This window comes from Cynocephalus volans, chromosome 11, assembly GCF_027409185.1.
Source record: "Cynocephalus volans isolate mCynVol1 chromosome 11, mCynVol1.pri, whole genome shotgun sequence".
In the NCBI taxonomy this organism is placed as follows: Eukaryota; Metazoa; Chordata; class Mammalia; order Dermoptera; family Cynocephalidae; genus Cynocephalus; species Cynocephalus volans.
This window is the reverse complement of record NC_084470.1, coordinates 28,495,206-28,598,770: the sequence shown is the minus strand read 5'-3', so window position 1 is coordinate 28,598,770 and position 103,565 is coordinate 28,495,206. Positions and strand designations below refer to the sequence as shown.

General features: G+C 45.8%; 1 protein-coding gene across 1 annotated transcript; it reads left to right on the top strand.

Moving 5' to 3' along the window:
* The first annotated feature begins 27,491 nt into the window (after positions 1-27,491).
* SH3BP5 (SH3 domain binding protein 5) lies at positions 27,492-101,596 on the top strand. The gene is made up of 9 exons (XM_063113493.1): positions 27,492-27,814; positions 29,448-29,510; positions 54,168-54,296; positions 85,962-86,126; positions 93,972-94,102; positions 96,419-96,461; positions 97,181-97,400; positions 99,171-99,431; positions 99,910-101,596. The coding sequence occupies exons 1-9, from the start codon at positions 27,671-27,673 to the stop codon at positions 100,125-100,127; spliced, it is 1,374 nt and encodes a 457-aa protein (XP_062969563.1). The 5' UTR covers positions 27,492-27,670; the 3' UTR covers positions 100,128-101,596.
* The last annotated feature ends 1,969 nt before the right edge of the window (positions 101,597-103,565 follow it).

Below are 103,565 nucleotides of genomic sequence, written 5' to 3'. Positions count from 1 at the left end.
GAGGCTGGTGGACGTATTCACCTGCTCCTGTCCCTTCTCTGCTGAGGGCTGTTCTGGGGGGTTACTTCCCAGCACTTCTGACCCATCTTGTTGATGGCTCAGCATGCTGCTGTGGCAAAAAAAAAAAAAAAAGCCCCAGGCATCACAACACAGGTGCCCAAGGGAGAAAGCCAGTGTGTATAGGAATTGTCTTCCAAAGAAAGCCACCAGTGACCTTTGGGGATTGCCACTGACAAAGTCTGCTTCAGTGGGGATGGCTGCGTTAAACACAGCTTCCATAATGAGCAAAAGAGACATGAAACTGATTAGTTCTGACTTTACTTGATTAAAAATGTCAGTGGAAGAGGTTTGACCCCATCCTCGTTCTTTCTTTCTACCTCCTTCCTCCCACCCCAACTTGTCACCATCTGTGATTTTCACGGGTGGTTCCTTTAGCAACTTGTCTGTGGTTTACTCTTTAAGAGTGTGTTTATCAGAAACTCCAACCACCCACTCTTCAAAGCCCACATATTATTATGGGTAAACTTTTCAGAGATTTGAAGTGGTAGTCAGAAGATATTCATTATTTTGGTACCTGCTTATTAGCAAGGAAAATTGAGGTTTTGGAATGTTTCTGTTTTGTTGTTATCTGTCATTCAAACAAACACCATGACTTGTAATGCAAAAGCTTAGGACCGTGGAATGTTAGATTCATCTAGTTAGATTTCAGTATAAAGCAGAGACATAAAAGCTTGCAGTTCATTGAATAAATGGGTACTTTTCTTCTCTTTTTTTTTGGCAGCTGGCTGGTATGGGGATCTGAACCTTTAACCTTTGTGTTATAACACTACACTCTAACCAACTGAGCTAACCAGCCAGCCCTTAGTTCATTGAGGAAATGAATGACTGCCATGGTGTTAGATTCCATAAAAAGCAGTTTTACATCTGTTCTGTTTCCAGGTGAGAGAATGTGCACACTGGACAGCAAATTTATCACCATTTTTTTAAAAAGTACTCGATGGTAAAGGAAAAGAAATATAGAATGCCATGTTTTTATCTACGCTATGAGTACAATAATGTACAAATTATGTAAGTTTATAGACAGGAACAGGAAGGGAAAATGGGGAAATGGATACTTTTGCCAAAACATTCCATTTTTTTAAAAACCAGAAGAGGACAAAGAGATGAGCAGTATTCTTATAATCAAATCCCAGTGTGACATGAAACTTTCAAAGTGCTGTTAGTTAAACTTGGCAACTTTTCTGGACTTACACCGAGCTACTGAGGAATTTCCCAGAATTTCCTACTACTCATTTTTGCTTCCTCTCAAAGTAGGCTGAAAAATGGGGACTGGCAAGAAAAGCACTGTGAGCAAGGATGGACCTCAAAAACAGTGTGCTGAGTAGACAGAGCCAACACAAAAGACCACCTATTTCATTTATGTGGAATTTCCAGCAAAGGCAAAACCACAGATTTAGAAAGCAGATCAGTGGATACCAAATGTTTGCTAGGAACAGAGGTTGAGTGTAAATGGCACAAGGAAAATTTTTAGAGTAATGAAATTGTCTTGAAACTGGAATATGTGCTTCTGGTCAAGATAGCGGAATAGACAGTCCCCAGCGTTACTCTCTCCCCAAAATCAACCAATTTACAACTGTAAAAAAGCAGCAACAGCTACGCTGGGGCTGCTGGAGCTCAGAGGAAGAGGAGGAGAGACCTACAGAGTGCATGAAGGCAGGAGAAGCCACGATGAGAGAAAGAAAAAACCACTCTGACTGTTTCGAGCTCTGGGCCATGTCCAGGCTGGAGCTGCTGAGCTCATGGAGCAGGAGCCGGCAAAAGCTGCAGCTGTGCCTTCCAGATGGAGTTACTTGGAAGTGGCAGGGGAGAAGAGCCCTTGGTGGCCCTCAGGACAGCAAGACCACTAACAGGATTCCCGTGGACCCACACAGGAGCGAGGAGCCAGAACAACTGAAGAAAAAGGAGCCACTCAGAGACTGGTGAGTCATCACAAGGAACTGATGCATGTCCCATCCCATGGGAAGCATTTGCAGCACAGGTGGTGGGGGAGACAGGCACACTGGGGGAACACTGGGACACAGCAAGGACAGCTGATCTGCACCCCAGTCAACAAAGGACCATTCAGAGGAGACTGGTCAGGAATATAGAATTGCATGGGGTGCGGTTTGCTGAAAAGACTTAGGCCCAGACCAGAGTTTCTATACAACCAAGGTGCACTGGGTTGTGAGAGCCAGAAGTACCTATAAAGTCAACCATTAAAACCTGAGCTGCACAAAAAGCCTTCACTAGTGAATCAGCAGCAAAGCTGCAATTTAGCTCAACCACAGAGCTCAAGTACTGGTCCCCATAGGAAATTCCCCCATTTTAAAAATAAGCAAACGACAACAAATTAGTTTCAGCACAGAGATTAAATTGTGGGAACAGCAAATAATCCAACACAGAACTGAAAGAAAAAACAAAGTACCTACAACCAGAGACAAAGTTTCATATTAACTAGTAAAGGTCTCATTTCACCAAAGAACACCTATAAAAGCTAGAAGGACCAGAAGTCCCCTGGGCTACCAAGCCAGAAAGCAGGGAGGGCTGGGGGCCTCAGCAATGCCCCCGACACCTGCAACCAATCCCAAGGGTGGGGGATGAGGGCCTCGGCCATGTCCCTCTGACCACAGCAGCCAGTCCAGCAGCGACCACTGAGCCGCAGCAGGAAGTGCCCCAGGCTCTCCCAACCTGGGGTGGTAGTTGGCCCTCACCCGCCTGACACCCGCAGCCAGCCCAGCAGAGATGACTGAGCCACCACAGGAAGCACCCCAGCTCTCCTGAGCTGGGGCAGTAGGGGGCCTCAGGTCTTGGCCATACCCCCGCCAACACCCACAGCCAACCCAGCTGCAACCACTGAGCTGCTGCAGGAAGCACTGTGGGATCTCCCTACCTGGGGCAATGAGGGGGCCTCAGGCCTCAGCCATGGCCTCCTGACAGTTACAATCAGCCCAGTGACAACCACCAAGACACAAGGAGGGGCCCAGGTTCCCAACCTGGGTTGGTGGGGGGCAAGGACTTTTGCCACAGCCCCTTAACATCTGCACCCAGCCCGGCAATGACCAAGCCACTGCTGGAAGCGCCCCGCTCTCCCCTGTGGGAATGAGGGGGGTGCCACAGGCCTCAATCCCACCCCTCCTCCTTCCATCCCATTTCTTTCCCCCTCCCCTCTTCCCCTCCCTCCCAACTACTCTACAACAACATCCTAGAATGTAAAAAATAATATTAATAAAATTACATTTTCTTAAAAACAAAAAAAACTGGAATATGGTGATGGTTGCACAACTGTATAAATTTAGTAAAACTCATCAAACTGGATTTTATGATATGTAAATTATACAATAAAGCTGTTTAAAACAGAGGGATTGAGAGAGAGAAATACTGGGAATCACACGCTGCTGCCACAGCATTTCTGAAATGGAAGGAAATGTAAGAAAACAACCTTTGGTTACTGTGGAATAACAAAGCTCATGGAGATTGGAGGAGTCGTAGCACCTCCCCCAACAAGAAAACTTCAGCAGCCTCCATGAATAGAATTCCTCAAACACACACTCTAAGAAACACTGCATTTGCTTGGCAAAGGAACCTCAAGCCAAGCCTCCTGAACTCCCTTCCAACAGATTGTCTCCCTAAGCACCTACTACTCGAGTGTCGACAGGCTACAGCAGCACCGTCCAATAGAAATACAGTGGGAATCACGTGTGTATGTTTAAATTTTCTAGTAGATGCATGAAACACAAAAAATAGATGAACTTAATTTTAATAATATCTTTTCTTTAACCCAATATGTTCAAAGTATTATCATTTCGGCATGTAATTAATATAAAAAATTACTAATGAGATGTTTTACATTCTTCTTTATGCTAAATCCCCAAATTTAATATGTATTTTACACTTATAGCACATCTCAGTTCAGACTAGCTATATTTCAAGTGCTTAATAGCCACAAGTGACTACTATATTGGACAGTACAGGCCTAGAGGCATCCTGTCTTATTGATGATAATCTAAAGACTTCAATATTATTTGTAAAGAGAAAATGGTTTTCATACAGAGATCCAGTGCTAATTAACAAAAATTACATAAACGGGTAAAGGCATACGTTGAATTCTGTTCTACAAATGCACATTCATCTCTGTGATCCTCACTTTTTTTTTTTTTTCTGTGGCAGGGATCCAACCCTTGGATCTTGACGTTATAACACTGCTCTAACCAGCCAGCACTGAATTCCCACTTTTTAGAATTAATTTTTCATGTAGTCCTGAGGAACTTTTTTATGCACTCAATGAATTTTATTTTATGCCGTGGCAGTTAAATCTCTGAACACAGGTGCTTGAAGTTAACAAAGCAAAGGAGCCATTTTGAGATTAGGAATTATGAAGTGAGGATTTTAACTAAGATTAAAACTTATGTCCTTTATCAGGAAACTGCATCCTGTCCTCGCAAAGAAACAGCTGGGATGATCTACAGTAATAGATGTGACGTGATTATTATAATTATTGAACTAAAACTCCTAGCAGTAGCTGGTAGCAATTAGTGTCACAGATGAAGACCTACAGTTTGAGAGGGTCTTGGGATCTTGGATGGGCTTTTCTGGTTTGGTTTGGTTGGAGGTAAGATAGAGGTTGTCCAGTTTTGGATAATACAACCATTTGAAGTACAGTCAGAATTCTTATTCTACAGCTATCTTGGTGGGTTCTAACCTGCTATCAATTGCAGGAGAATCTGATTTATCCCACAAAGTGTTTGTTATGGATATCTTTGATAATCGTACTTGTAGTTGAACACCCAGCTTTTGTGTGGAATTAAAATTGCGGGAGCACAGAGGATGTCAGGACGGTGAAACTATTCAGTATGATACTGCGATGTTGGATGCATGTCTTCAGACATTTGTCCAAACCCATAGAATGTACAACACCAAGAGTGAACCTTAATGTAAACTACGGTCTTTGGGTGATAATGATGTATTGATGCAGGTTCACCGATTGTAACAAATGTACCACTCTGGTGGGGGATGTTGACAGCAGAGGAGGCTGTGCATGTGTGAGGACAGGGGGTATGTGGGAACTCTATATTTTCCATTCCATTTTGCTGTGAACTAAAACTGCTCTATAAAATAAAGTTTATTAATTGAAAAAAAATTGTTCTGCAGCTGTAGCACCTGGAAAAACATTTCTTTCCCCAGAAACACTATAACTGCATCTCCTCTGTAGACCCACAAATCTAAATAAAAAGAAAAAACCAAACAAACTCATAAAATCAGCAGGAAGGAAGGCTGGTTTGTTTGATTTCTGGGTTATTGTTGATTGTTCGTGGAAAGCCCTTTGGTAAAGGGGACCTTTTGTTTTACTCTTCCTTCCCTGGGCTAAAATCGTGCCCTTGGGAGGCAGATGTCCTTACTGGGCCCAACTGCTTTCTGCCCGTCTCCTTCTCTTCTTTTCCTCCCATAGAAACAGATGCACGGGTGGGGGAAGTGTTGTCATTAGAGCCACCGGGATTACTAGGGGCATTGTTCAGTGGCAGGCCCGTCACACAGATGAAGGGGTAGGACGGGATAGAACCCCTTACCTTGGTTCCTGAAATTAATCCAGACCACTTCCCACTTCCCAAGTCTTTCCTGCCCGCTTTGTTCTCTGAACCTGGAACCTCTGTTCGGGCTTCCCAGGCCACCATGATCTGCTTTGAACATTTGTCTCTCTCTCAACCTGTGGCTTTTCCCATTCACACACTCGACCTGCGGCCCCAGCTCCAGGGCTGAGGGCAAGACATACCTCCACCCCCAGAATTAGCCCGGCTGCATCCCCCTGAGCCATCAGCAGATCCTGGCCTGTATTAACAGTCAACCTCAGGGGCTGGCCAGTGAGCTCACTTGGTTAGAGTGTGGTGCTGATAACACTGAGATCAAGGGTTAGGACCTCATAGTAGCCAGACACCAAAAAAAACAAAACAACGGTCAACCTTAAGGCTTAGCTCTACACCAGTGGTCAGAACTGAGTTCCCATTTTTCCAGCTTGAAGCACAGCTCTTCTTCAAAGTGGCAGTTTCCCTTTTTCATTCTCATTCAGGAAAAGAGCAACTTTATTTTTGAATATTAAAAAAAACTCCTCCCATCATGCTCATTGGTGCATATTTTAGTGTAGATTCTCCAGAAAACAAAAAGTCACATACAGATTAGGGTCTACAGGTAGCCTTTTTGGGAGAGGAACCTAGGAAGTAGGAGTGAGGGAGTAGTAGGGACAGCGAGAGGAGAAAAAGGCCAAGAAAGGGTGTCTTATGCCACTGGTTGCTGTTGTGGTGGCTGGGGATCCCCTTGCTGGGGACCCTCGGAGGCATCGTGTAGAATGCACCCAGGAACTGTACCTCTGAAGAACCAGAGTCTGGGGGTGGGGGGTGGGGAGGAGGGGTGTGTCTCAACACTCCTCTGTACTGTGTACGGGCTAAGTGAATTACTGAAGCTTCAAAAACAAAAACAAACAAAAAAAAACCCGAGGTGAAAAAGTTGAGGGATGCCTCAAGTGCTTGAGGTGGGCGCTGCAGCGTGCACGGGGAATGTCCCCTGGGCTGCAGCTGAAACCCCAGACAGGTGAAGCAGATGCAGCGTAGGGCCCTAACAGCATCTGCTGCTATTCGTGAATGATAGCTTAAAGCTATCCATCTTCCTCAATCCCCTCAAACACAAAAACAAAATACGTTTAAATGGAAACAGTCCCGTGACCTAATATAACTTCTGCTGCTGCTTCTTCATGTCAACAGGATGGAATGCTCAGGCACAGCCAGGGCAGGGCCAATGTAGAGAGCCCTTTGGCTGGAGTTCCTTCTCGCCTAGTTCCTGTGTGGTCCTGTGTTCAATGAGTTTCACTAGCTAAATCCAAAAAGTGACAGCCCTGTTGTCACTAGAAGTCTTTAAGGAAGTTGGCCCAGAGGCAGGCGGGGCTTCGAGATAGAACTTTCCCGCTCTTGTCTAAGCTGAGGCTTTGGGAACACTCAAAGCCAAGTTGCAAACTGGTCCAAATTGGGACTGCAGTTTTCCACAGTAGAGCAATTCCCATGGTGATGTCTTCAAAGCTATTGAAGATGAGGGTAGACGTTCTTCCTTACTGGAGAGAACTCATTGGGAAGAATGCCGGGGCAACCGAAGGAAGTCTGAATGACTGCTCAGAGCTTTGGGACTGGGCAGGGGAGATGTTGGGAGGCTTATGGGGAGCCCTCAGGGTGCCACTTATGGGAGACACTTCGCCATGTCAGCAGATGACCTTCTATAGCCTGTGACTCTTAAGGGTATTTGCTTAAAATTACACTGCCAACTTTAGGATTCCCAAAGCAGCAAGATCATTCTTCAGACAAATAGACAGACAAATCTGGACTATGGGACAGGATAACTCAGGAGACCTGGGACCTTTCTTAATAATTGGTGACATAGCTTGACCTTTTCAGTAAGGATTAGGTGTACTCATAGCTATTATTCTTTATGACTACCATCTATTGTATTAAGAGTAGGTACACAGACCTTTACCTATATTAACTAATTTTATACACAATTGCAAAGTAGATCTATTATCACCAGTTGACAAAAGAGGTGACCATGGCTCATGGAGGCTGAGTTACTCAGTGTTGCACAGCTTCGTAAGTAGCAGAGCTGAGATTCTATTTATTTATTTATCTTTTTGGTGGCTGGCTGGTACAAGGACGGAACCCCGGACCTTGGCGTTATCAGCCCCGTGCTCTAACAACTGACAGCTGGGGTTCTAAACTAATTCATGGGCAAAGACAGAAATATGGCTCCTGTTATGATTGCATGTATATCTTTTTTTGGTTATTTGTTTTGTTGGGGCTATTTTTTTGGTGGCTGGCCAGTTAGGGGATCTGAACCCTTGATCTTGGTGTTATCAGCACCATACTCTAACCAGGTGAGCTAACTGGCCAGCCCCCATATCTTTTTATAGACCCAGGAAGATAGGCAACCTTAACGGGTAAGACTGCACCTCTGTAAAATAGTATAGCAAATAGTTCAGAGCTTAGACTTTGGGGTCAGATAATCTCATCAGGGAGTGGAATTAGATACAAGATTGTCTCCATGTCTTCCTTACAGTCTGTTTAAATATTATTACCTTTAGCAGCATTAAGTTCTGTGTGTATGAATGTATTTTTCTGTCCTGGATGTCTGACACGAGAAACTAAATGTTTTTCAGAAATAAATAACAAAATAGTAAAACAAAAAATGATACTTTGTATGCTTCTACAAGATGCATTTGTGTCCTGATTACAAAATCTGCTTGTTCTTTGGGACACACATTGATGTTTGGCAGGAAATTTCAGAAGTTTACATGAACAAGTTTCCTTGAGAAAGTGTGGAAGGAAGAGCTTGTGTTCATGCTCAGCAGAAATGAAACTCCTGGCTTTATGGGTTTGTAGGTCTCCTTACAATTTGGAGAAACCTATTTGAAAATATCCACTTGCCTCTCTGTGGCTTCCATCTCTTTCTTTCATTTTTTTCTAGGTATGGATTTCTGTTGCGTTCCACCCAACTTCCCAATGAGCCGTTAGGAAGAAATTCTTCATTGGGATAATAGACAAGTAATGGGCTGGCACAAACATAGTACGTGCTTCGTGGAATCAGTGCTCCTCAGTATTTTTTTTTTTTATAAAAAAAGACTGGTAAGGTGATCTTAACCCTTGACTTGGTGTTGTCAGCACCACGCTCTCCCAAGTGAGCCAACCGGCCATCCCTATATAGGATCCGAACCTGTGGCCTTGGTGTTATCAGCACCACACTCTCCCAAGTGAGCCACGAGCAGGCCCTTGCTCCTCAGTATCAAAAGGACTGTAAAGGCCATGAGCCTGCAGTGGACATCTGTGGTTTTGACTGTTCGTTTATGCAGCAAAACTTGAAATAGCTCTCTATATTTGCTGTCTCCCACTTGCCCACATCCCATGGCTTCCCCAAACCCCTCTCATCAGTGTGTGGTTCCCTCCACTGAAATTGCTCTGGTCAAGGTTCAGAGAGGCCTCATATCACTGAAGTTGGCAGTCACTTCTCTGTCACCCGTTCCTCCACCACCCAGTAGCATTCGGCACAGCGGACAACTCCTTCCCCAGCTTGGAATGTTCTCTTTAGGGCTCTCACGAACCCACAGTGTCAGCTCCCTCCTGATTTACCAGCCACTTCTTCCGAATCTCATTTGCTGACTTGCCAACCACTGATGGCCTCTAGTTTTCATGGGCCGTAGTCTCTCTCCACGCCATTTCCCTGGAGATGTCCCTTCCAGGCCTTTGGCTTTAAATACCCTCTATTTACTGATGATTCTCAAATGTATACCCTGAGCTCCAGACTCAAGTATTAAAGTGCTTACTTGACTTTGTCTCTTGGAAGCCTAACAAGCATCTCGAAGTTGACATGTTCAAAATAGAACTCTTGATGCATCCTCTCCCAACATGCTCCTCCCCGATCTTTCTCCTCTTAGTTAACGGCACTTCCTTCACCCACCTGCTCAGGCCAGAAACTCAGAAGTCATCCCTAATTCCTCTCTTTTTCTCATCTCCATATCCAGTGGCTCAGCAAGTCCTGAGGGCTTCTTCTATAAGATCTGTGCACCGTGCACAAACCCCACACGTCGGGATGGCTCACCTCACAAAGACCATGAGACAGAGACCGATGCAATCAAGCAAGAGGAGTTTATTTCCAGCATGCTGGGGTCACTCAGCATTCAAGACAAAAGTAACCCCGAGCCTGTAACACAAGAGCTTTTTATACAGTTTTTTAAGACAAACTTTCACAATAGGATGAATTGTTTACTGTTTACAGGTTATCAGAGGTGACCTTTGGATTTATTGGTGGGCTTTAGCAGGCTGGCACACCGATAAGGAATAGTGTATTTTCCAATTGTTTATCTTACAGGTGGCTTTTAGATAAGGAACTGGTCAGTCAGTTCCTGGAACTGGGTGGTGTTTTACTCCCTTCCTGGAATTTAATGTGTCTGGGCCTGCCTTACTTAAAATGGCATTAGTTATGTTTTCCCATCTTTAGCAAGCATTAAATACAGAAGCAAATTTAGCATGTTAAAGTTTTATTTTTTTCTACACTTCTCCTCTTACAGGTACCAAAGTCCTCTCCTTCTCTCTGTTTTCCACTCTGTCATCTCTCATCTGGATTACTGCCATAGCCTGCTAATTGCTTTGCCTGCTCTCAGCTTATCCTCTTATGATCCATTCCTACAGTCCATTTCTAGAGTAGATCTTTTTAAAATGTAGGTCAGGTAGTGTAACTCACCGGTTTCAAACCCTTCAGTGGCTCCCCATCACACTTCAAATAAAATTCAAATTTCTCAACAAGACATGGCACCCCATTACTTAGCCCAAGGGTCAGTGAACTTTTTTGTAAAGGGACAGATAGAAAATATTTTAGGCTTTGTGGGCTATATGATTCAAATCTGCTGTTAGATTATGCCATAGATAGTACAATAAACAAATAAATGTAGCTGTGTTCCAGTAACATTTTATTTACAACAACAGGCAGTGGACTGGATTTGGCCCATGGGTCATAATTTACTGACCCCTGCTGTAGCCCCTTTCTACCTTTCCAGTTCCACTGCATAACACTCTGCCCTTCACTATGGGCCAACCTCTTCTGCCCCAGGCAGGGGTAGTTATCTTCCCAAGGTAGCTACTCTCAATTCCTCCCCTCCCTATATGCTAATGTCACACCTCTTGAATATGCTGGCCCCATGATTGCTTTGGCCGATGGAATGTGACAGAATTGATGTTCTAGGACTTCTGAGCTGAGGCTTTATGAAGATTGGCAGCTTCTGCTTCCTCTCTTGGAATCCAGCTACCATGCTGTAAGAAAACAAGAGCCACGCAGAGAGGCCACATGGACAAGAACAGAGGAGCCATAGCCCCAGACGAGCCCCTAGCCAGAAGTATAGACTTCCAGCCTGAGTCAGCTTGGGTGTTCCACCCTAGGCACACCCCTAAACAACTGCAGCTGGCTGGCATCTCAGGGAGTACAAGAACTTCCCGGCTGAGTCCAATCATCTCACAGAATTGTGAGAGATAAAAAGATTACTACTTTTAGCCATTAAGGTCTCAGTGCTTTGTTTTACAGCAACAGGTAACTGAGACGCTGGACTTCTTTCTGTTCTTCAAACCCACCTAGCTCGTTCCCCCATCAGCACCAGCTGTTCCCTCTGCTTGGAAGAGTCCTCTCCCAGATACTCACTGGCAGGTCCATTTCATGACTCAGAGTGACCCGCAGCATCTCAGCCTCCCACTGGAAAGCCTCCCTTTCTTTACTTGCAGCCCATGTGGCTGAGCCCGTCTCTTCTCACTCCCCCTCATCTGGACCCCAGGGCCAGCTTGTAAACAAGCCAAGCCAATTAGTAACTCTACCCCCCTCCCTGGTCGGTTCTTGATTCAGGGATGGGTGTTATGAGTCAAGTCAGTTCAATAAGAGTTAGTTCCAGGAATTATTGGTGAGAAGAGACTCTTGACTGGGGTTGAAGCTGCTTTAACACAAGCCTGGAGCTGCTGGTACCCAACTGTTTACCACAAGGAGCGGGTCTGTCTGGGAATGGAGCCAACACAGAGGAGAACAGGGTGGAGAGATAGAGTGAGATGGAGTCCAGGGTCTAAGCATACCTGAAGCTAGTATTTCCTTGGACTTTTCCGTTTCATGAGCTAATACATTTCTCACTCCACTATCACCCCTCCCTTCCTTCAATTAAGCCAGTTTGAGATGTTCTTGTATCACTTGCCCTTAAAAAACCATCAGTTGCTTGATTCACCCCTTACCATTTCCGTCAAGCAGGTTGAATTGTACAAAATTGCCATTCTTGTAGGTCAAAAATGACTGGATACCAGTAATTTAATATGCCGATGTATTTGAACACTTCCAGAGACAGGGTACTTGCTACCTACTGAGGCAACCCAATTAAAAATAGGACAGATTTAACCAATAATAAATTAAAAAAACAAAAACAAAAATCTCTCTCCCTGTCTCTTTAAGGTTCTGGGCGCTCTGCTCTGAGCACATTTCATGTCTAGTGTAGCACTTGACTGTGAAACACTAGGAGGGAGTCTCCCCTACACAGAAAAGCATGAAATGATTATCTCTTTATTCTAGACACAATATGTGTAGAAATGCAGCCTAAGAAGTCCAGCTTTTTTAAAAGGTGCTGCTTTAATGCAGCTGCCACAGGGCCCACCTGGGGACCTGAAGTATGGTTTGGGGACTGACCCCCTCCTCCCACAACCAGTCACACTGCCTTGCCACGGCCCATTACTCTTTCAGAAGGAGAGCAGAAATCTAGGGTTATGGAGGGGGGAGTGAGAGGGGAATGAGGATGTGAGAAATGGCCTCACCCATCCAATGCAAAGGATGGACACGGAGATACAAGGTACAGCAAAGCGAGACTTTAATTATGGCCTTATAAGCTTTGGGTGTCTGAAGGGCAGGCACACAGAAAAGGGCTGTAGCAAGCAATTTATTTCCTAGTATGCAAGTCCCTCTGCCTGCTTCCTCGTTGTCTAAGTAATACAGGGTACGCAATCTTCCCAAACGGCAAAAATTTATTACCCCCTTGCGAGGAATTGCCTTGTCTGGGGGCCCAGGACAAGCCCACAAAAAAGGCCTGCCTAAGCCCTGTGAAGGGAGAAACACCAGGGAATGAAGAAAACAATGGGGGCTAGTAACTAATTACCATCTCAAGGAGAGCCTTATCTCTTCAGAGACCCTCCAGTAAAATGAAGAAAACAAAAGGGGCTAGGAACTAATTACCACCTCAATAAAACACCCTCAGATAAGTCATTTCTGAAAATGAATCACTTGGATTATTTTCTTACAGGGGAGATATTGGATAAGGGGCCTAAAGAATAAGTATGATTTGTAATAATATATTTGCTGATAATATTGATTTGATCATCATATGTTAATGTTGAACCCCAAAACTATGTATAATCAATTATGATTCAGTTAAAAAAAAAAAGGTGCTGCTTTAAGACTTGTCTTCTCCATCTTGTTCTAGTTTACTTCAAACTAAGTTAGGGACCTCACTTGCCGGCCCCGTGGCTCACTCAGGAGAGTGTGGCGCTGGTAGCACCGAGGCTGTGGGTTCGGATCCTATATATAAGTTAGGGACCTCACAGTTAACCCCAGTGAATTATGCCATGTTCAGTTTCGCCCATCATCCCTCCCTTTTAAAGCTAAGTTTCTGCCTCTGCCCATTGGGTTGAAGGTTTTGTCCATTATTCTCTCTATCATTGTTGGGATACAACAACGTAATGTAAATACAATGCCAAAATCTTTGTGGACTGTGATTGTGCAAACCAGGGTACCACTTCGATATCATGTCTTCTGCAAGTTTGAGAAGCGTACATCCTTTGTATTCATCTAAGTCAGTGTTACAAATGTTGAAGAGGACAGAACTGAGAATCAAGCCCAAAGGAATGTGTGTGGTTGACAGTGATTCATTAGCCATCAGGTTTGGTTGTCCAGTGACTTACTACTTCTCTCACTTGGGCAAGTACCCACCCATGTTTCTCAGTCTTGTCTACAGGAAATCACAGGATACCAACTAAGTGTCTTGCTAAAACCTATAAGGGGCTCCTCATGACTAGGTTCATTATCCCATTCCTGAAGTTAAGCACAGCAGCGTGTCGTTGAGGATAGACTAAAGCACAGTAACAAATAGACCCAAATGTTGAATGACAACATGATGGGATTTTACTTCTAGCACAGGTAACAAGAAATCAGGGTACTCAGGTAGGTGGGGGTGCTTTTCTCCATGCAGCCACTCGGGGATCTAGGTTCTCTCCTGTGGATCTGCCATTCTCCAGAGTCTCATTGTCATCTGCACCCAGTCAAAGAAGAGGAAAACACACAAAAGAGCCCATGTGGGAAATTTTGTGGGACAGGCATAAAAGTCACAAAGCCACACCTCACCAGATGGTAGGTAGGGAGATAGAGTTTAGTTAATTGCTTAAAGAAGGGAACAAACTTGGTGGACAGCTAGGGGTCTCCACTACAGGCAGCTAGATTCATTACAACACAAAATTAATTACTAATAAACTGACCAAACATCCCCTCCTTTTAAAACCAAGCTTTCACCCTTACTCACTGGGTCAAAATCTTTGTCCATTATTCTCTCTGTAGTTAACAGGCTGCAATAGCATAATGCAATGCACATAACATAAAAACTGGTGGCAGAGTGAAACTGTCAGTGTTGCAAAATAAACAAGATTTCGAGAAGATTAGGAAAGCGATTTTGGGGAATTGCCCTAACCACTTGCAAAGCCATATGGGGAAATGGCAGCATTAGATGAGAGAAAATCTATAGGATAAGGACCAAAAAGTTACCTCAGATGAAAATAATTTGAATATCAAAGGAATAAGAGACTCCTGAGAAAATTAACAAAGGCCTCAAATATTTTTGCCAAAATTATACTTTTTATGATTGTGCTATGAAAATCAACTCTGAATGAACAGATTTCATATTATGTGATCATTACAATTTTTACCAGAACAATATGTGGGAAAAAATCCTCAGCAGTTGATTAATTCGTTTTTGTGGTTATTGCTCCTATTTTAAGAATTAGCTGGTTGTAGTCCTCTTGCCTGGCTTCTGCTCCAGGGCTCAATCTCTAAATGTTGGGATGGCCCAGACCTTCGTCCTGGTCCTCTTCCCTTTCATATCTCACCTCTCCTAAGTTATCTCATTCAGTCCCTTGGCTTTAAATGTCATGTACATGCTGTTGACTCTTAAATGCATATCTGCAGCCTTGGCCGGTCCTTTGTGTTTCAGACGTATATCCTACTGTGTACTTGACATCTCCACTTGAGTGTTTAATATCCTCTCAGACCTAGGTGCCCAAAACAGACCTCTTGATCATTTCTTAAGTCTTCCCTAGCTCACTCTGTAAATTGTAGCATCTGTCAGCTCCAGCCAAAATCTCAAGAGTCAGGGCCAGCCCATGGCTCACTTGGGAGAGTGTGGTGCTGATAACACCAAGTCAAGGGTTAAGATCCCCTTACCGGTCATCTTTAAAAAAAAAAAAAAAAAAAATCTCAAGAGTCATTCTTGATGCCTCTGCCCTTGCCCGCTCCCACATCTCATGGAATAGCAAGTTTTGCTAGGCCTAACCTCAAAATATGTCCTGAATAGACTCCACTTCATCTCCCTACTACCACCATCTGATCACTGGCCCAAGTGACCACATCTCTCATACAGGCCCCGGTGACACCTCCTAATGGATGTTCCTGCTCTGGATCTTGCCTTCATGGAGACCCCATTTCCACACAGCAGCCACAGTGATCACTTAAACATGCAAATCAGATTGCATCGTTCCTCCAAATAAATCCCTCCAACGGCTTCCCATCATATTTATAATGAAATCCAAACTCCTTCCCATGGCCTCCCAGGCTCCACATCCTCTGATCTGTGCCCATATCTCACCCCTCACCTCACCCACTCCCTCCTGGGTCACTCTCTGGTCACCACGTGGGTCGTCCTGCTGCCTCGCTCCTCGGGGACCTCTGCTGTTTGCAACACTCTTCCCTTCAGAGTGTGGCTGCCCGACTCCGTCTCACCATCCAAACCTCAGCCAAATGTCACCTATAGAGAGGCCATCTCCAGCTCCGTCTAGAGCAGCCCCTTCCCACCCCCCTCCCTTTATCTGGTTACCCAATTTTACTTTCTTCATAGCAATTATCATTATCACTAGCTGGACTATTTTGCTTATTTATGTATTTAAATGCTTCTCTGTCTTTCCTCAGGCTATAAGCCCCACGAGAGCAGGAACTTTGTTTTGTTCACTGGCATATTTTCACCTGTCAGAGGCTGTCCCATGATAGATGCTCAATAAATATTTGTTAAATAAATAGTTTTTAAAATGCAAGACAAACTAACCTTATTTTCATAAGTTTAAGTTTTATTTGGCAGAGTAAAGTCCCAATAAAATTATATTTTCACTATTTAATATGAAATTTTGGTTTCCTCTGTAAGTGGACTTACTTAAGTTGCCTTTTCCTGTACCAATTATCTCAGAAATGTGTAGATCTCCTGTCTTGCATATTTCCTTCCTTAGACTTCCTAGATTAATAAACTATGGAATAAGGAAGTGAGGGCAGTGCTGACATGATTCGTTTTTGATTAACCCAAGCTGGGTCACAGTGATCAGTGATTTCCAGTGGCACAAGCATCCTCTCCCCTTTAAAACCCAGTCTATAATAGTTTCTGCAATGTGTTATGGTCACTGGTTTGAAGGGTATGAAACCTTCTCTTATTTATTTATTTATTTATTTATTTTGGCAGCTGGTGGGTATGGGGATCCGAACCCTTGACCTTGGTGTTACCAACAACATGCTCTAAACAACTGAGCTAACTGGCCAGCTCTAGTGGATTGAATTATGTCCCCCCAAACTCCTTGAAGTTTGAATTGTGTCCCCCAAGGTTTATGTATAAGAAACTTGGCCCCCACTGAGACTGTTAAGAGGGTGGGAGATCCTATTGTAGTAGTTGAAAGGTAGTGCCTTGAAGAGGTGATTAGATTGTAGGACCATGCAGTACTGAACGGATTAAAAACGGTGGTCATGGGCGTGGTTCTGAGGGCTTTAAAAGGAGAGTGAATGAGGAAGTTTTTTTCTTTCTCTCTCTGCTCTTTCTGCTTCCACCATCTTGCAATGTGATAGCCTGAGTCACTGAAGTCACCACCAAGACCCTTGCCAGATGTGTTCCTTGGACTTTGGATGTCCCAGCCTCAGAAACTATAAGCATTTTCTCTGTAAATCACTCAGTTTCAAGCATTTTGTTATAAGCAACAGAAATGGACTAATACACCAGCCAAAATTTTTTGGGGGGAGCCGCTAGTTGGTACGAGATCCAAACCTTTGACCTCGGCTTTACAACACTGCACTCTTACCAAGTGAGCGAACCAGCCAGCCCTCTTCTTTCTAATAATAGAAGACTTTTTCCATCTCCAGGAGTCCAGCACCATTCTAAATATCTGCAGTTCCTCTAAGATCACAGATAAACACTGAAGATCTCTTTTTTGGGTTCTTTAAGTACTTGGCCTATTATTCATCTGACTCAAGAAGCTTGAGTTTAATTCAATTTAGTACACAAATAAACATTCTCATTAGAGGGGAGAAGCCACAGTGTAAGACAATTTGGCAACACAGGGATGTCCCTGACTCGCTGAGTTAAACAGTTTCCTCTTTAATGTGGAGGCTCCCATCCCTTCCAAAGAAGTGGCTTCTGTAATTCTCTGAGTTCTTCTGAGAACCAGTCATTTGGGGTTGAAAAATATTGTCGAAGGGGTCAAGGACTACTTTAAAATTCTCTTCCATCTTGCCATGTGCCATGATCCTCAGGGTCTGGTGAGAAGAGAAGAGAGAGCGGGGAGGAAGGCAGAGGGAGCCAGCTTCCCCTCGCCACCTTACCAAGGGGGTCTCCAGGGCTGAGGGGAGGTCGAGCACTTACCTGTGTGCGGCCTGCTGGTGTGAGCGGTCTGTCAACAGGGCTCTGAGGTTGACTTGAGAGAGCATGCTGTTCTAAAGGGACCAGCCACTCCTCACATCTCACCCACACTCTCGCCAAGCAGAGAGTCTGAACTTTCATGTTATATTGCCTGAGTTTTAACTACTGGCTCAAATGTATAAAATGCCGTGCCAGGCAGACACAGCACAAGCCCTTGGGTCTGATCCCACCAGGAGCTCCCAGTTTGCAGTCTCTTGTCTAAGGCGCCATGTAAAGATCAAGGTTGGGCAGCAGAGGATGCTGGTTCTTAGTTTTTTTCAGTCACTGACACAGAGTGTGGTGTGAACAGATTCATTCTTTCTTTGGCCAGGGAGCAGTTTCTGTTCTAGGGGTTAATAAGCAGATGCAAAGCATTTTTTAAAAAAATCAGTATTGAAGGAAATTTTCTTTTAAGTGGCATTGAAGTTTGATAGAAAGAGCCCTAACTTCACAATGAAGAACTCATGTGGCTGCCGCCTTGGGACACCATTTTTGTGGGGCCTGTCTCCCCAAGTAGGAAGAGACTAGACTTTATCATCTACACGTTTGGGACCTTCACATTGGTACCAGAAATAGTGCGTGCATGTAGTAGGTGCTCAAAAGTGTATTGAATTAATGTTGCTGACTACTTTCAGTTTGCAAACCACTTCAAAAACATTTTAAAAAACCTCATGTGTAATCTACCTGATTCCTTTAGGGTTAAGCCCTAGGGCGGAGGAAAAGAACAAAGATAAGGCAACCACCACGAATTAAAGTTGTGTTATGTGCCAGTAATTCTATAAATATTTTATTTAACCTTCATAATGTCTCTGATTGTCTTGTTACTCTTATTTTGCAGGTGAGGACATTGAAGTTCAGAGAGAGTAAATAGCTTGTCCAAAGTCAGATAGCTCATGAATGCTACAGGGGATTTGAACCCAGTTCAAATACAGTTCTTGTCACTGTACCTCTCTGTGAGCCTCACCAAAAGAAGAGACTTCCACAGTGCCACTGTTTGCTGGAGGCCCCAAATGTCAAAAACAAAACCGACATTGTCCTTAAAGATCAGATGAGCTGGAATGCACTTGCTAAGGCAGGGCGGTGTAGTGAGGCAACAGAAAGGCCTTCCAAAGGGTTTGTTCAGCATTTGGATTTCAGGATTTTCCCTATAAAATCAGTATATCCTAAAACGAATTCATTATCTCCCCAACCCAAACTTCTATGGTGCAGATTCTAATTAATGGTGTCATCCTCTCACTCAAACTCTGAAATCATATTTGACTCTTCTCCCTCTCTCCAGATCTTACCAGTCACCAGCTTCTGTGCAGCCTCAAATTTACTCCCATCTTTCCAACTCTTGATTCATGGCTTCCTGGAACTGTTTTTTTGTTTTTTGTTTTTAAAGAAAATGAAATTCTATCAATATTATTTTTACATTCTAGGATGTTGTTGCAGAGCAGTTGGGAAGGAGGGGGAGAGGGGAAAGGGGAAGGAAATGCGAAGGAAGAAGGAGGAAGGAGGAGGGGTGGGATTGAGACCTGTGGCCCCCTCATTCCCAGGGGAGACTGGGGGGCTTCCAGCAGTGGCTTGGGCTGGGTGTCTATGTCAGGGGATTTGGAAAAGCCCTCAGCCCCCACCATCCCAGCTCAGGAACCTGGGGCCCTTCTTGCTGCAGCTGGGTGGTCATGGGCTGGCTGCGTGTGTTGGGGGGGCATGGCTGAGGCCCAAGGCCCCCCACTGTCCCTGCTTGGGAGAGCCCAGAGTGCTTCCTGTGGTGGCTTGGTGGTCGTCGCTGGGCTGGTTGCATGTGACAGGGGTGTATGGCTGAGTCCCTTGGGCCCCCCACCAATCTGGCTCAGGAGAGCCCGGGGCACTTCCTGCAGCAGCTTGGTGGTCACTGCTGGGCTGGCTGTGGGTGTTGGCGGGGCATGGATGAGGCCCTCATCCCCACCCTCAGGATTGGCTGTGGGTGTCTGGGGGCTTTGCTGAGGCCCCCAGCCCTCCCCCGTTTCTGTCTTGGTAGCCCAGGGGACTTCTGGTCCTTCTATGTGTTATAGGTGTTCTTTGGTAAAATGAGACCTTTACTAGTTAATATGAAACTTTGTTTCTGGTTGCAGGTACTTTGTTTTATCTTTCATTTCTGTGTTGGATTATTTGCTGTTCCCACCATTTAAACTTTGTGCTGGAACTAATTTGTTGTCCTTTACTTACTTCTAAAATGGGAGAATTTCCTGTGGGGACAAGTACTTGAGCTCTGTGGTTGAGTTAAATTGCTGCTTTGCTGCTGATTCCCTAGGGAAGGCTTTCTGTGCAGCTCAGGTTTTAATGGTTGACTTTAAAGGTACTTCTGGCTCTTGAGAGATCCGAAACTCTGGTCTGGGCCTATGTCTTTTCATCAAACTGCACCCCATGCAATTCTATATTCCCGACTAGTCACCTGTGAGTTGTCCTTCTCTGATAGGGGGCAGATAACTGTCCTTGCTGTGCCCCAGTGTTCTCCTGGTGGCCCATCTCCCCCACCGCTTGTGCTGCGAACACTTCCCATGGGGTGGGCCATGTGCTGGTACCTTGTGATGACTCACCAGCCTCTGAGTGGCTCCTTTTCTTCAGTTGTTGAGGCTCCTTGCTTCTATATGAGTCCACGGGAACCCTGTTAGTGGTCTTGCTGGCCTGGGGGCCACGAAGGCCCTCTTCTCCCCTGCTGCCTCCAAGCAACTTTATCTGAAGGGCACAGCTGTGGTTTTTGCTGGCTCCTGCTCCGTGCACTCAGCGGCTTCAGCCTGGATGTGGCCAGGGCTCGAAATGATCCGAGTAGTTTTTTCTTTCTCTCTTCACGGCTTCCCCTGCCTTCATGCACTCCATAGGTCTCTCCTCCTCTTCCCCTGAGCTCTAGTGGCCCCAGCTTGGCTGTCATTGCTTTTTTATAGTTGTAAATTGGTTGATTTGTGGGAGAGAGTGATGCTGGGGACCGTCTATTCTGCCATCTTGACCGGAAGCCCCCTGGAACTGTTTTGACGGTCCTCCACCCCCCATGTCCATACTTCCCATTTGATCCTGTTTAGATTCCATGTTCCATCGTTGAAATTATTACACCCATAGGCATCTGCAACTTTCTCACCCCTCTTCCCCACCACTGTAAGCACTTGGCATAATCACAACTCTGATTCAATCCCACATTCTTACCATTTCACCTGCACCCAGAAGCTGAGCTTAGGTGGGAAAACCCACTCACCTTTGCTGACTGGCCTCACTGAGAATCTCGAACCACAGGTGGGTGCTCAGCGCAGCCTGGGAATTATAATATATCCCTGTGGTCAACTCATTCACCAACTCTCCTGGACAGCTGTTTTATCGCCTCTCTCTCCTATAACCTCCACTGTTACTCCAATGACCCCCACTATCCTCCTATTTTCAGCTGATGGCCTAGATCATTATTTTAATGAGAAAAGAGAAGCAATCAGAAGAGGCTGATCATTAGCCTAACTGATCTCCTTGTGTCTCTTCTGCCTCTGGCTCCTCGATGTCCTCCCAGTTAGTTTTCCACACACTAGCCAGAGTGATTACATGATCATGCACTCAGAATAAAATCTAAATGGTCCACCCACCTGCAGGTCTCTGATTTCATCTCCCTTGCTCTCCTTCTGGCTATCCGTGGCCTGCTCACCCTGATCTCCACCTCCTTGCTTTCTCTCTAATACTCCAAGTACATTCCTACCTCAGGACCTTTGCACATGCTGCTTCAGCCACTGGAGTGCTTTCCCCCAAAGATACATGATTTGCTTTCTCCTTGCTTCCATGTCTTGGCACAAAAGTGCTCTTCTCAAAGAGGCCTTTGCCATAACCACAACAGCACCTTTATACCTTGTCACTGTTCATTCCCTGCTTCATTTTTGCCCTTAGCGCCTGTCACCCCTAATATATTATACATTTGCTTATTTATTGTCTGTCTCCTCCTGCCAGAATGCAAGTTCCATGACTGGAAGGAGTTTATGTCTTTCATTCAGAACAGTAACCAGCATCTGGTAGTGTCCAAAACATGTTAAGTGCCCCAAAATATCTGTCAGATGAAGAAATGAACAAATGAGTGGATGGTGTTTCATTTCCTACAGTTTATATTCCAAAGTTTTTAGCCTGGCATTCAAGGCCTTTTGAGACCCACCGCAAACTATTCTTTAGGTTTTATCCATGGCCCCTTCCACTGTCCACCGTCCCTTCCTGGGCCCCGAGTCAAGGTGATGATGCCCCTCCTCGTTCTTCTTACAGTTCATTCTGTCCGTAACTCCTCATGTTACTTTCCCTGTCTGGGAAGACCTTTCTTTCTTTGACAAAATCTCACTCTCCTGTTCAAGGAAATTCTATTATTCAAGGCCCAGTGTCAGCTTCTCTCTAATGCCATCCTGGCCATTTTGGGCAGAACAGTGAGTGTGACTCTTGTGTTCCCACAGTGAGTAATGTGGCCCTTTTCAGTTGCTAGGAGGGAAAACTGCTCCCTTCCCACGTTCATGGCCAGCACTATCCTTCTGCCTCGCCATCTTTCCACCCTAAACTCAATTCGAGCACTCCGAAGTCACCAAATCTCTTCATCCCCCCACTCCTGGGGTTTCAAGAGTTTTTTGGGGAAAGACAAGTTTCTCTTTTCACAAAAAAGGCTGAGGAGCATTTTAGACACAGTTGGAGATCCCTTTGTTCACCTGAAGATAGAAAAGTGACACCTGGGCGGGCCTGTCAGCTCAGTTGGTTAGACGTGGCGCTGCTGACACGAAGGTCCGGGGTCCAATCCCTGTACTTGCCAGACAAAAAAGAAAAAAAGAAAAAGAAAAAGTGACACGCCATGAACATAGCAGGATTTTCTAGGAGTGTTTATTAAACAAATCCAAGTTTCTCTCCACACCTACAGAAATAGAAACATCCCCAAGTGTTCACCGCTCTGGTGGGTGGATGAAATAAGGAGCAGGTCTCTCTTTGCTGGAGTCCAGCTTTCTTTATAATTCTGGGAGGACAAGGCTTGGATCTGTAAATGTGGGACACAGTGAGGAGGTGGGCTTTCAGAAGGAGAGGTTGGTTATAATCCCATGAAAGAAACCAGATCATTACAAATAAGGCCCCATTAGGGAGGTTCATCTCATCGGCTACCTTTTTCTTCCTTCTTTCCAAATTTCAGCCCACCGTTTTAAATGGTGACTGGGACAGTGCAAAGACTGTGATTTTCACCAACAAGCTGCTGCTTTGATACAGATGTGCCACACGCCACTCAGGACTGCCTGATGTCTGGCAAGGCAGAGGCATATTCTGGGAACCACGTCACAGCCGGAGGAAGTGGTGGGGCAGTGAACAAACACACATGGTGTATTTTCCCGTTATCCGGACTGGAACTGCAAGGAGGTAATAGAAATAAACCAGGCAGGGAGTGTGGTCTCCAAGCACAGCGGTTCTCAAGATTTTGTTACGGTGTCAGCCATCCACCTCTGTCCACACTGTGCACCCGTGATCAGACCCCTGCCAACAAGCTGCTGCTTTGATACAGATGTGCCACACGCCACTCAGGACTGCCTGATGTCTGGCAAGGCAGAGGCATATTCTGGGAACCACATCACAGAGAAAGCAATACAAAGTGGACCGTTTTCTCTACAGGTGCAACATTAAAACCGGGTGATGGGGACTTCATAGGAACTGAGGAAATATAGATCTAGGAAATAACCCAAGATATGCCACATGAGCAGTGTCTTATCTAACAAGCTCCTCAGTCATTTCAAATGGTTAAGTTATATTTAAATGGTTAAAGTTATATACAAAAGTCTTTTAAAATGGGAAAACATGTACCCTGCCTGAGACACTTCACCAATGACCAACAGGGCCTGGGATCACACATCTTTTGAGTGAAGGAGGAAGTGGAACATTTGAATATAAGTAAAACAAAGATAATCCAAACTGGTATACATTTTCCCTAAAACAGTCATTCTCAAACTTTTTGGTGTCAGGACTCCTTTATATTATTTAAAGTGATTGAAGTTCTGCAAGAACCCTTGTTTATGTGGTTATATCTACAGGTAGTTACTGGGTAGAAATTAAAACAAAATTTTAAAAATATTTCTTAATTCATCTTACAACAATACATCTATTACACGTTAACACGAATATCATAATTTTATAAAAAAATAACTTTAGTTTCCAAAATGAAAAATAAAATAATTTCCAAAATAAAACAAACAAAAAAACAAACAGAAAAGCATTGTTTCACATGTTTGCAAGTCTCTTTAATGTGTGGCTTCATAGAAGACAGCTGGGTTCTCATGTCTTTTGCATTCAGTCTGGTTGTGGTATCATGTGTCATGTAGCTTCTGGAGAACTCCACTGTACACTCAAGAAACATTGAGGGTGAAAAAGACAAATACTGGAGCAATAATCAGCCACAATGTATATCGACAAAATAAAATTAAAAAAAAAAAAAAGAAAAGAAAAAGACAAATACTGTCTTAATATGAAGGTATTTTTGATCTCATGGACATCCTGCAAGGTCTCAGAGACTTCCAGGGGTCTCCAGCCCATACCTTCAGAACCACTGTTCCAGATCAATATACTAGCTAAAATAAATGCAGGTTGAGAATCCCTTATCTGAAATGCTTGGCACCAAAGTGTTTTGGCTTTCAGATGTTCAGATTTGGGATGTTCAACCTGTATTAAGCATTTTTACTTGGCTTATAAGCAACTTACATGTCCTGCTTTCTGTTATGAACTGAACATTTGTGTTCCTTCAAAATTCATATGCTGAAATCCTAACCCCCAGTATGACGTTATTAGTAATTGGGGCCTTTGGAAGGTGATTAGGTCAGAAGGATGGCACCTTCATCAATGGGATTAAAGCCCTTATAAAAGAGACCCCGAAGAGCTCTCTAGCCCTTTCTGACATGTGAGGGTACATTGAGAAGTCGGCAGTCTGCAACGTGGAAGAGGGCCCTCACCAGAACCCAACCATGCTGGCACTCTGTTGTCAGACTTCCAGCCTCAAGAACTATGAGAAATAAATTATATAATAAATTATGTATTATAAATCTGTTGTTTATAAGTCACCCAGTCTATAGTACTTTGTTATAGACTAAACTGACACCTTTTTAGTTTGTGTAGTAGGCAGAATTATAAAGTTGCCACATTTCCTGCCTCCTGGTGTACCTGTTTCTGTATAATTTTGGGAACTTGTGAATATGATGGGATAGTCACTCCCATGATGAGATTATATATATGGCACAGTTGACTTTAAGAGTGGGAGACTATTCTGGGTGGAGCTGACCTAATCAAATGAATCCTTAAAAGAGACCAGGCTATTCCAGAAGAGATTGAGCATGAGAGAATGCAACACAAGAGAGATTTGCTGTTGCTGGCTTTGAATATGGAGGGGGACACGTGGTGAAGAATGCAGACAACCTCCAGGAGCAGAGATTGGTCCTTGGCTGACAGCATGGAAGTGAAGACCTCAGTCCTACAACCATAAGGAACTGAATTCAGCCAACAACTTGAATGAGCTGGAAGCCATTCAAGGAATGTAGCCCAGACAAGACCCTGACTCAGAAACCCTAGTCATGCTACGCTTGAACTTTGGGCCCAGAGAACCGGGAGATAATAAAGAGTGTGTTTTAAACCACTGAATTTGTGGTACTTTGTTACACAGCAATAGAAAATGAATACAATATGTATTATTTAAAATTTATCTTTAAATTTCACAAATAATCATAAATACATCCTCTTTGTTAAAAATGGGAACATTACTGAAAAACTGTTTCCTTTGAATGCTCTGCCCCCCCCCGCCCCCAATCCCAGCCAATCCTGGGCCTCTACCTGCCTTCCTTTCCCAGGGGTAGCAACTTTTTGTTGGGTATGAATTCTTCCCAGCAAAGGATGCATTTATATGCGTATACAAGGGTACTTCAAAGAGATCACGGAAAAATTGAATTAAAAAATAATACGAATCCTTCCGTGAACTTTTTGAAGATCCTTCGTATATGTGTCAATAGAAAACATCTAACACTGTTTGTGGTTTATTTATTTTCCTTATTTTAACTTCAGAAATACTATTGGGGTTAATATTGTAGCTGGCCCAAATCACCTAAAAACACAACCAAAGTCTGAGATGATGTTCTAGAGTGGTTTTCCTATGTCCCTGGAGGCATTTTAAGCCACTCTCTTTCTCTTAGGTCTCAGCTTAAACAGAAATGTATTTTGGGGTGGTTGTTTAGAATGGTGAGGGTGGGGTTCCACCAGCTGAGAAGCATTTACAGTCAAGGCTGACCTCACATTTCTCATTTCAACCTCTGTCTCTCAGTTTATTCAGAGCTAGGACGAACCTGCTCAGTTATAGGCTCAATTCAAAATTTCAGGCAGGGGCCAGCCCGTGGCTCACTTGGGAGAGTGTGGTGCTGATAATACCAAGGCCACGGGTTCGGATCCCTATATAGGGATGGCCGGTTAGCTCACCTGGGAGAGCGTGGTGCTGACAACACCAAGTGAAGGGTTAAGATCCCCTTACCGCTCATCTTTAAAAACAAACAAACAAAAAAAAACTACCAGGCAAACACTGGTGGCCCTTGTGTCCCAGTGTGATCCTTAATGGCCATCTTGTCCCTGACTTCATCTATCCCTCGAAAACCAACTATTTCTTTAGCAAGGAGCTTTAAAACATTTCTCACAGAATAGCTGACTCACCCTTGATTTAAAGAACAATGGACAGGTGTGACATTTTTCATAAACAAACCTTTGACATATACCTGACCTACCTCCAGGAGACAGGATAAATCTCCTTTGATAGTGGACCACAATGCCAGCATGTGTAGGGTGATATCTTGCCCAAAGAGTAATCCCCTGGCTTAGTTTCTGATGAAACCATCAAAAGCAGGCTGGCCAATTAGTTCACTTGGTTAGAGTGTAGCCTTATAACACCAAAGTCACAGGTTCAGATCCCCCTGCTGGCCAAACACCCCCCAAAAGACAACAAATGATAAAACCATCAGAAGCAGATTTTCCAAGGTGGCTTTGATGATAGGTAAATGCTCCTTTCTCAAGTAGGTCTGTCCTCCAAACTCAGAGCTTCCGTGTAGAAAGTGTACATATTTTGCATTTCTGCAGTGGAGGCATTAGTAGTGACCAGTGGTAACGTCCCCTCCTGCCTTGCTCAGGTTATCTGACCTTGTGCTCTCCTGACATCAATGTCAGTGGCCCTGACATTTCATAACAGCACAGACCCTTCACTGTTTGGCCTTTTGTGATGCTGAGTTTGGCTCCCTACTTGTTGAGGGTGGACAGGAAACCTCACCAGTTCATAAATCCTTGGCCAGAGTACGCCCACCAACAGGAGTTACACTTGCCACCTCCTTGGAAAGCCTGTACCAACCCACCCGCATTTTGGCTCAGTGGATTCTCGACGTTCCTGGCTATTCAGGTGGGACCATCCCACACCTATGAGAGCGTGGGTCTGGGTTATGGAGCTCTGCCCAGCAGGGCCACATCCTTTGGGCCATGAACCCGTGTATGGAGCTGCAGCTGGCCCTTCTCTTTGTACTCTTGTATGAGCACACATGTTAGTTTCCTTTTGTTGGGAAGTCTTCAAGTAGATCCAGTTCCCAAGGTTCACCCGAGGGGAGAGACGTGCTTTGGGTACAGGGGTTTGAGCGAGTCGTGGAACTGGGTCCAGGGTCACTGAGTACAGGTGAACTTCAGAGAACGGAAATACCCCAAACTTTCCTTTCGTGCGCTACCCCCAAAGCAGGCGGCCCACGATGGGTAGTTTGTGATATGCTCGGGCTGCTAAGTTACAAAGGGGTGGGGGCTCGCCCATTTCACAACCCCGGGGACTTTCAGGGAGCCGGGGGTTTCTGTGACGGAGACCTGGATAAGCAGGACAGGCACAGGAGGGCGGAGCGGGCGCCGCTGAGCTGACGGCCTCGGCCGAGAGGGGGCGCCCGCGCGCATTTCCTCCGCCGCGCTCCGCCTCGGCCGGAGGAATCCGCATCCGTGAGCGGCGCCTCCCGGGCGTCGGCCGCGGCGGCTCCTCGACCGTGCCCGGCTGTGGAGAGGCGGCTCCGGCCGAGCCCGAGGCGCCCGCAACCCCTCGGGGCCCTCCGGAGCGCGCTGCGCGGTGTGCCTGCCGTCCCGGCTGCCCGCATGGACGCGACGCTGAAGCGGAGCCGCGCGGAGGAGCCGGCCGAGCTCCTGCCGCTTGCCCGGGACGTGGAGAAGGTGGAGGAGGAAGGAGAGGGGATGGAGCAGGGGCTGGAGGAGGACGAGGAGGTGGACCCCCGGATCCAGGTAGGGCGCGCTAGGGGAGGTCGGCGTCTACACTTGCACCCGCCTCTCAGCCCGCAGTGTCCGCGGTCCGGGGGATGAGGCCCCGTGGGTCGGGGGCGAGAAGAGAGGGTCTGAATACCCCGCTTCCCCGTCCCTTCCACGGGGAGCCTGCGGTGCCCGCGTGGATGCGGCCTGACTGTACTGCGGGGACCCCCCCGCAGACCCCAGTCTGGATCCGGGGGTCGCCGCAGCGTGCCCGGCGGCCCGGGCGGATGAGCAACAAAGGGAAACGGGGGGCGGGGGCCGCACGCCGGCAGCTGGGGTGCCCCTGGCGCGGCTGGCGGCCCCGCGGGCACTGCACGGCCTCCTGGCCCCGGGGGGAGGGGCTGCCCGGCCGGCGTGCAGCGTGGGTGGCACCGGTGCCCTGGGTCCGGAGCCCTCACCTGGCCTAGGTGCGCCTGAGCCGTCTTCCTCCTCCTCTGGTTCATTGTTAGCAAACTGAGGGGTTTATTGTCACCCCTGGCTCAACGTTCCGCCTGGCCTGAAATGGTTTAACAGCACGCTTTTCCTTGTGAGGTTGGGTATGAACAGAAACCGGGGACAACTGATGCGCAGAGCCGATGTGTGGGGGCGGCGAGGGGTTGGCCTGCCTTTCTGTGCCTCCATTTCCAGGAGAGATGATTAAAAAACCATTTCCAAGCCGAGATCTACGAGTGACAGCTTAACCTCTTCACCCCCTAGGCAAAATGCACGGCAAATCGCTTTCCAAGACTGGTTTTCATACCCTTTCGGTTAATCGTTTTTTAAAAATATTGCTTTTTAGCATGCTGTGCAATTTCTGGAGCCCTAATTGGTTTTTCAGTGCATAGATCAATTAAAAGCTCCCTTAACCCAGTGGTTGGGTTTTAAATAAATTGTTTTGCCAGGTTAGCAAGATAAAGATCAGGTGGATTTTTTTTTTTTTTTTCCATTAGGAATTCTACTAATGATTGGTTTGGACTACTGAATTTTGTGTTCTTGGTATGGAACTCTGTTGGCGAGATTCTTTGTTTGGAGATAAAGATAAGTTAACCTCATGTGGGGTACTTTTTACAAAATGTCAGTTTGTAAATGTTTATTTGAAGGATTGGGATTAAAGTTAGTTTTTTAAATAAACTAGTTAGGTAAGTAAGTTGCATAATTGGCTGTTTGAAAAGATTTTCATCTTTTTATAGGAAAATACTCAGCCACTGATAATTTAATACCAGAATTTTGCCACTGATTTAAATGACTTCACATGGTGTATCCTTTTGGCTTGGCTTTCCTTATTTTCATTTATTGTTTTCTCTGCAGAGTTCTTGCTCTGAGGCAGATTGTGTGTTTTGATTGGGCTGCTAAACCATTTGTAACAGGTGGTTTACCTGAAGGCACATATCTGGAATAGATATTTGACCTTCTAAGAAAAGACAAATTTCTGGGACTTAAGACATTGTCAAAAGAGATATCATCAAGAAAAAGGTTTCAGAAATGCTGACATTCATTTACTGTTCCAGTCAAACCTCTTTCCTCTTCCTACAAATTGGGCTGGGGTAATTTTTCAGGTTATGGACTGAGTTATACTGGAAACAAAAGACAGATCCCTTAAAAATTTTTTTCTCCCTCTTTTCCTCACTAGGGAGAACTGGAGAAGTTAAATCAGTCCACGGATGATATCAACAGACGGGAGACTGAACTTGAGGTACAGAGAGCTGGGTCCTTGTGCTTGGAGGGGTTAGTCACACTGACACCAGGCTGGATAATTTTGTTGTAATAGCTGGAGGTTCATTGTTGGAGTTCTCTCCTTGGGAGTTGAGCAACAGCTTGCCCTCTGACATTATACAATACACCACTGAGCCCAGCCTGTGGGAGGAGCACATGTGGATTCAATTTCACATGTTTTTTCTTTATGGAAGCTCTGGGGGGCCAAAACCAAGGGCTGCGTGGAGCATTACACAGTGCTTAAGTCCGGCATTTTAATGTGTCTGTGGAAAGCTGAAAGGACTGAGGGGAAAATTAGCTGAACTCTTTGAGGGAGAATAATGAACGAGCTCACGAGGTCTTTTCACTATTTTAGGGTGGTTCCTACCATTTGTTCTTGGAACTGTTGTGTGTTTCCTCAGATTTAAACCATTTTTTTTTTGACTTTCCTGTCTTAACAACTCACTCCCTGCTTCCACATCCCTGCTCATTTCTTTATTGTCTACTTTTGTGTAGAATATAATTGTCTTAATGGTAACGAAAAGCTGTTTAGACTGGGAAGGGCTTTCCTGCTGGGTGAAGTCTGGGAGACTAGAGCTTGATTTGAATTTCATGAGCATTTTCCAACCTGAGTGTAAACAAGGTAGCATTTTCACAGCTACCGATTAGTCCCCACCCCTTTTCAGTAGTGGTTGGTTTTACGTTCCATCAGCAAATTTAGACAACCCCTGTGTATATCTGGGAGTCTGTGAATGACTGTCAGCTGAAGGATGCAGGGAGCCTTTGGGAGAATGTTTCTGTAGTAGGAGAAATAGCGAGAGAGTCAGTGGAAAGGGCTGGAAGCATCTGGTCCCTAAGAATGAGGGTGTGGGAGATAGGAATATAATCTACCAGGAATTTGCTGGCAGCCTTGATTTCTGACTGCTTGTGTAGGCCCTGGAGGTACCAAATCTGGATGTGCCAATGTAGATTTAAAAACTTGTTGCTCTGAGCTATGTGAAGGGTTATCACTAACCCTCCTCTTCTGATCATTGGTGTCCGTGAACACCAGCTGCCCTTTTCCCCAAGTTAAGTAAAATCTGCATGTTTATTTCCATCTTTTTCATTTATGATGAATTGAATCTCTTTGTGATATAAGGCAGTTGAAACTTCTCAGAACCTCTGATTTATAATGAATTAGGCAATAAAAACCCTAACATTCCTAAAGGGCTTTAGGTTTACAAAGCGTTTTTTTACATGCTTTATCTCATTCCATCCTGTCACAACCTAGAGCTGTGCTGTCCAACATAGTAGCCACACACAGCATGTGGCTATTTGATTTAAATTAAAATTAAATTAAAGATTCAGTTTCTCAGTCATGGTAGCCACATTTCAAGAACTTCCTAGCCACTGTATTGGGCAGAGCAGAGGATACTTCTGTCATCGCGGAAAGCTCTACCGGCCTGGGGAGGTAGGGAAGGAAGGGTCACCTCCTCTGCAGGTGAGGATGTGGAGGCTTAGTGGCCCATGGTTCATTGATGTGGCAGAGCCAGGTCTTCCATCCTAGACCCAGGCATTTTCCAGATCCCCTCCAGCTCTTATATTCCATCATCCCAAATATGAGCAGACAAGTTGGAAATAGTTGTTTCTTTCTTTTTTTTTAAGCAAAGGATTGATTTATTGTATTTGCTGGCCTACTGTGTGCTGGCCATTGTTCTGGGCCCCACATCTCAGCCCTCATGGTGCTTACCTTCTGAGGGTGAAATTGTTTCATCTGTTAAACTCTTTTAGCCCTGATTTCTGAATCCCATTTCTGAGTACACTTAGGTATTTGTGTGTCACAGGAAGCCACCAGACAGGTGTTTCCTGCCTTGCTCCGGAGAGCATTAGGAGCCGTGTGTGAGGCGAGCAGGAGGGTGGCAGGGCTGGGCTGCTGGTCTTTTCATGTATTCTTATAACTAAGACTGACTCACAGAAATATAATACAAGCTACACAAGTAATTAAAAATTCCCTAGTAGGCACATTCAAAGGTAAAAGAAACAGCTGAAATTAATTTTGGTATATTTTGTTTAACCCAGAATATCCAAGATAGTATAATTTCAAAGTGGAGTCAATATTAAAAAAAATCATTAGAGATATTTTACGTGTATTTTTATACTAAGTCTTCAAGATCTTGTACGGATTTCAACTCGGACTGGCCACATTTTGAATGCTCAGTAGCCACATGCAGTTTAATAGGTGTTTTCTGTTAAACTCACAAAGGAGCTGTGTGGGATTTCTCCCTCATTGCGGGCTCTGTGGACACTTGTCATGCTGCTGGAGTCTGCAGGAGAGGGCTGTGTGTGTCTCTGTCTGTCTCTGGTGGGCTGTGTTCCTTCAGTCAACCACTGGGCACCAACTGGGTGTCAGACACTCTGTTGGCCACTGCAGGTAAGTGAGTGAACGAGACAAAGGCCTGCCCTTGAAGAGGTGACATTTTAGTTGGGCTGAGGAGTGGCGAGGTGGACAGTAATTACGGATTGTAATAACTACAGTTAGCGATGTGACAGAGACACTGGGAGGGGCGTTGGTGGAGGCCATCTGAGCAGAGGCTGCAGAAGGAGGGTGTCCATGTGCAAAGAGCGGCAGCAGGAGTGAGCGGCTGGGGCTGGCTGAGGGGAGTGTGCCAGAGGATGGGGGACAGGAAAACGGGCTGTTTTAACAGACAGTCAACTCTCGTTATTTGTGGTAGTTGTATTCTGTAAAGTAAATGCTGATTTAGTGAATATTGAACCATTGTTTCTAGGGGAAATACAGGGTCAGGTTCCTGCAAGCCTTTGGTTACATTTTCATCAACTGATCAATACACAACCATTTTTATTATGTGTGTTTCTCTTTAAAGACCCCTATGTAATATAATTATTCGTTAACATTGAACTCATGGTCACTTCCCTAACATTTTTTCCATAAGCCACATCACAGTCTTCTTGCTCTCAGGAACACTAGACAGCACTTTAGCATGATCCTTATGGGCCATTTTAAACAGCAAAATCACCCAAAACACAAAAATGTGAAAAACATGGCTCTAAGTAGACCATGAAAAGGACACTTGTTTACAGGATGAGCACTGGAACAAGGAGACAGAGAGGTGCTTTGCTCGACCTCAGCTGGGGACGTGCATGTTGAGCCACTCAAATTTTTCATCGCTCTGTGCATGTCTGTGAATGAACCTGAAAGCACTGCTGGTATTGATTTTGGGTTACATATGAGTTTTAATGACTAGACGAATTCACAATTATGGAATTGGCTAATAATGGGGATTATTGCATCTGTCTTCTGGGCCCCCACAGGAGAGTATTTTGCTGTCCTCATTTCCTTTCCCTTTGCTTTTTGATGATGATCTGGAGTGTTCAGCACGTCTCCTGATTTTGTCTGACTGTGATTTAAACCGAATTGGTGCCCAAGTTTGTGGCTGCTGCTGCTGTGCTCACAGATCGCAGTGCAGTTGTCCATGGCGGCCACAGGCTGAGATGTCGCTCCCGGAATTCACCTTTAGTATCCCATTCCTTGTCTCGGCTGTTTAAATAAAAAATTACACCTACGCCTTGGATACCAGCCATCTGTCATGTTTTCAGTTGGGTATCTGCCTCTTGCTGCAACCTGGCTTTGCCTCTGAGCTTATGTGAACAGTGCTAGGTCCCCTTTGCACTCTGATTTATATCAGAGAGTGCTTGGCTTTCCAAGCTGCTGAAGGGAGGAAACTTTTAACCAGAGAGACCTTGGATGTAAAAGCCTGTTTCAAATTAAGAAAATAAATGTATTTTCCCACAATCCCATTCAGCTTTAATTTTTTTTTTTTTTTTGCTGGCTGGTACACGGATAGAACTCCTGACTTTGCTGTTATCAGCAACTATCATGCTGTAACCAACTGAGCTAACTGGCCAGCTCTTAATTATTTCACTGAGTATTTACTGAGCCCCTGCTATGTGCCGGGGACAGCTTTAGGTGATGAGGAGACCAGCGAAGAGAATAGACAGGAGTCACTGCCTTCCTAAGGCTTGCATTACAGAGGGGGAGGAAATGCAACAAACAATTAAAATACACAGTAGGTTACATAGTGATACATGCTAAGGAGAAGTACAGAAAGGAAGGGGACTGGGTAGTGTGGGTATTTGGGGGCAAGGGGAGGAAGGGGATGCAGTGTTAAGTAACGTGGGCAGGAAAGTGATGTCTGGAGAAAGCAAGCCTCCCTTGGGCCAGGTGGGGGAAGAACATTCCAGCCAGAGGGAAGGGCCAGTGCCAAGGTGGGAACGTGGCCTGGTCTGGCTGAGGCCCAGCAAGGGGGCTGTGTGCCGGGTGTGGGTGATGAATGGATAGAGGAAAAGGAGCGAGTCAGAGATAAATGGGTCATTCAGGTGTGTAACAGCCCTGCCAGGCGAGGTAATAAAAGTCAGTATGCTGATGTAATTCCATAGTGCATATCATAGAGCTATCCTTTTTCAAATGTTTGTTAAAACAGATGCTGCACAGAGAATTTCTAAATATAGCTGGAATCAAAATTTGCACTATTCTATGCTTATGTATATATATTAAAATATATTTTACCCCGACCTGCAGTGTTTCCTCATGTGTTTCCTCGGAGCCGGCTTGCTCTGAGGGCCAACTATTCTAGGACAGTGAAATTGTCAAAGAGGGAAGGAGGAAGGACACAGCACGGCCAGGTTACCACGTGCAGCTCTTCTGGATCCCAGAATCAAAAGCTGACGTGCCTGCCCTCCCCGGGGAGGCAGGAGCAGTTGACTGTACGTTTGTGTTCATTCCCTCACTGCGTAGGTTGGAATGGTTTCTGGGCAGACTTGCAGGGTGATTTGAAAAATCATTTGATTCTGGATGTCTTTGTTTGCCAAACTTGCATAAGTCCTCTGCTCAGAATCTGCCTTTCCCCCCTCCAAAAACCAGCAAACATTTTCTCTTAAAAACCAAAACAAAACACCCTTATCACCTAGCCACCAAAACCAAAACAGCCAACTCTATTTTGAGCTTAGAAACTCAGAGATGGGAGGGGGATTTTAAGAGTGAATTGGAAGCAACCTGACCTCTCTCTAATGAGTTATTAGCACAAGTCAAGAAAAGAGAAAAATTCCTTTATCCAGGACAGTGTTAGTCCTAGCACTTTCTCCTTTAAGACCTCTGTGTGTGTGGGTGGGTGTGTGTGGGTCGGTGGGTGATGGCACTAGGGGAGGAAGGTCCTAGAAGACTTCAGCTGTGCTTTGAGGAAAGTGCTAGAGAATGTCTGAAGTGATAAATGGATGAGGGGAAGTGAGGAGTAACTCTTTCTTGAAGCTGGCACCAAATTTCAGGCCTGGTGCAGGCTGTCTGGTCTGGTCTGGGAGAGGCTCGACCTCTGTACAGAGGTGAGATGTGGCTAAACATTGGCCTAGAGCCCTATGTGCAGCCAACACCAAGCACCTCTGCTGGGCTGAGTCCTGTGCAAGGCACTGGGGACTACGGTGGCCAACAAAACATTGGACACATTCCTGCTTTGCAGGGCTTGTGTCTCCGGGACTCAAGCATGCAGTTATAATGGAGTGAGAGAGGTGCTGGGAGGCCACCCAAGGCTTTGCTGGGACAGGGGGCATCGGAGGTAAGGCCCAGAGACTTCGAATCATTGGAAGTTAGTATCCAGAGCTGACATGACAGACATCACCTGTTGCTTGAGGAATGCTGGGGAGTGGAGAGGGGAGCATTAATAGGACAATCTTGTGATTGGCTGGCTGTACAGATAAACACGCTTGTGTTCTCTTCTGAGCACCTTCTGGGTAACCTGAGGTGGGGCTGCTGCTGTCCCCACAGCTCTGACCTGAAGTTTGGCCATCAGAATAGAGGTACTTAAGGCCTTGTGCTTCAGTGGTTCCCCTGTACTGCTTACCCTACTTTGGAGAAGTAGGTGGGTGGGGAATCATTTCAACTTGCAGAGTGACTTAGCTCTAGGACAGCTGGCAAAGCTTGGCCTTTGGAGCCAGGCTGCCTGGCTTCCAGTCCCGGCTTACTACTTAATAGCTGTGGGACCTTTGGTAGGTTTCTTAATCTCTGTGCCTCCATTTCTTCATCCATAAAATGGGGCAATGTCTCAGTTAGCTTTTGCTATGAAACAACCAGAACCCAAAGTCATGGGGAGAGGGCAGTGGAGGGAAGACAGTGGTCTCAGTATCAAGTGATGTGGGTTAAAATCAGGGGTCTGCTGACTTTTAGGGGTACTTGACACTTTGGAACCCCAGTCTCTTCAACTGTGAATTTGGGGGCTGTGATTCTTGCCCCTGTCCCTGGAGGCTGGGAAGAGATGCATGTGAGGGAGAGGTTTGAGAACTGCACAGCTTGGGCGAATGGGGGGGCCCTGCGTGCTTGGCTGGCAGGGAGGGCAAAAGCCCGCTGGGCACCAGACGTGGAGAAAGCTCCAGTGAGCTGTCCATTGGGGCCATGCTGGGCACGGGGTCTGGAGATGGCTTTGCTCTTCTCCCCCAGGTCCTGCCATGACCATTGTCAGAGAGACTGGTGCTGGGCAAGGGGCCAGAGAGAGGGCTTGTACAGGCCAGTGTTTTGGCGGGATAGACTTTGCAGTCACTGGATCAACAGTTTTGTGCTGTGGCCTATCTGCTGGGGTGTGTAAATTAGTTTCCCTGAGTGAGCCCCACTTTGTTAGTGTGTATCTTCTAGGATTTGCCTGGCACCAAATAAGTGCTCAGTAGATGACTGAGTGGATGAATAACAATAGATTGCTCCTTAAAAGCTTTGTGACCTTGGGCAAATTACTTAATGTTTCTGGGCCTCAGTTTCTCATCCCAATGAGAGTGCATAGTAAGCCATCAGTAAATATTATTGCTATTGTTATTGGAGTAGGGTGAGGTGAGGGCTGCATTGCGGTGGGTACTTGCAGGAAGGATTTTGTGTCCATACTGGAATGTCTGTCTTGCCTGTTTTTGTCTCCTAACTGCCTTTTGATGGTGATAATGACAAGTAATAATAATGTCTGTTATGTGCCAGGTTCTGTCCCCAGCACTTTACATATATAAACTCATTGAATCCTCGAACAGTTTTATGAGAGATATTATCCCCTCTATTTGGTAGATAATAAAACAGAGGCATAAAGAATACAAGAGTCTTGCTCTGGAGCAGAGTGCTCTGGAACTGCATTGTTCCCAGGCTGTTCTTAGGCAGGGCTGACCTTGGGGACAATTGGTAAAATGCAACTTTCTGTGTTGTCCTTGCCCTCCCCAAAACCCATCCACTTACGAAGGTGCTGGCTCATGAAAGTGTAAGATTTTGCCCTGGTTAAGGATGTTAGCATTTTAAGAGCAGCTTTTCACATTAAAAAGGGATGTAGACCTGTGCATATGGACAAATAGCCATGATCTATTTAGTGGAAAAGAATTAGTTAACTAAAACTACATGTAAATGTATATAAAACAATATAGAGTATATATAAAGCCGTATGTACAGTAAAAGAATATACACATATGAGAGAAAAAAGGTCTAGACTAGAGTTGTCCTTAGAATATGTAGAGTTGTTCCAAAGAATGTGAACTGCTTGTTATCAATTAAGGTGAAGTAAATACGGAAATTGAGAGTTAAATGTTAGAAATTTTTTTTTATCAGTTTGATGTTGCTCTAACATCCAAGTGGCGTTTTGCTTTCCTAGTTTATTTTTATTATAGTCTACAGAAATAATGATTCACAATGGGTTGTGGGGGAGGGGAGCTTCATCACTGCATGGCTTGGGAAGCATGGCTCTAGAAAAATGTACCCTCAGATGTTACCAGTGGTTATTGGTAGTTGCTGAAAATGCTGGTGGTTTTTATTTTTCATTTCTTGATGTTTTTTGAATTATTTATACTGACCATACTTGATAGGTTTTATAGGCAGGGGATGGGGGGCAGGGAATGAAGCCTATATAAAAAGATGTCTTTATGAGCCAAACAAAAAAAAAAAAGAATTTCTTTGGAAGGAATTTTAGGAACTATGAAGGCTATTGGGAAAAACTTCAGATTGGTAGTTCCTGCCATAATTGTAGCTAAACCCTGATGTTGGTGGATTTGCTTGGTGAATTACTATATTGTGAAACTATAGTTGTGATAATTCATAGAAAAATGAAAAGTGCTTTAAAGGCATTTTAGAACTGTCTACAGCCAAGAAACTCTCATTTATATGCTTTTTTATAAAATACAAAAAAGTCACCAAGATATATAGTGAGAAAATTCCAAAAATCAAGACTATTTAGATATTCAAACTTTGTTACTACATGAATTTGAGTATCAGCATCATTTCTACGTGGATAAAGACTTGTGGACACATATAGGTTCTTTTGTGTAACCTTATTCATGGTAGCCACATTAGCAAAATGATACTAGTATGGGCTGTCAGCTAGAATGTAGAAATAGCTATCTGATACTGAAAGGGACTATACTGCCTTAAATTGGATGTGTCTTCTTTTTAAGCTATAAAGACCCGTAAGATGATACACAAACTTTCCTGTCCCCTCAGCTGGAGCCCACGATAGGAACACAGGCACTTGCTATTGAAGTATAAACTGACTTTTCTGTAATTGTGTGACTGTACCCCCAGGTTTATCCAAGGTGCCTACCCTCTGACTTTGAGTTGTCCGTGGTGTCCCCACCTCAAAAGAAGGCAGACTACAGGAGTTGATGGACTCATTGCTATCCCTGTGGTTTATAAGAATCTTCAAATCTCCAAGTTGACAGAGAGCTCTGGTTCCTGTAGACTGTAGCCTTTTAATATTGAGCCGTTATTTTTCCTTCTTAGCATTTGTCATAGGGACTTTCAACATTGTGGGGTGTGTGTGTGTGTGTGTGTGTGCATGTTTTGGTTGGATGAATTAAACATCTATGGAATCTCATCCTTTGGCAGACATCCCAGTTATCTTTCTGCAGCCCTCCTCTTGGGGAGTCACTTAATCTGTCTATTGCCACATAGGTGTTTCCAACAGTAAAGACTATATTGCTTTTTTGCAATGCATTTTAATCAAAAGTATCACAATAATTTGCAAAGCAGCTCTTAGAGAGCTCGGCAAATCAGCCTTTTTCATTTCCTCAAAGGAAGATGGAAAAAATGTTGTTCTATTCTTGCTTGATTTTTCCTTTGCTGTATTTTGCTGGATTATCTAAGAGATATTGATGTTTGCTGTGACAGAAAGAAACTGCTAGTGGGCAGACAATCAGAGGAATATCCGCTGTTTATTATAACTGCAGCCAAGTCCACTTAATATAAACTATTCTATTGTTTGGCATCAAACTCTACCAAAGCGTGATGAATGGGCTTTGGTTGTCGTCATCCACCCCACTCTTCCATTGCCAGCATGCAAAAGGATTCAGCTTTGTTTTGGTAGATTTGAAGCCCACAGACTTAATGTTCTCTTCCTTGGTTTTTGGCTTGTCAAAGGACAAAATTGCAACAAATTTAATTAAAGATCCCAATTGGCTTTATTGCGATTCTAGAATTGGGCAACACTTCATTCCATAAAATAGAATATTGTTTCTGCTTTCTTCAGCCTTTTCTGTCTATAAGTCCAACCTCCTCTGCTCGGCTCATTGGAACACTTATTCTATTTTATGGATTTATAGACAGAAAAGGCTGAAGAAAGCAGATACAAAGAACAAAAAGCAGATTGGGCATTTCAAAGTTACTTTCCTTGTAAGGAAAGGAAGATAAGACAGAGCAATAGAAAAATAACTGATTATTTAACATCATCTTACTTCAGACTATCCTTTTTGTGTAAGGTTTAAAACAGAGGGAACTTTATTATCATACCTATTGAAGATTTAACCTGGCCTGTTTGGGAAATCTGTTATCTCTCTCTCCTACTTTCTCAGAAGGTCGGACCACAGCTTGATTTGAATTTGGTGACATAGAACTTACCAGGGGTGACTCCGTTTTGACTTTTAGTCTCATCTGTTAAGGCCTAGTACAGGAACTTAGTCCAGAACAATGGGCTCCAGTAATAGGAAGAGATTAAATGAGGATGTTGATTTCCTCATTGTTCTGGTTACTGTTTCTGCCTAACATGTTACCCCAAACCTTAATAGCTTAAAATGCCTATGATTTGTGGAGGACTTTGGAGAGGACTTGTAGAGGGCTCATCTGGACAGTCTTCACGGAGGAATTTTGTGCAGTCATGTGTCAGCTGGGGGTGATTTGAGGCTCCTCTGTGCATGCAGGATGGTCCACTTGTGTGTCTGACAGTGGACGCTGGCTCTTTGCTGGGAGCTCAGTGGGGGTGGTCAACTAGAGCACCTACACGTGACCTTTCCGTATGGTGGTCTCAGGTACTCTGACTTCCTTATGGTGTCCGGCTTCCCCCAGAGTGACTGTCCTAAGACAATCAGGTAGAAGCTTCATGGCTTTATTTTGTCTGAACCTTGGAAACTCCAAAGTAGCACTTCTGTCATTCCAAGCAGTCACGAGCCTACCCAAATTCAAATTCCTCTTGGTGGGAGCAGTGCCAAAGAATTCTGGGCCGTGTTTGAAAACTGCCACACTCATTGTGGTGATATAGAAACAGTGACTAATTTTGAGGACTGCAGGACATGATTTTCTTCCTTTCTTCCCTTTCTTTAGTGGGGGAGCCTTCATAAACAACCACACTTCACAGTGTCTTCTTGAGGTACTTTAATGGTTAACTAGACAGCAAAGCAAGGACTTTGGTTAGCACTCCCAGTGACCCTAAGTAAGCCACAGCAGCAAAAGCAAGAGGCAGCAGTGCTTAGTAGTGCTATGGGTCTTGCCACAGGGAATTCTTTGTTGCTTTGCCCATTTCTTAAAAATTTTGCTGGAGAGAAAATTAGGCTGTGGCTTCAATGCCTACTAGAAAAAATGAGTGGAGCCTAGAGCCAAAAGTACGGTAGTCAGGCAGACCCTTTCTAAATGCAGGGGGAGGGACATGCTGCTTCCTTTCCTTGCCACTGGTTTTGCTGGGTCTTCTCTGGGAAAATAAAATCTTAGCATTGCATTTATTTGTTAGAAATTAGATCTGCTGCCCCAGTTGGAACTTGGGGTCAAAAAAGCACAGGAAAACTTTTTTTTTTTGGAGCTGATAGAAACTAAACTACATGGCATGGGATTGTGGAAAGCCTGGTCTTTGGAGCTCAGGAGAGCTGGATTTGAATTCTCTCTTTGCCTCTGAATAAGCTACATAGTCTTGGCAAACTTTTCAGCTTTTCTGGGTTGTAATTTCCTTCTCTCTAAAAGAGGAAGGGCAATACTTATTTTGCTGCTAAAGATGAAATAAGGTGATGTTTGTAAAGTGCCTGGCTTTGTACCTGGCATATAATGTGCAACAAGTGTTGGTCCTCCTCACAGCCCCCCCCCCGCCTTTGCCATGTATTAAATAACGGTACCTAGAAAAATAACTATTATTTAGTGAAAGCATATTATGTGCTAAGTGGCTTATATAGTTTATCCTATTCGTTCTCACAACAGCTCTTGAGGATGTTGATGAGAAACATGGCAATGAGAGATTTAGTTCTCCCAGTTCAGACAACCAATGCGGGGTGCAGCTAGGATTTAAATCCAGGAGTCTGAGGCTGGAGGCCTTGTGCTTAAATATCAAATAGTTTTGGGGTATGTGTTGGGGGGCACGGAAGATACATATTCTGAGACCACCACTGAGGCTGGTGAGATGAAAGACATTGGTGTAGAACTTAGAGGACCAGGTTTTCAATCTTCACCCTGACACTACCTGGATATACCTCCTTGGGAGAGGAACTTTACCTCCTGAGATTTAAGTTAACTACTCTGTAACGTGGGAGCATCTGAGCTAAATGATGGGCAATATCTTTTCCGGCCCCTAATATTGTATGACTCTTGATTTTAATTTTGATTTTAATCTAGCTACATGCTGAATAAATTATTGTCAAGACTGAGAGTGACTCATAACGAGAAATGCAAAAGCTCTGTGGTCAGTCTGTGCTGTAATAGGAAAAATTTCATTTTTGTTGAAACAATACTTGCATATTGTTTGAAAAGAAAAAGCCCCTGGGAAGTTATATTAATGAAAAGTGAAAGTCCTTTGCCTCATTCCTCCTACCCCCAGTTCTACTTTGAGAAGCAACCACTTTTGATGTTTTTAGCTGTTTCTTCTGGTCATTTCTTCTGTGTCTCTAAAGTTACAGCAGTTGACTTTGACTTTGGCTCTTTCTCTTCCTTTGCCTTCCTTTCCTTCCATTCCAATTAGCTGCAGTCAGGAGGGAGGTTATCCAAAAGCCAGCAGAAGGGAGACAGCCAGCTTGCTGGAATGCTGTGGTGGGTGGATGCGGGTTTCCAGCGGAGGCTGCACTAAATGAGCTCTGGAGTTTTCTAAGGCCATGAACTCACCACATTGCCCTGATTCTAAAACATGTGCTAATTATAAAGTGGGCCTTAGATTTCATAACAGCTTGGGTGGTGGTTGAAACACCACCCCCAATAAATGTGCACATCAGTTGTATAATCTGTCTGAAATCTAATGTTTGATTTTTGGAATAGTGGATCTCAAAGTTGAAAATATGTTAAGCCTCTTGATGTACACTTGGAAATAGTTTACTTTTGGTTGAATTCAGTAAAATGCTGCGGTTTTAGCAATTCTGCCTCTTCTTACACAAAGAATCCTGTGGGTTTAAAAACACATGCTTGGCCATGAATGAAAAAGCATTGGTCCTGTCAGAGAGAGAGAGAGAGAGAGAGTGTGTGTGTGTGTGTGTGTGTGTGTGTGTGTGTTTTCCTTTGTGTGTGTGTGTGTTTTCCTTTGTTTAGACCTTAGGCTGTTTAAACATTCTTTTGTAAATGGTTCATTTCCATTCTGGTGACTCATGCCTATGTAACAACAAAAAGATGAATTGAAAGTGAGTCTTTTTCAAATTAACAGACATTCTATAAAATGACATATTATTTAAAAAAAAAAAAAAATAGTGGGCATGAAAGACAAAGATTGAAGAACTGTTCCAGATTAAAAAGACATTAGAGAGAGATGACACCTGTATTAGCCCACTTCTGTTGCTTATAACAAAATACCTGAAACTGGGTGGTTTATAAAGAAAAATGAAATTTATTGCTTATAGTTTCTGAGGCTGGGAAGTCCAAAGTCCATCTGGTGGTGATGACAGTGACCCAGGGGCCTCACATTGCAAGATGGTGGAAGCAGAGAGAGCAGAGAGAGAGAAAGATAGATTCTCCTCTTCTCTTAAAGCCCTCAGAACCATGCCCCTGACCTCCGTTTTCAATCCATTTACTACTACTGCATGGTCCTACAATCCAATCACCTCTTCAAGATTCCACCTGTCAACTGCCACAGTAGGATTTCCCAGCCTCTTAACAGTCACAGTGGGGGCTAAATTTCTAATACATAAAACTTGGGGGACAAATTCAAGCTTCAGTGAATTTTGGGGAGACATAATTCAATCCACTACAACAACCAAATGCAGTGTGTGAGTCCTGAATTGGATCCTGGGCCAGGAAAAAAATATTTTTCCTTTACTGTAAAAGACATTAGTGGGACAGTGGATGAAGCTTGAATAAAGTCATAGATCAGATTAATAGCATAGTATCAATGTTAATTTTCTGATTTTGGTCATTGTACTCTGGTTATGTAAGAAGCTGGCCTTATCTTTAGGAAATATGCACTGAAATATTTCAGAGTAAAGGGGCATCATGTCTGCATATTACCCTTATTTTTTCCAAGTCTGAAATTATTTGAAATTAAAAAGTTAAAAAAAACCAAAAACGTTTCCTCATTCCCACCCGCAAACTGCCTTAACTCAGCCTCCAAATGGTAGTGCCTCCCTCTGGTTGTGGGATCTCGATGCTGACCAGAGATTAAAGGAAGACTGCGATGTTCTGGAAGATGCGACTGGGTGCTCCCCTGCTTCTTGGGAAACACTCTGTAGTTAGATCAGAGTTCTAAACCAGTCATTCTGTCTAGGAAGGAATTGATTTTACTTAATTCTCAAAAGGCTCTAAGACCCTTGTTAACCTCACAGGGAAACTTGCAGGAGGCAACCATGGTGACCCCCATGTTTGCTTACTTTCCTTCTTTTCTCTTGGTGGAGGGAACCAGTTGGTGGTTCAGAACCGGAACAGGCCATGTGATGCCACAGAAAGGGTTTGGGTTAGGCAACGGGATCAGGCCTTATTGCCAAAGCTGTTGAGCTGCATAGGGCCTGCCTAGAGGTTTGGAGCTGGATGATGCCTAAGCTGGTTTTAGCCCACACCTCCTGTACTTTGTCCCACAATCCACTCAAATAGCTTAAATAAAAGGGAGAGCTTTCTGAAAAGTTATAGGAATCCTTCATGGAACCCAAGGGAGAGAAGCATTGCTGGGTCTTACTCATAGGGAGACCACACATCTCATTTTGCCTGATGGTCTTTGGTTTATGCCTGTTGTCCCAATTATTTTTATTGAGATGTATTGATGGTACAGAGCTATATTTCAATACATATATACAGTGTGTGATGATCAAATCAGGGTAATTAGCATATTTATCATTGCAAAACTTAATCATTTCTTTGTGATGTGAACATTTGATCTCTCTTCTAGCTGTTTGATAACATGCAGTAAATTATTATTAATTATAGATGCCTAGCTCGACTATACACCACTAGAACTTATTTTTCCTATCTAGCTTTTTAAATTTTTTAATTTTAAGTTTATTTATTAATGTTATTTTTTTTACATTTTCTGATGTTGCAGAGCAGTTGGGGGAAGGAGCAGAGGGGAAGGGGGAAAGGAGTAGGGTGGGAGAAGGAGGGAGGAGGAAGGGTAGGGTTGAGGCCTGTGGCACCCCCCTCATTCCTGCAGGGGAGACCAGAGGGCTTCCAGCAGTGGCTTGGTCATAGCTGGGCTGGGTGCAGATGTCAGGGGGGTGTGGCTGAAGCCCTTGCTCCCCCACCACTCCAGCTCAGGAGCTGGGGCGCTTCCTGTGGCAGCTTGGTGGTCTTCACTGGGCTGGTTGTGCATGTGTTGGGGGGCGTGGCTGAGGTCCTTGGCCCCCCCACCACCCTGGCTGGCGAGAGCCTTGGGTGCTACCTGTGGTGGCTTTGTGGTCATCACTGGACTGGTTGTGGGTGTTGGGGGCATATCTGTAGCCTCAGCCCTTCCCCCTCCCTAGCTTGGTAGCCCAGAGGACTTCTAGGTGTTATAGGTGTTCTTTGGTGAAGTGAGACCTTTACTAGTTAATATCAAACTTTGTCTCTGGTCTGTGGGTATTTTGTTTTTCTTGCAGTTCTGTGTTGGATTATTTGCTGTTCCCACCACTTAAACTCTTAACTGGAACTAATTTGTTGTCCTTTGCTTACTTGTAAAATGGGGGAACTTCCTGTGGTGACCAGAACTTGAGCCCTGTGGTTGAGCTAAATTGCTGCTTTGCTGCTGATTCCCTGGGGAAGGCTTTTTGTGCAGCTCAGGTTTTAATGGTTGACTTTTGTATTAGGCCTTTTGTGTTGCTATAACAGAAATACCTGAGACTGGGTAATTTATAAAGAACAGAGGTTTATTTGGCTTACGATTCTGGCATGGGCCTCAGGCTGCTCCTACTCATGGCAGAAAGTGGCAGGCAGCCAGCGGGTACAAATAGATCACATGGTGAGAGGAAGCAAGAGAGAGAGGGGAGGTGCCAGGGTCTTTTAAACAACCAGCTCTCGCGGGAACAAATAGAGCAAGAACTCACTCATTAATCCCCACACCCAGGGAGAGCATTAAACCATTTATGAGGGATCTGCCCCCATGGCTCAAACAGCTTCCAGCACTGCCACAGTGGGGATCAGATTTCCATATGAGTTTTGGTGGGGACAACACATCCAAACTCTATCCACTTCATGGGTACTTCGGGTCTCATGAGATCCAGTTCACCTGGGTTGTGTAGAAACTGGTCTGGGCCCGAGTCTTTTCAGCAAACTGCACCCCCTGCAGTTCTATATTCCTGACCAGTCTCCTCTGAGTGGTCCTGCAATGATTGGTGTGCTGGCCAGCTGTCCTTGCTGTGCCCCAGTGTTCCCCTGGTGGGCCTGTCTCCCCCCCTGCCCATGCTCCAAACACTTCCCATGGGATGGGCTGTGTGCTGGTCCCTTGTGATTACTCTCTGGCCTCTGAGTGGCTCTTTTTCTTCAGTTGTGTGGCTCCTTGCTCCTATGTGGGTCCATGGGGTCCCTATTAGTGATCTTGCTGGCCTGGGGGCCACCAAGGCCCTCTTGTCCCCTGCCGCCTCCAAGTAACTCCATCCGAAGGGCACAGCTGTGGCTTTTGCCAGCTTCTGCTCCTTGCACTCAGAAGTTCCAGCCTGGAACCGGCCGGGACTCGAAATGGTCAGAGTGTTTTTTTCTTTCTCTCATCGTGGCTTCTCCTGCCTTCATGAGCTCTGTAGGTCTCTCCTCCTCTTCCCCTGAGCTCTAGCGGCTCCAGCTTGGCTGTTGTTGCTTTTTAATAGGTGTAAAGTGGTTGATTTGTGGGAGAGAGTGATGCTGGGGACCGTCTATTCCACCATCTTGACCGGAAGGCTATCTAGCTTTAATTTTGTGTCCATTAACCAGCCTCTCACTGTCCCTCCTCCCCAGCGCAATTATTAGCAGTGCTCCTCTTCACTCTTAAAAACATCCTGGTTAGATTAATAAATTATATCACCATGTTATTACAGGGCTAGGATCAGGAACCCAGATAATCTCCTACCACCTCTCCTCTGCGACCTCCATATTTTCTCTACGTTTGCTTTCTTCTCTGTCTCACCTCTGTCTTTGTCTTCCTCGAGAGAGGGTCTTGTATCAGGAACATGGTGGCAAGTTTCTGCCCATCGTATGTGGGATGGTCCTCCCAGAAGGAAGTAATGAGTTTGGCAGACACTGCGAGAGGCCTCTACGGCTAAAGTCAGGGCTTGAGGTGGGAAAAGAAAAGGAGTCAGAAGGAGGGGAGTTAGGCCTCTGGTCACCAGCAATGATCCTGAGGTTTTCCCCAACTTGAAGGTCCTAGTATTTTCTTCTTTTTTTCTTTTCCATTCGTGTTTCTGTCACGTTGGGGCTGTTTTACCAGGGTCTTCTAGTTGGATGACACCACTGATGTGAAATTGGGCCTGTGAAGTGGTCAGAGCGTTGGGGTTAGCTTCAGCTCCTTGATGGTCTTAAATGCCCTCCTTTCCTCCACCTCTGCTTCTTCCTGGCTCCTGTGCCCTCAGGCGTCGGCCTTTCTGGTTGGCTCCCCTTCTCGAAGGGCTGTGAAAGCCCCTTCCTGCTGGAGCTGGGACTAAGGAAAGAAAAACTGGACAGAGGCAAGGAGGGAAGGCAGCCGGAGGGAGGGAGGGAAGGAGGGCCGAGGAGTGTGCTGTGAGCCCTCCGAGTGGGGAAGGGTCTAGGGCTGCGCCTGTGCTGTCCAGTGTGGCAGCCACTAGCCACATGCAGCTATTCAAACTATAAATTTAATTAAATAAAACTAAAAAATTCTCTTTGCTGCACTAGCCACTTCAAGTGCTCTTATTAGCCACGCATGGCTATGGCTTCTGTATCGGATGGCACAGATAGAGCACATGGCCACGTCACAGAGTTCCATCAGACCGTGCTGGAGAGCACTCACTGCCTTTTCATCCAACCACTATTTGAAGTGGTCTCTTTGTGTGTGTGAGTAGCTGCCACTGGTGCTGTTAAAGAATAGATTGGATGTGTGAAAAGAAAGCATGGTTTGTAGTAAACTTAAAAGCATTTCAGGTGTTTCCAGTGGTGCCTTTTATCGTATAATTCTAGAATGTTCCTGCTAACAGAGACTTTACCATCGCTCTAGGGCAGCACTTTCCTAACTCCAGTCATTCTGCTGCTTTGTCATCATTTTTGCTGTATCCTGGTACCGCATTTGTTATTGATTCCATATCGTCCTTTAAATTGATTCACATATTTACTTCAGTTTGTTTGAAAAGGAAACATCATGAGTATAAATGGAAAACCATTCAAGGAAAATACATTTTTTTTTAAAGCAAGCTTTTTATTAAAGAATAATATACACTTAGGAAAGTGCCCAGATCTTAAGGGCACAGCTTGGTGACTTTCAGAGGAATGTTATGTCGTTTCCAGTGGATTTATGGTTTTTCTTATCGAATTCTAGCCGATTCCCTTCTCTGTGGAAAGTCTGGCACGTCTTTTCTTAAAAAGGAGATTAGCGGATGTGAAGAGGTGTTGAAGACGTAGTCGTACTCGATGGAGTCAGAAAGACTAAAAAAAGATATGAGAAGAAATAACTGCTTTACTCCTGTTGAAAACACACTGGTGTCTCCGGTTCCAGAGGGGTCTTTCCAGAGCAGGCCCAAGGGTGGGTTATGGCCACGGCGTGGTGCTGTGCAGCAGAGCTGAAACTTTTTGGTCTCAGGTCCCCTTTACACTCTTAGTAATCACTGAGTACTCCAGGGAGCTTCTGTTTTTGTGGGTAATATCAATATTTGCCATATTAGAAATTAAAACTAAGAAGTTTTAAAGATCTGTATTAATTCACTAAAAATGACATGTTAACATAAGTAATATATTTTATGGAAAAGAATTATTTTCCCAAACAAAAAAGTCTTTAAAGAAAAAAAGTGTTTTATGTGTTTTTGCAAGTCTCTTTAATGTCTGGCTGAAGAGAAGAGCTGGATTCTCATATCTGCCTCTGCATTCCATCTCTTGCTGTGTCATGTCAGGTAGCCTCTGGAAAACTCCACTGAAGTCTCATGAGAGAAAGAAGGTGAAAAAGGCACATAATTCTTACTTTATTATGAAAAGTTTTCTACCTTGCAGACTCCCCGAAAAGGTCTCAGGGACAACCCCCCCACCCACCCCCACAGTGGTTCCCCTGGGCCACACTTTGGGAACCACTGGGGAAGTGAAAAGCACAGTGGACTAAAAGACTGAAGATGGCTTTGCTGTGTGACCTCGGGCAGAAAAATCAGTTACCAGGGGCTCCAGTTTTCTTATCTGTGAATTGGAGAGAGTAATTCTTGCTGAGCCGGTCTTACAGGGTTGTTGTGAGGCTCAGAAAATGCCTGTGAAATCTCTTTCCACAAACTGAGAGTGGGGTATTTATAAATGACATTACTGGGTGGGGGGGGGGAAGGGTTACTAAAGATCCTTTGAACTACGGTATCATCTCTAATATGTAGGACAGTTATTTTTAAAAAGCCTACATCCTATCTTTATTTCACTTGGTTCTGGGGAGACCTTTGTGAAGGGGAAAGGCTGTCATTCTCAGCTTACGAGTGAGGTCACTGAGGCTTAGGTGAGCAGGTTGGCCAGAATCTCTTCCCCAGTGTGGTGACACCCATCATGCTGTTTCCAGGGCACACTGGCTGGTTTGGTTTAGCTGGAGTTCTTATCTGATACAGGGCTGTATTTTTGACACACTGACACATTCAGACAGGTGCCACACTCAGCAATTCTTTGCTTGAATAAATTACCCTCAGTCTGAGTCACCTAATGGATGAGGCAGTTTTCAGATTTGAAGATCTGAAGCCTCATCCAAGCAGAGGGAACTGTTGTAGAACTCCTCTGAGTGCTGATCTAAAAAAGTCAGCTGGTAAATAGCCTTAGGATGGTAAATGGCTTGTTTTCCTTGACTGCTAAAATGTCTGCCTGTTCTCTCAAAATGAGTTTGTATTTCTAAACTCTTCTCCTTCTGGATGATTTCCTGTAGAAAAACAGCTTTCTCTCCTCCCTGGACATTTCTGAAGCACCCCCACTCTGATCTTGGAGGACATATTTGTCTCTAATTGTAGGAGACAAAGAACCATGGTCAAGTCTTTTCTTGAACTAGGAAATGAGGTAAAAAGCACACGTCCCATTGTGGCAAGCTGGCTTTAAGATGTGGCAAGCTGTCATCCAGATGGATTTAAAAAAATGTTTTACAGGGCTGGCTCGTTAGCTCTCTTGGTTAGAGCATGGTGTTAATAACACCAAGGTCAAGGGTTTGGATCCCCTCACTGGCCAGCCACCAAAAAAAACAAACAAACAAAACCAAAAACAGAACAAAAAGAAATGCTTTATAAAGGTTAGTTTGAGTTAAATTCTGTAGATTCTGCTACTTACTTATCAACATGACTTTATTGTCAGGGGCAGAAGCCCTCCAGCCGTTAACTGTATTTAATTACAGTGCTTTGCCATGTTACGAAATGTAGATTGGCTCTTCCTTTCCTATCTACATTAATATGACTACCTGAAGGTGTATTTTTCAGTCTCATGTTTTTTAAAGACTTAATTAGTTTGCAAGTGACAGCAATCCAATTCCAGCTAACTATGGAACAAACGAAAAGCAATTGTGATGGTGGGAGGGGGACTTCTATGTTCGGGGATGAGGAGTGTAGGGGTACACAGTCTGCTGTTGCTGGGTCCAGAGGCTCAAAGTGTCCCTGGGACTTGGTCCTCCCTCCCCGTCTCTCTCCATCCTTCCTTTCCTCTGGCAGGCTTTCCCCTCATAGGGCCAAGACATCTGCTGTCTGCTCCAGGCTTTCATTCCCTCTTCTTAGCCATCTCAGTGGAAAAAAGTTTCTCTAACAGTTTCAGAAAAGTCTCAGAATGAAGTCATTGACTCTGATGGGTCATGCCCTCCCCCTGCCACCCCGAATTACTGGGCTAGGAGTATGCATGTGTGATGGGCTGGGCCTGGGTTTCATGACCACTTCTGGGACCAGAGCTGCTCCACCAGGGACTAGGAGGTGGGGGTGAAGCCCGAGGAAAATCCCGGCTGTTGAGCAGGCAGGAAAGATTTTGGTGTGTGGGCTCCCACACCCAAGTACTTTTGGGAAATTGTTACTCAAGTAGCTGTGGTCCTCTGCGGAATGGTAAAAGAACTGGGTGGGCATTTTCTTATCCGGGGGAAGACTAGCTTTGTGTGGAGCTGTTGCTGCATCTTGGATGAATAAGCTGTTGGAGGTTGGACGTCAGCCAGTCATACATCATCCTGGCAGCACAGCCTCATTTATGGAGTGAAATTCTGATGTCAAATCAAGGCTCTTGGGTTCAGGACCCTTTGATGGTGATGCACTTAATACAGGCAGTTGCAAAAGGGCGTTAACCAGGGTGGTAGGCCCTGAACCTGCCCATCAAGATCACCTGAGGAGTCTTTAAAAATACTCTGCAGCCTGGTAACAACTTTGTAAAACCCAAATATGATCAGGTCATGCCTCTGCTTATAAAAATCCACCATGGTATTTTACCTCAATGAAAAACAAAAAAGCTTAAAACAAAACAAAACCCCCAAATAAAAAAACCTCACTAGTATCCCATCCTCCCACCCCTCCCCCCGTTTTCTCCCTCTGCATTTTATAGAGGCACTTTACTGTATTTTAGCTGGTTATTGAGGTATTTACTCCTGTGACCCTTAAAAGTGTTGTGTGGCTACTTGATTTTTCAGTTTGAGTTATTATCTGCCCATGTCCCGCTATAGAAAATGAGATTTTAGTCTCTTTCCTCCCTCTGTCATCACCCCATACCTACCTTTCCTATTCCCTGTCCTACAGGCAGAATTATAATATGGTCAGTATTGGGCGATTACATTACTGCAGCTTTGTAAGTGCTGGTCACAGTTGAGCCATCTAGTAAACAGTGATTACTTCTCCTTTTTGTGGTAGAATGCTTTCTTCAGTCATTTCTGACAAAGGGTGCATGGGCAATAAATTATGTGAGCCTTAATGTGGAAAAAACCCACCATGTAGACCCAGGTTCAAAGGTTTGATTATGAGATGTGATTTAAGGCCAAAGGAAGAGAAAATAGCAAGGAGAGAAAAGTGGAGGAAGGGAGACAAAATCTCAGTGACAAACTAGCACCAGAACATCTTCTGCAAATAGAGTATAAACAAGAAATAATCTCCCTGCCCCTCCCCCACAACCCACCCCAGCTCCCTGTTGCTCATGGCATGGAGTTCAGATGCCCTACTGTGCGCACATGCCTCTCTTGCTACAGCCCTGCCAGCTTTTGCTTGAGCTGGGCCTCTAATGCCCGGTCTCCTCTGTCTGGTGAAATCCCCTTTCCTCAAACACTGGCTTGGATGACACTTTCTTTGGGAGGCCTTTCCAGTTGCTTGTCTGTTGCAAGCTGTGTATATTTAGGTCTTAGTACCTATCATACTGCATTGTACTTATTATTTACTGCTTGCTCTGTGACCTTGGGCAAATTACCCATCTTCCCTGTCCCCCAGTTTCCTCCTTTGTAAAATGTAAACAACAACAGCAGCACCTACCTGATAAGGTTGGCAGTGATTGCACAAATCAATGGGGTTAAAGCACTTACGGTAGTGCCTGGCACCTAGTAAACTGGTAGTCTGTGCTCTGTGTCTCTCTTTCACCACAAAGGCAGAGTTGGTGGGTTGTATTCACCAGTGCTCAGAACAGCTCTTGGCAAATCAAATGTCTCCAGGACTGGGCAGGGGACTTGGATGAGTGAAGCAGGTTGGGGATGCAGTGCATGGGTGGTGTGGGCTGGAGAGGGCAGCCCTTGACTAAGGGGGGCACCTTGTACTCCTAATTAGTGGCTGCCAGGCAGAAATAGGGGCCCAATGTTGCCAGATCACCTGATTTTTTTTTTAAATGTGTATTTTCCTGACATTTACTACATAGCATACAGGCCAACTGCAGGCCACTGGTTTGGGGCCCAATTCTTATTTTGTAGATGATGCCCAGGGGGACGATGTGACCTGCCCTCAGCCACACGCTGATGATCTGACCCCTGATTTGTTTTATGTGTGTTGTGGGTGTGGATAGCACTGGTGCTCCCCACCACCAGGGAGGTGACTGTGAGGATTTGGTCTTGCTTTTTGCAAAGCAGCTGCCTGTACAGTGTAGCAGGTTATTACATCCGTTATGTTAGCCACACTTGCATCACAGAAATCCCCTGGGTGGTTTTAAATGGAGCCATGACTCTCCTTTTATGCCAGGAGGAAAACTTGTACGCATTTATTGAGCACCTACTGTGTGCCCAGGAGCTGTTAGTGCTTTACATCTGCATTCTCTCTTCCTTCTAACAGCCCTTATGTGATGGAAAGTAACAATTTTATAAGTAATACAAATAGTTCATAGAGAAGTCACCTGGTTAGGGCCCCGCAGAAGGTTTAGCCAGGGTTGAATCTGTGTCTCTGATTAGAATCCTGGGCTTTGACAACATGCTGCCTCCTGCTCACTGGAAGCCAAGTCCAGCAGAAGCTCTGTGGGGCTTTGCTGTTCTCTGGGCCACCCCAAAGCATCTGTGCTCCCCTGGAGTACAAGTCTAACCTTGTTCTCTGCCTTCAGAAACTGTACCAGGCGACTCCAGGCCTGGGCTAACAGGGGAGAAGGCAGAGAAAATCAGGATGGTGAAGATGATGACACAGAACTGGGTACAGAGGCCAACCTGTGTCAGAAGTGGGATCAGCCTCAGGCTCTGAGGAACCTTTGAGGCAGAGGCAGCATCCCCCTGTCCTAGAATGTGGCAGTGTTTCCAATCCCATCTAGCAAGCCCAGGGCTTGAGATGACAGGCGTGAGCTAGAAGGACTGATCAGAGCTGCCTTCACCCCATGAGGCCCCTACAGTTCTGCATGAGAAATAGGTTTTCAGAGAGTTATTGTGAGGCAGCCCCTCCAACTGATGGAACACATGTTTTACCAGCAGGGTGGCTGTTTAGTCTCAGGGCAGCCCCGCAACTCCTGATCATGTGTGGTTCCTTCTTCTCTGCATATCCGTTTCCCCTTTCTCAAACTGGTACGTACACACGTGAGCATACCCTCCCCCCAGGTGTGGCTCTGCAGGCAGATGCCAAAGGGGATGTGGGGTCTGTGAAGTACTGACCTGATCCCCGCAATACGTCCTCCTAGACCTGGGACTAAGTTTCTTCTTTTTCATTTTTCCCCCCTCCTTGTACCTCCTGGATTTGGTTTCTTGACCTTTAGGATGTGATTAAGCCTGGCATAGTCCACCTGCCTGTTCCTTCCAAACTCTGGTCAAGGCCCAAGTTTCTGGTTGCTGTCTCCAGGGTGGGCGGCCACCCTTATCTCTGGCCATTCCCTGCATTCCAGAACTCGATGCCGCCCCCTCTTCCCTTGGGACTCAGCATTTCCTCCCCTCTCCTGAGTTTCCATTCAAGCTTCAGACTGCTGTTTAGATATTATGCCTCTGGAAGTTTTCCACGAGCCTCCCTCTATCACCTGGTCTGGCGAGGTTCTCCGCCACTGGGTTCTGTGGCACCTGTACCAATCCCATCCCGGCACTGCCTTCTCTGGCATGGGTTGTAATGCCCAGTTCATTCACCAGAATGGAGGTGCTCTGAAGGCAGGCCTGTGCCAGACGTGGCTAGACTGGAAATTGTTTCCCTGAGGGACAGAGCTTTTTTTTTTTTTTTTAACTGTGCTGTCCAATATAGGAGTCACTAGCCACATTAATTTTTAAAACTTAAATGTAGTTAGTTAAAATCAAATAAGTGAACTCATTTCTTCAGGCACACTGGCCAGTTTCAAGTGCTCATAGCCACATGTGGCTTGTGGCTGCCATACCAGACAGTGCAGATTAAAGGACATTTTCACTGTGACAGGAAGTTCTTGTGGACAGTGCTGATGTGGGCACTGTTTTGTAAAGATGTTAATTTAGGAGTCTGTATGTTGGGTAAAGCCCCACCTTCTGGTTAGGGGAAGCAGGTGTTTGCCGATTCCTTCGTGAGCCTGAACTGTTTCCTCAATTTCTCCCGGCTGCAGGATGCTCGGCAGAAGTTCCGCTCTGTTCTGGTTGAAGCAACGGTGAAACTGGACGAACTGGTGAAGAAAATTGGCAAAGCCGTGGAAGACTCGAAGCCTTACTGGGAGGCGCGGAGGGTGGCGAGGCAGGTAAGAGAGCCCTGCAGACGTCTCCCCTGCTGTGCCCACCATCCCGAATCCGAATTAGAGGTGCGGGATGACTCGTGAGTCCTTCATGGTGAGAAACAGCTGTGACTTTGTACCTAGCTGCGTTGAAGTCAGCTTCTTGTTCCCACCCCCATCTGCTTCACTCTAGCTCTTGATGCTATCCACAGGGTGTGGGTGCTGGCACCTGGGTGGCCCTGCAGTGGGGCTGCCCTGCTGCCTGAGTTGGTGCCCAGCAGCTGTGCTCAGGTTGAGAGGCTATTCCTCCACCTCTCCACGGATGGCCTGTCAGGCAGCAGGGGAGATACTTGCTCCCTCCCTCACATTCCCCTCACTGCTTTGGGAGTATTTAGCCTTTTGTTTCTCTTGAAACATTGACTTTTTGTCTTGAGAGCCCAAATAAGCAGCTGAGCAACTGGGACCAGAAAGGGGGTGGCAGAGGGGAGCTGTGGTCAGGCAATTGCTAGGGGCTGTGTGGAAATTAGTTCTGGTTTCTTTCTTTTTTATTTTTAAATTTTATTTTGTCGATATACAATGTGGTTGATAGTTCTGGTTTCAGATGTGTTTTTGATCACCACCGATGTGATGTGATATGGTATAGTGCGCCACTTGTGTCACCTACCAGCCTCTGCTGGCCAGGCCCTGTGAATGGGGAAGGAGAGAGCCCCTAGTGGTTGCTGGTGCCTGCCATGGGCTGGTGGCTTTTCAATACCCCAGCCGACTCAGGGTTCACCATTAGATGTCTCTTCAGCATGAATCACTAACCCTGTGATGCATCTTGAGATAAGAGCTCAGGTTTCCTGAGAAGATTTAAGCAGTTGTTCTAAATTGTAGTTCACTCACAGATGACCACCGTCTATCCCTTCTTGAGTGTTTATAACATGATGTTTCTCTAAAGACTCCACTAAAAGAAAATGCCTGGTTAGCAACAACAGTAGCAAAAATGTTTCTGAGCACCTACTGTGTGTGTGCCCAGCATGTTGTGGGCATGATCGGGGAGATATCGGTAAGGTGAACCCTTTGGAAATGAAGCCCCAGAAATCTAGGACCGTAGTAAAATCAGACCCAAAGAGGACAGGGAGCCAGGACTTAACCATTCCCTTTCTTTTTTCTGCCTCCACATACCTCACCAATTTGTCATCAAAGGATCCCCTTGCTGCTTTGGCAGTTCTACTGAGATCCTGTGTATTTGGGTTTTGTGCTCTGCACCCTGAGCCGAGGTTCCTGATTGGACCTTTCCAGATATGTTGCCTTTATTCCTAGACAGGATGGCTGCCTGAATTACTTCTTCCTCCCTGGCCTGGGGAAGGGGCTGTACATCAAAGTCCCAATCACTCGTTGGTCTGCAACATCCCTAGCAGCCACTCCCTCTTTCCCTGTCTGTCTGGGCCCCACCCGGCCCTCCAGTGTTCCAGGAAGAGTCTTCTCCAAAAGGTGCATTCCAGTCCACACAGGTTCTAAAACCTTGAGGCATTCTCCCTCCAAAATGTCCATGTTCCACCAATCTTGAAGATGTCCCCAAGTTGGAGATGTGTCCTACCCACTCTAGTCCAAGGTAGACCTAAAATTGAAGCATGAAGGGTTTCAGGTTAAGTTCGAGGAGACATTTCTGATAATTTGAACATTGGATAAATATCGAGGAGGTCATTGTCCTCTGATTCTTTTTAGCCCACAGATATCTACTAAAAACAGCCCATATGCACATGCCACAGAACGATTTCAGAATGGCCTGCTGAAGCATTTTCTTAGGGTTAGAGAGGTGATTTCCTTACCGGAAGTTTTCTTGCCTGGGCTCATGAGCTCAGGTTTGGGGGCCTCTTGAGGCTGGCCGTCTGGTTCAGGTCGCCAGCCCTGGCCAGGTGGTGTCCCCTTTTGGCTGTGCCAAAGTCAAACATGTTCTCCCCTCAGAGTCTTTGACTTTGATGTTCCCTCTGATCAGTGTTGTCCTAACCCTGGTAGTCTCATGGCCTTTTCATGGCTCCTCCCTCTCTCTTTTGGGTTTCTGCTCAGATGTCACTTTCTCTTTGATTTGCTTTTTCTCTGTAGCACTTCTCAGCAGCTGACTTGTTACAGTTTGTTTACAGTAAGTGACGCTCCAGAAGGACAGGGAATTTTGTCTGTTCTTCACTGTGCTACACTGCCAGCGTAGAGGTGCTCGAATATTGAGCAAATGAATAAATGAACAAGTGAGTGAATGATGAGGTTGGGGAGCCGCCAACAGGTCAGCAGGTGCTGCCCAGCGTCCTTGACATTGAGCTTTTCCTCTCCATTGCCCCTTTACACACAGCTTCCTTCTTGCCTTGTAGCTAGGTGAGCAGAGGGGTGGGAACATGACTGGCAAATCAGTCTTCATCAGGGTTGGGCTTATTCAAATCTCATTTGGTGGGTGGGTCCCCAGTTGGCTGCAACATCCCAGGGTAGACTTCACACCACCGCCTTTTCTGTACCCCAAATCCTCTTTGATGGGAAAAGAGGAAACAGAGAGCTGGGTTGGGAGGCCTCCAGTCTGCTGGGAAGCAGTGGATTGTGGCATCTCTCCTTCCTCTTACCCCTTCTCTTTGCCAGCGAGGACAATAATCATGACAATTACTGAGTCCCACGGGCAAGTCACAGAGTCATCAGATCTAATCAGGTAATGCCCAGGTCCTGGGGGTGATTGACTCACTCTCAGTTGGCAGAACCTGAGGTGAATGTTGAGGGAATCCTGCCCAGCTTTATGCCTGCAACCCTCGCGGTGACCTCCTTCCTTCTTGCAGGCGGGAAAGGAAGAGGAAGGGTGGAGAAGGTTCAGAGTGACGCCTGCTCCTCAAGCCCTAGGGACCTTGTTGGTCTATAGCCAAGGAACCAGAAGGATTCTTAGAGGCTGAGGCTGGGCACGGATGTTACCTTTCATTTCTGTGGATGATGGGTCGCCTGGGCTCGGGCCAGATGGATGAGCTTGTTTGTGGACGAACGAGCTTGTTTGTGGACGAACGTTCCTCTGACCTTCCTGCTGGTGACAGGGGTGGTGTCCACTTCCAGCTGCTGCTAAGTGGGGCTTCCTGTTTTCTTCCTCTGGATTTATCCCCACCCCATTCCTTTTCATATTTACAGACCCGTCTGAGTAGGTGCAGCAGGGATGGTGCCTGCGAGATTCCTTCAGAGCAGTTTTTCAAGTGTGTATCAAGAGGCACTGTGTTCTCAGAGCCTCAGTGTCCTCTTTGTGAAACATTGGTGATCAGGGGACCAGCCTTGGCCATTGCATGAGGTCGTTCTTAGGACTTAAATGAAATAATGTGTTTGATGGAATCCCTGCATGAGCTTGGGTTTTTTTTTTTTTTTTTTTTAAATTCATTGTAGATAATTTATTTTTTTTGGTGGCTGGCTGGTACAGAGATTGAACCCTGGACCTTGGTGTTATTAGCACCATGCTCTAACCAAGTGAGCTAACCAGCCAGCCCTATTAGATAAATAAAAAGTAGACAAAAAGAAGAACATAAGTTCTAATACCTTCTGTTACTATTTGATGTTTATCCCCTACTCTCTCACTTTTAATCAGAGATCATTGTAGTGGTGGTTTTATATGTCTGGAATTCCCATGTTCATCCATCCAGCATCTTTTTTTTTTTTTGTCTTTTTCGTGACCGGCACTCAGCCAGTGAGTGCACCGGCTATTCCTATATAGGATCCGAACCCGCGGCGGGAGCGTCGCCGCACTCCCAGCACCGCACTCTCCCGAGTGCACCACGGGCTCGGCCCCCATCCAGCATCTTAACCAAACAAGGGAGGGGAGGGGACTTACAAAGGGGAAAAAACCTCTCCTCCTACTTTTTTTTCTCTGAGGGCTTTACAAAGATTTGTAATTATCGGGCTACAGTAGAAACCGTATCTGTCCATCAAATTTTTGCCTTGACTTTTTTGTTCCTGATGTGAATTCATTTTTTGCCAGTGAGTCGGATCCAGTCCTGTGATCTTGAAAACCAAGTCCGAATTCTGTGAAGAGGAAGTCTAACATTTTTTTCTGGTGTGAGTTGGGGACAGGGAACTGGCTTTGATTTATTTGAAGGTTTTTGTCATTGAAACTGAGCTTGTTTTTAAAGCTTCTTTGCCATATCTGCCAGCCCATCTGGCCTTCAGCATGTGGCATGGAACCATCTGACAAGGGGCGGAGCCCGTGTGACTCGGTAAAGCTGAACAGCAGAGTGTTTCTTGGTTACTTTGCTTTCTGGATTCTAACTGGTCTGACAGTAGCTTTGGACCTGTCATTTTTATCGCTCTGGTCCCAACGCTTGTTAATTTTTCTCCCTTTAAAAAAAAATTGTGGTAAAGTATACATAACGTAGAATTTACCATTTTAACCATTTTTAAGTGTACGTTTCAGTGACGTTAAGTATATTCACATTGTCATGCGACCCTCACTACCATCCATCTCCAGAACTTTTTCATCTTCCCAAACTGAAACTTTGTACTCTTCAAACAATAACTCTCTGTTCCTCCCTTCCCCCAGTCCCTGGCACCCGCCATTCTACTTTCTGTTTCTATGAATTTGACCATGCCAGATACCCCATATAAGGATTGAGGAATCATACAGTATTTGTCTTTTTGTGACTGACTGGCTTATTTCACTTGGTAAAATGTCCTCAGCATTCATCCGTGTTGTAGCGTATATCAGAATTTTCTTCCTTTTTACGTCTGAATACTATTTCATTGTATGTATAGACCACATTTTGTTTATCCATTCATCCATGGACATTGGGCAACGCTTGTGATTTTTAAATGGTTGGGAGGTGTCAGAAGAGCGCAGAACACTTGCAAACGTGAAGGGAAGCATAAATGCAGAATAGTGAGGGTTATTCAGTGCTAAAAGATGCCTGTTTTGTGTTTATGGGGCCATGTTGCATTTAACCTGCTTTGGGAAAGTAGGTTTGTGGGGAAACATTTGAAACTTGCAGAGTGGCTTAGCTCTAGGACAGCTGGCAAAGCTTGGCCCCTGGGGCCAGGCTGCCTGGCTTCCAGTCCCAGCTCACTACTTAATAGCTGTGGAACCTCTGGCAGATTACTTAATCTCTGTGCCTCAATTTCTTCACCTATAAAATGGAGTTGTGTATCAGTTAGCTTTTATTACAAAACAAACCAACTCAGAACTTCGTGTATTAAAACATGTATTTAGCTCATGATTTTGCTGGGCAGTTTTTCTGATCTCCGTCTTAGCTGACCTCATGTATATATCATCAGATGGTGGGTTGGTTTGGGGCTGGCTGATCTTGGATGGTCTTTTCTGTCAAGCGGTTGGTTGGTTGTCAGCTGGGGTGGCAGGAGTGACTGGGCCACATGTTTCTCTCATCCTAGACGTTAGCCTGGCCTTGTTCACATGACGTTGGGATTCCAGGAACAAAAAGGACAAGCCCTTTTCAAGCCTCTGCTTGTTTCACATTTATTAACATCCTGTTGGCTAGAGTAAGTCACACAGCCAGTCCAAATTCAAGAGGTGGGAAAAAATAAACTCCACCTGCAAAGTATTATAGCCATTTTTATAATTTACTATAGTGTTTGAATTAGCACATGTAAAGCATTTGGATCAAAGAAATGTAAGTTATTATTCCCGATGTATTTTTAAAATCAAATTGTTAGTTCCCTGGAACTGAAAACCCAACTTTTAGAAAGCCCCCACCCTTCGGTTTAATTTCTTCTTCGAGGTCTCTGCCCCCAGGAGCAGGCTGAGCAGGCTGTACCTAGACTGTAACACTGTAACTGCTTCCCCAGCTAGCCCAAGGTTTCTGTCTCCCCAAGTCTGTTCCCATGAGCATTCTGAGTGTCTTCCCAGGCAAGGCCATATGCCATTCCTATCCCTATAAAAATGACACCTGCTGCTTCTTGGAGCTGATGCCGTTTTTTGGCTCAGCCTGGCAGATCTGCTTGCACTTGCTAATAAAATCTTCTTTTCTTTCTTTACCTGGCTAGCGTCTCCTTCCTCAGCGACCTTACACAAATATTGTGTTTCTATAGTGACTCTGCTGTCTTTAAAAAAACCCAAAAAAACAAAAAAACACCACTACAAAAAAACCTCTGGGTTTCTTCTTTAACTGGCTGGAGGGGGATATGTAAGGTGGAGAGATTGTGCAGTTGAACACATACTGAGTTGCTTGTGAGGACAGAATGTGCCAGAGGATCAAAAACGAGGAGGAGGGAATAAGTGACTTACTTTTTGATTGATCAAAATCACTCTAAACCCAAAGGGGAAATATAGCATGGGCCTGGAATGGATGAGAAATCATGTTTCTAATGAAATGTAACAGGTCAAGTGCTTCAAATACTCTTCTGAATTCTTATGTTAATCCTAGAGGAACAGGGTATTGTATCTTCCTTTGGAAAATTCCAAACTGTTGATTTTGTTTACAGAACACCCTCTATACATGAGATGCTGAGATTCTGCAAAGGTGGGATAGAAATTTAAGGATATGTCAAATGTGGGTTATTACTCTCTTTACTTGCCCAAGGATTTTTTTTTTTTTTTTCCCCTTTCAATTTATTATTTTCTTTCTTGGGCACCTACTAAATGTCAGGCACTGTTCTAGCCACTTGTGATCTTTCAAGAACAGAACAAAGATCTGGCCTTGTGTGGCTGACATTCCTCTTTTGGCAGTTTTATAAAAGAATGTGGGATGGATGTTTTGAGCAAAAGTAGAAACTTTGTTACTGATCTGGATTGCACTGTATGAGTATGTGTGTTTTCTCCACTTGAGATATGGAGTGAGAGATGGGAGGATTACAGTGGGCTAGGGGATTGGCAAAGAAAAGCATCTCTCCGGGTATTTCCTGAGCATCTCCCCTTTGTCTGCACTGGCCATTGTGTAGCATAAAATGTGGTCTGCATCCTCCAGGAGCCCCATCTGCACACAGAAGCCAGGTGGTGTTGTGGTAGAGGTAAGTACAGTTGATTCTCATTGTTTACAGTAGTTGTATTCTATAAAGTTACCACAGACGCTGAATTAGCAAGTACTGAGGCACATTGCTCCTAGGGGAGAGAGGGCTCGGTTCCTGAGAGCCTCGGTCACAACATTTTTGTCAACTGATCAATACATAAACATGTTTTATGTATGTTTCTGTTTAAAGGCATCTTATTTAATATGTATTTCAACAAATAAATAATTATATGCAGTATGTCATCATAGTAAAACACTAGCTGAGAAGAATTGAACATTTCCCAGTCTCTGGGTGACGTGACTATGAATCTCTTTGGGTCTCAGCCTCGTGACAATGCTGTCCACTATGCTTTTTTAATCTGTTGAGATCTGTCAGGCATTGATGCCAAGTGGCAAATTGGTTGCATTTCCATTTTTACCATAGTTTTATCATGAATTACAGATGTTACTTTAGCATTAACTGCAACAAACTCATGCTCACATTGGCAAATTTCCTCTTTCTTCCTGTTCCTGTTTCTGGGTGTAGCATGTTGTTGCCTCGTTAACACAGGACTCATGCCGGAGGAAGGCTTGTCTAATGCACATACGTTCTCCATGAGGCATGTCACAGCCTTCCTGTGCCTAGGAGCACCAGATGGCACTTCAGCACTATACTTGGGAGCCAATTTTAGCGGCAAAGTCACCAACAAAAAGCACAAAAATTTGAAAAACATGGTACCAAACAGACCATGGAAAGGACACTTGTTTACAGTGGGAGAGCTGAAACGAGAAGGCAGAGCGCCACCCTGTTCCACCTTAGCTGGGGACGTGTATCTCAGGTAACCCTTTTCTTTTGCCACTCTGTATCTCCGTGAATGACCCTGAAAGCACCATGAGTATTGTTATTGGGGTTACAAATAAAGTTTAGCAACTAGGAAAATTCACAAATATGGAATCCGTGAGTAATGAAGATTGACTGTATTTGCCAAGCAGAGAGCCAGATGGGGAGGCTCGTTTGTTAGTGCGCTGAGCCATGTGACAGTGATGTGGACGGCGTGTGGAAGCAGCCAGGGGGAGGTCACTGTGTGTGTGTGTGTGTGTGTGTGTGTTTGTGTGTGTGTGTGTGTGTGTGTGTGTGTGTGTGTGTGTGTGTGGCTGGGTAGAAGAGACAGAAGAACAGAGAGGGGAGGGAGAAGTCAGCGTGGATGTGAACGTGGGTAAGCACATCAGCTTGACGGCCTTGGGAGGGAGGCTTAGGGGAGCCAAAGGACCAGGTAGGGAAGGAACAGTGTGGCCAGATGAGAAGTGCCTCACGGCTCCAGCCTGACCTTCAGAATTGGCGGGGAAGCTGCAAAGCAGCCATGGTGGGCTCTTGAGTAGGGGCCTTATGTTGTATTTGAGAAGTCGATTAGGCGTTGATGAACCACTTTTGGGGCTTGATATGTTATGTACCATGTGTACTACCCTGTGTAGGGGATGCCATTTATCTTCTCTTTTTGTCCTGTGTTACAGATGAGAAAACTAGTTTTGGAGCTCAAAGACCATTACTTGGGCCTTTACCTAAACTTTCTGGTGTTACGGCCTAATCTGAGAGAATATGAAGGGAGACTACTGGGATTGATGTCCCCCCAAAACTTAGTCCCCACTGTGACAGTGTAAAGAGGGTGGGAAGTCCTATTATGGTTATTCAAAAGTGGGGCCTTGAAGAGGTGATGAGATTGTAGGACCATGCCATAGTGAACGGATTAATAATGGTGGTCAGGGGTATGGTTCTGAGGGCTTTAAAAGGAGAGTACGTGAGAGTCTGTCTCTCTCTGCTCTGCCGTTTTCTGCCATGTGAGACCCCTGCATTGCTGTAAAGCCACCACCAAAGAAGACCCTCACCACATGTGCTCCTTGGACTTTGGACTTCCCAGCCTCTGAAACTGTAAGCAGTATATTTTGTTTTCTTACAATTTCCTAGTTCCATGTATTTTGTCACAAGCCACAGAAACAGACTAAGACAGAGAAATGGTACCAGAGAAGTGGGTGTTACTTATAATAGATATTTGAAAATGTGGAAACAGCTTTGGAACTGCATAATGGGCAAAGGCTGGAGGAATTTGGAGGACCAGGCTAGAAAATGCCTAGATGCTGGTGAAAGTTTAGAAGACAAGAAAACCAGGGAAAGTATGGAATGTTTCAGAGACTGGTTAAATGGTGGTGACCAGAATGCTTATGGAAATATGGACTGTAAAGACCATTCTAAGGAGGTCTCAGATAGAAATAAGAAGAAGTTTATTGGAGACTGGAGCAAAGATCACCCTTGTTGTAAACTGACAAGAAACTTGGCTGCATTCTATTCATGCCCAAGAGTTTTATGGAATGTGGAACTTCAAGGTGCTGACCCAGGATATTTGGCAGAAGACATTTCTAAGCAGCAAAACATTAAGGAAGCTGCATGATTACTTGTAACAGCCTAAGGTGAATTATGGTGGCAAAAGCGTGACATAAAGCCAGAATTTAAAAGGAAAGCAGAGCATGAAGATTAGGAAAATTTGCAGCCTGGCCATGTGGTAGAGAAGCAGAGGGCATTTTCAGGAGAACAATTCAATGGTATGGCCCAGCAACCATTTGCTAAGGAGGTTAATACAGAAGAAAGGGATTATCAAGAGAAGGGGAAAAAGACCTTTAAGGCATTTCAGAGATCTTGGAGGCTGCATCTTCTATTTCAGGCCCAGAGGCCTAGGGAGACAGAATGGTCTCGGGGAACAGGCCCGAGGTGTCCTCCTTGGGCTCGCTGCCCAGAGCCACTTTGGAATGCTGCTCCCCACACCAGCACCCCAGTTGCTTTGTCTGTTCCAGCTGTGGTTAAATTGGCCCCAGGTGTGGCTAGACCTGCAGCTTTGGAAAATACAAGCCAGAAGCCTTGGTGGTGTCCATGTGGTGTTAGGTCTGCAGGCTTGCAAAATGCCAGAGCCGTGGAGCCTTGGGAGCCTCCACCCTGATTTCAAAGGATGTATGGAAAAGCCTGGGGGCCCAGGAAGAGCTCTGTTACAGGGGTGCAGTCACCACAGACAGCCTTCACTGGAGCAATGCTGAGCAGAAACGTGGGATTGGAGTTGCAGCAGAGAAACCCCATCAGCACCATGCCCAGTGGAGCCATGAGAGTGGGACCACCGTGGAGACCTCAGAATTGTGGAGCTACCAGCATGCAATGCCAGCCTGCAAGAGCTGAAGCATCACCTGAGACCAGGAAAGCCATAGGGGCTGCCCGAGGGCTTGGGGATCCAACCCCTGTACTGGTGTGTAGAGGACATTGAACATGGAGTCAAGGTATATATGATTTGCCACCTTTGAGATTTAATGTCTGCTGACTTGTTTGGGACTTGTTACACCTTTCTTTTGGCCCATTTCTCCCTTTTTGAACAGGAATATGTACTTGTGTTTGCCCCACCATTGTATCTCAGAAGTAGATGACTTGTTTTGATTTCACAGGTGGGACCTTGAGACTTAGGACTTTTGAGTTGAAACAAGTTAAGACTATGGGATGAAATGAATATATTTGTATGTGAAAAGAACATGAATTTGGGGGGACTGGTGTGGAATGCTGTGAATTGATGTCCCCTCCCAAAACCTAGTCCCCACTGTGACAGTGTAAAGAGGGTGGGAAATCCTATTATGGTAATTGAAAGGTGGGGCCTTGAAGAGGTGATTGGACTGTAGGACCATGCAGTAGTGAATGGATTAATAATGGTGGTCAGGGACGTGGTTCTGAGGGCTTTAAAAGGAGATTATATGAGAGTCTCTCTCTCTCTGCTCTGCCATTTTCTGCCATGTGAGACTCCTGTATTGCCATAAAGCCACCACCAGAGAAGACCCTCATCAGATGTGTTCCCTGGACTTTGGACTTCCCAACCTCTGAAACTGTGAGCAATAAATTTCGTTTTCTTGCGTATTACCCAGTTCCATGTATTTTGTCACAAGCAACAGAAATGGACTAATACAAAGACTGTAACAGACTTAGTGATTAGTTAGCTGTCAAGATTGTGTCATAGGGAACTCCAGAGTTTTGACCTTAATAACCAACAGGTTTGAAAGAGTGGGGATCTGACTTTGGGAAAAGGTGGTGAGTTTGCTCCTCAGAATGTTAAAGTAGAAGTTATTGGGTACCTAGGTGATTGGCTAGGATGCAGAGGAAATTGGGAGTCAGTGATATGGAGGTGACAGTTTACTAGAAGAGTGTGTGTGGAGAGAGCTAAGAGCCAGAGATTAAGTGTGGAGGGGAGGAAGGAGAGAGTAATTTTAACACTTTTTGTTTCCCGAGCAGTTTTTCTAAGTGTTTTACAGGCATGAGTGATTACTTTTTCTTTTTTTAATTTTGCAGAAGAAACTGAAGTTTAGAGAGGTTGAGTTCTCCAAGGGGCTACCCACAGCCCTGATTTATTAAGGATCTACTAGGCACCTGGGCCTGTGGTAGTAGGTCTTGTATGCGCATTAGTTCATTTAATCTTTACAGCAGTTGCAAGGTGGTGTTATCTGCATCATACCAAGGGAGGGTAATAACTGAAGCCTGAAGAGGTAAAGTAATGTGCCCAGACAACAGACTTGTGAGGGGAGGAGAGAAGATGAAAACCCAGGTCTGCCTGATTCTGGCTGCTGCCTGGTGCTTGGCACATAGTAGGCATTTTGTGACTGCTTGCAAGCCCGAATGACATGCTGGCACATCTGAGAAGAACAGGTCAGAGACATAATTGACCTGCAGGGCTCAAGGCAGGTTTTGAGCTCTTCTGTACAGTTATTTCCTTGTGTGCCCCCTGCCTTTCTGGGCTAGGGTAACTGAGAGGCTCTTGTTCCAAGTAACCTGGGAAGCTTGGAAACTTCTTCCCCTCATGGTGCTCTGCCCCAGCCCTCCTGGGACTTCAGTGCAGCTTTGTCAGGCCTCCCCTCTTCTTGGTCACTTTAGTTTCCACCTAGCCACTTGCCTGCCTGATGGCAGTTCTCACTGTGGGTTTTCGGGTGAGGAGGTCTGGCTCAGTGACGTCTGTCCCTGTGGCCCTGGTCACATTCCCTTTGGGTGGCCAAAGGTCATTGCCTGGGAACTGCATCATGCCTGCTGCTCAAGGTAAGGGCAAACAGCAGAGTGACGGGGCCCCTGTCCCAAAGCAGAGCTCCCGGATTTATAGCATGAAAGGAGAATGACTCTTAACTCTTCGTCTGCTGGAGGCCCATGTCCTGCTTCGCAGTGCTGGCTGGAGATTCTGGGGAAGAAGCAGCTGCATTTTGGAAGCCTGGAATCTTGAGTTAGAATGGGGTCAGGAGGGAGAGGAGAGGCAGCTTCTGACCCAGGTGGATGGCTCCTGGCGTAGAGCAGGTCTTTGGAGCTGCTTGGCTGGCTCTGCCTTGGGCGTCCTGGTTGGGGCTTGAACAGGTGGAGTGCTGCTGATCTTGAGGTGTTCTCTTCTGGTGGTGCAAGAGGCCACTTGTGTTTGACCCTTTCCTGCCTGGCAGGTGGCAGAAAGCCCTGAATGGGGGACTGGTTGCAGGCAGGGTCTCAGCCAGGCAGCATGAGGCTGGAGATGTCACCTTTCCAGACCTTGTCAGTTGGGAGGTTTTTCATAGACAGTTTCCTTTTTCTTGTCCCCTTTGCTTCTCACTGAGGCATGGCTGATTCCCAGTAAGTGGTGCTGGCGGGGGATGTGCTTTCTGAAGCTAACAGATGTGGCTTGTCACCACGGCACAGCGGTTAGAGGGAAGCGGGGTGTAGAGTTTCGTACTCCATCCGAAACTGGAGCTCCTCAGGTTTTTTTTCTTTTTTTCACTGCTCTCTGTTTTTAATAAAATTGTTGTGTCTACACAGCCCTGTTTATTCCCCTCGTGTGCAAAGAGTGGCAGCGTGACTAATTTTTCAGTTAAAGAAAATCAGAGTATAGAAAGTATTTCTGCCACTAGTTTTGTCAAAATGGGTAGGCCTTTTTATGTTTCTAGGTGAAAAGTTTTGGTCCCTGGCTGAATGGTAACGTTCCTCTTCATCACTTAGGTGCACCTTTCTGTCTCCTGTCCTGACTTTGGGGTGCTCCTGCTTTCCTTTCTTTGTCTGCCTCTTCTCCTTCCCACCCTCCCAGGTGTGACTTCATATTCTCTCCCTTCTCTTCTGTGACAATCTACCCTTAAGAGTCTGATGAACTTATTCACACTAAGAAGTAAATGACTGATATGATTCAGAGCTTTATGTTATCTCTGGACTTTCAGGTACTTCTGATTTAAAAACATTCCCATACTGCGGGATGCTCTGCTTCCAGCCTGGTGGGACTGCTTGTTCCCAGCTCAGGTTTATTACATGTCAGGAGCTTCTTTGACATGTGTGAGAAGACACCACACCCATTATACCAAGCAGGGAATGCTCAGGAACCCAAGCCATAGGCAGAGTTGTCATTTCTGTGTGGTAGAATGTCTTTGTGGAGTTTAAGCCAAAGGTAAGTTTGGCAGATAGGCTATAGGGCACCCAATTAAATTTGAATTACAGATAATTTTTTTAGTAATTTGTCCCATGAAATATTTGGGACATAAATTAAAAAAGATAATTGTTTACCTGAAGTTCACATTTAACTGGAGGCCCATATTTTTATTGCGAAGCCTGGCAGCCCTCCAAAGGGGGAAATTGTGGTGCTGAGGCATCAGCCCAATGGAGAGAGTAGATTTGGGGCCAGCTGCCCTGGCTCAAGGTTCCTGAACTCATAGCATGTGGTGCTGTGGAGGGATTCCGGTCCCCGCTGGATCATTCCTTAGCCTGTAGCCTTGAGCAGACACATGTGAAGGCATGTGTGGGAGTGTTTGGTATACTGGAAAGTACTTAATGTGCTCATGCTACTCCAGTCACCAGAGGACTCAAAAACAGTGGCCTAAACACACAAGGATTCCTTCTCTCACCTAAATTTAGCAGTCTGGGATTGATGCTGTGATTCTATGGCCATCGGAGACCTAATGTCCTATTTGTTGCTTCATCCCAGTATGTGAGTCCCATTCTCAAAGTCTGCTCATAGCCCAAGATGGCTGCAGGAGCTTCAGCCATCGCATCTGCAGTTCAGGACAGAAGGAAGAAAAGAGGAAGGGGAAGGGATGTATGTTCCTTCTATTTTAAAGAGTCTCTGTGGAAGTCCCAGACAACACACTGTGTCCATATGTTGGTAGAACCTAGTCACATAGTCAACAGGTAGCTTGCAAGGGAAGTTTGGTGTCTTTAGCTAGCTAGGCAGGTTTGTTTTTAAGGATGTAGGGGAGGATGGATATTGAAAGGCAGCTAATAGACTCTACCATGTCTGTACTGTGGTTTATTTACCTGCTAGAAAGGCTCTGGGCTGGAAAGTGTTGGAGGTGGGCATATGTGACCCACAGAGCAGGCATACGACTCCACTGAGCAGGGAAATACAGTAACTGCTCGTATTTCTCTGCTGCATCACTTCTGTCCCTTTATGGTGTATGGAAAACTTCCTTTCCCTAATATTGCATCGGACACCTATGAGGAAAGGCTGATTTCCCATAAAAGTGCGTGCGTGTGTGTGTGTGTGTGTGTGTTTAAAGTTGCAGATCACTTCATACTTTCTCTTAACAAGTACTTATTAAATGACTCGTTTACTGTTGTAGCTTCTTTGGTGTGAGCCCTCATGTCTTACCTGGACTGGTTGTCAACCTGGCTGGACCATGGTGCCCCAATATGTGGTCAAACATTCAAGGTGTTTCTGTGAGGGTGTTTTTGGACGAGATTGACAATTAAGTTGGTGGACTTTGAGTGAAGGAGATTGCCCTCCCCAATGTGGGTGGGTCTCGTCCAATCAGTTGAAGGCCCGAATAGAATAAAAGTGACCTCCCCTCAAGCAAGAGGGGCTGAGGGAGTTCTGCAGCAGATGGCCTTTGGATTTGAACTGCAACATCGGCTCTTTCCTGGATCTCCTTGCAGGTTTTAAACTTGCCAGCCTCCACAATCGCACAAGCCAATTCCTTACAATACATCTCTTTCTATACATGTATCCTGTGGGTTCAGTTTCTCTGGAGAACCCTGGCTAATTCAGCATACTTCTGTGTCTGGGGTCAAGCCCAGATCGGAGCACAGCATGCAAGGGTTTTCATCTGGCGTCTGCGCTTCTCTGTGCTGTGCCTCGGTTTGCACTCCCCGCCCCCCCCCCCCCCCCGCCGCCAGCTCAGGCTCACGACTGCTGGTGCATCCTGCTGTGTTGTTTTACAGTTTCTGAGTACATCCTGAAGCATTTTGCCTCATTGCATATTCTGTTCTCTTTGCCTGCAATGTTTTCCTTCCCAGACTGAGTAGCTCTGTGATGTTCAAAACAGGAGCCATTAGCCACATGTGGCTGCCTAAGTGTAAATTAATTAAAATTAAACTGAAAATTCCTTCTTTCACTCTCACTAGCCACATTTCAAGTGCTCAATAGCCACATGTGACTGATGGCTTCTGTTTTGGGACAGTGCAGATAGACAACATTTCCATCACTGCAGAAAGTTCTCTTGGACAGCATGGCTTAGCTTTTACCCTTTGCCTGATTAAAATGAAGGCACTAGTCAATAAAACTATTATGAACACTTCCTGCAGTCCCTGCCCCTCAGTAAACTTCTCTTCAATTCTTTGAGAATTTCCTGAAAGGTATGGATGTCATGCTCTGAAAACAGTCATCTATGTGCATGGGTGCATGAGTTATAAACATAACTTCAAGGTATTCATCAGCTCCCCTTAAATGTCTTTTGTGTCCTGTAGGTTAATACCCAGGAGCTAATGCTACCTAACACTTGCTTATATAACAGCTGACACTTTTATACTGCTTACTGTGTGCCTGTCCTATGTATTTTATGTGTATTAACTCACTCCTCAAAGCAACCCCATGAACTAGGTTCTGTTATTATCTGCATTTTGCAAATGAGGAAACTGAGGCACAGAGAAGTTAAGTAACGTGCTCAAGGTCACATAGCTAATGAGTGGCCTAGCCAGGATTTGAACCAGGCAGACAGTCCTGATCTGTGTTCCTAACCTCTAAACCATGGTTTAAAAAACCCAGCCAGAAACATGAGCTCCTTGAGGGCAGAAATCACATCTTATTCTTTGGGCATCTCCATGATGCATGGTGTAGATAAAGGTGAAATGGATAATCACTGTAAGGAGGGGTGCTTGGACTCGAGGGTCACAAAGGCTTAAGGCATAATCATCTCAGCCCTGAGACATTTGGATTCTTCCCTGTGGGCAGCTTATTCTTTTTCTTTCTTAGATCCATTAGCTGAGATTTGTTCCTAACCATTTAGTGCTAGGAGAAGCCCCCGATTTCCTCAGACCAGCTTTGCTTGGCAGTACTAGGTGGAGAGGAGGGGATTTGCCCGGAGGCTTGGTTCACATTGAGAGCCCTGCCTCAGCAGCTTGTGCCAAACTTGTTTCCCAGGCAGGGCCCACTGCTGCCCTGGCCCTGTGCCAAGGCCATTCCTGTCCTTTCCACAGATCCCTTGGTGGCCTGAAGTGGTGTAGGCTCCTGTGGCCAGACAGTCCCCTGGATGTGTGGATTCTTGTGTCCTGATGTGCTTCTGACAGCCTGTCCTGGCCAGGGTCCACTGGCCATAGCCACGTTGACTGTCTTTGCACGTGTGCTGTAACAGACCCTCAGCTTTTCATATGGTGTGCTAAGTGGTTGTACTAACTCTTAGTTATATTAAGCCCTCTCTTTCATCTTCATCCCCTGACCGTGAATTCTTTTGGCAATCTTCTTGCAGGTGGTAGTTAAAATTAAGCCTATGTTTTAGTCCATTTTGTGCTGCTATAACAGAACACCACAGACTGGGTAATTTGTAAACAATGGAATTTTATTTGGCTCACAGTTCTGGAGACAGGGAAGTCCAAGGTCGAGGGGCCACATCTGGTGAGGGCCTTTTTACTGCATCATAACATCGCAGAAGGCACCACATGGTGAGAGAGAGAACAAAAGATGAACTCGCAACCTCAAGCCCTTTTGTAGCTGGCATTAATCCATTCATGAGGGTGGAGCCCTCATGACCTAAACACCTCCCCTTAGGTCCCACCTCCCAGTACTGTTGCATTGGGGATTAAGTTTCTAGCACATGCTTTTTGGGGACACATTCAAACCAGAGCAGCTAAGTTATGCTGACCCAGAAGCAAAATATAGGTTGGAGGAGGTGGTTTGACATTTCAGTTGCTCCTTTGGCTGTGCTTAAGTGTACCAGGCAACAGATAGTGCTAAGTGACCCGGAGAGGTCTGAAACCTGGAGAAGGTGGGAAGAAGGGAGCCAGTGCCCCTGGATGACGAAGGACTTGGCACGACACCAGTTGCTAAGTGCAGACTCTCCACTATCCTGGTGGGGGGACTCCCAGTGCCTTCAAGGAGTTTGCAGCCTTGTTGAAAATACCTAGTGAACAGTAAAATGATTCAAGAGATGTGTTGCCAATTTGTTCATAGCGTTGGGCAGTTTTCAAAGTGTTTTTCATATATACTCTCATAACATGGCAAACTGCTGAAATAAGCATGGAAACTCGGTCCTTTGAATTCTGAGAGGGTGAAATTTCACCCAGGCATGGATTTCCTGAAGACCTGTTGGGATCTGGGTTAAATATTACTGGAAGAGGGGCAGTAGAGTGGAGGGGACATTATTTAGATCTTGGAGAATGGCATTTACACCACGTGATTTAGTGTGTACAGTTTGGTGATTATTTAGGTGAGTTTTCACATCATCAGAAACGGGCATTTCCAAGGATAAATGTACCCAATAGACATTTATCTAATTGTGTGAGCCGCGGAAGAAAAAAAATTACAAATGCATTAACATGACTGGCCACAAGGGAGTTATTGCAGCCATCATTGGCACTGTAGCAGGGTACCTTAATTAAACAAATATTTCTTAAACACTTGCGATGTACTGGCCACTGTGCTTGGTTTGGGGAATTAAATTCAGTAATAGTTTCTGCTCTGATAAGGCTTCCCAGGTCACTAGGGGTGATGCTGCTGTAAAGAGATCACAGAAATTCCATGTACTATGTATAAAAGAGAGGGCTGTGGGTTACTGGACTTTTTTGCTGTAGCACCTTGACTCTGAAGGTCCTGGGCCTGGGGGACTGACCTTTGTCATCTAGCATGTATTGGTGCCCCTAGGTTTGAGTTGCCCTGCTGTTTTCTTTTCTCCCTGATCTCCCTTCACATACCCTCCTGGGTCTCTCCCAGGGTTATGGGCCAAGAGTGGAATGCTCTGAGCTTCCAAGTTGCATTCCACTTTGCAGAATGAGTTGGCGTTAGCTGAAGTCACTTTGTCTAGAATGGGTGTGTCCTCTACCTCTGTTAAAGGCAGCCCTGTGGGAATGAAGCCAAGTGGTTGTGTAGGTGCTGGCTAGCAGGAGACCAGTCCTAGCCAAGATAGAGAAGTTCTTCAATTAATAGGCTACTTTTGTATATCCCAGTCTGGCAGGGAAGAGGCCATTGATAGATACTCCCTTCCATCATTTCTTTTGAGTATTTCTTGTCACAGAGGCATGAAGAATGTTAATGACTTTGAACCCATTTATTTTAAGTGTGTTGGAAAGCAGTCTCTAAGTGGAGACAGGCAGAGTACAGGATTAGCTCAGGATAGTTGGGCGTGTGATGTGTCCAGCTGAGTGGGCAGGTGGTGAGGACAGGTGGATACTCTGGCCTGTTCTGGCTGCCCCACTTCTCTGAATCCAGAGAGTTAGCCACCCTGTGATGTGCTTCATGATGTATCTTAATGACTGATTTTCCTCAAAACCTTAGACTAGTCTCTTAATAGTCTGAATATGATTTGAAGGAGTTTGGGTGTGGCAGATGTCTTGTGAATTAGCAGAGGATGATCGTGGCTTTCCTTTAGCAAGATGGTATATAGGAGCTGGAGATTAGTCCTTCTATACCAAGGTATGGGGGTGGGGATGGAGAATATAACAAAAATACCCAGAGGAATGGCTTTGGAGGGGGACGTGTGTTCATTTCTGTGCTGGGTACTGTAGGTGATGAAGTAGATACCACAGCTCCTGCTGCTAGGAAGCTTTTGTTCTGCAAACTCTCATGTGCTGTTGAGCAATGCAAGCTGTCTTTGAATGAATTCTCTACCAAGTATTGGGAAATTTAAGCTTCATGGGTCTTCAGAAAAGAGGGAAACTAGTAAGCCTAGAAGAACAGGACTGCTCACTCTAAGGAAGAGGACAAGAGATGACAAGACTGTATTTTTTATAATCTATAAAGACTCATAAAGAAGAAGATATGATTATTCAACAAATGAGTCCCGTGTGCTGTAGAACAAGAATTCACAGAGGATAGAACATTTGAGATGGGTTTTAAGGGATGAGTAGGAGTTCCTTCCACGGAGCTGCGTGTGTTCCCCATGCCGAGGGAGAATGTGTGTGTTCCTGGCAGAGGGAATGGCATGTACACGAGTGGGGAGTGAGTGGCGAGTGGTAGGATCTCGGTGGGTGGGGAGTGAGGACCTGAGCTGTGGCCTGATTTTGTTGATGTGGTGGTGGGGTGTCAGGCAGGGGAGTGACACCATCTGACATTGACTTTAGAAAGATTACCGAGTATTCCAAATGCAGTGTGAGAGTAACTTTATACCATGTGGAGCTTAAATTGGCCATGTGAGATTGGAAGCTGGGAGACCAGTTGGAAATCTTTAAAAATAATCCAGGTGGGGACTGATGCTGGATACATCTGCTGAGGTTTCTGTAGAGCCTCTTTGTTCCTTGGTACAGAGCTGGGGTTGGGAAGGGGTTGGGCAGGGCTTGTGAAGCCTTTGGGTGCCCTGCAGAGAGAACACGTTGGCCAGTGGGCGCAGCACAGTGTGTGTGCAGGTGTGGTGTGGAGAGAGTCTGTTGAACTGAGGGTGATCCAGTGGGCTCTGTGGAGTGGGATAGTACAGGGCTCTGTGTGTGTGCTTTTTCTTTCCAGGTCGTTGGAGTCAGGGGGTCTGGGTGTGAGTCCCAGTCTCCTTTCTTTCTAGCTGTGTGACCTTGGACCCATGCTTTAACCTGTCTCTTTGGGTGTAAACTGGATAGCACAATACTTACTGCTAGATTCCATGGGTTCACACCTGGCACATAATAGGGATTTAATAAACACCCCGTTCTGGCTCCTTCTACCCTCCCTCCCTCAGGGCATTAGAAGGGGGTGTGGGGCGGGGCAGGGGCCTTCAGTTCAGGTTTCACCCTCCTCGAAAGTGCTTGGTCCTGGTAGTGTGCTCTGTGATTGCTGTTTTCCTGTCTCTGAGGGGTCTACATCACAACGGAGGAGACTGGGATTAGAGATGAGCAGCTGGAGTGGGTTGGCCACTAACACGCTTTTGGGGCCAGTGTTGGGCCCCCACCCTTTTGATGCATCTTGAAGATTGCGTGTGGGCAAAATGGGTTTTGAGGGACCAGAGCCCTTTCAGTTTTGGAAGCCCATCTGTCTCTCGTTTGGGCAACAGGACTTAACCTCTTCTCACTGCCAACCTTACAGGTATTTCTTTGTTTTTGTTGGTTGGTTTATATATTTATTTAAAATTTTACCTTTAGTGAGGGCAGCCTTTGACAAATATTTTTGGATTCCCTGTTCTTTTCGTGAGTAGCATTTTCTTGATTTTTGTGATTATATGGCAGATAAATAGCAAAAGTGGTAATTGATGAACCAAAGCCTTCAAAAAAAAAATTTCTTTATGGCTTTTTATTATGAAATTTCTCAAGTATGCACAAAAGTAGGGAGAATAATCAATGTTCATGGACCCATCATAAGCATCAACGATCAATAACATCTTGCCAATTATGTTTTCTCTACCCTTCCCCTGTAGTTTTTTCTTTGGTTATTTTAAAGCTGTTCACAAATATCCTTATCACTTCACCCGAATACTTAAGTATTTATCTCTAACAGATAAGAGCCTTTAAAAGAACACATTTTTATATGTAACAAACTTAATAATAGTTCTTTAATATCATCTAGTATCCAGTCTTTTTTTGAATTTCTCAAGCTGTTTTAAAAAATGTTTTCTTGTGATTGGATGAAAGAATTTGACTGGAAACAGCTGTTTTTTGTTTTTTGTTCTTTATTTGATAAACGGTATGGACCTCACCTTTTCCCTCAAATTATGCTATTGTCAACCCAGTGACATAGTTTTGAGCTTGAAGAACTATGCAGTCGATACAGAGTAAAGCAATAGCTAATTAAGAAATGCATCAAGAAGCAATTTTGTAGACTTTTTATTATGGAAAATTTGCAAACATGTACAAGAAGAAGATAGCAAAAGCAAAACAGCTCATTGGTTAAATAGCCCATCAATTCACTGTTTCCACATGTAAGCCAGACACTGCATTACAGAACATTTCCTTGTGAGTCCCTGCTGTCATTATGTACTTTCACAACTGTAACTGAGGTTTCCTGGGCATTAACAGAGGTCTTGGCATTCCAATCTGACAAGTTTAGTGACTTGTTCAAGGTGGCAGCCACAAGACAATGGTCGTTGTTGGTGCCAGGAATATACTCTGTTCCTCCCAGTTCTCTTGACATAGTCCGCTGCCTCATAGTGGCTCAATTGTCCTGGTTAATCAATGCCAGTTCTGTGCAAGGCATTGGGATGTTTCTTTTGTTGGCATTACTGTGTTAGGATCTGGGGATTGGAGAGCACGGGGGGCCTGCTTGTCCATGTGGTGCTGGTGGGAACACCTCTCTGGAGAACAGTCCCTGGAAATGTTGGCAGCTTTGCTTACAGTCCCCAGGTAGAGAGGGCTGTACCTCCAGAGGCAGAACCAGGGAAGGAGGAGCAACTGGCTCCCTGGCTCCTCCACTGGACAGGAACAAGAGGAGTCAGTGCACCGGAGCCTTGCCAAGGGCATCTGACGCCTTCAGCCCTTGACTCCCTGGCTGTGGCTGAGGGGAGGGAGATGTTCTTTCTAGTTCTGGCATCGCAGTTCTTTATACACCCACCTCTCCGCTCTCTGCTCCATCCTTCTCATTGGAAATCAGCAGTCCCTCCTTAGCTGCAAAGGACTGTCCCAAGGCATAACTACAGAGCACGTGGATTTTTCCCACGTGCAGTATTCCATTTCTCCCCTGCCCTGCGTCATGGAACAGCACTCCCTGCTCTCAGAGTACCAGGTGGTGACCAGGTCACCTGTCATGGCCTGGGTCTGCATCGCACATCCCAGCAGACAGATGAAATGGCTTCCCTGATTGGTGTGTGTGTCTTTAGGTCTTTGAGACTAGGAGATGCTGATGCTTTGTGTGTCCTGGGAAAGACAGTGTGGGGGCCCAGGCAGAGGTTGGAGATAAATGTGAGAGACATGCAGGTAGGAAGGAATAGCCCTGAGGAACATGGGGAAACCTGCCGCAGCAGAGGACCTCTCTGAATTAGTGCACATGTGAAGAATTTAGAGCTGGGATATGCGGTGTGTGTGATGTGGGGAAGAGAGAGCAAGGGGGTAGGATGTTGGGGATGGATATGTGGCTGGTGGGGCATAAAAGAAGGTGGCATGGATTGGGGTTAGTAGTACCCAGATTTGTCCATTTGAACAGGCCACTTTACTTGCTAGGCTCTCAAATTTTCATCTATAAAATAAAGTGGTTAGTCTGTGTCATTTCTTTTCCTTGAAGACCCTATGATCTGGTTCTGTGGGCCAGGGGTCTAGGTTGGGTGGTGGCTCCCTGGGGTTCTGTTCGGTGGGTCTTGGCCTTGGGCGCTGCTGTCCGTCCCCTGGCCCAGGCCTCTGCCTCATGCCTGGCTCCGTACTCCTGCCAGGGGTAGTTCTGTAGCAGGTGGCAATGCTGTCCTGTCCAGACTGTGTGAGCGTGAGAGCGGGAGAAAGCCGGAGGAGAAAGGTGGGTGTGCACTTCTGGCTAGGGTGGGCGGGAGGAGGCTCGGCATCTGTTGATCTGGGGTGCATTGTTCCTGGAGGCCCTGCTGTGTGTGGCTCGCAGACCTTGGGAGCCACCAGTAATGTGAAGGGGAGAGAAGCGTGGGTCATGGAAGCCAGCGGGCTGAGCAGCCTGGATGCGCTGACCCAGGTGAGGAGCGCCCTGTGCCTGGGGAAGCGCAAGGCCTTGGGACCGCCTCCTGCCAGCAGTTTTTAAGTGAATTAGGGATATTCTGTAGGGCGACCAATGGTGCCAACCTAAGGCATAGGGACAAGTGGCACACGAGTGGAATGGGAAGCCCTTTGTCAGGGTTTGGATGTGCGAGCTGGGTCCGGAGGTGAACTGCAAGCTACTGTCTAGCGCTGAAGATTAATAAAGGTGGACTCAGTTCTGCAGGAGCCTCCCGCGGTGCCACCAACTGAAACCCTTGAATCAGACTCAGCCCTGCTCAGTCTGAGGCCCTGGCTGACCACGGGGAGTGGGGAATGTCCTGCCAGAAACTGGGCCAAAACTTTCAAATATGCAAAGTAGAGAGGAGGCAACGGAGCCCCATAAATTCATATTCCAGCCTCTGCAGTTACACCTCCCCACCCCCAGTCTTATTTCATCTTTATATCCCTCCCCTACCCCATTTCTGGCTCTCCATTCTTTCTTCTATCTGTATTTTTAAGCAGTGATGGTTTTTTAATGTTTATTTTTTTAAGCAGCTCATCTTTAACCCCAGGACAGAGCACAACTGTTTGATCTTGATATTTCTAACCCCCTGAGGCTCTTTGACACTGATCCGTGTGGCCCTTCCATGAATGGCCCTGTGTCTCTTAAGACTGCTCATGGTTCTCTCATATTTCTGCAAGGATAGAAATATACCATGGGACTTTAATTTAATTCATAATATATGTTGTTGGGAGAAATAATCAACACATCATTAAACTGATCAGGGCTCCAACTGTACATGGTAACCTTTGGGACTGAGAAAAAAGCGACGTCCCATATGTTTGACAGATTTTTAGATGTTTAAAAAACTGATCCAGGAAAATTGAGTTTGATAGAAATAATGAAAAACTTCTTGGCACAAGCTACAACTAGTAAAGTTTGATGTGGATGAAACTGTTCAATGGATCAAGTCTGTTGATTTGAAATAGAAAAGAACTGATCCTCATGAAAATAATTTTGAGTAAATAAAAGCAAAAAAGGAACACCGGCTATGAAAGATAATCAAGGAACTAAATGGGCTTAATGGACTTCTCTCTAGAAAATGCTTTCAAATGAAGATGTATCTATTCTGGGATAATTCTGATTAAAATGTATACAGAGCATGCTCTGAGGCACAATGGTGGTGTAAGATGGCCATACCTTCCTCTGGCCATGCGTCAGGTAACCTCATTCAGAAGTTTAAAAGGGGAATAGAAAGTACAGGAAGCTTTCCGAATGGAACAGCTCAGGCCATCTGTTAACTCCTCAGAATCTAGGCAGAAAACCACAGCTTTAGTACAACTGAGAACAGACGTCCTTACCTGTTGTCCACCTAGCTCTTGATCCTGGCCATCCCTCCCTCGCCGAGGCCCACAGGGGTTTGGGACCATGCTTTCAAGGGTTTTTATCTTCCTCAGCTAGGTTGGAAAGAAATCTGAGACTTTCCTTCTTCATGAGCTTCGAGTTGGGGATGGGTTCTTTCCAGCCGCACGTCTCACATCCTCTATAAAGAGGCGAGGACAGGGAGGGGGATGGGGAGAGGTTGGGTAATGGCCACAAACTTACAGCTAGGTAGCAAGCATAAGTTCTAGTGTTCTATGGCACTGTAGGGTGACTGTAGTTAACAATAATTTATTGTATATTTTCATATAGCTAGAAGAGAGGATTTCAAATGTTCCTAACACAAAGAAATGCTAAACGTTTGAGGTAATGAATATACTAATTACCCTGATTTTATCATTACATATTGTATACATGTATTGAAATATCAATCAGTACCCCATAAATATGTACAGTTATGACGTGCCAATCAATACAATTTTGTCTCTGCCTCTTTGTTCTTTTTTAACCTAAAAAACAAACAAACAAGGATGGTTGCCTGGCCCCTGTGGTGGTGAGGTCCATCCCAGCTCTGTTGCTGCGGGTAGGAGGAGCGAGGCCTCCTGGCATTTGGCTGGCACGTCCCTTTGGGGTCAGCTTCTTCCCCAGGCTGCACTAGCTGTGCATGAGCATGGTCCTACCACAGTGGGTCCCCTCCTCCCCGCTCCTCGTTTGCTCCCTTGGCAGCATCTTTTCTTCCCACAAACCTGCCACCCATCCTGATCTGTGTAGACATGGCCAGCGTGGCCTTGATCAGAATGAAGAAGTCAGGCCAAGCTTATCTTGATCAGTCCGTCCTTGTCAGGAGTTTGCAGCCCCAGCAGGTGGTATTTAATAGACCAAAGGCTAAATGAATAATTTGTATTTAATTAGAACAAAGGCACTGGATCAGAGCTTGCTCTGTGACTTCAGGCAAGTTATTTAACCTTTGTGAGCCTTGGTCTCTATAAAGTAGGGGTGATAATTGGACTGACCTCTAGGGTCATTTTGAGATTTAAACGAGATGCTACTGTATTCAGAACAGCTTATATGCATCATCTGACATAAGTGCTCACACAGAAATGGCTATGATTGTTCTTTGTAATCATCTGTATCCAGGTTAATGGGTTTGTTAGTAGTCGAGTACTAGATTGGTCTGGTCTTGCAGGCTCTCTCTGTGACTTGAAGCCATCACCTGCTACAGTGTGGTGTTGGGCAGCTTTCTCCTTTCCAGTTTCCAGAGCTACGTGGCTGGCATGTTAGTGAGACCTGCATGAGGCTTCAGGATGGGAGTACAGGTGCGAGGCAGCCATCCTGCACAGTTTTGAGCTTCCGCCTTGCCTTTGGCTCCTTAGCAGCTCTTCTTGGTTGACTGTCCAATTGCCCAATGATTATGTCAGTACCAGAGTTATGGCAGATTATGTCAGGTGGGCAGACACTGCATGGTAGAGCAGAAATCGCCCCAGACCCGGGGTCAGAGGCCCCGTTTTCCTGGCTCTGGCAGGGACTAAATAGCTATGTGACATCAGCAGGTTACTTCGCTACTCTGGGCCATCCTTTGAAAAATGAGGGGCTTGGACCTGGGTAGTTTGTAAACTTTCTTCTACCCTGAACCTTTGTCCAGTTCCTTTGTGAGAAGGATCATAGGCTGTGGTGGGTGGACTTTGAGTCAGAGGGACACGGCTGAAGCCTCCCCTTCTCCAGGCAGCCTGGACAATGGCAGACATTTCTGCTGCCCACCCTGCTTTGCTGATGACAATTTGCGGAACACCCACACAATACTGAAAGCTTCACAGCCACAGCTGGCCTGGGCCAGTGTCCAATGAATGTCACTTATCAAATTCATTCATGAGCAGCCTCTTAAAATTCTGTCTATGGAAGTTGTTAGTATTCATGAGTCATAAAGATATTTAACAATTTTTCCTTTGCATATTACAGGACCAAGCTCTGCTGATGTTTTCCTCTCTGGTGCTATTATAAGCAGGCCCTCACCTTTTCAGCTTGCTCACTGGCTTCTTGGCTGTGAGTGAACCCCCATGTGACATGTGCATTCCACGGGACCTGTGGGCGTAAGGCCCTCGCTTATTCACGAAATCTTCTGGGCTGGCTGGTAGCCCACTTGGTTAAAGCAGATAATACCAAGATCAAGGGTTCCGATCCCTGTACCAGTCAGCTGCCATAAAAGCAGAACAAAAAACCAAATAATGTGTTAATACCAGGGCCTAGGTCCTTTGTTAGGGTCTGAAGGTGAAACTGTATTGGTCGTGCCAAAGATTTCTAGGCATCATGTTTCATATGATGGTGAGAACCAGACAGCCGGCCCTCTCTGGGATTGCTTAATTGGCTTCTGACTTTGAAGGTCATGTGTGCTGTGATGACACTGGGAAACAACCTTGGAGTTAAACTCTCCTCAGTTCAATATGTGTATAAACTCTTTGGTGCCTCCTGTATTTCCATGGCCCAGCCTGCAGCCTGACACCTGCCTCCTTTTAGAAATCTTCCATAGGAGACAAATTACTCTCTCCCTTCCCAACATTCCCATAGCACTTTACGCCTCTGACACTTGTCACGGTCCATCTTGTGTTAGAGTTCATAATGAACGTGTCTGTCTTCCTGACTGAATCAGTGCCCCCTTGTTTACATGTGGACCCTCTCCCCTCCACAGCTTAGCCTCCAGGAGGAACTTAGCACGTATTGAATGGACTTTATCCCGCTGGCGAGGGTACGATAGGAAGCCCCTCCTCTGGGTGTTCCTGCCTGGTACTTTCCTGTGTATGTAGTTTTAGAAAATGTTTTATAAAACGTGATCTCTAGCATGTACCTCAAAACTTCTAGCCTCTACCCATTACCCAGTTCCAAAGCTGCTTCCACGTTTTTAGGTATCTGTTACAGCAGCCGTCCACTTCTTGGTACCAATATCTTTTTTAATTACTCAGACTGCTATAGCAAAGTGCCACGGGCTGGGTGGCTTAAACAACAGAGGTTATTTCTCACAGTTCTGGAGGCTGGAACTCCAGATTCCCTGTCAGGGGAGGACTGTCTTCCTGGCTTGCAGATGGCTTGCCTTCTTCCTGTGTGCTCGAATAACTTTTCCTTGGTGGAAGGAAGGGGAGATCGCAATCTTCCTCTTCTTAGAAGGGCACTAATCCCCTCACGAGCTAATCTAAACTAATTACTTATCAAGGGTCCTACCTCCTAATGCAATTACACTGGGGAGAGGGCTTTGCTATGTAAATTTTGGGGAGTGCACAAACATTAAGACCATATCAGGAGCCCTCCTAGAAGTGTCACTCAGTGTCTGTTTGCCTCTCATTAGCTGGAACTTAGTAACAGGGGCACTGTTAGCTGGCACATTACCTCACCCTGAGACATAAAGGCTTTATTACCATGAAAGATGACAGTGTGTGCAGGACAGATGCCCAACACTTACTTGAACGAATGCACGAGTAAGTGGATGAGTGATGGAGAGATGCCATTTAGTTTTAGTGGGTAAAGTGTAGACTGAACCTCTCACTTTAGTTGGACCTGTGATCTGACAAGGCATCATGTTTCTGATGCCACGGTGATACAGGAAACAAGGAATCATGTGGAAACTTCCAAAACTAGCCAGGAATTAGACAGAGAGCATGTTCTTCTGAAAGGCCACCTCAAAGCTGATTCCCTTATATGGAAACTCATGAGATGCTGGTAGGGGGTGTGAATCGGTAGGGCCTGTGGTTTGGCAGCTGCATTTCAGAAGCCCCCCCCCCCCCCCCCCCCCAGCATCTCTTCTTACTTGAAGAAAGAAAAGTTTCATAATTTAAGCAGGGAGACCTGGGGGAAGAAGAGAGTTTACCCTTAAATGTTGATGAATTGAAATACTAAGATTTCCTGCAAATCAAAACCACATTGAGATACCATCTAACCCCAGTTAGGATGCCTAAAATCCAAAAGACTCTGAACGATAAATGCTGGCGAGGTTGCGGAGAAAAAGGAACTCTCATACATTGTTGGTGGGAGTGCAAAATGGTACAGCCTCTATGGAAAATGGTATGGAAGTTCCTCAAACAATTGCAGATAGATCTACCATACGACCCAGCTATCCCACTGTTGGGAATATACCCAGAGGAATGGAAATCATCAAGTCGAAGGTATACCTGTTCCCCAGTGTTCATCGCAGCACTCTTTACAATAGCCAAGAGTTGGAACCAGCCCAAATGTCCATCATCAGATGAGTGGATACGGAAAATGTGGTACATCTACACAATGGAATACTACTCAGCTATAAAAACGAATGAAATACTGCCATTTGCAACAACATGGATGGACCTTGAGAGAATTATATTAAGTGAAACAAGTCAGGCACAGAAAGAGAAATACCACATGTTCTCACTTATTGGTGGGAGCTAAAAATTAATATATAAATTCACACACACACACACACACACACACAAAATAAACCGGGGGGGGGGGGGAGAAGATATAACAACCACAACTACTTGAAGTTGATAGGACAAGCAAACAGAAAGGACATTGTTGGGGGAGAGGGGGGAGGGAGAAGGGAGGGAGGTTTTGGTGATGGGGAGCAATAATCAGCCACAATGTATATTGACAAAATAAAACTTAAAAATAAATAAATAAATAAATGAATGAATGAATGAATGAATTCAGGTTACTCTTTTGAAAAGAAAAAAAAAAGAAACACTAAGATTTCCTAAAAACCAAAAATAGATAAATACAAGTTCTATTGTAGAAAAATGTTAGGATCCTGTGGGCTTAATTATTGTCTCCTGGAGGTGGTTTGAGGTCTGTAAGTAGTCTATGGGTAGAGGGTGGGACAGCTTTTTTTTTTTTTTTTTTGGCGGCCCGCCAGTATGGAGACCCAAACCTGTGACCTTGGTGTTCTAAAGCTGTGCTCTAACCAACTGAGCTAACTGGCCAGCCCCCTAGCTTTTAAAGTTAACCTGTCCCAGTGCTTCCACCCTTTCCCTGCAGCCTGGCTGGGCAGATGGAGGCTCCTGGAGGACTGTCCTCGAGCTGGAGGCACGGGTTGGGAGGGGTGAGTTCTGTTGCTGAGAGTACCTAGTGCTGTCTCATTACTTCTTGGTGGGTTCGTCAGTTCTAGAGAGGAAGGGAGGGCATCCTTGTCCCCATTGTGTAGCTGAGGCACACCTGAGTGGGCGTGGGTGACCGGGTCCAGTGCCACACAGTGGGTCCGCAGCAGGCAGGTCCCTGGGCCACTTTGGTGGAAGCTTTAGCCTGGCATTCATTCAAGGCCTCCACTCTTGACTCCTTTTTAAAAATTTGATCCCAGGCTTTGTCAGATATCCTACAGATACTATGTTTCATAATATGTCCTTAAAAGAAAAACTTTAGACAAATTAAATTTAACAGTTTAATTGAGCAAAGAACGGTTTGTGAATTGGGCAGCCCCCAGAGCCAGAATAGGTTCAGAGCAAGTCCAGGGCTGCTACGTGGTTGGGTGACATTTATCGACAGAAAAAGGAAAGTACTGAAAGCAGAAAACGGGAGCAAGGTACAGAAACAGCTGGATTGGTTACAACTGGGCGTTTGCCTTATTTGAACACGATTTAAATAACTGGCTGCCTGTGATTGGCTGAGACTTGGCTACTTGCTACAAGAGTAGGTTACAGTTTGTTTGTACATCAAGGTAGTTTACAGTTCACTGTGTCCAGAGGAACCTTTAGGCCAAACTTAATTTAACAATGTCTTCAGAGTCTCGGATGTTTCCTCCTAGTCCCCCAGCAAGCCCGCATTTTCAAGTCATCCCTGTCCTGCAGGATCAGCCTCCTTTAAGAAGCCTTCCTTGGTTCCCTCTACTGGAAGTAATTTCTCCTTCAAATTTCCTTACTATGTATATATTTCCCTCCCTCCTGGGGCACCCTCATGTATACCTTCACATTATGGACTTTGAGTGTCCCTTCCATGACCATTTCAGGTTCCTGATGAGAGCGTTGCAGCCCCGAGTGCACATTCACTGAACGGTGGGGTTGGCAACCGTGGGGCCACAAAGCTGGTTCTTGCCCTGGGGACTGGTGTGCTCCAAACCTCTGATTTCTCTCCCCTTCCCCTTCTTCACAAAGTGTCCTCAACCCATGGTTTCTGAAAACTTTCTCTAAGTCATGTGAGGGTCACTCTGGGGAAGGGTGGGTCCCCTGTTCCTCTTTCCTCCTGCATCCCAGGGGCTGCTGCATGGGTGTCCCAGCAGGGCTTATGTAACTGACCTAGGGATCTGGTTAACCAGGGGTGGGCGGGTGGGATGCTGCAGCGGGCCAGCATGTGGCAGTGGCTTTCTCATGCTCTGGTGGTGACTGAAGTGTTGTTGCCCATTTCTCATGAAGTCACAAAATTGCAGTCACATGGCCCACTCTTGGGGGAGGGGTGTCTACTGTGCAAAAGAAATAGAATGTGAGTCACCTGTGTAATTTCACATTTCCTAGTAGTCATAGTAAAAAAGTAAAGGGAAATTAATTCTAGTATTTTATTTAATCCAGTGTATCTAAAATATCATTTCAGTGTATAATCAAAATAATACAAATTATTAATGAGAGGTTTAACATTTTTTTTTTTTGGTACTAAATTAGGGGTGTTTTGCACTCCTTTTGGATTAACATTTTGAACACTCAAGATCCACATGTGGCTGGTGGCAGTTCTAGACGTGAGGTCAGCTACAATTTGTGTTGATTCTCCTGCTTGATGCTCCCTGAGAGCAGAGACATGTTGTTACAATTAGGTTCCTCCCTTTGCCTGCCCGGTGCCATACTTGGCCCGTCACTGGTGTTGGAGAGTGAACTGAGTGGGGGACTGTCTGGCGGAGTGACGACACTGGGTGGGGCCTCCTACTGTCTGGAGTCTGGTCACATCTCTGCTCCTAACCAGCTTTGTGATCTTGGGGAAGCCTGTTCCCTTTCAGCCCCTGTCCCCATCTATAGAAAGAGCCATTGGAACATGATCTCCAGGGGCCTTTCTTATTCTGATGTGCCATGAATTGAGCCACGGATCTGGGCAGGGAATGTGTTAGGACCGCTTTATCCGCCTTGGCCTCATTAGTGAGCCAGAGCTTTGGAGAAAGGCCATGTTGTCAGTACCTGTCACGTGAGGGGCTGGCTCACCATCTCTGATTCTGACTAGGGCTGCTGTGTTTATCTGCTGGGTCCAAGATGGTGAAAATTGTCCATTCACCGATCTGGTACCCACTTTCCTGTTAGGGACCCGTTGCCCCATCCAGCATTCTCAAGGGCAGAGATGGATAGGGAGTATCCTGACCTCAGAACACACATCTTTTGAAAGGTATGATGGGCCATGGGGAGCCCCTGCCATTTTCTGAGGCCTCACAAGGTATCTTTCTCGCACAGGCTCAGCTGGAAGCTCAGAAGGCCACGCAGGACTTCCAGAGGGCCACGGAGGTGCTCCGTGCAGCCAAGGAGACCATCTCCCTGGCTGAGCAGCGGCTGCTCGAGGATGACAAACGGCAGTTCGACTCCGCCTGGCAGGAGATGCTGAATCACGCCACTCAGAGGGTATGAGTCATAGCTGTGTGCACCTGGTGGGGTGGGGGGGGGTAGGGTGTCTGGGTGTATGTGCATGCATGTGCGACGTCCCCCGGCATAGGTGACAGACTCTCAGGCATGTTGCCTAAAATGCTCACTGAAAGGCACAGGTTGTCATCTCCATGTGGTCTCTTGGCTGGGCCTGGTACTAAGCCATGTTCAGGGATGATAGTCACCCAGTGACAGGTATAGCTGCTCCTTCCCCATATTGCTTGAGGTTTGTCTGATTCAGATCATCCCTAAAGGTCTTGACTGTGGATTAGGGCTTCCCAGAGGGACCAGGTGGTTTTCCATGGTCTGCTCCCACTGAGCCCAGGAGACTGCCTGGGTTTAGAAGTCCAGATGGGAGTCCTTGATTATTAACAGTCCTAAACCACGTTGGGTCTGGACTTAGGGTGTGTGTGCTATGGAAAGAAGGGAGGGGTCATGGAAGATTAATCCATTATCAAGTAGGCCTTCTGGGGCTGGGCTAGGATTCAGGGAGCCAGCATTTGAGTAGGAGGTAGACGTTTAAGATCTTTACCCAGGGTTTGACTTTCTGGGTTTCATGCCATTATGTTTGGCTATTTACCAGCTCCTGTGATCCTCCTCTCTGGCCACCTTGCTCAGAATCAGAAGTGGTAGTGTTTTAGTCCATTTAGGATGCTGTAACAAAATACCATAAATCCAGTGCTTATAAACAACAGAAATTTATTTCTCACAGTTCTGGAGGCTGGGAAGTCCAAGATCAAGGTATCAGCTGATTCAGAGTCTGGGCGAAGGGCCCATTCCTGGTTTGTAGATGACCATCTTTTCGATGTGTCCTCATAGAGCGGAAGGGGTGAATGAGTTCTCTTGGGCCTCTTCTATAAGGGCACCGATCTCATTCATGAGGGCTCTACCCTCATGACCTAATCACCTCCCAAAGACCCCAACTCCTAGTATTCTCACACTGGGAATTAGGTTTCAACATGTGAATTTTGGGAGGACACAATCATTAGGACCATAGCAGGTGGGGACAGTTGTTTGGCTCAGTGGGACTTGGATACCTGTGCCCAACTCTTCTCGGTTTCCTAGGAGTCATGCAGAGGGTTCCTGGGCACCTCTCCCCTCTTCCGGGAATGGTTCTAGGCTTCTCCTGGGATGCCCAGGCCCATGTTTCCAGCATCCTTCAGCACCAGCCCAGGTCCACTGTGCCTCTTCCCAGTTTTCTGTCTATAGAAAACAAGTGCTTGGAAGACCAGTGTAGGGCTGGCTTGCTGCAGGGTTGGTGGGGCCGACGTGTGGCTTCTGCAGCTCCAACTAAGGCTTTGGGTGGGGGGTGATGCAGAGGGTGGAGGAGTGCGATGCTGGTCTTAGCGACTCCTTGAGAGGCTGCCCGTAGGGCCGGAACAGAAAAGCCAGGAGCTAATCCGACATCTCTCCCTTTTCAGTGTCACCTGCCATGGCGTCTCAGGTCCTGGGGGATCTGATAATTAAAGATGGATTGTGCTTCTTTAAATAGAAAGCCTGCCACAGATGCCTTCAAGAGTGAATTGCATGTTGACTTTATAGCACCTGTGCCTAAAGCCTGAGACACTTCTGGCCAGGCATCGTGTGCCCTTGAGTCTCCTGCCCCCTCGTGGGCATGATGCTTGTAGAGCTAAACATGGGCTGGGAACTGCCTTCAGGGTCAGCTCATGAAAAACAGAAGGGGATGTTGAAAGTCTTGGGACTTTACAAGCCAAAGTCTGATAGATGTGAAAAGTACAAAAATATGCAGAGTAGCTCTTCCAAGAAATTAGCTGAAGGACCACGTTTCCTTTCTGCCCTCCCTCTGCCAAAGCTGGAGATCCATATCAGCCTAAAGGGAATCATTTCAGAAATTATTTAGTCTGTTCTTTTAAAATGAACATAACTTGTTTCTGCTTTGGATATCTTTTTTAAGTCCTGGAGCCCTAGTGGGTGGTGGGTGGCCACCTAAGGAGTGGTGTCCCCAGTACCTCTAATTGCACATCTTATGGGCACTGTTTATACCACAGTCTTTGGGAATAGCACTTTTTGGAGTTGGGCGGTGCACAACCTGTGGGGCAGTACAAGATGGCTCTGGATTTCCTGAGGTCACGTGGGGCTCCAAAAGGGCCTGGGAGAGTCTTCTGATGTGTGCCCTCTCTGTGGCCGCTGAAAGGAAAGACCCAGCCATTTGGTTTTCTAGGTTGTAGGGGAAACCTCTGCAGATTAGCACGTGTTCTGGGCCATAGGCCAGGATTTCGAGGATTTGGGGGCTGGTGTTTCTCTTTCCCAGATTCCTTCACAGTTGCGTAGGACTGAAGTGTTTCTCATTGAACTGATGCATTCAAAACCGACACCAGCAAGAGACAAAGCCTGTGGCAGAGCTCCTGCCCGCCCCACCTTACCCTCCCTGCATCATTCAGAAACTCAGCCTACAGGGCATGCTCTCTGAATTTGATGGATGATGCAGATGTAATTCTCCAGTCCACATGTTCACATGTTTGGCTTTCAGATAGCATGGGTGACTATGAACCTCTCTCTCTGGACTTAGCATCTCCCCCAGCGGGGTGCACATTGACCACTTCCAAGCCTCACAGGCCTGGCATGCTCAGCTTGCCGAAAACTGCTTGATGAAATTGATGAGGGATCTAGGAAACATCCCCTGCTTTGCCTTACTTCTGGATAGTTCAGGAAGCCTGTTTCTTCAGGAGAAGGGAGCTTCATCACACTCTTCTTCCTAAGAAAGCACTACTTAAGGGTCTGGTAAAAGAAAATCTAGAGCTCAGAAAAGCCCAGGGCTGTCGGGAGGAAGTGGCAGTGGGTAGGGCTAAGTGATCCCCCCAGGCATAGTGGAAGGACGCTGGAATCCCCATGTTACTTGCCTATGCCCCCTCCATTCCCCTGAGACTCCCTGTGGTGACACTGGTGACTTGGAGCAATGGCTGAAGCCAGCACACTAGGAGACATCAGGAGCCCCAGTGTGCTGCTCTATTAGGCCACAGGTAGCACTGACAGGGAAAAGGGGACAGCTCTCTGCTCAGTGCTGTTTCGGAGGAGGGCTTTGGTCATCTGAGTAGCTTGAGGCAGAGCTGCCGAGTATGCAGTTGGGTGGTCTCCCTGGGGTGCAGGGCCTAGGGTCCCTGCCGCTCGCCAGTGGGGGGTTTGGGCAGCAGAGGCCCCTCCAGCCTCAGCTCTTTTGGCCTTGAAGCAGTCTTTGTGGGAAGGTGATGACTCTTCATCCTCTGAGAGAGGAGGGGTGGCAGCCTGGGAGGGAGGAATGGGCTTTTCTGACATCTTCTGAAGGAGACCAGAGAGAGGAAGAGGGAAGTGGGACTTGGAAGTGGAGAGGCATCAGCTGTTCATGAACCAGCAGCAGGTGCTGCTGGAGGGGACAGGATGCAGTCAGCCTCTCCTCCCTGGTCCTGGGGTGTGTGCAAGCCCTGGGCTGGCAAGTGGTGGTTGCAGGTGCGTGCGCCCTGGTGGCTGGGGTTGCCTGGCCCTGGGATGCAGGAGGAAGCAGAGAACAGTCTGCAGGAGCTGACTGAGGCCCTGAGGAGGGCCTTCAGCTTAGCTCTGTGATGGTGGGGAGAGATGTTTGGGTGTAATGGAGGGTGAGGAGGAGCCGGAAGAAGCTGGCAGCCGTGGTGGGTGTGTGTCTGCTGGTCAGTTTGGGCTGTGCTGCGGGTGTGGGACCCAGTGAGAAGGTGGTGCTCAGCCCGCCTGGCACACCCATCAGGGCCTGTCGGTGTCCAGGCAGGAGGGTGCTAGTTGTCTTCTGTGCGTTGCCGTGAGCAGGGGCCGGGGCTGAGCAGTGTCCTGTGGTCCCTGGGTCTTCAGGACTCTGCTGCTGTGGGGCCCCTGGGGTTGGGGGCCACACTTCTCTCTCTGTCCTGCTGGCTCAGGAGGAGGAGGGGTGGAGGCCTGTGGCTTCTGCAGCATCCTGAGCACAGGTGACCGGCCTGCATGCTTTCTCCAGGGCCCACTGCCCTCTTGCCTGGTCAGGGCTTGGTGCCATGGCTGTCCTGGAGCATACTTGTCCAGCACCAGTTCTGGTCACTTGGGTCTGCTGGCCCTCAAATCCTGCCATTGGGTGGGCGGCCAGTTCTTGGGCTTTGGGGGCAGGAGTGCATGTCTGTAAGTTTTGGGAACCCTGGGAATGCCTGACTTCTTAGTCCTGTGGGCTGAGGCAGACATACTCAAAGTTAACAGACAGCCTGTGGGTCCTCTGCAGGACAGGGTCCACTCTGGGCAGAAAGTTCTAAACCATCTGGAGAGAGGCCAAGACCCTATTCATTTTGGACAATTAGCTCCTTTGGCTAAGTTCATCTGGAGCCTTTCAGCACAGGGAAAGGAGGTGAAAAGCTGAACACTGGTCCCTATCTTTCTGTGTCCCGTGTGTTCATCCCATGGGGATGGCAAATGGGGCATGTGGACCTGTGGCTGGATGCAGGGAAGACCCACAGCCTGTGCTGAGACCCCCTTCAGCAAAAGTGCTTCTCCTTCTTACCCATTACCCCAGATGCTGCATACCTGAGACCTCTCTCAAGTGTCCCCTCTGCTGTCACAGCCCCTCTGAGCTGCTGTAGCCATGCCGCTGTCCCATTCTCATACTGCCTTCACTGATAGTCATTGCTGCGGGGCTGACAGCCCAGGGTTTGGTCTCTGTTGTGTCCTGCACAGTACCTTGCACACACTAGGTGCTTAATCAGTGTGGGTAGCTCTGAATTGCATCTGATGGTGGTCAATGCAATTGACACCATGCAGACATGGGGGCAGGGTTCTTGGAGTACAGACAAAATATCTGGTTAACATGGGCTTCAAGGAGGGCAGCAGCAAACAGGGCAGCTGGGGGTGGTGGTGTGGGGGCCTTAGGTCTGAGGCGCAGATGCCCGTCTGGTTGCTCAGGCCAGCCTGAGGTTGTCTTGAGGAGTCCATTATTGCTTTCTTCTGTGGCTCTGGCTCTGTTCCCTGCTGCTTGAACCTCTGCAGTGCCACCCTCCTGCTCCTCACCCCACCGCACCTGCCCACCATCACCGCACACAGCTCCTGCCTGATTCCAGGCTGCAGATGGCAGAGCTCCCTGGTTACCTAGGAGATGGGACGAAGGCGACATGCTTGGTGGCCCTCTTCCTCGAGGCGAGAAGCTGAGTGTGTATGTAGGGTCTCCTCCGAGAGCTGGAGGGTGTGTGCTGCGGGCAGGGGAGACTGGGGCACGATACAGTAGACGTGGGCTGATGGGGTGGAGCAGGGCCGTGCTGTGCTCCCACCGCCGCAGTCTTCGCTGGCACTATTGCCACGTGCTCGGTGCTTTTCCAGTGTTTAATTTTAGAACGCCTTTGCCTCTGCTGCAGCCTAGGGGCCAAGATAGAATGGGGACCCGTGTGTAGCTGCTGAGACCCCTGCTCCTTGCAGAGGGCTCTTTCTGTACAGAAGCCTCGAATTGTAGCTTGTATAACTCAGTCTATTGAAAATGCATCTGGGCAGGTCTTTGAAGGTGAACTCTGCATTGGATCCTTTTGTAAAGGAACAAATCATCCCCGATATGTTGTCTTTGTCCATCTGATAAGCTTGGGGTTTTGAGTTTTCATAAGGTTTTACCAGTAAATCCTTAAAGCTTAAGATTTAAGACTAGACTGAAGAATTACTGCTGTTTCCTTGAGTGTCAAGCATAAGATATTTTTAGTACATTTTGTTGTCTTGTGAAGTATTTGGTGTTAGAAGCAAAGGGAAGGGATTCTCCTAGCCCTTTGGTCTTAGCAAGTATGTCACCTCATGCCAGCTTAGCTTGGTTCCTTCCTATTTTCCTTCTCTTTGTTTTTATTGTTTTAAAAATTATCTCAAGCATTTAAGCCTTTGTTAAAGATATATATTTTTAAAAAGGTAAAAGCATAATTGTGATACAAATATAAAAATATTCTCATGTCAAAGATTTTATTTAACTCATTAAAGATGGAACTAATAAGTAAAATGTTACTTATCTTAATTCTCAAGAGAATTCAAGAAACACATACTCATAGAAAATCAGGAATGCTGAAATGACTTTACAAACAGATGCAAAATTGGTCATTATTTTTAGGGCAATCAATAACCAATTGCATCTCCACTGGGACACAATTCATCTTCATTTTTATGGGTAGGAATCGTTTGTATTACTGTCAGTTTTCTATAACTTACAGGGTTGTAAAATAGCTCTAAGACAATGACAGAGATAACCTGGAAGGACGCCCTAGACAGGACACCCGGTAGTTTTTTTTTTTTTTTTGACCAGTAAGGGGATCGCAACCCTCGGCACGGTGTTGTCCGCACCACGCTCAGCCAGTGAGCGCACCAGCCATCCCTATATAGGATCCGAACCCGCGGCCTCGGCGCTACCAGTGCTGCACTCTCCCGAGTGAGCCACAGGGCCGGCCCCACCCAGTAGTATTCATGACCTTATCAAAGTCTTTCGTAATTTGTCCTGATACCTTTAAAACTTTTTATTATATATAAGTGAATAAACTATCTCAGTGTTGACTGTGGCTGTTGGCTGGAGGAGATGGTGGAATGCTGGCAACCTGCTGCTGTGAGCTCCTTTTTCAACCTCAAGTTAAAGGCATGGTGGTATCTTTTTAGAATTCTTCTGCTGGGGTCTGAGAGGGTGGACCAGTGACCCTGGCCCCACTGGGCTCCGCTCTGACACTCCTCAGGTAAAATAGAGAATGACCCTTTAGCCTAACCTTGCTCCTGTCTCTGCAGGTCATTTTATAAAACTGTGTGAGTTGTAAGTAGAAGGCAGGGAGAGAAATGGAAGGCTGCTGAAGTGGCCTAAACTTTATTTCTGTCATCTTTCCTCAAGGCAGGCATTGATCTGATGCTTTTCTTTAGGTAAGCAAGGAAAGAACTAACATTGTCCGTATCTCTGGAAATTTGCCTTTGAGTTGCCTTGTTTTTGGCCATTGAGGATTGTTGGTTTTTAAACTCATTTTTATCAACATGCTTAACAAAATATTCCCACCAGAACTCGTCTCCTGGTCACAATTTTTTGTGAACCTCAAAATCTGATATAAATGGCTGGGCTTTAATTTAGTGGTTTTTTTTTTTTTTTTTTTTTTTTTTCTTCAAAGATGACCGGTAAGGGGATCTTAACCCTTGACTTGGTGTTGTCAGCACCACGCTCAGCCAGTGAGCGAACCGGCCATCCGTATATGGGATCCGAACCCGGGGCCTTGGTGTTATCAGCACCGCACTCTACCGAGTGAGCCACGGGCCGGCCCTAATTTAGTGGTTTAAATGTTATATTTGACCTTTCTGGATCCTCGGTTCTTTTGTGTCCAGCCAACTAATTCAGGATATTTGGGCAAGGACCAAAGAGCCAAGATCACGACTGCCTTGTTGGCTTTGACTGCTGTCATGCCTGGTTTTGCTCGTTCTCAGTTTTGGCATCTTTCCTGTTCCTTGATGTCTCTGAAGTTCCCTCTGGTGGTTTTTGGCCGTTTGTCTGTCCATCAGGCCCTGCCCCAAGCAGGGAGTAGCAGGAGCTTCAAGGTGGTTATGTAGAGCCAGGGGGCCTGAGCAGAAGTGGCCATTGGTTGAATCAGAGAATATTTCAAAATTTTCTCTGCTCTTGTTTTTCCATCTTCTTTCCCAGTCATTGCCACAGCCAATTAGACTATTTACTATTACCTGACAAGGCTTTTTCAAAATAGATCAATAGAAAAACATGATCCTATTTTATTGGGAAGTTAGTTTATTCTTAGTCTGCCCACTAATTTCCTCAAAGAATACTTTTTAAAAAATGACATAAGTAGTACCCCAACCAGGAGCTGTTCTGGACTTGACTGGGCTGACCCCTTCTGTTGTTTGAAGGTCATGGAGGCAGAGCAGACCAAGACAAGGAGTGAGCTGGTGCATAAGGAGACAGCGGCTAGGTATAATGCCGCCATGGGCCGCATGAGGCAGCTGGAGAAGAAACTCAAGAGAGCCATCAGCAAGTCCAAGTAAGTCTGGGCACGGCCTTCCCTGGGGCCATGTGGTTGTCCCCTTCTGCATCATCTCAGCCTTTCATGTGTCAAGGACCAGGCTGAGCAAGACTTTGACATAAATCCTAGGGCTTCACCAGAGCCCCCTGCCTCCCTTGCCCCCTAACAATCTATGTGACCCCCCGAAGCAGAGGATGCTGAGGCGTAGGCCACACCAGATATGACTGATGTGGGAGACACAGAAGAAGGAATTTCTAAAGCAAACCATTAAATGGTCCATTAGCTGGGATTTGGGAAACTCAGGTTGTACCCTTGGCTCTGTGGCTGAAAGAGTGGACAAGGCCCTGTCCCTCAGTTCATCTGTCAGGATAATGGGGAAGAGTTGTGTTCATGATACATGTTCTCTGTGGATCAAGAGCTGATGAAATGCTCCAAGACTGGTTTACATGGAGTTTTTTCCCAAGCTCTTCTCCTTATCACTCCTATATATTTTTACAAAATAATGATCAAGGTGGCCAAGCACTTGTATTTGCCCTCTCTTGGGGACAGTCCCCCTGCTTCATTTGCAGTTGCTGGGCCCACAAGTGAAAGGATTTGGACTTGGGATGGCCTAGACCCAGCAGTCAAAGACAGACCTGGAGCAGAGTGTGTGTGCAGGGCTGCTGACTGCCTGTCCTGGGGCAGTGGACACCAGCCCCGGGGGAGGGGTTGGGCAGCTGGAAGTGAGGAAGAGGATCTGCAAAGACGAGCTTGGTCCCCTCTGCCCTGTACTACCCCCAGCGCCTTCCCCCGGGCTTGCTGTCTTTGATTTCTGCCCGCTGTCTTCCGACATACGTGTGTACACACATGTGCCCAAGAATAACAGCTGACCCTTTCTACTGCACTCGACTGACTGGTGTGTTTTTGTTTTTGGTTTGTCTTTTGGGGTGTGTTGGGCTGACCTGTTGAAAGCCAAGCAGTAGATGTATGTGTATATGGTATTTTGGGGGAGAGAGGAGAAGAGGGTTGCTCTGGGACCTGTGCCTGTCCTGGGCGAGCACAGGCGTCATTCACACTGAGGAGCAGCCTCCTTTGTTAGTGTGAACATGATGGGTCTTTTCTTGAAAGTCCCCAAACCCCCACTGCACACATTTACATATTCATTAATTAACCTGTTAAGAAAATACAATTCCTGTGGTTGTGCTCTGCCAACGTTTGCAGACTCCTGGAAGAGTATAGGGACAGATCGAAGTCTTGTGTGGCTCCTGCCTACCTTCAAGATAAAACAGAAATCTGTGCATTTGTGCAGTGGTTTCCAGGCCTCCCCCGGGCCTGCCCCGCCTCTCCAGCTCTCACTCTCGCTCTGGCCACACTCCCTTCCCTTCCCCCTCTCCAGCTGTGGCTGCACATGGGTGCTCTTGTCTCTTTTGCCTGGACATCTTCCCAGTGCCGTCTCATGCCCATACGTCCATTCATGCTTTTTCCACACCCTATGCAGACTGATGTCTGCTCATTTTGGTCACATGAGAGCCTGTACACCACACTCTATTCCCAAGTTCGATTTTCCATACCCACTAAGGGCGTCCTTCAGTGTCCTTGTCATCTGCTAAATCCTTTGGATACAGGATGCAGGAGCTTCATGGGGAGTGAACGGTTCAAGAATAAAGTGCTGGTGTACTCCTAATGCTCAGATACCAAAGTTCCTAAGTACAGCAAGGCTCTTCTCACTGACCCAGAACCCAGGGGACTGGTAGAACATTGGCATTTCTTGTCCTTTCTCTTGCTGGTGACCTGGGTGAGTCTGCTGACCATCTAATACCTCCAGAACTATAACAAGGTCCAGGGGAACCAACATGACAGCCCTTGTAATGGTGGCCCTGCTGTGCTTAGTGGGGAGCAGTGGGGCTGCCATCTTCCCCAGCTGACCTCAGCAAAGGAGGTGGTTTAAGGATCCCCTTATCCAGCCTCATCTGCTCTTCATCCTTGGAGAGCAGATCCAGGGCAACTTCGCTGCTGGGCATACCCTGGGCCCCTTGAACAGCCTCCCCAGAGAGGAAAGGGAACCAGGGTGCAGGGTCCCCAGAATATATGCACACCTGTGTGGGTTCCCAGTATCTTGAGCTGGGCTTCCTGTCGGCACAGCACCAGGTGAGCCCAGCAGCTCTGTCTGGTGCCTGTGTCAATCAGGCTCTAGAGCTGGGAGAGTGGCCTTCATCTCACAGCCTTGTCAGAGTTTGCTAAATCTGGGAGGGATAACCTGGCCATCTGTAGCTAATGCCTCTGATACATCTTGTGGAGTTTACTGTGGTCACTGTATCATACTACTCTTATGGTTTTCCTTCCTGTCTTCTGCAGGCCTTATTTTGAGCTCAAGGCAAAGTACTACGTGCAGCTTGAGGTATGTGCAGCCTTGGGTTTGGTTGCTGTTGGGATTTTTCTATAATGCCTCACTTTTCTGCAGTAACTGGCTTTCAAATGGCCCGTTTGTTACAAGGGGAGAGTGAAGAAACATTCTTTACTTAGTTTTCAGACCTCCAAATGGCCTTGGTTGGGTCTTCAGTGGTCTCTGAAGCTCTCAAGCTCTGCACTCAGTCCCTTTCTGTGTTGCATTAGGCCAGTGGTTCACACAGTGTGCTCCTGGGAATAGCAGCATTAGCATACCTGGAGACTTGACAGACATGCCGATTTCCAGGCCCCACCCTAGACCTATCAAGTCAGAAACACTGGGCGTGGAGTCCAGCAATCTGAGTTTTAACAAGTGCTCCAAGGGATTCTGATGCAAGCTCAAGTTTGAGAACCATTGTACTGGGGACCAGAGGGCTGTGAGACTGTGTTTGACACCCATTGTTGCTTCTCTGATGGGGATTATTCTACCAGTTAGAGTTTCTGGATATTATAGCTTATTGCATGTATGGGAGCTGGGGGTGGTGGTGGCTGATTTTTATGTCTGGTGAGTGGGTAGCTATGATAAGAGTAATCAGGTCCTCAGTCTTTATCTTGGGAAATTCTGAATTGGAATGATGGACAGGAAATGTACTTGATACCTGCCATTCAAAAAGCACCTAAAGGCCAGCAGGGGCAGCCTTCACTTACTGAATATCCTGTTCTCCTGACCAGCAACTGAAGAAGACCGTGGATGACCTGCAAGCCAAATTGACCCTGGCGAAAGGCGAGTACAAGACGGCCCTGAAGAACCTAGAGATGATCTCGGACGAGATCCACGAGCGGCGGCGCTCCAGTGCCATGGGGCCTCGGGGCTGTGGCGTCGGGGCTGAGGGCAGTGGCCTGTCTGTGGAGAACCTGTCAGGGAGCAAACCTGAGCCAGATGCCATTTCTGGTGAGTTGGGCAAGTGGGGAGATCACAGCTTATGTGATCTGCTTCCAGGGCTGTCTTGTCTCAGGTCCCGACCTTCTGGCCATCACTGAAAGGTCTCAGAGAGTTGGGCAGGCCTAGGGGCTATTTCTGGTGGTTTCTCATGTTTTGTGGAACAGTGTTCCTCAAAGTAAAGATTCTGCGGTCAAATAAATTTGGAAAATGTTACACTTTCACCCTTCGCTGAGAGTCAAAGTACTTATTAGAACATTCAAGTCTCTGAGAAGTCTTGCAAGAAAGAAGAGTTGTCTAAGAATAGGGACTTTGGAATCAGATTTGATTCAAATCCTGGCCTTCACGTCATTACTAGTGCATACATCAGTTTCTTCACCTGTAAAATGGGGAGTACGATAGCACCTGCTATCTACTATGTAGAGTGGTGGTTACAGTTATGTGGAGTAACACATGGAACTCAGCGAGCACTCAGTAAATGGTGGTTCTGTGCCTGACCATGGAGACCTTTTTTATCCAGGGCCACCCCCTGGGAAACTGATACAGAGGTTTGATTTGGCTTCTGTTCCATCAACCAGAAACCCCTCCAGCACTGTCTTTGCACACTTCCTTCCTTTCCCTTTCCTGTGCAGTAATGCTTGTTAGATCTTTCCTAGGCTGCTTCCACAGGAGTTCTTTAATTCTGTCAATAAGTGCCAGGTCCAAGGTAAAGGAAAGGGAAACTATAATTTGAGCAAAGACTACGCATGTGACTTTAATATATGAAGGTTCTTCAAAAAGTTCATCGAAAGATTTGTATTATCTTTCAATCCTTTTTTCCATGAACTTTTTAAAGTACCCTCTTAGATCATTTCATAAACCCTGTATGGAGAGGATCATGAAGCTCGGAGAGGTTAAGTATTTGGCCAAGGTCACACAGCAATTAATGGAGTTAGGATTTATATACAGGTCTGGGGTTCAGATCCCTGTACCAGCCAGCTGCCAAAAACAAAACAAAACAAAACAAAAAAACAGGTCTGAACCTATTTTCTGTGCCTAACATTATAGTATTTATCATTTATAACAATCCTGTATGGAATGCTACAAGGCTATTTTTAAAGATGGAGGAGGAAAGGGGAATTAGATCTAATAAGTGGGATTATGTGCAGGCTGAAAATAGCTTTAGGCTGAAGAGGCTTTGAAAACATGGGAATAACATGTCTCTGGGCCTTGGTTATTCTGGTCTACAAAATAAGTAAGGCACAAGTTACAGAGCATTATAAGGAAATTTTGTTCTTTGATGGTGAATAGTCATCTATGTGAGCTTTGAACGTGTCTTCGGTGAGATCAGAAGTTACCTGGAAGATAACAAAGGTCCCAACAGATACTCCATGCAGGGCTGTTTCTTCCACCAGCTCTTGCTTCTGCTGCCATGGAAGAAGGAAGCCCTGTCAGTCTGACTGGCTTCGTTTGGGATACATTTCAAAGGGCCAGCACTGTGCACGTGTGAATCTGTTTGGGGGACTGAGGTGGAGAAGAGGTCCAGATCTATGGCTGAATTCGTCTTCCATCTTTAGGTAGTGTCTGTGACAATGATTTATAGGGCAGGGGTTATACAGTTATTGTAAGGACACTGAATACCAATGGGATCCAAGCTGTTTTAGAGGCTGGTCATCCAGGCTCAGGAAGGTCACATTCCTTTCTTAGGTGCCCACAGTGGAAGAGATTCAGTAGTCCCCATGCTGTTGCCTGCCAGCAGTGAGCACTTTCGAAGGTGTGTGACTTGTGTTTCTCTCATCCTAGTGGCCTCAGAAGCCTTTGAAGATGACAACTGCAGCAACTTTGTGTCTGAAGATGACTTGGAAACCCAGTCTGTGTCCAGCTTTAGTTCAGGACCAATGAGCCCGTCTGAGATGCCCGACCAGTTCCCTGTGGTCGCGAGGCCCGGCAGCCTGGATCTGCCCAGCCCCGTATCCCTGTCAGAGTTTGGGGTGATGTTCCCAGTGTTGGGCCCTCGAAGTGAATGCAGTGGGGCCTCCTCCCCTGAATGTGAGGTAGAACGAGGTGAGTCACAGTCCTCTCACCCTGTCCCAGATGCCTCAATGCCTTTGCAGCCAGATCTTTGTGCTGTTCTTAGACTTTGCTAGGTCTTGGAGCCCCCAGAGCTGCATCACTGGGTCTCTGAATGTGCTGTTGTGTTTCCAAGTGCTGTTCTGGGGGCTTCTGGCTCCACTCAGCGTCTATAAAGTAGAGCTTAGGTCTTATGTCTCTCATCAGAACAGTCCCCCTGGTAAGCATATGCTAGAAAGGTTTCTGTTTCCCAGCTATAAAATCAGTATGACAAATTTCATCTCTAAAGATGAAGAATATATAAAACACCATGAGGGATAAGAGCAGTCCGTGACTGTGTGCTAAAGAGCCCTCTCTGAAATGCACAGTGGCAACACTGGGAATTCTTCAGGGCTGAGTTGACTGACTGGCTTGGGCCCAAGTGACTCTTAGAATTATCAGTACTTACCCAATAATCTTTGTATCTCTATAGGAGACAGGGCAGAAGGGGCAGAGAATAAAACAAGTGACAAAGCCAACAACAACCGGGGTTTCAGCAACAGCAGTAGCAGTGGTGGCAGCGGTAAGAGCCAAAGCAGCACCTCCCCTGAGGGCCAGACCTTGGAGAACCGGATGAAGCAGCTCTCCCTCCAGTGCTCAAAGGGAAGAGACGGGATTATTGCTGACATAAAAATGATGCAGATTGGCTGATCCATCCAGGGCCGTGGCTCGCGTGCATATCAATATTTACACATGAAACTGGAGAACTTTGTGCCAATAGTCATTTAACATATGCCAAATCTTAAGCGTTTACTCTAAACTGCACTAATGAAGTTTCAGTGACCTTGAGGGCTGAAGATTTTTCTTCTGGGTAAGAGCTCTTGGACTGGCTTGTTTTCCAGAACAGAGTTGGTGTTACAGGTGGACTGTGACCAGGTTCACAGTCTTTGTGGAACATTGCCTGTAACTGCATTGTGGAAGCAATAATATGTTCCTATTAAAGAATCCGAGCCAGGAAAAGGGCTGGGAAGTGAAGCCAAACTGGGGGCAACAGCTTGCTTTCCCTTCTCTCATCTTTAATTTGTTTGAGAAAATGGGAGATGTTCTCTTCATTATATTCCAGGGTATCTAAATGAAAAAAAGAACCCCCCTCCCAACAAAAACTCAAGTATTGAGAGCACACCTTTTTGACACAGTAAAGGCTTAAACAAACAAACAAACAAAAAAGCCAAGAACACAATTCATTTTCATTACCTCTGGTGATCAGAGGGGGCTTTTTAAAAAGCGTATATGCTGCGACACCCATTAAAACCATTTTCAAGAAAGGTTTCCATGAACTGCACTTTTTGGGGTGGGAAAGGTGAATGCCAATGTGGGGATGGGGGAGGCGGGATGAGGGTAGCAGGGACATATCATAGAAGGGGATTCATGTCTGTGCAAGAGAAGGTCCTATAGCATAAACCTTATCCTGCCAGCCAAGGGGACTGATTCTAAGTGCATGTGAAGACTGGTTGCCACTGTTACTAGACCGACAAGGTGTTCATTTCTCTGTAGGTTGTAACTTTAAAAATAAATGCAATTATTTAAGGGTATGCTGTGCTAGTATTCCTTAGAGGAAATTGTTCCTTAAAGCTAGGAAAGGGAGTAGGCATGTGTTGGCAAAGGCTGTTAAATAGATGCAATGGAGTCTGTTATGCTAATAGTGTTAAGACTGCTTTTCTTTAATGTTTTCATGGTTATGCATATATTTAGCACTATTTTATTTGTCCTGTTTTAAGAAAATTTAGCATTTCTAGGAGAAAAACAATGTCCCCCCATTTCTAATTGTTAATTCTGTCACAGCTTGTATATTTTAGTCATTTGTAAATCTCTTCATACTGTAGTGATTTCTCCTTTTTTATTGACTGATACAGTATCCTAATTACAAGGTTATTTTGTACTTGTCTTAATACCTTGAGTGTAATAAAAATGGCTTAAGAAAACTTGCTCACGTTCTGTGACTTCAATAAGAAATCCCAATGTTGCCTAGATTTTTTGTCCTAGGCAACCTTCCAGCCATAAGGAAGAGCGTGGAATGCAGTTGTCATCTGTTCTCATTTTCAGTTAAAGTCCTGACTCCTCATAGTTTAAGCCCCGATTACCAAGGTTTGAATTAGAATTCTTCTTCTACTGCTACTGAAGCAGAGTGATGAGGAGACACAGTGTCAGGGAGAGAAAGATAAGGTGGTCACATGGGAGGTGTGGTTCTCAACCTCAGCTGCACGTTGCCGTCTCCGAGGCAGCTTAACTCTTGCCATCTGGTCTCATCCCAGAGACTGATTTACTTGATTTGGAGAGCACTTGGACATCGGACTTTTAAAAGCTCCCCAGGTGATTCTAATGTGAATTATAGTTGAGAATCGGATGGTTATCTTGCATCCTTTCTCTGGGAATGTTACAGTGCTAGACTTCTGTAAATTTTATATTAAAGCATGCTGTGGGAAAAAGTGCATGGTTGGCTAATAATCACGAGGATCAAAATAGTTTCAGGGGCTGAGCCCGTGGCGCACTCGGTAGCGTGCTGCGCTAGCAGCGCGGCGACGCTCCCGCCGCGGGTTCAGATCCTATATAGGAATGACCGGTGCACTCCCTGGCTGAGCGCCGGTCACGAAAAAAAAAAAAAAAGTTTCAGAAAAAATAAGACTGCAATATTAAGTATATTACCTAGTAAATACTTCATCTAGAAAAGTTCGTAAACTTCCCTTCTACTATGTTTAAAAATTAGAATACCATGAGCTGGCCGCCATCTTGGTTGAGTGTAGCGCTGATAACACCAAGGTCCAGGGTTCAATCCCTGTACTGGCCAGCCACAAACAAAACAAACACCTAGAATACTAAACGGTATACTCAACTTCTACTAGTGGCCTTCAGGTCTTTTCAATTCTCATATAATATCACCTTGCATCATGACTTCTATCTCTAGTGAAGACTTGGAGACTTTCTTGAATTACTGTGAACAAAAACTGTTCCCTGCAATTGAGGCATTGCTCATTTTCTCCTCGAAAAAAAACCATCTGGAGAATCAGTCAAAACAGGGATGGTCTAAAGTTCTTATAATAGTATTTGTCAGAGTCAAGTTGTACAGTCTAATGTTGAGAACCTAATAATGTGTGGTGAGTTTCTGGCTCAAATACAGTTGTCCTTGTATCCCGGGGGGATTTGTTCCAGGACTCCAGCAGATATCTAAATCTGTCATGCTTAGGGAGGGAGGTTTTGGTAATGGGCCATAATAATCAACCACATTGTATATGGACAAAATAAAATTTAAAAAAAAGTTAAAAAAAAAACAATCTGTCATGCTCAAGTCCCTATGTAAAGTGGCATAGTATGTGTATATAACCTATGCACATGCCCCTGTATGCTTTAAATTATCTCTAGGTTACTTATAATACCTAACACAATGTAAATGCCATATAAGGTTTTCATGCTGTATTTTTGTTTTTTTCCCCCTCACATATTTTCAGTCCTGTAGTTTGTTACCCAGAGTGTTGTACCTTACATTTGTGTTTCATAAATGGAGGCCACAAAAGAACATTTCACTTTGTTAATGATTAGAAATTTATCTCTAAGTACTTCTTGGCAGAGAAAGTGGGATGGAATTTTCTAATGTTGGGGCTTTCCTTTGTCTTTAAAAAAGACAAAGCCTAGATAATCAAGGGATGGCGCTGTATCCCTTATTTGGGCATTAGGACTTTATAATCTCATTTCCTGCCTGAATTCCCTTTCCCACCAGCCTACCACTTGCTCATCTCATATACCAGAAAGGGATGCAAATCACTTTTTGACCCTGGCTCCCCTTCCACTATTGGCTCCTATCACGTTCTTCCTCTTCAGATTTCTAGGTTAGGGAGCCTGCCCCCACTCCCGTCACTGCAGCCTTCTTCATCTCTGCTGCATCTGACACCTAATTATCCTCATCTGGGCATTCCTGTTCACTTGGCTTCTTCCTCCCACTACCTCCCCGTTTTATTGTATCTCTTGTTCAGTCTTCGTGGTTACCTCCTCTAAAAATTTAGTTATTTCCTCAAAATCAGTTCTTAGCCATCTTTAGTTCACATTTGACTAGATTTTTGGGTGATATCCTTTACTATACCACATGCTGATTCTAAA

Bases quoted from the DNA above. Each gene is read 5' to 3' on its own strand.
- SH3BP5 (XM_063113493.1), top strand. From the start codon at position 27,671: ATGGACGCGACGCTGAAGCGGAGCCGCGCGGAGGAGCCGGCCGAGCTC. The intron at 29,511-54,167 runs GTACAGAGAGCT...TCCCGGCTGCAG, and splicing joins GACGGGAGACTGAACTTGAG to GATGCTCGGCAGAAGTTCCG. The intron at 54,297-85,961 runs GTAAGAGAGCCC...TTTCTCGCACAG, and splicing joins CGCGGAGGGTGGCGAGGCAG to GCTCAGCTGGAAGCTCAGAA.